The 144179-nt window shown below is 45.4% G+C and overlaps 1 protein-coding gene, 1 long non-coding RNA gene and 1 other non-coding gene across 5 annotated transcripts; 2 read left to right on the forward strand and 1 right to left on the reverse strand.

Moving 5' to 3' along the window:
- Nucleotides 1-10620: 10620 nt before the first annotated feature.
- On the reverse strand, nt 10621-98634 carry MAP3K9 (mitogen-activated protein kinase kinase kinase 9). 2 transcript variants are annotated; one of them, XM_055538485.1, is made up of 12 exons: nt 97871-98634; nt 89076-89489; nt 50298-50478; nt 37570-37718; nt 36463-36638; nt 30808-31048; nt 28256-28378; nt 26392-26545; nt 24069-24137; nt 22526-22638; nt 20450-21256; nt 10621-18871 (listed from the first exon to the last, which is right to left on the reverse strand). In XM_055538485.1, exons 1-12 carry the CDS (start codon nt 98268-98270, stop codon nt 18387-18389), a joined length of 3312 nt encoding a protein of 1103 aa, XP_055394460.1. In that variant the 5' UTR covers nt 98271-98634; the 3' UTR covers nt 10621-18386. The 2 variants fall into 2 exon arrangements, with proteins under 2 accessions (XP_055394460.1, XP_055394459.1); XM_055538484.1 differs by lacking the exon at nt 24069-24137.
- Nucleotides 43291-43363, forward strand: TRNAR-CCG (transfer RNA arginine (anticodon CCG)). The gene has a single exon. It is a non-coding gene; the product is annotated as a tRNA-Arg (tRNA).
- A 269-nt stretch (nt 98635-98903) lies between the features above and the next one.
- On the forward strand, nt 98904-100080 carry LOC129620657 (uncharacterized). 2 transcript variants are annotated; one of them, XR_008698641.1, is made up of 2 exons: nt 98904-99122; nt 99271-100080. It is a non-coding gene; the product is annotated as an uncharacterized LOC129620657 (long non-coding RNA). The 2 variants fall into 2 exon arrangements; XR_008698640.1 differs by having other exon boundaries at nt 98904-99051.
- The last annotated feature ends 44099 nt before the right edge of the window (nt 100081-144179 follow it).

The following is a 144179-nucleotide window of genomic DNA, read 5'->3' on the forward strand; positions in this document are numbered from 1 at the left end:
AAGTCTCCTTGTGGGTGCACGCATGCTCAGTTGTGTCTGATTCTTTACGACCGTACGGACTGCAGCCAGCCAGTTTCTTCTGTCCACGGAATTCTCCAGGGAGGAATACTGGAGTGGGTTGTCCGGCCTTCCTCCAGGGAATCTGCCTGACCCAGGAATAGAACCCGAGTCCCTTACATCTCCCGCATTGGCAGGCAGGTTCTTTACCACTAGCACCACCTGGGAAGCCCCTTATTCACTCCAGGGCAGACCAAATAGCTCAAGAGGAACCAGCTGGAGGCACCCAGTCAACAGCCCCACCTCAGCGCCAGGCTAAATGTATCTTTTCATTTTCTCTCCCAGTTATCACCCAACCTTAATGAGGATGATAAAGAAAAGGTGACAAGAACAAAGAACCCTATGAGGCAGGAATGCTAGATAAGCAGTCTGGGAGAAGATAAAAATTTCCTTCACATGGGCTCCCTGTAATATTGCAATCTCCTTATCTTCACTACCCAGTAACTATTTCAGTCTTACTCATCTTTTAAGTCTCAATTTAGACATCACTTCCCACCTCTCCTTCTCCATATATCTGATTCTTGTGACCCTATGGCCTGTCCGACTCTTTGCAACCCTAAGGACTTCAGCCCTCCAGACTCCTCTGTCCACTGGATTCTCTAGGCAAGAATACTGGAGTGGGTGGCCATTTCCTGCTCCAGGGGATCTTCCCACCCCAGGGATCGAACACACATCTCTTATGTCGCCTGCACTGGCAGGCAGGCTCTTTACCACTAGCGCCACCTGGGAAGCCCCTTCCCCACTAGATGGTAAACTCCAAAATGGGAGAAGTCATTCACTCTCACGGGTTTAAAACACAGATGGGACACGTTTAACACATTGTTTTTTTAAAAAGTGGTTGCCTTTAGAAACCAGAAGGGAAAGAGACACGTGTACCCCAATGTTCATCGCAGCACTGTTTATAATAGCCAGGACATGGAAGCAACCTAGATGCCCATCAGCAGAGGAATGAATAAGAAAGCTATGGTACATATACACAATGGAGTATTACTCAGCCATTAAAAAGAATACATTTGAATCAGTTCTAATGAGGTGGATGAAACTGGAGCCTATTATACAGAGTGAAGTAAGCCAGAAAGAAAAACACCAATACAGTATACTAACGCATATATATGGAATTTAGAAAGATGTTAACAATAACCCTGTGTACAAGACAGCAAAAGAGACACTGATGTATAGAACAGTCTTATGGACTCTGTGGGAGAGGGAGAGGGTGGGAAGATTTGGGAGAATGGCATTGAAACATGTAAAATATCATGTATGAAACAAGTTGCCAGTCCAGGTTCGATGCACGATACTGGATGCTTGGGGCTGGTGCACTGGGAGGACCCAGAGGGATGGTATGGGGAGGGAGGAGGGAGGAGGGTTCAGGATGGGGAACACATGTATACCTGTGGCGGATTCATTTTAATATTTGGCAAAACTAATACAATTATGTAAAGTTTAAAAATAAAATAAAATTAAAAAAAAAAAAAAAAGCAGAGGTGACCATGGGCTCTGTTAGTGAGCTTGACACCTTGTTAGATAAAAGCAAGGTCCCCAAATAGTCATTAATAATTACACTAAGACAAATAGCACTGCAATTTTAGGAAAATACAAACTTTTTCAGAATAAGATTTGCAATTACAATGGCTACAATAAAACCAGAAAAGTCATATAGCTCCATATTTAGGCACATACGTATTGGTGGCCGAAAGGGCTAGGGACTGACTACACCCAGTTAAGTACATTATGGTCATGAAGGACAGTTTATTCTCCTCTTGTGCTCGTGCTCAGTCACTTTAGTCCTGTCCAACTCTTTGAGACCCTAGGAACTGTAGCCCACAAGGCTCCTCTGCCAAATAAATAAATAAATAAAATAAAAAGTGGTTGCCTTTAGATGGGCCTTGCCTCTCATTTGTCACAGTTCCTCACCCCTACCCCTGACTGCATCTTTTTTGTCCTAAGAATGCAGCATTCATTGACCTGCCTGGCCCTGAACAGAATTGAAATCTGCCAGTCATCCTGCAACCCAGATCAGAGGAGGAGATAGATAAGTATTTATCAGAGGGATGACTGTTTTCTCTTCAAGTTGGGTAAAGCACAGAACAAGATGGGAGTCAGTGTTTCTTTAACTGCCTGCCTCCCCACTAACCATGAACCTCAGGACTGGCCTGTCTTTATCTGCAGGAGTCCCACTGTATGCTTCTCCAGTGCATCCTGGCGTATTTGGCATCACCACAGAGACTGTGAGCTTCTAGGGGCAGAATCCAGCCTCTCTTCCTTTCTTATCTTTTCCTCTTTCTCTAGCTCAATTCTCCCTTGCCTCCCCAACCCAAATTTGACCACTTAATTTGTCAGCCACTTAATTAAATTACAGGCAACTTTGACACCTGGGTAGGTAGCAGAGTGTCTGCTTGAAACAGGAGGCAAGGGGGCAGCATACAACCTTTAAGAGAATGACAGAGCCATAGGACATGACAAAAATTGACCAGAGCCAAATAGATCCAAGATCTGACTTCCAGTCAACCCTGAATCTCATGCAATACAGTAGCATGGTAAATGCCACACCCACAGGTACCATGACAGTTGTGAGTCCCACCATAAAAGGTCAAAAAGTGGGCGGTGGCCCAGTTTCTGAAAATCTCCACCCCTTCTCCATAATAGTTGGGATAATCCTCCCATTCATTAGCCTATGAAATTACCCACCCTATAAAAATGAACCACACTGTATTTGGGGGCCTCTCTCCTGAGATGGCCCACCCTCTGTTTGTGGAGTGTTTCCACTTTGGCTGCACTCACTCCACACCCTGGGGTTGCTCTTGCCTTTTTTTTTTTTTTTCTTAAGTATGTATTTATTCGGCTGCACCGGTTCTTAGCTGCAGCACTCAGGATCTTCAGTCTTGCTTGCGGCATGCGGGGTCTTTAGTTGTAGTGTGCAAACTCTTAGTCGTAGCATGTTCTGCTTCTCTGACCATAGCCTGAACCTGGGTCCCTGCATTGGGAGTGCAGAGTCTTAACTACTGGACCACCACATAAGTCCCTGCTCTTGCCTTTGATGGACTGTATTCTGTCTATGGAACTCTAAATAAATCCGCTTCTTGCCTATCACTTAGTCTCTCGTTTGCATCGAGACATCAAGATCCTGTTGTTGTTCAGTCACTCAGTCATGTCTGACTCTTTTCGACCCCATGGACTAGAGCACGCCAGGATTCCCTGTCCTTCACTATCTCCCAGAGTTTGCTCAAACTCAAGTCCATTGATTTGATGATGCTACCCAACCATCTCATCCTCTGTCACTCCCTTCTCTTCCTGCCCAGCATCAGGGTCTTTTCCAATGAGTTGGCTCTTCACATCAGGTGGCCAAAGGATTGAAGCTTCAGCTTCAGCATCAGTCCTTCCAATGAATATTCAGGGTTGATTTCCTTTAGGACTGATTTGTTTTGAAACCATTTATTTCAGACTGGGACTTGAACCCATGTGGCTGGGACTCAAACCCAACCAAAACCCATACCACCTGGTTTCAGAACCTACTGAAGCTCAGGTTCTTGATGTCTCATCCAAGAAAGAATTCAGTGAGAGAAAAAGTGATAGGTAAGAAATAGATTTATTTAGATGCAGAGAGAAACCCACTCCACAGACTGAGTGTGGGCCATCGCAGAGGGCAAGTGCAGCCACGGAATGTGGTGCAGTTAGTGTTTATAGGCTGGGTAATTTCATATGTTAATGAGTGGGAGGATTATTCCAACTATTTTTGGGAAAGGGTTGTCAACTACAAATTGGCACTTACCAAGAGCATTGCCAATCACTCAACAACAAAGGTGTTTGCCATCTGCCTCTACTGAGGTTGAACCCCTGCTGCTATAACTGTTCACCTTCAACAACCCCTGAGGGAGCTCAGGGTGGAGTGAGGCACTCTGCGCTCCAGGGAATCTGGTGGGACAGGTCTTTAGATAGCTGGATGTTTTTAGGAGCAGATTTTATGATCTCCATCCTTGCAACTCCTCATATCTAGAGAAGCACCAAATCCCTTCATGGTGATATCAGACCCTCATGACTAACAAAAAACCTTTTGTAAAATTGTTTTCAAAAAGAGTGTTTCATGGTATTGAACTCCCCCTTCACCCAAACCTTATATATTGACTTTCCCCCACTGCTGCTTTGGGGCAGTGTCTCAGAGCTATCTGAGATGCTGTCTCCAGGCCGCAGTCTTCTTTTTGCCCCAAATAAAACTTAACTCATAACTCTCAAGTTGTACATCGTTGTTTAGTCTACAGGGTGAAGATTTCCAGGAATTGGGCCACTGTCCACTCCTTGGTCTTTTCACAGTGCCTTGGAACTTTCATATCGCCTCAGTTCAGTTCAGTTCAGTCACTCAGTCGTGTCTGACTCTTTGCCACCCCATGAATTGCAGCATGCCAGGCCTCCCTGTTCATCACCAACTCCCGGAGTTCACCCAAACTCATGTCCATCGAGTCAGTGATGCCACCAGCCATCTCATCCTCTGTTGTCCCCTTCTCCTCCTGCCCCTAATCCCTCCCAGCATTAGGGTCTTTTCCAATGAGTCAACTCTTTGCATGAGGTAGCCAAAGTATTCGAGTTTCAGCTTCAGCATCAGTCCTTCCAATGAACACCCAGGACTGATCTCCTTTAAGATGGACTGGTTGGATCTCCTTGCAGTCCAGGGGACTCTAAAGAATCTTCTCCAACACCACAGTTCAAAAGCATCAGTTCTTCGGCGCTCAGCTTTCTTCACAGTTCAACTCTCACATCCATACATGACTACTGGAAAGACCATAGCCTTGACTAGATGGACCTTTGTTGGCAAAGTAATGTCTCTGCTTTTTAATATGCTGTCTAGGTTGGTCATAACTTTCCTTCCAAGGAGTAAGCGTCTTTTAATTTCATGGCTGCAGTCACCATCTGCAGTGATTTTGGAGCCCAGAAAAATAAAGTCTGACACTGTTTCCACTGTTTCTCCATCCATCTGCCATGAAGTGATGAGACCAGATGCCATAATATTAGTTTTCTGAATGTTGAGCTTTAAGCCAACTTTTTCACTCTCCTCTTTCACCTTCATCAAGAGGCTTTTGAGTTCCTCTTCACTTTCTGCCATAAGGGTGGTGTCATCTGCATATCTGAGGTTATTGATATTTCTCCCAGAAATCTTGATTCCAGTTTGTGTTTCTTCCAGTCCAGCATTTCTCATGATGTACTCTGCATATAAGTTAAATAAGCAGGGTGACAATATACAGCCTTGATGTACTCCTTTTCCTATTTGGAACCAGTCTGTTGATCCATGTCCAGTAACTGTTGCTTCCTGACCTGCGTATAGGTTTCTCAAAAGGCAGGTCAGGTGGTCTGGTATTCCCATCTCTTTCAGAATTTTCCACAGTTTCTTGTGATCCACACAGCCAAAGGCTTTGGCATAGTCAATAAAGCAGAAATAGATGTTTTTCTGGAACTCTCTTGCTTTTTCCATGATCCAGCGGATGTTGGCAATTTCATCTCTGGTTCCTCTGCCTTTTCTAAAACCAGCTTGAACATCTGGAAGTTCACGGTTCACATATTGCTGAAGCCTGGCTTAGAGAATTTTGAGCATTCCTTTACTAGCGTGTGAGATGAGTGCAATTGTATGGTAGTTTGAGCATTCTTTGGGATTGCCTTTCTTTGGGATTGGAATGAAAACTGACCTTTTCCAGTCCTGTGGCCACTGCTGAGTTTTCCAAATTTGCTGGCATATTGAGTTCAGCACTTTCACAGCATCATCTTTCAGGATTTGAAATAGCTCAACTGGAATTCCATCACCTCCACTAGCTTTGTTCGTAGTGATGCTTTCTAAGGCCCACTTGACTTCACATTCCAGGATGTCTGGCTCTAGATGAGTGATCACACCATCGTGATTATCTTGGTCGTGAAGATCTTTTTTGTACAGTTCTGTGTCTTCTTGCCACCTCTTCTTAATATCTTCTGCTTCTGTTAAGTCTATACCATTTCTGTCCTTTATCGAGCCCATCTTTGCATGAAATGTTCCCTTGGTATCTCTAATTTGCTTGAAGAGATCTCTAGTCTTTCCCATTCTGTTGTTTTCCCTCTATTTCTTTGCAATGATCTCTGAGGAAGGCTTTCTTATCTCTCCTTGCTATTCTTTGGAACTCTTGCTATTCGTGATGCTTCTGGGTGTATTATTTAACTTGTTGATTGAGGATGGAGGTCTTATCAAAGTTGATTTGTCTGCCATCTTGGATCCATTTAATTCTAATCAGTTTATGTTGTGTCCTTGGGCTATGTTATTCTTTCAAAAGTTGTGCCTGGCCCCTTTCCCTCCTGTAACAATTTGATTTCCTTGCTTTCCAAGGGATTCTCAAGAGTCTTCTCCAGCACCACAGTTCAAAAGTATCAATTCTTTGGTGCTTAGCCTTTTCTCACATCCGTATATGACTGCTGGAAAAACCATAGCTTTGACTAGATGGAGTTTTGTCAGCAAAGTGATGTCTCTACTTTTTAATATGCTGTCTATGCGTGTCATAGCTTTTCTTCCAAGGAGCAAGTGTCTTTTAATTTCATGGCTGCAGTCACCATCCGCACAGATTTTGGATCCCAAGAAAATAAAGTCTGTCACTGTTTCCATTTTTTCCCCATCAATTTGCCATGAAGTGATGGGAAGAGATGCCATGATTTTAGTTTTTTGAATATTGGGTTTTAAGCCAAGAACCTGAGCTAATCATTAAGTCCTGAGACCAAGTGTGTGATTGCAATTAGAAGACACTTGGTTCAAGTCCCAGTCTGAGTTCTGGCCAGGTTGGAGTTCTGGCCCATGGGTTCAAGTCCTATCTAAGTTGTATGGTTTCATGCTCATACAAAGGAGAATGGTTTTCTAACAGTAGGTCTATGTTCCTGGAAGATCAAATCTTACAGGTAGCAGAGAAGGGTAGCATCTTAGGTATGGGGATGGCCTGGGGCAGGAACAGTGTGGTAGGAGTTTGGGAAGGTTGGGACCAGATGGTGAAGGTAGGAGTTTGGGAAGGAAGATTGGGACCAGATGGTGAAGGGCCCTCAAGGCCATGCTAAAGAATGTGAATCTTCTCTTGCCCAGACCTTAGGGTGTAACATGATCAGACCTGTATTTTGTGAACATATTTGCTAGGGCTGATCCCTCTTACCCCTTTCACAAGGAAGTCTCCAGTGCCTGCCATTGAGACTGCACAAGAGACCCTCCCAGTTGGGTAGCTGCAGTGTGACCAGCCTCTGAGAGGAGGGGCAGGGCAGAGTGCAGAAGCCGACTCTTCACCACCACCACCCCATGCCCCTACCCCAGAACGTGTTCTCCAACTTGAGCTGGTCAGACTAGATTGGGTGGGGACTGGAGGGCTCAGAGGATTAGCACATCCCAGCCTTGAATGAAGCACATTCCATCATCAACTGAACAGGGTGTGGTGTACCTTGGCCCAGCCCAGTTCCTTTCATGGAGGGGTGTGTCTATGTGTTGCAAACCTAGGACAGCATGACAGGCCCATCCACAGCCAGACACTCCTAACCAGCTATGCCCTGTTGAAGGCCTCCATGTACCTTCTCTCTTAGGACTTTCTTCATGTTTTCTCACCAGGTTTTGCTTGCGTTTTGCAGGTGGCTCACCAGTCCAGCACCATCTCTCCATTGGGAGGAAATGATGAGGAAAGGGGTAAGGAAGAGAAGAGATACCATTTGGAATGGGAAGCTAGCCCTGGCTGGGCCCAGCACCAATTTCATCTTCCAAGAACAGGGCTTCTGCAGTTACTGTGCTGTGTTGCTTGGCACAAGGGGGTCAGCCTCAAAGCAAGGGACCTGTGGAACATCTGCAGAGACCCCTGGGATCATGAGGAAGCACCCCCAAACTGCTACAGTCATCATTGTTTTGTTGACTATAAAACGAACATATATTCTTTGAAAAAGGCCTTAAAAGTTTTGAAAGTAAAGAACATTTTTAGGTTATCCATAATACCTCTCCATAGAGACATCAATAACCAACTGTCTTTCCATCTTTTACTTATGCTTATCAAAGGGACTGTAGCCATGAAATTAAAAGACGCTTACTCCTTGGAAGAAAAGTTATGACCAGCCTAGATAGCATATTCAAAAGCAGAGACATTACTTTGCCAACAAAGGTCTGTCTAGTCGAGGCTATGGCTTTTCCAGTGGTCACGTATGGATGTGAGAGTTCAACTGTGAAGAAAGCTGAGTGCCAAAGAATTGATGCTTTTGAACTGTGGTGTTGGAGAAGACTCTTGAGAGTCCCTTGGACTGCAAGGAAATCCAATCAGTCCATTCTAAAGGAGATCAGCCCTGGGTGTTCTTTGGAGGGAATGATGCCAAAGCTGAAACTCCAGTACTTTGGCCACCTCATGTGAAGAGTTGACTCATTGGAAAAGACTCTGATGCTGGGAGGGATTGGGGGCAGGAGGAGAAGGGGACGACAGAGGATGAGATGGCTGGATGGCATCACCGACTCGATGGATGTGAGTTTGGGTGAACTTCGGGAGTTGGTGATGGACAGGGAGGCCTGGCGTGCTGCGATTCATGGGGTGGCAAAGAGTCGGACACGACTGAGCAACTGAACTGAACTGATCAAAGGGAATTTTCTTAAAAGATGGAAAGGAAAGGAAGTATATTTTGTGTATTGGGATCAAGTTATTTTTGAAGCTTTTGGTATCCTGCCTTTAAACTTTTGAATGCTTCCCTATTTTCTTAATTATTCTTGAACAATCTGATTTTAATGGCTACATAACCTCACACATGGTTGAATCGTAAAATCAGAACCTATTGTGCGGTATCACCTGGGGTCACTTTCCCACAAGAAAGAGACAGGCATGTACTGCTTGCTATGAGAGGAAGCCATCTCATGCGTTTGTGCTCCACCATCCCGTAAGACTCAACTCAGATGTCACCACCTCGGAGAGGTCTGTGAAGCCCCAGCTCAGGCTAATGCCAATCCCTGGTGCTCCTGTAGCACCATCATAACACTGACCACCTTAAACAGGTGTCTGTATATTTCAGTCTCTTCTAGCAGACCATGAAGTCTTGCAGAACTGGCCTGTATCTGAACACGCTGTAGATCTCCAGTGTCCAGCTGGCACCTGGCACAAAGATATTCAATAAATGCCTTGCAGAGATGGAAAGTTTAAGCAGCCCCATTGCCAGGCATTTAGACTGTTTTAAATTTGTAATTAGAAACATGCTCTCATATTCTTAGATTCCATGTTGATGGAGGAAGAGGGTAGAAGTAGACCCCTAAAATCTTGTTTGGGTCATTTGTAGTCAGTAGAAGCCTCCTGTAAATAACACTGAGATGACTTGTAAACAAGTCTTTGCCTGCATCTGACTCATTCTTATGATATGAAAGCAGAGGCTAGAGTCAGACAAAGCCCAGCTGCACTGTTTGATAGTTCTGTGGCCTTGGGCCTGTTCCTGGACTTCAGTCTTCATTTTTCTCAGTATAAAATGGAGAGAATAATGGGATCTACTCTTAGGATGCTGAGATGTTGTAAATGAAATAATGCAGGTCAAGACAGTGCAAGGCTTGGCACACTGCAGCTAGTTGTGTTACTAAACGAAATTTCTGAGTCCATGTTATAGAATTAATGCCACAAGATCAAACTGCTCTGCAGAAACCTGGAACAATTTATATACATATGTCTCTCATAGCATTTTTTTGAACAAGTTGAGTCAATTTTTCATCTTTGCCCAGTCAGCCTGACAAAGGTCATATGGCCCTGGTCAAATCAGCTTTGAAGTTCAGCACAAGGTCATCTTTCTCCTCACAGTCTAAGCATCTAGCAGTCACCCCGGACACCTTCCCCAGGGAGCAGAGAAAGGGGCTCAGAGGTATGGAGTGAGTGAAGGTCGAGGTGTTAAAGCGTGAGCGGGTCAACATGGAAGTTCAAAAGCCACTTTTCCACATGCAGCTGAGTGATGAGAAACAGTGGACTAAAGAATGGCCCCAAACAAAATTCTTCTGCTTTCACCCTCAGCCTCACCCAAAGCACAGTCACAAAAAGTGAGCACAAAGGCTGCTTTGTGGTGAGCTTGCTCCAGAAGAGACGCAGAGAGATTAAGCGGCTTGCCCAAGGTCACACAGCTGGCAAGTGCCATTCAGAGTATCAAGACCACAAGGAGCCCATGACTCACGGCTGGCAAACCTTGTCCACAAATGCACGGTTCCTCTGGTGTTTGTCCTCTCAGCCGCATTCCTAGCTTCACCAGGAACATCAGGGTGGACACTGATATGGGGTGAGAGAGCACATCCTTGCTAGGAGTTCTGAAAGCCAAAATTCACTACCTGGGCAAAGTCAGCTGTGCAAAGAGATTGAACTGTTTCGGTAGGCACCTGTTGGTGGGCCTCCGTGGTCCAGTTGGGGGTCTCTAGAATCTTCAAGGAGGTTCCTCACCTACCTCCTCTTTCCTGCACCATATCTACCCCTCTCTCCCATTATTTTATCCCTATATATGGCAGTCGTCAAGAAACAGTCAGTTACTTGGACATCTTGTGTACTTACGAAGAAAAGAGAGGAAAGAACAAGTTTACAAAGCACCACGGCAAACCAAAAGTCATGATTGTAACAGTTTTATTCAAGTCTGTGTGTGCTCTGGTGGTGAGACCAGGCTGAGATCAGCCTTACGCTGTAATACGATAAGAGGTTTAGCCATTGAACCAAGCCTGCTTGGCATCCCTAGTTAACAATTTACAGTACCTTGAAAAAAAAAAAAAGCCAAAGAAAAGAACCTGATAAGTTTCCTTCAGGACTTTTCTATTTTTAAATATTGTTGACAAATTACAATAACTTAAATCCCAAAGCAAAATGGGAATTCAAGGACACAGGGTCAGCACACATGGACAGGACGCTGGAGCAGGGAAGGCCTGGGAATGAAAATTAGGAGCTACACACAAAGGAACAAGACCAGGGGGGTATGTGAACTTCCATTTTACCCAGACTCAAAGGCTCTAATGGGGAGGAAAATCCCAAAGAAAGATTTTCTGTGAGTAAAATAAAACCCATCTCCAGCTCCTTTCCTTAACCTCCCTAGAAAATACTGATACAGTCTCAGACTAAATCTGTGTGTATGTGTGTGTGAACATGTGTGTGAGTGTGAGAGTGTGACTGTGTGAGCATGAGTGTGTGTGTTTAGCGTGGGTAGTAAGGAAGATTAGAGGAAGAAGTGGACAAGTTCATCACCTTCCTTCTTTGCCACAACTGGGTAACAAGGGCATGTGATGATACAATAAAAAGACAAAAGCCTGATTTCAAGTTCGCAAGAGGAGCTACAATAAGGCTTCCAAATTTGAGAGACCCAGAGGGATGTGGGTCGAAGCTGCGGTAAAGAGTGGTCAGTCATGGGGCACCTGTGGGCTGGAAAAAGAAGCGAGAGCCCACAGGCTTTTGGTGATCCTGGGAGAAGAGCTACGCAATTGACATATTCAACACCCCCTGAACAATCATCAAGAGGAAACGATGGAGAAGAAGTAGCAGGCGCAGAGAGGAGGTCAACTGAGCTCCAGGGAGATTGCAAGCCCTGTTGGGTGTCTCCAGTCTCAGAGGCTGGTGGTAGATTGGTCACAGGACAACTCCTCCTTGGATAGAGAACCATCTCAGAGCCATGGTGGACCTAAGCTAGGCTGACTTTACCCCAGAGTGTCTAAACAGTGGCCTAAAATGTGCTCAGGAGAAAACAAGAGATGACTTTGGAGCCAACAGATCAGCAACACTCCTTCCTAGCTGTGTGACCTTGGGCCTATAACCATCTGAGCCTCGGTTTCCACATTCTTAGCTGGAGGTAATATACTCCCACCCCACCCCCAGGGTAAGTGAGTCAAAAAGAAAGAAAAGAAAAGAAAAAATATACACTTTCAGGACAGCACCACTCATCTAGAAGAAATATAATGGTTTCACATAATTTATTATTAGTCCTCACACCCAGACCAGGATGAACCCATGCCTCATTCTGACAGTGATGAAGCAAAGAGCCATAGCCAGCGTGGCCTCTGGAACTGGAGGGAAAGATAAATGATGAGAATAAAATAAAGATGACAGAGAATAATAACAGTAGCGAAAAGGATACCGATGGAGGTGACGTGATGGCTGACATTATGAAGGTCACTGAGCGCCAGGCAGTGGAGTGCCTATGGAAGAGAGTAAAAATGCCTCTGTCCATTTTGGTCCTTTCTGGAACTGGGAAAACGGTTTATTCACTTCTTTGCAGGTTCAGAGATGTCCTAGAGTTTTCAGATGGAGACTCGAAAGCATCCTTCCCACTATAATCCCTTCCCTTTACACATGCCCTCCTCTAAGCGGCCTCAGGGTTTCAGAGAGGCTGACAGGCAGCTAGGGGACATCCAGGAAAAGTCACCCCAGCCACAGGGCCAAGGCTGAAAACTGCCCTCGGTGTCTCACTGCTGTTAAGTCAACACATTCCTATGCAGACACTTCCAGGGTCACCACCCAACTCAGAACCTGAAAGGAAGGAAGACCAGAAAAGACCCAAGCCTACCTCACAGGTCTGCCCTCAGCGTGTTCAGGTGAGGGGCAAACAGAGCTGAGGCCAGGATAAGGTGGGGCAATTCGCCTTGGATGTAAAATTTAAGGGGGTCACAAAAAACACCAAAACAACCCTCTGCTATCCAGATGAATCATATTTCAAAGCAGTACTTTCAAAAATTGAAATTAATGAAAAATTCATGATGAACATAAAATCAAAAAATTTTTTAAATGTCATATCTCTCAAAGCAAGTAGTTAGATGTGAAGGATTTCAGGAACACAGGCAACAGGTTATTGGACTGGCCAGAAAGTTTGTTCACATTTTCTGTATTTTATGGAAAAACCCTAACTAGCTTTTTGGCTAACCCAATACTTATGAAACTTGGTTTTACACTTCAGGAAGTGTAGAGAAAGACCACTATCTCTGTGGGGCCATCATCCACCAGGACCCCTCTAGGTAAACCAATCTGACCTCTGGGTTCTGATTTCCTGGACGTCCACCCAACACAATCAACAGGAAAGGCCTGTCTCTGAACCTCTGGCACTGTACTCTGGTGTCCGTCCTGAGACTCCTATCTAGTTGCCAGATTCACGCCTGCCCATCAGGTGGGAAAAACTAGATTGTGGGTGTTTGCAGGGAGGGTGGATCAGACCAGTCAGGAGGGAGACTGGGTCAGGGGAAAGGCAACTCTGTTTCCAAAAGAAACAAAGACAGGAGTAGACAAGCTCCTGGCTCTGCCAACAGCTGGGCCCTGAGACAACACCTCTCTATTTCCAGCTGTGGTCATGAGTGAAAGACCCAAAGCCAGGCCATGGGCGGGAGATGCAGAGAACCACAGCCAAGAAGAATCAGGAAGGACCAGTCCTACTGGCTCCAGATCATGGAGTAGCCCAACCTTCAGAAGAAGAAATCACAGCTCCCTGAGCAGCCTCTGGAGGCCAGGGTGCTCCCTAGGGCCCAAGATCTGAAATGGACAAAGGAGGAGTGAAGCCTGTCAATAGTGCAGTGGGACAAACGGAAAATAAGCAAATGTGAGGCTCACCCAGGCCATAGGGCCAACTAGAAGCGCAGGGCCAGGTCAGGCTAATTAGACACCTACCCCACCCCCCCACCCTGTTAATTAGCCTTAATCAGCCAGGACTCCAGTTTCTGCCTCCTGCCCTTCCAATGCCAGTGACTGCGGTGGTGGGTGCTGGGCAGCAAGGCCAGGGCAGAGCCAGGGAATGAGGCCTCCCTGGAAGCAGTAGAGGGTTTCCCCTTCTGATGTGGAGTTTTACTCATTTGAATTCCTGATCTAAGAAAATAATGATACGTCTGACCAAAGAGAGACATTTGGGAATGTGTTCCTCATAATAGCTGTGACTTGACAAGTAGGCATCTCAGGCCTGAAGCCAAGGAGAGAAGCAGGTGGTCTAGTCAATCAAACCACACGAGAGTGCCAATATTTGACTTTCAAACACACACACACACACACACACACAGTCCTCCACAAAGGGAAGCAACCCAGCCAGGGGAGGCTTATCAGTGCTGGACCAGGGGCCCTGGGACCTACAGACTTTCAAGCTAGAAGGGTCTCGGGCTACAGGTGGGGAAGGCAGCATCACCCTGGGCTCACAGCTGGGCTCAGAGATCCAGAGAGAGGGAGAGACGTGTGCGACATCACACTAGTGGGTGGGTAGCTCTGATCACCAGTTTCCTGCCGCCTGTTCCCTTACAAGGCACCATGGGCGGCTTTCCCCCAACCCCAGTCCACAGTCTCCGGCAGAGACCTCGCAAGAGCCTGGCACTACAGAAGCAGCAGCACCTTCCCTCTCCCCGAAATTCTTTAAGAGACAACAGTGTTTCTGACCTGCCTTCACACACCTGAGTCAAAGAGGTGGGCTAAATGAGACACGTGTGGAAATGGTCAAGGGTCTGCATTTACAGAGGGGCCTGCCACACCCGCATGGACATACCAACCCTGCAGGTACCACTCACAGCTGTCCTTTAATACCCGCTGCTCTGTACTTTGAAGAGTTAGGAATGCTCAAGATGGGGTTCCTTCCTTCTAGGGGAGGGGGCGGGAAGGAGTCTCCCACGGGGTGCTGTAAGCAAGAATGCTGACACGGTATCAGGCCTAGATGCTCTTGGGGTGACTTGTGTCCTGAGCACCTGTGGTCTAAGGGAAAAGCAGTCTTGTGATGAAGCCCCCACCATGACATGTGTCCCATGGGCTAGCAGACCCTTTCCTAAAGATAGTTTCAGGAAGTGGCCTGACTCCAGCCTCAAAACACATCAGACTCTGGGAAATGACTCAAAGAAACGAGAGGCCCTAAATCATCATTTTGGTGCTGCTTCCAGCTCCCTGTCTCCCACTTCCTGCTCCATAAGACACTCATGGTAGGATGATCAGCCTAACAACTTAAGCGGGGGAATTAGGAGTGATGCTTCTAAACACCAGGTGCCATATAAATACAGCAGAAGAGCACGTGCCTGACCACGGTCCTCATTAGTCATTAGGCCAACTCCAAATCTTGCCTCTTCCAGAAGCCAGAGGAAGTAGGCAAGTCCCCTAGAGGCAAAGGTGGTGGGGACCGCACCGTCAACTTCAGCAGTTTGTCCTGTGTGCTGGCCGGGAGCCATGGGCTTCTCGGACCTGCTCTGATGCACGCTTTTTTGCCCTTGTGAGGGGAGCAGGTGACAGTTGCTCTTACAGGAAGGAAACCTGAGAGGGACTAAGAGACAAGTCCAAGGTCAGACAGCAAAAGCAGAACAGAGAACAGAGCCAATGCCTTCAGTCCTAGAGCCGGGTGCCCAACTCAGCAATCGGTCCAAGCAGCTTATTAACTTCTCTTCACTTGGATCTTCATCTTTAAGCACTTCTCCTTCTCTGCTGCTACTGCTGCTAAGTTGCTTCTGTCGTGTCCGACTCCGTGCAACCCCACAGACGGCAACCCACCAGGCTCCCCCATCCCTGGGATTCTCCCGGCAAGAACACTGGAGTGGGCTGCCATTGCCTTCTCCGTTCCCCTTCTCTACCACCAAGTATATCAAAGGTAGAAGGCAAATAACGTACTTTTGTAAAGGTTAGGAGGAAGGGTTAGCCCTATCCTGAGTCATCCAAATGTCAGGTACCATCACCATCATCATCACAATAGACTCTCCCGATACTAAAGGATGTGAAGCTAAGAGCCTCCTTCAAAGCCTCTTAGACATAACATATGGAAATAACTGGGACATCTATTCAGCCCCTGGCAGTGACCTGGATCCTCAAGGACAGAGGACAATCCTATGTAGAATCAGTGGAACGAACTGAAGAAGCCAGAGGGGCAGAGAGCAGTATCTGTTTTCCATTACCATCTTCCATGAAGGAGCACCCGCCAAGAGCAGTGGAAAGTGTCTGAGGAAAGGGAAAAGGGGGGCAACCCAAACCTTATTCTATAGGATCCTATCCCACCCAAGCCTTGCCCCAGAGAGAGGGAGTGGCAGATGGGGGCCCCTCTGAGACCCAGTCTGAAGGAACTGAGATGGAAAGGCCTCCCATCATCATGGAAGCCCACAGAAGCATCTTCGTAATAACCCTGCTTCTGCCTCTTGTAGGTATAGCTCCTCCCACAGTAGAACCCCCACCTTCCCTTGTCATCCCCTAGGTGGATGAGGAGGAGACGGGTTCCAGCTGTCACCCAGTGGCAAGGGTTTACTCTAGACAAAACGACAAAAACCAGAAAATAAGCAAAGACTCCTTGCCTCATTCCAGAGCGCTGGCCAGAGCCAGGGTGTTCTGGACTACACTGTAGGCTGCACCCACCAGAAGACCAGAGACTGGGGCCAAGGGTTTAGAGATGTGAAGGTGGCTTAGGGCCTGGGGCCATGGAGAGCCCTCAGAAAGGGCACAGGCCATCTGAGAATGAAGAGCAGTCACTTGGTTGGCTGAGCTGATGGGATTCAAGTACCCACCCCCCCCAGCCAAGGAGTGGGGTCGGGGGCAAAAATCATCTCCTTTGGACTGTCTTCGCTGAACAAAGAAACAGAGAGAAAGGAGATGCAACAGTAGAACCCTGGGCAACAGAACCAACAGTGCCTCCCTGCCCAAAAGTAGGTGGGGCCCTTGAACCTAAGTGCCTGCCAGTGGGCTTCTAAAACAAGGAACAACTTGAAAACCAAGGTCACTCATTTTGCCATCCTCAGGGCAGGACTTCTAGCATAGTCACAGAGAGAGCAGTGACCAAATCCATCACTTGTGCCAACATCGCTGTTCTCCTGTCCTGCACCCGGGCAGCAAACGCAAGGAACCTGCAGGCGGGCCTCCAAAGTCTGCAGAGAAACAGCCAGGATAAACGACAGGGGAGTGACACAGAGAGTCTTGGGTCGGGAGGAGCGTGAACTAAGGACTCCTGTCGTTATCCCCACTCAAAGACAACTGTTCACACTCGCCTTGGGAGCCTGAGGGTAAGAGGAAGGGAGGAGACCCATGTGAGAAAGCTCCAGAAGCTCAACATTCAAGCCAAGGAAATGAATTCCAGAAAAGCCAGGATTGGCCTCTGTTCCTTCCTATCCAACTCACGGTCTGGGGCCCAGCAGCAGGGGCTACCTGTGCACAGAGACAAGAAGCCCTGGTCGGTCTCCAACACTCGGACTTGAAGATGAGGGTACATGAGGGGCTCACAGGGCACCTTACAGATATCGTCACCCACCACATCCATTCACATAAGGAACTAAGGGCTCGTTTGACTTTATGGGCATTGCAGAATGATGACGGGCAAGCAGGAAGCCCCATGGCTCCAACTCCCAGTGTCTAGGACCCGATTCTACATGCTATTCTGTGCATGGTAGAGATACCTCCCCACCAAACATGTAACCCCAGATCCACTAATTCCAGGGACTGGAGGGCAGATCAAGGCAAGGGAAGACACATACAGATCAGATGACAAAAGGGGCAAACACAGGAACTTTGTCTCTGGTTTCAGAACTGACACCAGAGATTGAGCCTCCCCAGGCAATTCCTGGGATGAGTGCATATTTGATTCAGAACCGGGTCTGACCACGTCTGGACCCCCAGGCAGGAGATGGGTGCTGTCAACATGTGCTGGTTTCTGCCCTTCTTTGAGTGTTTATAAAAGAAACGAGGACAGACAGACTCTGTGACCCTCTTTACTGCAACTCGACTGTTTCCTAACTCCCTCCTCCTTCCAGTTCTCACGAAGGCAGGTCCCGTACCACTGGGAGGCTCAAATAAAGAAGTGGGGTGCACGGAAGTGCAGCAGGCGGTCCCAGCTCCCTCAATTTCTGTGCCCAACGAGGGGGCACTCTGCCTTTCGTTCTCCAGCCGGCACCATAGGGCTTAGGACGCAGAAAAGCTCACATCTCACACCAAACGAGATTCTCATTCATGAGTGTCAGGAAAGCACATGGAAGAGGAGCAAAATCAATCAGAGAACATCCAGTACTGGGTGTGTGGGAAGGCTGAACTCAGGGCTAACAGAGGGACCCCAGGAGGGCACCCCCTGGGGGCTGAAGAGAGGGAGCAGCAGGCAGATTCGGCTGAGTGACTCTGCAGAGTCACCCTGAAGGCGAGAAGACTGTGGAGGGTGGGGGACATGCACGCACCCCTCCCTCCCCCACACAGCCAGAGCTGATGGCCACAACCCCTCCAGCGGACCTAGGGAGAAGGGCCCTGCAGGGTGAGAAGCCCTCTGAAGGGGCCCTGCTTCCATCCCTTCCATCTTCAAAGTGCATTATCAGTGCAAGAAGTAGGGCGGGAGGCTCAGGGGGGTCCAATTCTGAGAAAGGGCTGTGCCAGCCAGCTCCCCTCCCCGTCTCCTCCTGCGTCCCCCCTTGCCCACCCTCAACCCTTTGCGTGCTAAGACCAGAACTCTTGCTGGATCTCATAAGGGGCAGGCCTGTGTGTGTTCAGTTCAGCTCTGCACAGCGGCACAGTGCTGTCCTGACTCTGGCCCTCCGCATCCAGGTCCAGAAGCGTCCGCTCGGTGGGTGGCAGCGGCCCCGCCTGGAAGGGGAGCAGAGCTGGCAGGCCTGGCCGGTCCTCCACGGTGCTGCTGCTGCTGGCCAAGCAGGAGTCCAGGTTGCTGGGTGTCTCTGTGCTGGAGCTGTTGGCTGGGGAGGCGCTACGGGCGTGGCTGGGGGACACAAACCACCATGGGTCCAGCCGTTGCCGGTTGGCCGAAGGACGTGGCCGAGGCAGAAACTCCAGGGTCTTGGGTCTCTCCAAGGTAGAGTCCTGCTGGGTGTTCCAGCGCCTTGGGGTCGGGGGAAAGACCACATTGGGGTCAGGGAGACGGGGGAATTCACCTGGGTCTCGGCTGGGGCTGGGGGTTTTCAACATTCCTGGTCCAAGAGACAAAGGGAGAGGTATCAGATGACAGACCACACACGCCACTTACTCCCCGCCCCAACCGCCACCACCCCCCACCCTGCCCCACGGACCATGGCCCTGACCACCTAGGATAACTTGAGAAATGAGCACCTACTCTGTGTCATGCAGTGTGTTGGCTGGCACTGGGGTGTAACAGTGAACTACAGACCATATCCAGGGTACAGACCATGGTCCCTGTATCTTATAATAATGGGACACATGAGGTCATATCTGTAATGAAACAACTTAAGGAAATGTCTTTCATTCTCAGTTCATCCACTTAATAAACATGTGACAAGAACAAGGGCTTCCCAGGTGGCGCTCATTGTAAAGAACCCGCCTGCCAATGCAGGAGACATAAGACACAGATTCAATCCCTGGGTCAGGAAGATCCCCTGGAGGAGGGCATGGCAACCCCCTCCAGTATTCTTGCCTGGAGAATCCCGTGGGCAGAGGAGCCTGGTGTGCTATGGTCCATACAGTTGCACAGAGTCAGACATGACTGAAGCGACTTAGCATGCTCGACAAGGATAAAGCAGGTATCAGAAACCTGCTGCTGCTGCTGCTGCTGCCAAGTCGCTTCAGTTGTGTCTGACTCTGTGTGACCCCACAGACGGCAGCCCGCCAGGCTCCCCCGTCCCTGGGATTCTCCAGGCAAGAACACTGGAGTGGGTTGCCATTGCCTTCTCCAATGCATCAGAAACCTAAAGACTAGTAATCTGGGGGTCTCTTTTTCCAAAGAGGCCACCTGTATGATTTTAACAAAAAAATCTGAGCAGGAGAAGGGAAAGCTGAATAGTAAAGTACGGCTGTCACTCATATTCGAGTCTCACTGAAAGGGTATTGCCACGCCATCCTCTCCTATGGGATTTCAGGTAGTTTTTATGTCAGATTGAGGTCTTCTAGGGAGCAAGGGATGGGGCGGGAGTGAGAGTGTATGCTCAGGTGTCTCAGATGTCAGCCAGAGAAGGACAGGGTGTGCAGCGGTACAGCAGTTCACCTGGACGCATCTCCACGTCTGAGAGTCAGGTGTGAGTAAGGGATGAGCGATGTAGGGTGTGATGCCCGGCTGGAAGCCTGCCTTACGAGTGTGTCTGTACTCATGGTCTGTACTCACTCTGTAATGACAGGCAAGAGCTGAGCTACGTGGCAGAAAATACCCTCCTGTGTGTGGCCAGATTCCTCCCTGTAATTGCAGTCTTCTTTCCAGGGAACAAACAGAGCTGGCCTCCTACCCTTGATGCGCCCTGAAAGTACTGGCCTGTACACTCCCAGATCTGGGGCCTGAGCATCTCACAGGAGTCCCGGTGGGATTCTCCCCAGATCCTGCCTGTCTGCTTCCCCTCTTCAGGGAAGGCCCCCCTGAGGCACAGGACAGACAGACGTCAGTCCCCTCCGGCGGCCCAGAGCAGCCTGTCTCAACTGGCTGAGTCAGAGGAGGAACTTGAGGTCGGCCTGATATCTCCACTTCTGGGAGAGAGGCCCCAAGGCGGGAAAGAGGAAGGAGGAAGGAGGAGGAGGAGGAGGAGGAGGAGGAGGGCAGGTCTCACCTGCTCCAGGGCTGGGACTCAGCCCATTGCTGGAGGAGGGGCTCCTGCTGGCTGGAGGGGCAGCCGGCTTGAGGGCCCCGTCGGAAGGAGTCCGCCGGTGGGCGCTGGGCTGCGCGGGGGCCGTGAGGGTGACGTGGGTGGGGGTCAGGGACTGCTTTGGGTCTCGTTTGAAGCGCTCCACTCGGACGTTGACCAGGGGGTTGCGGGTGCAGGGGCTCAGGGCCGGGGCCTCCACGGGGCTGACGGGCATCTCATACACCACGATCTCATCGCTGTCGGATCTCAGCAGGGAGCGAGTGGAGTTGCACTCGGAGATGGAGGAGAGAGACAGCAGCGTCAGCGAGGCGGAGGGGTCTCCTAGCAACAGCACGGGCTCCTCCTTCTTGAAGAGCTTCCGGGATGGGGGGCTGGTGCTCCGGCGGGGCCGGCTGGCTCTCAGGAAGAGCCCCTCGCGCCTCTTCTTCTCCTCCCGGGCTGGTGGCTCGGGCTCCTCCGGGGGCAGCAGCTGGCACTTGCCAGCTTCCAGCAGGTCAAACCCGAGGCCCGTGGCAGCGAGGACGGCCCCGCAGCCGAGCAGAGCCACCTCGCAGCGGCGGTGGTTGGGGCCGCCCCGCTTGAGGCTGTTGGTTGGCGTCAGCTGAGGGGTACTGGTGGCTGAGTTGACCGGGGTGGGCTCCTCGTGACCACCGTCGCTGAGGGGGCCATCCCCATCTTCCCCGCGAGGGAATGGGATACAGAGGTAGGACTGGCTGGGTGACGGCGGGAGACGACTCTCCCCACTCCGTGGGCCTTCGCTGTCCTCATCCTCTGCGGAGATGAGAGAAGTGGAGGGGGAACAGAAGATGGGAACAAGGCTGCAGGAATAAAAATCTGGTCCTTCTCCCCAACCCCAGGTCCCTGGCTTAGTGCTAGGGATCCAGGGGTTGAATAGTCAGGGGTGCAGGACCAGGAACCAATAGGACTTCACACTCAACAGTGACAACATGGGGAAGTCGCTCTCTCTCCCAAAGCCTGTTTTCCCATTTGCAGAAAAGGGGATCTGCCAATTTGCTTCTTCTGTCATAGTAGTGCCATGTCAGTTTCCCAGAACAGGTACATCCTTAATTATTTTACAAGTTGAAACTGGAAGGGAATGGGAAGGGAGTTCAAAAGGGAGGGAATTATATGTACATGTATAGCTGATTCATTTTGCTGTGCAGTAGGAACTAACACTGGGCTTCCCTAGTAGCTCAGATGATAAGGCATCTGCCTGAAATGCGGGAGACCCCAGTTCGATCCCTGGGTTGGGAAGGCCCCCTGGAGAAGGAAATGGCAATCCACTCCAGTATTCTTGCCTGGAGAATCCCATGGACAGAGGAGCCTTGTGGGCTCCATGGGGTCGTAAAGAGTCGGACACCACTGAGCGACTCACACACACACAGGAACGAACACAACATTGTAAAGCAACTATACTCCAATAAAAATTAATTTAAAAAAAAATGGGAAGGGACCTTGACTTTCTAGAATTGACAGCCTACAGACTTGTTTTAAGACCCATTTCCTGCAAAGGATTAGAATCCTCGGCATGGATGAAGGCCAGTCTACTCTATGGACTGACTGATTATGACCTTGGAATTCTAGAGCAAGGAGTACTTTCTGAGAGACAGCCTGGAGAAGGCCTTACACATTTAGTAATCACAGGGCAAGAAGCACTGGAAGAGCTTCCTTGGAGGAACACTGGGGTTCTATTGCCATCTCCCATTCTATGGACTCCCCACGTTAAAATACAAGGAAGCAGACCCAGGAAAGGCCCGTGCCTGATTCCACGCCTCCCCCTGCCTCAATGCCCTAAGGAGACTATAACCAGCCCCTTGGGACAGGAGGTCAAGGGTAGATTCCACGGCAGCGGTGGTGATGTGGAAATATTCCCTGTAATGGGAGTAGAGCAAACAGAGGGAATAGGGTGCGGGACCAAGAGTTGAGGAAAAGAGGAAACAGCCCCACGAAGCAGTGCTAGAGGTCTTGAAAGAGTCTAAGAAGCTTGGCCACGAGTTCCCTGAGGGATCGGGAGGGAGTTAAGACAAAGGCAATGCTTACCCATCTCCATAAGGCTGGTGAACCCTGGCAGGGCTGGACTACTCCTCGGGCCCTTCCCCAGGTTGGGGGCACTGGACGACCACTGTTTGTATCCATCTACCAGGGACTTGAGGCTGAACAAGAGGAAATGATGAAACTGTCAGAACGGATTACTCCCTTTACCCTCAGCTCCATGGGCCTCTCCCCATGTGCTTCATTACAGCAAAGCCCAAGAGCCTCAGGGTACAGGCAACAAAGCTTACTGAGCCCACCTGCTTCTTTAACAGAAGTGCACATGCTCTAGGGCCAGAAAAGCAGAGGCATGACACACCCCTGCACATGCTGCCATGGAGCTGTGGGAAGACCTCCTGGGCAGGCTGGCGAGAGAACAGAAGGAATGAGGACTGCCCGGCCCTGGCCAGGGTCTTGCCTAAGCCCAACTTAAGGGAAAGGCCAAGACTCCACAGACACTGACTCGAATACAACACACCGGTGACATTAGAAAGACTGCAGTGCTGAGATGGGCAGTGCAAGGCAAGCACTGGGCGATGAGCTCACAGCGATGGGCCAGGCCACGCCACTCACACCACTTCTCAACTTCTCCTTCCAAGCCTCCAGCATGCTTAGGCAACTTCCAAAGCCATCCATGTTTCAAATACAAAAATCGACTGACAAAAGCTGTGTCAACCCAGTGCACTTTGGGACAGACCTATGTGGGTAGTACATAAGGCTGGACTCGAACCCTCGGCCTGTCTGGGAACGGAGAGGAAAAGGACAGGAGCTGGCTTTCAAATCCCTGTTAGCAGCTCCCAGTGGCAAGTCAGTAATTCCAAGGATACACACTGGGTACCCCGCCAACCCTCTTACAGGACAGGGCATCAGAGGCCCACAAGCACTGGTCTTTTTCCTAAAGAACAGTGAAGGAGGCCTGAGGAATCTGTGGGCTATGATTGCCAAGGAGATACTGGGATTATAACCAGGGGCAGCTCTCATTTTAGGACTAGAAAGAGCCATTCAACTAAAGCCCACTCTTCCCAGCCCATCTCCAGGGAGGGAGAAGGACCAGCTTTTTCCCCTGCCTGCAGATCTCTGTTTCAAGTGCTATCAGAAATACCAGTGATTAAAGTACATTCCAGACATCAGTGATTTCAACCAAAATACACAGCCAGAGAGAAACATGCTGCCAAACCCACAGCCTGAGACTTCTGACTGAAAATCTTATAAATCCCTTCCAGCTCTGGATCCAGGGAATTCAGATCAGCAGTGTCAAAGCCTGTGCTGAAGACCAAAGGATAAACAGCCATGTACTGATTCCCTAAAATAAAGGATGCTGGGAGAATCTTAACAACAGGAGTGGTCAGGGCAATGAGGAAACGTTAAGTCGGACCAACACAGGAATTTTCCCAAGGTGCACGATGGTACTGCTTCCAAAAAAAAAAAAGTCAACATGGCCCTGGCAATAATGAGGCTTGATTCTGCGGGGTGTGCTGTGAGGACAAGGAAACGGGGGCGGAGAGGAGGATTATTATAGTACATGTGATGAGGTGGTGAAGATCAGACTCACCCCAAGTGGAAATGTGGAGACTCTGATGGGGTACTTAAACCATTAGCTTTCTCCCGTCTCTGAGGGGATCTTCAATGAATAAAGAGAATCAGTAGCAGGCAACAGTGGATACATGCCGCTCAGCCTCTCCCACCTGAGAACCCTCAAGGCTGGGCTCCTGTTACATCGCCAGCTGCCCTCCCCTTGTTCAGTCTGCAAAGCCCACATCATGAAGGGATCATAACAAGATGGCCCTGCTGGAATGGTCACAGGTCCACGACCTCCCTATCTGTGGGATAAATAATCCAGGGGCAGCCACAGTTTAATTGGAGGGGGAGTGGGGGCTGTGAATCCATAGATAGCTGCTGATTACAGACAGGTGCATATGTTTCCTACAGAAACATACTGTTTTTTTAAAGGATGGGGATGCAAATTCACCTAATGTTGAATTCAGTACAGCTTTTTGTCATTATATATTTTCTTCATTCAACAGGAACTAACATTAGAAACAGTATCATACGGAGGCTCTCAAAAATTCCCAACATTAAGTCTTTTCCTGAGATTTTACTTCTTCAGAGGAATTGATAATCATGAAAAATTAAGTCACATATTTTGAACTGTTTCAAAAGTTTTGAGGGCAAATATATGTAAGGAGGAAGAAAACTCTAAAGTTAATGTTTTGTGTAATGTTGAAATGCAGTGAATTTACTGGCAAGACAAAAAATACACTGAAATGAAACAGAACCAGAGAGACTGTTGGGATCCGTAGCCAACCTGGTAAAGCCTACCTGGAATCACACTAATGTCATAAATACCAAGGGACTCAGGGTGACTGGGTTCCTCAGCCCCAGCTCAACCCCGCTCTAGCCAAGGCTCAAGGGACAGACTGGGGAGTGCTTGCACTTGCAGAATTTAGTACAGCAGAGCAACCAGGGGACTCCATCACTGATTTCTTATACAGCTTAGGGAGGCCTGCCCTACATATCTAAATTTTCTGTTCCAAGGTAACTAGTGATTTCCAAAGCCTGGTTTCAAAGAGTCCATCCTTCATGAACCAAAACTTATTTTCACCTTCTAGCATAGCAAAATAGATTTTGGACATGAAATCTTAGTATTCAGAGAAATACCAAGGCCAAGGCCAGTTACAGGTTGAGGGCACCTTTAAGTCTAATAGTCAACCTTAGAAGTTCTTTGGAAAGCCACTAAAAAGGATGAAGAGGGCTGCTGCTTATCCTCACACTTGGAAAAGTCAAGAAATATGGTTCTAGATTCTAACACAAGAATAAGAAGTATAGCCCATCACGTGCATTCTTCAGGTATGAAGCAGAATTGCATGAGAAGCGTGGAAGAATCATCAGAGTAAGTATTTACATGTTTATTTATGCAAGTTTACTATGAGCTAGCCCACCTTTTAAGGGACTTCTCAAAGATAAGCTTACTCAGGGTCAACTCCATGAGACGGGTATGGAGAGAATCCCCATTTAACAGATGAGGATACCTAAGGCCCCACTGCTGGGTGTGGAGGGGTCGGGATTCACACCCAGGCAGCCTGGAGTCAGCGTTCATGCGCTTCGCTACCACGCTACAATCAACTGGTCTATGAAAGACGAGGACCCGTGGGCCACAAACCCACAGTGAGAACACGAGCACGTCCAAGGCAACAGGGCCTGCTGTGTGCTTTGTCCAGAGGGGTCTCACACACATCAGCGTGGTTATGGGGTGGGCTCATAGAGAAGGGCTAGTGGCCCTGGAGTGACCTCCGCCTGCACCTCCAGGGCCGGGTAGCTCTGCCTGCCTCTGGTTCAGGACAAGCCTCTGCTCAAGAGCCCTGTCATCTCTCCTTTCCTTCTCTCTCCTCTGGGCAGATGCTTTAAGGACAAGAGCCAGGTGTAAGTAACACACTCAGACGGAACTCCTCGCACGTGCCAAATGCTTGGGCTACTTGCTCCTCGGAACAGGATGCTCCAGGGGCCGGCAAACTAACTCACGAGCTACATCCTGCCCATCACTTGTTTTTGTTCAGTTTCACTGGAACACAACCATGTTCATTCATTCACATATTGTCCATGGTCTGTGGCTGCTTCTGCATTACCACCTCGTGGGGCTGAGTAGTTACTACGGAGACCACATGGCCCACAAAGCCTAAAATACTCCCTACTGGGCCCTTTATGAAAAAAACTGTGCCAACTCCTGAACTAGGAGGTTCCAGGGAACAAGGCAATTAGAAAACCTTCTTGTAAAGATCAAGAGGCATGTAATTTCTTTGAACAAGGTGAAACACACAACAGAGAAAAAGGTATTTCACGCCGCATTTTTAAAGGATTTCCCATCATCTGGCTCTTACCCTTCGTCTCCTGAGGCAAATTCCTTCTGACCAAGTGTACTTGGCCCCCACGTCCGCCCCTTCTTCTTGGGGGCCCTCTTCTCCTCCTCCTCCCCCTCCTCCTTAGGGACCACAGAGCTCCGGCCCCAGGTTTTGCTGCTTTCGCCTGGTGTCACTGTGAATAATAAAGGTCAAATGGGATTAGGAAAACAGAGAGGTGTCCCCCTAAACTAGCCTCTCCCTGACCAGACACACACATTCACATAACTGGAGCTGCAGGTGTGGGAGAGTCAGACTTTGTGAGCAACTCTGTGCCCAAGTGGAGCCTGCCGGGCATGTAAGGGAGTTCCCAGCCACCATTCACTCTGTGCCCTCAAAGTGCCAAATGTGGGAAAACCACCCAGATTCTTCCGAGTCCAGTGGAAGGTGGAACCCTGGCCAGCCAGTCACCAGAGCTCCAAACAGACCTGACTTAGGGAACATGTTTTATTGGGGGTGGGTGGGTGGGAATTGGCCTGGGGGATGATGTGGGGGGAGGGGGTGAGAAAGTAGGTGGGAGAGATAAGGAGTAAAGATGATGTAGAAGTGAAGAAATTTTGGTAAGAAAGTGCTGGAAAGCAAGGAAGTGAGGAGTTCAACACTATGGAGAGGGAAGTTAGAGACTGGGAGCAACAGGCCTGGAGAAATATAACAGAGAGGGGAGGAGGAACCTTCTCCTGACCCTGACACCTTAGAGCAAGGGCTGAAACCCAAATTCTTCAGTGACTGGCCTTATATCATCAATGAGTAGAAGGAGTGTGTTAGTTGCTCAGTCATCTTCGACTCCACAACCCCATGGACTATATCCCTCCAGGATCCTCTGTCCATAGAATTCTCCAGGCAAGAATACTGCAGTGGGTAGCCATTCCCTTCCCCAGGGGAGAATGGAAGGAGCCAGTTATCAGAAAACAAAGAGTTAATGGGACTGAGGCAAAATACAGAGCACATGAAAAAAAGAATCCACTGATTTGACTTGATTTTTCAAGGAAAGCCCAAAATTCAGGTCTTGGGGGGTTTTCTCTGGGATGAAATCTCTCTATCTTTAAATTAGGGCATATGCCCCTTCAACCTCTCCCTCCCACACACTAGGAATATATGTATATACGTGTGGTATGCCTAACTTCTTTTTAATAAACACCATCATAAAATAAAATTGGCTCAGACTTGGACTATTATAAAGTATTTGGCAAGTTTACCTTGGAACCTGCACTTTGACAAAGCCCCTTCCTAGGAAGCATGGACCAAAGAAACACCATGATGCCCCAAATATGGCAGAGGTCCCAAGTCCTAAATATACCAGATCCCAAGTCCAGGGTACCTTCATCACGTCCCAAATTACTCTGTAATTCACTAAAGATCCCGCCAACACCCACAAACCCCTCTGTAGGTATCTGGCTAACAGTGAAATGTAGAGGAGGCAGGGCCAAGTTCACGGAGAGGTGAGGTAATGGGGGGTAAGGGCCTGCATACATATGTGAGTGCAAGCATGCTAAGTCACTTCAGTCATGTCTGACTCTTTGCAACACTATGGACTGTAGCCCACCAGGCTCCTCTGTCTGGGGTTTTCCAGGCAAGAATACTGGAGTGGGTGGCCATGCCCTTCTCCAGGAGATCTTCCCAACCCAGGGATTGAACCTGCGTCTCTGAGGTCTCCTGCATTGGCAGGCGGGTTCTTTACCACTAGCGACACCTAGGAAGCCCTCCCACGTGTGCATGTGTACACATATTGTCCAGGAGAGGTGGCAGAGTTATGACGGAGCCAGCCTGACCAGTCTGTGGCTGGACAGAGCAGGGGACGGGTGCCCTGGTGTGTTCTGGCCCCAGCTAATTTGGGAAACAGACTTACACTGGATGGCACGAAGGCGAGGGATGATGGTGGGGCTTGCAGGAGGACTGGACCGGCTGTTGATCAGACTCTTCCTTTTATCCATGGTGGGCGAGGCCTGTACCGTGAACTTGTGCTGGAAGTCTGCTTGGGGGAAGACAAACAGATGTGTGTGTGTTAGAATTTTCCCATCATCAAATTCTTATGAACTACAGGGATATATGGGCTCCCCTGGTGGCTCAGTAATAGAGAATCTGCCTGCCAATGCAGGAGACTCAAGGTTTGATCTCTGGATCGCGAAGATCCCCTGGAGAAGGAAGTGGCAGCCCACTCCAGTATTCTTGCCTGGGAAATCCCATGGACAGAGGAGCCTGGTGGGCTACAGTCCACGAGGTCACAAAGGAGCTGGACACTAGCAGCTAAACAACAACAGGGACATGTGGTCCGAAACAGGAAGTATAGCCAAGATTTTATAATAACTATAAATGGAATATAACCTTTAAAAATGGTGAGTCATTATGTGTGCACCTGAAATTTGTATAATATTTTACATCAACTCTACTTCAGTTTTAAAAAATTCCTATGAGAGAACTGACACTTGCTGGCATCCTTGAGGGATGGGCGCTATGTCCTGAGAAGCTCCTTTTCAACTGGGAAATGTTCTCTTTTAGAATCATTTCTTTTTTCCATAGGGATGTGGTGGCTGGATGTATGCAGAGATGGAAGCTTCATTACCCAAGTGAACTTCATTAGACTGTTTTCGTAAAGCTGTCCATATAATGTACATAGAGGCAGCAAGTACCTACTTGGAATCAATTTTTAAAATATCATGAGACCTTGTCGATTATTCTGTGTGTGTGTGCTTAGTCACTTGGTTGTGTCTGACTCTTTGCGACCCTTTGGACTGTAGCCTGCCAAGTTCCTCTGTCCATGGGATTTTTCAGGCAAGAATGCTAGAGTGGGTTGCCACTTCCTTTCCCAGGGGATCTTCCTGACCCAGGGATAGAACCCGCATCTCCTGTGTCTCCTGAATGGCATGTGGCTTCTTTACCCACAGAGTCATTGGGGAAGCCCAGTTGATTATTCTAGGAAATCTAATAGAAAATACATAAACTACTCTGTCTCATATAATCTATTAGTACACATCTCCTTTTCTCAGGGACCAAAGCAGGGAGACCGATGCTTCTCATTAAGGGCAGGGTAACAGGATTAACCCACGGAACCTGAGAAAGTGAGCGAAATGCAGTTAATGGTCCAAATTCCAGTTTATTCCAAAAGCATTTACATCAGAGCATGAGGAATGTAAAATGTACATTCTCTGAGTTTCTGGGCTTCATTCTCCCCATCTATCAAAGGGCTTATCATAAAGATCTGCCTGTTGGCACCTAGGTTTCCCCTCTAGACGGTGATCTCCCTAGAGGTGGGATCCATGGCTTTTCTATCTGCTTCCTTAGCACACATCAAGATGCTGGCACATGTTGCTCCAGAGATGCTTAAAGACTCTGTGTTGCCTGAAAAAAAAAATGTGCAGCAACACTCACTGAATTTCACTAAGTGGATTCTCTTGTCTGTACCTAAGCCACCATCCCAGTGCTTAAAATCATCTACTACTGCTCCTGTTACACTATTTTCCCTTGATTCCTTATACTTCTAATAAGCCTGCTTCCTGGGGACTGACAGGCTCAGAATACAATGAACTTTTTTATCTACATAAACACACACTTGAGTACTCACCTCCTTCCATGGTGAAGCTCCAGAGACTCTAATTCATAGTTTCTTATTTCTTTGCCTTTTCCCAAGGTGGTACCTACCGCAAATGTACCTTTGCTCAACTAATGTGTTTCTGAAAGGTTATGTGTAAATCAAATTCTTAAACATTCATCCTAATCTCAACTGCACACAGAGAACTAATTATTATGGAAACCCTGAGTTATTTTGCAGAGCCAGGAGTCTTCTTATCTCATAGGCACATACACACACTCACCCTGGGATTCTTTTACCCCAACGACATCTTCATTCTCCAGGTTTTCCTATAGTAAGAATTGCCTGTATGCATGGCCATGCTTTCTAGCAGACTGGACCACGCCTGCCTGTCGGGCTGGCCACGGTCATGGCCTTGCCCTCATGTTCTGTGTGCAGTCATACTCCAAAATCCCCCTTGGAAGGGTGAAGCTTCTCAGCAGGCCAGGCTTTCCCTGGAATAGAACCTGGGGTTTCCAACCAGCTCTATAAGGAACCCGGGGTCTCACGTTTCTGAGCCCAGTCCCTGGTTCCTACAGACCCCCTGCCGCACGAGCCCCTCAGTCCACTCATGCTTCCCCCAGGTCATGCATGCTCAGTTGCTTCAGTTGTATCTGACTCTTTGTGGCCCCATGGACTGTAGCCCACCAGGCTCCTCTGTCTCTGGGGATTCTCCAGGCGAGAATACTGGAGTGGGTTGCCATGCCCTCCTCCAAGGGATCTTCCTGACCCAGGGATCGAACCCACTGGTCTTACGTCTCCTGCATTGGCAGGCGGGTTCTTTACACTAGCCTCACCTGGGAAGCCCTCCCCCAGGTCTCCCGGGTACCAACCAGAAGGGAGGCTAATGCGATTTCCATCCTTAAGCTTCAGCCGGCTCTTCCTGAACTTGCCCTTGCGCTTCTTGACCCGGGGCTTCTCCTGGCATAACTGGTGGATGATGATGTTGAGCTCTCGTTCCAGAATGTCGATTTCCCGCTCTGCCAGCTCCTGCTCCCGACGCCGCAGCAGTTCCTCCTGGTTCTTCTGCTGGAGCGCGGCCCGCGTCAGCTCCTCCTCCCAGGTGCGTAGCTCCTGCCGGGCAGGTAGAACCATCAGAGAGAAGGGGGCACCCCCTGGGGCAGTGGGAGGGCTCACCCCTGGGAGAGCAGTGCTCACGGCAACCTGGACAGCTCTCCTCTAATGCCCCACACTTCACTTTCTGGAGGAGATGGGGGTGCTGGATAGCTAGTTGGCAAATGAACACCTGACCACCCAAATGGTAAGGGAAGACAGGCTCAGAAGAGACATTCTGAGTACACAGCTAGGGTAGCCACAGGCCAAGCCCTGCAGAAGGGGGCTGAGAGTTCCTGGTGCTGGAGAAGACTCTTGAGAGTCCCTTGGACTGCAAGGAGATCAAACCAGTCAAACCTAAAGGAGATCAACCCTGAATAGTGATTGGAAGGACTGATGCTGAAGCTGAAGCTCCAATACTTTGGCCACCTGATGCGAAGAGCCGACTCATGGAAAAGACCCTGATGCTGGGAAAGATTGAAGGCAGGAGGAGAAAGGGGCGATAGAGGATGAGATGGTTGGATGGCATCACTGACTCAATGGATATGAGTTTGAGCAAACTCCAGGAGATAGTGAAGGAGAGGGAAGTCCGGCATGTTGCATCCATGGGGTCACAACGAGTTGGACATGGCTTAGGGAGTGAATAATAACATCATCTTGACTGGTTGATTAAAATTATCTGTGACCAGGAAAAACAACAAAGTTTAGGTAGAAAATATAATCATAATCATATGGTGATGATCATATAATCATAATCATGGACTTAACTTTCATAGTCTCGGTTCTATTTTGATTTTTTTTCTCTGTTACATAAAGGAAATTTTTTAAAAACCAGAGCCAACTTAAGGTAATCTAGCTTAAAAATGAGCCAGCTATAAATAAGTCACACTCCAGGGATCATCTAATGTGCAAATAAAAATAAATACATTCCCAGAGTGGCTGTTCAAAAGGTTGGTGAGGCATGTCATCTAAATCTTGGTTCACCTGGTGAGTGAATCCACTGAGGCATGTGGTTGAAACTTGCATCTTATCTTAAAGGGCAACCATGTGCTCTAGAGGGATGGAGACAGCCCAGCAAAGAGAAGCAAGAACATCTCCTGAAGACTTTGCCAGGCACTTGCTCTAGAAACACCACCACACTGGGGGCGCAGAACCTCTTCCTTGCCTTCCCTTTGTCCTTCTGTGTGAATTTATAAATGAACTCAGCATGGAGTTCCTAGGAAGAGGTGGGAGATTACAGCATCAGGAAATAGGAGAGAACCCAGGAAAAACAATAAAGCATCTGTAAACAACTTTATAGATTCTAAACTATTAACACTGGTTACTGTAGGCCCATGATGAAGTGAAAAAAGGGTGTGGCTCAACTGGTAAGGAACCCCACCCGCCAATGCAGGAGACACAAGAGATGCAGGTTCAATTCCTGGGTCGGGAAGATCTCTTGGAGAAGGGATGGCAACTCACTCCACTATCCTTGCCTGGAGAATTTCACAGACAGAGGAGTTTGGTAGGCTACAGTCCACGGGGATGCAAAGAATCGGACATCACTGAGCGACAAACACTTTTACTTTCAGGATTGAAATGGGGTGGGAGCAGAGGGTTAAAACTTCAGAAGCTTTCATGTCAACAACCTGAGAGAACCAGGTCTAGAAAGGGGGGACTTCCCCCCCGCAATAAAGCAGTCAGAGCAACACTCCTGTGATTGGAACTTAAAATTCTCAATGAAATTCTCCACTCTAAGAAGTCATTCTGCTCTAGATAAAAATATAGAAATGGAACCCAGGGCTAGAAAAAAAGTATGTGAACACATACTGGGGAAGCAGAGCAGCAGGCAGAGAACAGAAGACAGAACAGAGGCAAAATGGGAATAAAATATTCTGATGAAAGGACTGTTTCATTCAACTTGCCTTCTGTTCGCAAGAATACCTGCTAATGACCGTTGAAGTGACAAAAAGAATAGGAAGAAGAGGGTGAGCACTTTGAAGGTTGGCTGGTACAGGGTAGATTCTCAGTAGTTGCTGATTAACTGAGTCAATGAATGAACGAAAGAAATAAGGAGAGGAGAAGACAATGTTATAAACGCAACCCTTCTTTATGGTAATATGGATTCATCACAAGTTCCTGAGAAATGAGCTTGAACTTCTGAACTTCTTCTTTGATGAACAGATTGACTGCTGTGTGTCCTCCAAACCCTTGGCTTTCTTGTTTTCACCATCAGAACAAAAACACATAGAAGATTCAGAAAAATTATTCTTGGTTGGTTATTTTGCTGCTAAATGGGAAAGCTAAAATTAGTTCAAGCTACTCTCAGCCTTCCTAAAGCCTCTCTCGTACATGCTTTTGTCTAAGGAATGGCTTGGGTCTAAACTCCTTTCTTTAAGGGAATTCGAACCCCAGCCCAGAAAACAATCCATCCTCACATACAAGGGAGCAGCAGGTTGAGCTAACCTGAAGAGTGAACTATATGGGAAACCAGGCCATTTATGGAGTACTGGCCTATGGCACCATATACCTGGAACCCCTCCAACATGGTAAATCCCCTTCTTGTGAAACATCTATTTGAGCATCAACTCCGTACTATATAAATCACATCTTTCACATACAATGATTTAAGAGGAATCTCTCCAGAGAGAAAGCTCATCATCTATCTTTACCCTCACTTGTTGAACTCCAAGACTTATAATGGAGAGGCATCCACACTCAATGCAAGGACTCCAAAACAGAGTGGTTGAATCTGTGGCCTTGGGCAAGTTAAAATGAGCATCGCATTTAACACAGAGGTAACAGCACCAACATCACAGGGTTGTATTACCTAAAACAATTACTAGCTTTTTATGCAAGATTATGTAAGAATTCATATAAATTACTTAGAGCATGGCGTATAGCCCATGCTCTACACGTGTTAGCTATTATGAGAACTGGTTTGACTTTTCCTAGTATCTACTTTCTGACAAAATCCAGCTTGCATTTTTCTTACTGGTTGGTACCCTTATAGTGTCATCAATCAAAAGAAATAATCATAGAACTATATTCAATATCCTGTGATAAACCATAGTGGAAAAAATATGAAAAAGAATATAAACATACATATATATACACACATGTATACGTGCATCACTTTGCTGTACAGCAGTAACGAATGCAACACTGTAATTCAATTTGTTTTTGTAGTTCAGTCACTAAGTTGTGTCCGATTCTTTTGTGACCCCACGGACTCTAGCCTGCCAGGCTCCTCTGTCCATGAAATTCTCCAGGCAAGAATACTGGAGTGGGTTGCCAGTCCCTTCTCCAGGGGATATGCCCAACACAGGGATCGAACCTGAGTCTCCTGCATTGGCAGGTGGATTCTTTACCACTGAGCCACCAGGATAGCCCATAATTCAACTACACTTCAATAAAAAATAAATTTAAAAAAACAAAAAACACAGGAGTTAATGATTCAAAAAAGGTCAGGAACTCTGGGATTCTTCTAGTTGGAATATAATTAGTAATTGGAACAGTCTCTTTTAATCATTCTGCTCAATGGTCAGTGAGGATCCACCCCCTCTCCCAGCTAAAGAATTGTCACAAGCTCATTGCATCCCCCTGCAGAATGCTCCTTGACTTGCCAAACAGTACCCTGGTGGCTCAGTGGTAAAGAATCCACCTGCCAATGCAGGAGACATGAGTTTGATCCCTGATCTGTGAAGATACCCTGAAGAAGAAAATGGCAACCCACTCCACTGTTCTTGACTGGGAAATTCCACAGACAGGAAATTCCATAGAGAGAATTAGAGGAGCCTGGTGGGCTGCAGTCCATGGGACCACAGAGTCAGACACAACTAAACACAGAGTCAGACACGACTAAACAACAAAACCAGGCTTAGGATTGCTGCTGCTGCTAAGTCACCTCAGTCGTGTCCGACTCTGTGAGACCCCATAGACGGCAGCCCACCAGGCTCCGCTGTCCCTGGGATTCTCCAGGAAAGAACACTGGAGTGGGTTGCCATTTCCTTCTCCAATGCATGAAAGTGAAAAATGAAAGGGAAGTCACTCAGTCGTGCCTGACTCTTAGCAACCCCATGGACTGCAGCCCACCAGGCTCCTCCATCCATGAGATTTTCCAGGCAAGAGTACTGGAGTGGGGTGCCATTGCCTTCTCCGCTCAGGACTGCTACATTGCAGCAAAACATTTACATCTTCAGATCAGCTCTGGAAATGATTTTTAAGTTATTTGTTTAGGGAACAATGATGATATTGGAAAGAAGAGATGGTTTTGGAACCAGAAGGCCCTGGTTCAAGATTCTGCCTCCTCACTTACTAGTTGTATGACTTTAGATAGATACTGATCTTCAGCTCTGAGATGCAAAAGTTAATAACACCTGCCCTACATGCTGTAGCAGAGGCCATAAGACTCCTGGATAAAATGGATGAAAAGGTCTCTTCAGACCTTGCAAGTGAAAGAACTGGGAAGCCATGAAGACAATTTTAGACACTACTATTACATTGCTTTCCGAATTTCCACAGTGGGGAGTGAGAATGGAAAGAAGAAATTAACCAAGTCTACCCATGGACATCCCTCGTGCCCCGAGCTGCAGGTTCTGAGGAACAAGCAACTGCTTTGATTTGGATTAGCTTCCTCCGTGTGGACCCTGACTGTTAGCTAGACACTACGGCATAAAACGGGGCCATTCAGAGAACGGTCACCAAAACAAAAAGGCAGATCTCTAATGGGCTATGAGTCTCTGAACTCCTCAGTTGGTTCAGCCTTTGAGCCCTTTCCATAAAAACATGAAACATGCCAAATAATTTGAGACTCATGGTATTTTTAGCCCATGTGCTGTTTCTGATCCTGATCCCCAAAGACACTGGCAGGATGTTCTGATAACTGTTCTCAGTGTTCAAGTATCCCTATATCCTGTTAACCCCCTTTGACGAGTCCATTGCAGAACCAAGACACCTTTCTAGAACCTTCTCGTAATCTGTCCAGCCGCCAGACTGAGACATCCTGTTGGTACTTGCCCAGTGGTGCTCCTCCTCCAGTTTGGACAGTGAAGTAGATACTCTGCAAGGAGAGCTTTGAGCTTATGACTTCCCTTACTTATTCCTGTGAGTGCATGCTCGGTCAGTTGCTTCAGTCATGTCCAACTCTTTGTGACCCTGTGGACTGTAGCCCACCAGGCTCCTCTGTCCATGGGATTCCCCAGGCAAGAATACTGGAGTGGGTTGCCATGCCCTCCTCCACTTATTCCTACCACATTCCCAAAAGAGAAAAAAACTCTCTTATCATTTCAGGTCACACCTGAGTCCTGGAGAATGCTCCACATAAAGCCAGGAAGGAAAAAGCTGCTTTGATATCACAAACCAAGCAGGAAGGTGGCCGCATCACAGTCTTGCTCAGAGGCCCCAGTGGAGAAGGTCCACTGAGTCAACACATGCCTTCTGCTTCTCTTTCTTACCTTTTCTTTGGCCCTGAGTTGGTCAAACATCTCCTGAATCTCGTGTTTCCAGTCATCCTGCAGGCAGTGGAAGGAGTCCTTGGGCATTTCAAAGAAACCAGACTCCTCTATGGTAGTTAGCTGGTCCAGGATACTCGTGAAAGATGGGCGTGAATGGGGGTCGGGATTCCAGCAATCTGCATGGAGCACACGAGTCAGGAAGCATGAATGGACAGAGGCAGATGGAATACTTAGGATGTCATGTGACCTCATCTGACAGAAAACCACCTCTTATTTCTTCTTCCAGAAACAGAGAAACTGGCATTGAGGGAACCCCCAACAGGGCTCAGGAGGTAAAGCAAGCTGCCCAGCATCACAGTCAGCAGGAGTGAAACTGGAAACACAACACAGCAACCCTGCACCCACTCTGTTCTACTCATTTAGCAGAAGAAAGGCAAGTCCAAAGAGTTTTCTTGCGTAAAGTACAACAACCACAGTTTATCAAGTTAGTATAATACATGATTCCAGGCGTGACAATGGGTAGTTACACTTTGGGCCTCAATTTCCCATAAATAAATGAGCTACCCTTCCCCTCCTCGATGTGCTGATGAGATGAAAAGCACAAGCAGGGGGCCCAGAAAAAGTGAATTCTGTCTACTCGCAGCTCAGTCCCTAACTAATGGAGGGGCTACCTAACCATTTAACCTCTCTCAGCTTAGGGTTTCTCACTGATAAAAATCATAGGGCCTAACTAGATGACTTTTAGAATTTCTCTCTTCTTAGATCTTCTTCATTTCTACACATAAGACACTCAGAGGTCTTGAAATAAAAGCTACTATTCTTATTTTGCATTAACTAATATACCGAAGCACTGGATAGCAGCCTTTGGTTTCTAAGTTAAGTTCCATAGTCACTAGATGGGCAGGAGGGACGTGGGTGACACCAGTACAGGAGGGTGCTGATATCACCTGAGCTAACTCCTGTAACCATCTTTAGGATTCCTCCTGGAGTGACTCCTGCTTCACCTCCTCTTGCAGTTACTGGTCATGCAGAACTGGCCACAGGCTACCCAGTGCTGACAGAAAGGTCAAACAGTCTCCAGTTTTGTTCCAGCCAGGGGTCACTCACCTTCCATGAGTTTGGCAAAAGGTTCCGGGCATGTAGAAGGAATGGGAAGGGCAAGCTTGTTCATGGCCACTCCATAAGCGACTGCTAAGCCATCGATTCCCCGGAAGGGCACCTCACCAGTCAGGAGCTCCCAAAGCAGCACCCCATAGCTAGGGAGAGGAAGAAGACAGAAGCCACACAATAAGCCACAGCTCTAACTTCACTGGAACAGCTCATGAGGCTTTGACGAGCACCCCACATCTTCTCTAACATGTAGGGAGACTAACGGAACAGACATACTGCCATAATACAAAAGGGAGGCCAAGCCCTACTGGCTATAAGCAAAAAGCCCTACTGGCTATAAGCAAAAACTCTGGAGTCAACCATACTCGGTTTCAAAGTCTTATTCTTCAAATTCCTCACCTGTGAAGTGTGAATAACATGAGCAGTTGGACAAGGCTATCATGAAATGAATGCTCTATTGTTTAAATCATTGCTCAAGGGCCACAGCTATTCTGTGGTTGCTATTGTGAATGTAATAAACTGGATGAAGAGGAAGGCTCCCAGGAATATATTTTTTTCTGCTTTAAGAAAACTTTACCTTTAATCACCAGATATATTATTTTCTTTTAAATTTTATGTAAGTATAGTTGATTTACAATGTTGTATTTAATGTCTACTGTATAGCAAAGTTATTCAGTTCTGTTCAGTCGCTCAGTCGTGTCCAACTCTTTGTGACCCCATGGACTGCAGCATGCCAGGCCTCCCTGTCCATCACCAACTCCCGGAGTTTACTCAAACTCATCTCCATTGAGTCGGTGATGCCATCCAACCATCTCATCCTCTGTCATCCCCTTCTCTGCCTGCCCTCAATCTTTCCCAGCATCAGGGTCTTTTCAAATGAGTCAGCTCTTCCCATCAGGTGGCCAAAGGATTGGAGTTTCAGCTTCAACATCAGTCTTTCCAATGAACAACCAGGGCTGATCTCCTTTAGGATGGACTGGTTGGATCTCCTTGCAGTCCAGGGGACTCTCAAGAGTCTTCTCCAACACCACAATTCAAAAGCATCAATTCTTCGGCACTCAGCTTTCTTTATAGTCCAACTCTCACATCCATACATGACCAGTGGAAAAACCACAGCTCTGACTAGACGGACCTTTGTTGGCAAAGTATTTGCTTTTTAATAATACACACACACACACACCCACATGTATACTTTTTCATATTTGTTTCCACTATGGTTTATCACAGTATATTGAATATAGTTTCCTGTGCTATACAGTGCGTGTGTGTGCTCAGTTACCAGGTCATGTCCAACTTGACCTCATGGACTGCAGCCCACCAGGCTCCTCTGTCCATGGGATTTTCCAGGCAAGAATACTGGAGTGGGTTGCCATTTCCTCTCCAGGGGAATCTTCCCAACCCAGGGATCGAACCCATGTCTCTTGCATTGGCAGGCCGATTCTATAATACTGAGCCACCTGGAAAGCCCATACAGTAGGACCTTGTTGTTTATCCATCCTATATATAATGGCTTGTAATGCTAATCCAAAACTCGCCTCCCCTTTGGCAACTACAAATCTGTTTTCTACATCTGTGAGTCTGTTTTTATTTAGTAGATATGTTCATTTGTGTCATATTTTAGATTCCATGTATAAGTGAGATATATAGTATTTGTCGTTCTCTTTCTAACTTACTTCACTTAGTATGATAATCTCTAGGTCCATCCATGTTGCTGCAAATGGCACTACTTCATTCTTTTTAATGGCCAGGTAATAGTCCATTGAATATGTATACCACACACACCTTCTTAAACCAATCATCTCTTGATGGGCATGTGGGTTGTTTCCATGGCTACTGTAAACAGTGCTGCTTTGAACATAGGGGTGCATGTATCTTTTCAAATTACAGTTTTGTCTGGGTATATGCCCAGAAGCATATTCAAAAGCAGACACATTACTTTGCCAACAAAGGTTCGTCTAGTCAAGGCTATGGTTTTTCCTGTGGTCATGTATGGATGTGAGAGTTGGACTGTGAAGAAGACTGAGCACCAAAGAATTGATGCTTTTGAACTGTGGTGTTGGAGAAGACTCTTGAGAGTCCCTTGGACTGCAAGGAGATCCAACCAGTCCATTCTGAAGGAGATCAGCCCTGGGATTTCTTTGGAAGGAATGATTTCTTTGGAAGGAAAGTCACCTCATGCGAAGAGCTGACTCATTGGAAAAGACTCTGATGCTGGGAGGGATTGAGGGCAGAAGGAGAAGGGGACAACAGAGGATGAGATGGCTGGATGGCATCACCGACTCAATGGACGTGAGTCTGAGTGAATTCCGGGGGTTGGTGATGGACAGGGAGGCCTGGCGTGCTGCGATTCATGGGGTCGCAAAGAGTCGGACATGACTGAGCGACTGATCTGATCTGATCTGATGCCCAGAAGTGGGACTGCTGGATTATATGGCAACAGATACATTGTTTGTTTAGCTTTAGAAAAGCAGAGAGATGACCACCAGAAATAAACAGATTTTGTTCCTGCAAAAGATTTCTTTCGGTGCCCATTAGGCTAAGTAGATTCTTGCCCATGACCAGCGTGAGTGCATCCATAACAGTGAACTCTGTCTAATTCAAAGGGGCAAGTTTCACAAGGGCGGACTGCAGGGGTGGAGCGGGGCAGGCTTCAAGTTCCCTCCCTACCTTCTAAGTGCACATGAAGAATTTCTTTTCATTTGTCCTTGGAGCTAGAGAACCGGGAATACAGAGTGTAGTGGAATAATTATCCTATGAATTCACAATCACAACCAGGCAAACTCATGTAGTGTTTAATCCTTCCAGGAATAACTCAGGAACAGAAACCATGAGGCCATGAGCAGTTGAAGAGGGGCTTTCCTTATATTTGCAACACAAACCTCAATTTTTTGGTAATACTCATCGGTAGTTTATAACGAACAAGAAGACATATTAATTTTAAAAAGAATAATAAACCCAGTAACTATTTGACCAGCTACCTTGTACATACAGCATGCTAAGACATTTACAAGTGTCATCTTGAATCCCTACAACAAACCTGCAAGATAAATATTATCCTTTTTCAGATGAGGAAAGTTAAGTTTTAGCCACATCTATTAAGGGTGTATATAGAGTAAGTCATAGTGGACCTGGACCAATTCTCAATTCTTTCTCCCTAGACTGCCCTTCTACCATTTTTCTGCTTGATAAACTCTGCTAATTATCTTTCAAGATCTGATTCAAATGCACCACCATTTATTCATTCATTTTAAATATCTACTATGCATCAAACTCAATGCCAAGCACTAGGATATAGGATAAAAATACACAGATCTTATCCACAAAGAAATCAGAGAAAGGAACAGAAAAAAACCACTGCTTAGAATACAGAGAGAGATGTCACAACAGAAATACTATGAGGGTGCAAAGGAAGGTCACCTACATCAGACCAGGACAGAGGCAGGGGGCAGCTAAACCCTGAGCAAAACTATGCTAAGGGAGGTAGAGAGGCCAGGGATCAGCATAAAAAAGGATGTGGACTTGCCCTCAAAGGGCTCCAAGTGGCCTGGCATGGCTCCAAAGGAAAGCAACGTGCCCAACTCTGTGCCAGGGCATCCCAGGGGTCTCTACAGAGGGACCCTCAGAGTGGACTGGCCAGTTTCCTTGGACAATGGCTTTCTCCCAGTGAGCCCTCCAGATACTATACATTTTTTTCATGTATTTTGACGGGGGTGGGGGGGAAAGCCTAGTAGACTGGTACTTACAGGTCTTGTCTTGTCCTGACAGGAAGTTGGATTTTAGTCTGAGACTGATGAGAACAATTGGACGCTTCAGGAAGCCTTCCCTGACACCCCGGAGTGTTACTCAGCCCGTCAGATGTTTGTTTACCAGCCTGTGGTCTCCTAAAGGGCAGGGACAACCAGTTCGTAACCTTTGCCTTCTCAGGGCCTTGCCCAGGCTCCGGTATGCCTACACCCTCACATAGTGAATGAGCTGATGCGTGGATGTAGGAGCAAGGGCACAGCCAGGCTGTCCCGCAGGCTGCACCAGGTGCCGCAGAGTCAGCCCCAAATATCATCAGGAACTGCTCCAGGGCACTTCCGGCCAAACCTCTCAGGTGACTTATCCAGACAGCAGCCACACTGGGCAGCACCCATCCAGGGACCTCTACAAGTTCTAGGCACTGCTACCTAGATTCCATGCTAGAGTCATTCCCGTGTGTGTTCCTGGCACTACTGCCTACTTCTAGTCTGAGGAATGAAAACTCAATGTTCCCCAAACCCCTTTCTTCCATATAGGCAAAGACAATGGATATCCCAACCCTAATAACCTGGAAAAACAGGGTGTTTTCAAAGATCCAAACGTATCCTGTCTGTGTCCTCGAGTCCCGCCTGCTCTGGTTTTTACACTGAGTTCTACTCCGGGGTGATGTCTCAGGCCACCTGGAAGCGGGAGGAGCCAGGGACCCTCCCCTCCAGCTTCCACAAGGGCAGCTCTGCTCTCACCTGTCTTGGTCCTTTGTTCATGGGCATTCCACTCCATCTGAAGGGCTCTAGAATGAGCAAAAGTGGGAGAGGTGCTGCTCAAGAAAGACTTAGACTTAAGTCAAATGCCTGCTTTACCACTTAGAGCCGTGTGACCTCGAGAAAGCAAGTTCACCTCTCCAAACCTGTTTCCTCAACCGTGTAACAGAGCTGGCAATCCCAACACCTCACAGAAGAGTTGCAAGGAACAAATAACAATAACTACCCTGCATCCTGAAACTGCCACCTATTGCTGGAAAATGCTGCGTGCTTCTCCACGGAAAGGGCCTGAAATGAGAAAGCATCTGGAGGGGCACTAGCATTCAGGGAAGGAGCCCTTCTGGGGATGAATTAACCGAAGTGTTCCTCTGCCAATGTTCCTCTGTATTTTTATAACAGAAGGTGGGTGATACAAATGAAGGTTTGGTATTCCTTTGGCAGGACAAGAGTCTAAAAGGGGGACTGGAGAAACACCCATTAAGTGGATCTGAGCCCCTGGGGAGAGGTAGACATGATTTACCTTGGGTTTAGCCTATTTTCTTGCCCTCCCAGGGTTAAGAGAAGGTGAAGAAGTCTGTTCAAGACCATTTACAAGTAGCCTCTCGGTACCAGCTCAGCTAGAACTCTGCTTCAGCATCCCTTCCGCTGAGAGAACTGCCAGCTCTCACAGGGCTGCCAGTAATTTCCCAAGAGTCCTCAGAGCCCAACCTCAAACCCTCGGGAATGCACCCTGTGTCAATCATTAACCACCTTCAGAGGTGCGGTAATCCTTTCCACTGGTAATGCTGGATGTGGGGCAGGGGTGAAGGAAAGGCCGAGAGTGAACACCTTCCAAACCAAAGGTGCAGCAATTCTGCACCTGTCCTGGGCCAGGGCTGTTTTTCTTATTAACCTGCACGGACTTTAAGACTGTCAGCTTAGGGGTCCACTCTCTAAAAGGACACAGTGTCCCTTGAATGGGCTCCTGCACTTGGTCATCAGCTGGGACCCCACGTTGCAGGAACCACACTGACCGTTCAATAATCTTGGCAAAGACAACTGAACTACCATACGTGAATGCACTTTGCAAACTGGGAGGTAGCATACAATTGCTCTTGTTATTGTTAACCAGACCCTCATTCAACATGACAACATATTTACTAATTTATTTACAAATATACACGTTAATATATTTATTGACATAATAAATACTTATTAGCAATGCAATATGGGGACTTCCCTGGTGGTCCAGTGGCTAAGACTCTGTGCTCCGAATGCAGGCGACCCAGGTTCAATCCCTGGCTGGGGAACTAGATCCCGCATGCTGCAACTAAAGATTCCACATAGATCCCGTGTGTGACAACTAAGACCTGGCACAGCCAAATACATAAGTTACTTAAAAATAAATATTAGAAAACCAAAGAGCAAGAATCATAAAAAATACACATAACCATTTTTTAAAAAAAGCATGAGCATTCATGTAAAAAAGGATAAATACCAAAAAAAAATAAAATAAAATAAAGGCAATATGTTCATGCTGCATTACATTCAAAAAGTTAGCTTACAAAACAGAAATGATCCCATTTTAAGGGACGGGTGGGTGATCATGAGAACAGGAATAAATACACCAAAATGTCATCATAGATTATCTTTAGAAGTGCGCTGTGGGTGATTTTCTTCTTTTCTTTCTTTTTATCTTTTGTTTATCCATATTTTCTAATTTTTTTTTCCCTGCAGTGAACATGTTTTCCTTCTGTCATTTAAAAAACTTAAAATAATTAACAAAATGCCCCACCTCATCCTACACACCACAGGCAAGGAGTCACCATGGGAGGATGCCCTCCGACTATCACCACTGCCCTCCCTGCACAGCACAATCAGAGGGTAAGAATGTCTTCTTGAGAGAGTCTGGGCCATTCTCATCCTACGCCCCATCACAGCCTGGAAGAGGTCCAGAGAACTATCCTTGAAGAACAGTGAGATGCACTCTGCTGGCCCTGGGCACCTGGCAACTGCAGAGGCCCAAGGCCCTGGACGAGTTCAGCAGAGTGAAGGCAAGGTAGGAGAGCGCAAGGGAAGGTGGCTGGACTCAGGCTCAGCCCAGCATCTGACACTGAAACCATACCATTACCTCCTGCACTCAAGGCCCATAAGGTAGAATCGAGATAGGAATAAAATGATACCTGGAGGATATCAAGCTTGTTTTGCAGAAAACCAGGGAAACCACAGATACAGAAAACAACCTGCTGAGAGCCTCCTTCAAGGCACATTGAGGGACTAGGACAACCAATAGTGAACTTAGATAATGAACTTCACACATTACAGGCTGAAAATCCACCTCACGTAATGTAAGGAAGCCCCCTGAATTTGCACAGGCATGAAGAGCAGTCAAGACTGTGCAGAGAACTCCAGAAACTCAAAATCACTTTCCACCAATCATTTCCCAGTCCCTTCCTCTCTTATTCCCTACTTCCACATAAATATCTCACTCAACAGCTGATTGATTTGTTGTTATTTAGTCACTAAGTCATGTCCAACTCTTTGTGACCATGGACTGCAGTATACCAGGCTTCCCTGTCCTTTACCATCTCCTGGAGTTTGCTCAGATTGATGTCCATTGAGTTGGTGATCCAACCATCCAACCATCACATCTTCTGTCATCCCCTTTTCCTCCTGCCCTCCATCTTTCCTATAGCATCAAGGTCTTTTCCAATGACGTGCCTCTTCACATCAGGTGGCCAAAGTATTGGATCAATTGGATCGATCGATTAGGGAGACAGATCTGAGCACTGCTTCCTGCTTGGCTGCCCTACAATAAAAACTTTTTCTCTCTGCAAAAGTTTTGGTGTTAGGTCTTTCCATTATGCAGCAGGAAGCGAGCACACCTTGCTTGGTCATAACACAGAGTAAATAATTTTTAAATAAACATTTCTTGAAGGAGTAACACATTATAAGTGAGTTTGGGAACCAGCTTTGTCCTGAGTTCCTAGACATGCTTTGGCCCTCTTGGGACATCCTGCTAGGTCTCAGGCATGATGGGCCATGGGCCAATCCCCCTGGAAGAGGGTGCCCAAAGTGCAGGATTAAGAGTACACAGATGGTGAAGTGGCTGCAAGCACAGATTTTCAAGAGTCACATATCTAGTTCAAATCACAGCTTTACCTCTACCACCTGGGTGAACCTAGGCAACTAAGTTCAATCATCTAAGCCTCAGTTACCTCATCTGTAAAATGGAAATAATAATACCTACTTTTGGAGTCATCTCCAAATTAAAGACAAGCTGCTTGCCATGGTAAGCCCTCTTTCTCCTTTTCTGTGGGATATAAATACAATACTTGTGCAGAAGTAACTGTCACTCAGATGTAACTGTTCAGATGAGAACAACATGCTGAGGGATCCTGAAAGAATCTGAGTTCCTAAACGATCTCAAGGTACACAGCTGTTCCACCAGTTTGGACAGGCTGGACTACTCCTTGAAAAAGAAATACATTTCTTTCATTGTAGGTCTCTTTGTAACAGCCAATTAGCTTAATACGTCAACTAATCTAATTAGCCAACAGTCAAGCAATGAAAGTGTTAAGTTGAAGTGTATGAAACTGCCGTTTTTGTAGGTCAAAAACAGTTGAATATCAGGATATAGCTTAACCTTATAAGATCTGGTCAAATACTCTTTTCTTCACAATAGCTACTTCACCCTGTAATTAATGTGCATGAAAATAAGATTCAATATTCAGAAGCTGTAAAGCATCATTGAAAGAAATTAAAGAAGGTCTAAATAAATAGAAAGATATCCCATATTCATGGATTGGAAGACTTAGTATTACTTAGATGGCAATACTCCCCAAGGTGGTCTAAAGATTTAACACAATCCTTACAAAATTCTAGCTGCCTGCTTTTCAGAAATGGACAAAAAAATGCTAAAATTCATGTGGAAACTGAAGAGATCCAAATAGCCAAAATAATCTTGAAAAAGAAGAAAGTTGGAAGACTCACACTTCCTAATTTCAAAACTTACTACAAAGCTATGAAAAGTGAAGTCGCTCAGTCATGTCCGACTCTTTGCGACCCCATGGACTGTAGCCTATCAGGTTCCTCCGTCCATGGGCTTTTCCAGACAAGAGTGCTGGAGTGGATTGCCATTTCCTTCTCCAGGGGATCTTCCCAACCCAGGAATCGAACCCAGGTCTCCTGCATTGCAGGTAGAAAGCTATAGTACTTAAAAACCAGGTGACATTGGCATAATGGTAGACACATAGATCAATGGAGTAGAAGTGAGAGTCCAGAAATAAACTCTTACATTGTAGTGAACTGCTTTTCGACATGGATGTCAAGACAATTCAATAAGGAAAAAAACAGTCCTGTTAACAAGTGGTGCTGGGACAACTAGATCAGATCAGATCAGATCAGATCACTCAGTTGTGTCCGACTCTTTGTGACCCCCTTAATCGCAGCACGCCAGGCCTCCCTGTCCATCACCAACTCCTGGAGTTCACTGAGACTCACATCCATCGAGTAAGTGATGCCATCCAGCCACCTCATCCTCTGTCTTCCCCTTCTCCTTCTGCCCCCAATCCCTCCCAGCATTAGAGTCTTTTCCAATGAGTCAACTCTTCGCATGAGGTGGCCAAAGTACTGGAGTTTCAGCAAAGCGCATCATTCCTTCCAAAGAAATCCCAGGGCTGATCTCCTTCAGAATGGACTGCTTGGATCTCCTTGCAGTCCAAGGGACTCTCAAGAGTCTTCTCCAACACCACAGTTCAAAAGCATCAATTCTTCGGCGCTCAGCCTTCTTCACAGTCCAACTCTCACATCCATACATGACCACAGGAAAAACCACAGCCTTGACTAGACGGATCTTTGTTGGCAAAGTAATGTCTCTGCTTTTGAATATGCTATCTAGGTTGGTCATAACTTTCCTTCCAAGGAGTAAGCGTCTTAATTTCATGGCTGCAGTCACCATCTGTAGTGATTTTGGAGCCCAGAAAAATAAAGTCTGACACTGTTTCCACTGTTTCCCCATGTATTTCCCATGAAGTCGTGGGACCGGATGCCATGATCTTCATTTTCTGAATGTTGAGCTTTAAGCCAACTTTTTCACTCTCCACTTTCACTTTCATCAAGAGGCTTTTGAGTTCCTCTTCACTTTCTGCCATAAGGGTGGTGTCATCTGCATATCTGAGGTTATTGATATTTCTCCCGGCAATCTTGATTCCAGCTTGTGTTTCTTCCAGTCCAGCGTTTCTCATGATGTACTCTGCATATAAGTTAAATAAGCAGGGGGACAATATACAGCCTTGATGTACTCCTTTTCCTATTTGGAACCAGTCTGTTGTTCCATGTCCAGTAACTGTTGCTTCCTGACCTGTGTATAGGTTTCTCAAGAGGCAGGTCCGGTGGTCTGGTATTCCCATCTCTTTCAGAATTTTCCACAGTTTCTTGTGATCCACACAGTCAAAGGCTTTGGCATAGTCAATAAAGCAGAAATAGATGTTTTTCTGGAACTCTCTTGCTTTTTCCATGATCCAGCGGATGTTGGCAATTTCATCTCTGGTTCCTCTGCCTTTTCTAAAACCAGCTTGAACATCAGGAATTTCACGGTTCACATATTGCTGAAGCCTAGCTTGGAGAATTTTGAGCATTACTTTACTAGCGTGTGAGATGAGTGCAATTGTGCGGTAGTTTGAGCATTCTTTGGCATTGCCTTTAGATAGCCACAAGAAAAATAATGAAATTATACCCCCACCTCACACCACATACAGAAATTAAGTCAAAATGGAACAAAGACCTATATGTTAAGAGCTAAAATTATAAAACTCTTAGAAGAAAACAAAGGTATAAAACTTCATGACTTGGTTTCTTGGATAGGACACCGAAAAGCACAACCAATCAAAAAACAGCTGATAAACTGGACACCAAAATTTTAAAATGCTTGTGTTTCAAAGGATAACATCAAGAAAGTGAAAAGAAAACGCACAGAATGGGAGAAAATATTTGCAAACCATGTACCTGATAAGGTTCTTGTATGTAGAATATATAAAGAACTCTTTCAACATAAAAATGTAAGGACTCAGTATAACTCAATTTTAAAACTGGTAAAGGATTTGAACACATTTATTCAGAGAAGATATACAAATGACCAATAAGCACATGAAAAGATGCTCAAGATCATTAATTAGGGAATACAAATTAAAATCACAATGAGATACCACTTTACCTCCACTAAAATGGCTACAATAAAAAAATAACCAGTTTCGAGATGATATAGAGAAATTGGAACACTCGTGTATTGCTAACGGTAAGCCATGGTAAACAAAAAAATTGTTTGGCACTTCCCAAAAAAGTTAAATAAAGAATTACCATATGACTCAGAAAATTTCTCTCTTAGGTATATACCCAAGAGAACTGAAAACATATGTTCACACAAAAACTTATACACAAATGTCTGTAGCAGCATTATTTACATTAGACAAAAAGTGAAACAACCGAAAAGTCCAACTAAAGAAGGAATAAACAAATTGTGGTATATCCATACAATGGGATATTATTCAACTATAAAAAAAACAAAGTTCTGACACATGCTACAACATATACGAATCCTGAAAACATGCAAATGAAGGAAGTCAGACACAGAAGACCCCTTACCATGTGATTCCATTTATACAAAATGTCCAAAACAGGCAAATCCATCGAAACAGAAAATGAATTAGTGGTTTCCAGAGAGTAAGGGTAGGGATAGGAGATATTGGGGAATGACTGCTAATAGGTATTGAGGGCTTTTTTGAGTGATGAAAAATATTCTGCTTGTCATGGGTTGAATGGTGGCCCTGAAAAGGTACATCCAAGTCCTAATACCTAGAATCCTTATTTGGAACAGAATCTGCCCTATGTCTCTGGAGAGAGTACGATTCAACTGACACCAATTTCAGACTTCTGGCCTCTAGACTAAAAATTTCTACTGTTTTAAGCCATCAGGTTTTTGGTAATTTGTTAAAGCAGCTTTAGGAAACTAGTAACAATGATGATTAGTGTAAAACAATGTAAATTCACCAAAAAAAAAATTGACTTAAATATATTTTAAAAGATACACCTTATGGTATGTGAATAATATCTCAATAAAATTTGGGAGAATGGCATTGAAACATGTATAATATCATATAGGAAACAAATCGCCAGTCCAGGTTCGATGCATGATCCTGGATGCTTGGGGCTGGTGCACTGGGACAACCCAGAGGGATGGTACAGGGAGGGTGGAAGGAGGGGGGTTCAGGATGGGGAACACGTGTATACCTGTGGCAGATTCATGTTGATGTATGGCAAAACCAATACAATATTGTAAAGTAATTAACCTCCAGTTAAAATAAATAAATTTATATTAAAAAAAAAAAGCTGTTATTTAAAATACACACACATACAAGCTCACTTTACAACACAGTGAGAAGCAACAACTTCATAGACAAAATATGATGATGATCTGTAAGTCCTTTAAAGGACTTACAGATCTAAAGATGATCTCAAGTCTTTTCTTTTGTATACCAAGGTGATGCTAGTGTCTCACAGCCATAATGATGCTTAGACTCTGCAGATGCTCATCCTCCCATTAATGGGAACAAGATTTTTAGGTCCATGTCTTTGTGACCTTTTGGGCTGACATTAACTAGAGGGATGGTTGGTCTAATCTTTGACTCTGCAGTTCTGGGCACATGCTTGAGACCCATCTTCCCATTTCTTTATCAATGCTCAACGGATAAGACAGATCCTTAACTAAAAGCTTAACTGGATAACTGGAAAGGATAATTTCCAGCCCACCCGGAAAAAAGAGACAGCACAAACAATACTCATCAGCTGAAGAGCTTACAGTAAGAACAAGTGCATCAGTAACAGCCACTGATGCTAAGGAAGCCAGGGTGACCATGGGAAAGGTCTCCAGGAGTGACTGGGTCCCCTACCGTCCTATAGGTCAGCACACACTGCCCTAGAATCTCCTGGTCTTTCTGAGGGATCAGTCACCAACACAAAGGAGCCTACATAGAACTGGTACCAGCCACAGCACTGGAGGGACTTCTGGTTGATGAGGCATTAGAAATTGTCACTGAGCAGTGTGGAATTTAGTATAAATTGCTCTGAAGAGGTCACCCAGACCTTCTTGGGGGTGCCTGGGATTCTACACCAATTCTCCAAGTCCCGAGGCATCTGTGCAGTGAAAATACATGTGGGGAAGGCTGACTGTTCACCTTTGGACCTTACCTCCACACGTCGCTGCCTTTGGAAAACATGGAGGCACGAATGACTTCAGGGGCCATCCAGGCATACGTCCCGGCCGCGCTCATCTTGGTGGTTCGGTGCCATTCCCGAGCCAGGCCGAAATCAGTGATCTTCAGAACCTTGTTGCTCAGGTCTCCATTCTCCACCTTCTGGAGGATCAGTACTGGACAAGGAAAGGAATACAGAAGAGACCAGAGAGTCTGCATTAATGACAGGAAACCATGCAATACACAGCCCTCCTGCCTTCCTCTGGGCCCTCCTGCAGGCTCCGTCGTGCGGCTACCATGGCTGGCTGGTGGAGCCACCATCCTTAAACACCTCAGATGCATCCATTCTAGTGCCAGGTATACTGCAGGCATGATCTTCAACCCTCACAACAACCTTATGAGATAGATACTATTGCCATGGCTACTCTAAAGATGAGGAAACTGCAGTGCCACTAAATAAATTTTCCAAGGTCACTCAACTAATAAGGCCAGGAGTGAAACCCCGGCAGCCTGACTCAAGAGCCTCCTCTGTTACCATGACACCGTAGGGCCCCCTCACACCCCAGGACAGAAGAGCAGGGGGTCACAGCTGACTCTCCTGAGGAGAAGCTCCCCGGGCTTCCTGTCTCTTCCAGGGCACTCCTGGGCTTTCACCACTCTCAAACCATCAAGAGTGGAGGTGCTTTTTGGACTTCTAAGGTTTTCAGACAGTGTCTGAACAGTTTCCATGAGCCTCTGCAAGTGACTTTATTTAAAGTCTTATGAAAGCATATCTTTTGGGCAGAGATTTTCCCCTAAATTTGAGCTCCTGGGATGTGAGGAAGCCGAGCCTCCATTTCCACAGCTGGAACGGTTCCCAGGGCCCCTGGGTTAGCACCCCTCTGAGGCCCAGATGCTGAACCACCTGGAGTTCAGAGCTCTATGCACAGGATTTCAGAGAAGGAGGGAAGATTCTCTCTGGCGTTCAAGTCTAAATGGGAAGAGCAGGAGAAGGGAGTGGGTTTTAGCTGAAGTCAATCCCTCAAGTCATACAACTGTACTTTTCTTTTCCTGCCCCCTAAACCACGCCCAGCACACGTCCACTAAATTGTTACACAATGAAAGATGTGGCTCAAAGTTTTCTATGTCCTGTGTGCATCCCAGAAAATCAGCAGTAAAGAGAGATTGTAGTTGTTTAGTTGCCAAATCTTGTCCAACTCTCTGCAACCCCATGGACTGTAGCCCACCAGGTTCCTCTGTCCATGTAATTTCCCAGGCAAGAATGCTGGAGTGAGTTGCCATTTTTTCTCCAGGGGATCTTCCTGACCCAGGGATCAAACCCAGGTCTCCCGCTTGGCAGGTGCATTCCTTACCACTGAGCTACCAGGGAAGCCCCAAAGAGGGATGACAAGCAGCTATAGGGATAGAAGCACAAAAGAAAACAGCTCCAGCCACTCCCTGGATCTAATGAACTAAGTTTCTTTCCTCCATACCCTCTCCCCTGCTCCCCTGACCCCTGACACACCCCCGCCCCACTCCAAGCTTCCAGCATCCTGAATGGGTCCCAGCCTTGAAATGCTTGGGAGATTAAAACAAACAAACAACTGTCTATATCTCATCTAATCACAAAAATCTTCCCAGATTCTTCTGTGCCTCTCTTTCCTTCTCTGCGGGTAGAGAGATAACAGACTAATAAGCACTCAGACGGCTGGGGAAGCGGCACCACAGAAGCCACCACGCCCGCTGCAGCGGCAGTAACTGGTCACCGAGCATTTCTCTGAGCCACCTGTAAATCGAAGACTCTGGGAGAGCCCTTCCCCTTATAGATCCAGTGGGGTGACAGGATTGGACAGGTGGCTGGGACGGGGTGCAGCGGGAGGAGCGTTATGGTTTCACAATGCTTCATGAGTCCAGCTGAGCTTTCTCAGAGCCTATGCTGGAACAGGAAGGCAGAGAAGTTTAGATGCTATGACAGGAGACTGACTTTTAGAAACGGGATGGCCTACTGAAGGTGATTTTCTAAATATATTAGTCTCTGGATGGCTTAAGAGGGATAGCCAAAAGATGCAAACAGGCAAGAGGCAGCCCAGGGCAGTTTGTGTAAACTGGAATGCCTTTAGACCATGCCTGTCCAGCCCAGCTCCACCTAATCTCCATGACTCCCTGCTGCCTTATACCCAGATGACCTCAAACATCTGTTCTAACAAGTTGGGCCCCTGAAGGCATGGAAGTTAGAAATCTCTGGCCTAGGGGTCCTGCCCACAGCAAAGGAGAGAGGTTATAATCCTGGCAGTCAGTAATTCTAGCAGATGGTTGCAGTCAATGGTTCTCAAGAATAGTGTTCTGAAATACTGGTATCTACCAAATATGTATTACTATTAACAATCAAAGCAACAAAGTTTGTGAAAGCCGTTTCTTGGTAGTTTTTTAAAACTGAGATGAAATCCACATAACAGAAAATTAACCATTTTGAATTGAGCAATCCAGCAGCATTTAGTACACTTGCAATGCTATACAACCACCACCTCTGTCTGGTACCAAAACATTTTCATCACCCCCAAAAGGAAACCCCATATCCATTAAACAGCTATTATATGCAGAGTACATCATGTGAAATGCCAGGCTGGATGAAGCACAAGCTGGAATCAAGATTGCTGGGAGAAATATCAAGAACCTCAGATATGCAGATGATACAACCCTTATGGCAGAAAGCAAAGAGGCACTAAAGAGCCTCTTGATGAGGGTGAAAGAGGAGAGTCAAAAAGTGGCTTGAAACTCAGCATTCAAAAAACTAAGATCATGGCATCTGGTCCCATTACTTCATGGCAAATAGCTGGAGAAAAAGTGGAAACAGTGACAGACTTTATTTTCCTGGGCTCCAAAATCACTGCAGACGGTGACTGTAGCTGTAAAATTAAAAGATGCTTGCTCCTTGAAAGAAAAGATATGACAAACCTAGACAGTGTATTAAAAAGTGACACCACTTTGCCAACAAAGTCCATATGGTCCAAGCTATGGTTTTTCCGGTAGTCATGTACGGATGTAAAGAGTTGGACCATAAAGAAGGCTGAGTGCCAAAGAAGTGATGCTTTTGAACTGTGGTGCTGAAGAAGACTCTTGAGAGTCCCTTGGACAGCAAGGAGATCAAACCAGTCAACCTTAGAGGAAATCAACCCTGAATATTCACTGGAAGGACTGATGCTGAAGCTGAAACTCCAATACTTTGGCCACCTGATGTGAAGATCCAACTCATTGGAAAAGACCCTGAGGCTGGGAAAAATTGAGGGCAGGAGGAGAAGGGAGCAGCAGAGGATGAGATGGTTGGATGGCATCACTGACTTAATGGTCATGAGTTTGAGCAAGCTCCAGGAGATGGTGAAGGACAGGGAAGCCTGGTGTGCTGCAGTCCATGAGGCCACAAAGAGTTGGACACAACTTGGCAAGTGAACATTATCATCACACATCATCCCCATTCTCCCCTCTTCCTAGCTTCTGGCAACCACTAAATTGCTTTCTAATGTTTCCAAGGTTCACCCACATTGTAGCTCACACCAATACTTTAATCCTTTTTTGTGACTGAACAGTATTCCATCATATGTATATACCATAATTTGTTTCTCCTTTTGTCCACTGATAGACATTTGGGCTGTTTCCATCTATTGATTATTGTGAATCTGCTGCTATAAATATATGTGCACATATACTTTTTTGAGTGCCTGTTTCCCATTTTTGGGGGTGTATACCTAGGAGTGGAATTATTAGGATATATGGTAATTCTCTGTTGGACTTTCTGAGGAAGCACCAAATTATTTTCCACAGCAGCTGAACCATTCTACATTCCCATTAGCAATGTATGAGGGTTCTAATTTCTCTGCATCCTCACCATACTTGCTATTTTCCTTTTCCCTTTTCTTATTATAGTCATCCTACTAGATGTAAAGTGGTATCTCACTGTGGTTTTGATTTGCATTTCCCTAATGACTAATGACACTGAACACCTTTTCTCATGCTTCTTGGCCATTTGTACGTCTCCTATGGAGAAATGTCTGTCATTCTTTTGCTGAGTTATAAGTTCTTTATATATCCTGGATTCTAGACCCTTATCAAACACATGATTTGCAAATATTTTTCCCTCTCTATAGGCGTTTTACTTTCTTGATAATGGTCTTTGATGTACAAAAGTTTTTAATTTAGATGAAGTCCACCTCACCTATTTTTCCTTTTGTTGTTTCTACTTTTGATGTAATACCAAAGAACTGCCAGATCCAAGTTCATGAAGATTTGCCCCTATGTTTTCTTCTAAGAGTGTTACGGTTTCAGCTCTCATATTTAGGTCGTTAATCCATTCTTAGTTAATTTCTGTATTCATATGAGGTAGGGGTCCAGTGCCAGTCTTATGCATGTGAATATCCAATTTTCCCAGCACTGTTTGCTAAAAGGGAAAGCTTTACTTTTTAAAACAGAGTGGAGCATAGTTTCCTCCAAACATGTTTTCCTAGGTAAAAGAGAAAGGTTATATTCATAGCAGCTTACTTATCTACACCACTGCTGTGAGCCCATTCCCAGCGTCTACTGCTGACAAACACAGATGCAGCAGTAACAAACTATTGTGCTTTTACTTCTTGGAAAACTTAAGGATGTTTTATCAAAATCTGGTGAATTCCATGAAAGCGTATCGTATAAACCCCCCTCTCGTGGGGGGTGCAGTAGAACAAATGCTGAAAACTAACAAATACAAGTCAAGAGGGGTCTGGCCAGGCAGAGGAAGAGAAGAAAAAGATGCATTGAACTCAAATCCTAGTGATTAATCAGATATAGGGGCTTGACACAGAAGGAAGACATCTCTTGTCTTTCCGATATGGATAATAAGTAGAATAGCAGTACCCCTAACTGAGAAGTTGAAAGACAAACCCATTTGAGGAAGCCAAGTTCAGTCTGGGACATAATGGGTTAGGGTGACAGTAACAAGAGTCAGTGAGAATAGAAAAAAACAAAAACAAAAACAGGCAATCTAAATTCCAGGCTTGACATTTTCCATGTGATGCTTGTTAAGTTTCATAAACTCTGCATCATTATTCCTGATTCTATAAAACGAGGATAAAGATTAATGGCAATACAGTGATAAGGCACCCACCAGAGTGCCTGACACATAAATAAATAGGCACACAGGACATTACAGCTATCGTTACCACTATTATGATTAAGGGTCTCATATGTATGTGGAAACCACGGGACGCTGAGTTCAAAGTATTGAGAACTCTATTGGAAAGCCTGGCAGGCCCTGACACATAATAACCATGCAATACATCTTAACTGTATAAATACATGGGCTTCTCTGGTGGCTGAAACAGTAAAGAATCTGCAGGTAATATGCGAGACCCAGGTTCGATCCCTGGGTTGGGAAGATCCCCTGGAGAAGGGAATGGCAACCCACTCTAATATTCTTGCCTGGAGAATTCCATGGACAGAGGAGCCTGGTGGGCTCCTCTACAGACATGTGTCACAAAGAGTTGGACATGACTGGGTGACTAAATCAAATGGTTGATTAAATAATAATGATAGCTAACCGTTATTGATCACTTATTATATACAGACTTAGCTCGTCTCATTGTACTTTGCCTTATTGTGTTTCATGGATACTGTATTTTTTAAACAAAATTGAAGATTTGTGGCAACTCTGCATTGAGAAAGTCTACGGGTGGCATTTTTCCAACAGCATTTGCTCACTTCATGTCTCTGTGTTGCATTTGATAATTCTTGCAATATTTCAAACTTTTTCATTATTATTATGCTTATTATGGTGATCTGTGATCAGTGACATTTGTTCTTACTGTTGTAATTGTTTTAGGGAACCATGAACCATGCCCACAAAAGATGGCAAACTTAATTGGTAAATGTTGTGTGTGTTCTGACAGCTCCACCAGCTAGCTGTTCCCCCATCTCTCTCCCTCGCCTCAGTCCTCCCTATTCCTTGAGACACAATATTGAAATTCGGCCATTTATTAACCCTACCATGGCCTCTAGTCGAGAAGGCAATGGCACCCCACTCCAGTACTCTTGCCTGGAAAATCCCACAGACGGCGGAGCCTGGTAGGCTGCAGTCCACGGAATCGCTAAGAGTCGGACACGACTGAGCGACTTCACTTTCACTTTTCACTTTCCTGCATTGGAGAAGGAAATGGCAACCCACTCCAGTGTTCTTGCCTGGAGAATCCCAGGGACGGGGGAGCCTTGTGGGCTCCTGTCTATGGAGTCGCACAAAGTCGGACACGACTGAAGCGACTTAGCAGCAGCAGCAGCATGGCCTCTAGGTATTCAGGTGAAACTCTCTCGCTTTAAATCAAATGCTAGAAATGATTAAGCTTAGTGAGGAAGGCATGTCAAAAGCCAAGACAGGCCAAAAGCCAGGCCTCTTGCATCAGTTGTTCAAATGGTGAATACAAAGGAAAAAACTCTTGAAGGAAATTAAAAGTGTTACCCCAATGAACACACGAATGATAAGAAAGCAAACAGGCTTATTGGTGATATGAAGAAAGTTTGAGTGGTCCAGATAGAAAAATCAAACCAGTCACAACATTGCCTTAAGCCAAAGCCTAATCCAGAGCAAGGCCCTGCCGCTGCTGCTGCTGCTAAGTCGCTTCAGTCGTGTCCGACTCTGTACGACCCCATAGACGGCAGCCCACCAGGCTCCGCCGTCCCTGGGATTCTCCAGGCAAGAACACTGGACTGGGTTGCCATTTCCTTCTCCAATGCAGGAAAGTGAAAAGTGAAAGGGAAGCCGCTCAGTCGTGTCCGACTCTTAGCGATCCCGTGGACTGCAGCCCACCAGGCTCCTCTGTCCATGGGATTTTCCAAGCAAGAGTACTGGAGCCGGGTGCCATTGCCTTCTCCAGAGCAAGGCCCTAACTCTCTTCAATTCTATGAAGGCTGAGAGAGGTGAGGAAGCTGCAGAAGAAAAGTGTGAAGCTAGAAGAAGTTGTTTCAAGAGGTTTAGGGAAAGAAGCCATCTCCATAGCATGAAAGTGCAAGGCAAAGCAGCAGGTGCTAATGTAGCAGCTATAGCAAGTTTTCCAGAAGATCTAGCTAAGATCTTTAAGGCAGGTCACTCCACTAAACAACAGATTTCCAGTGTAGATGAAACAGCTTTATATTAGAAGAAGCTGCTACCTAGGACTTCCATAGCTAGAGAAGAAAAGTCAATGCATGATCTCAAAGTTTCAAAGGACAGGCTGACTCTCTTAGGGGCTAATGAAGCAGATGACTTTAAGTTTAAGCCAGTGTTCATTTACCATTCCAAAAATCCTAGGGACCTTAAGAGTCATGCTAAATTTACCCAGATGGGTACCAGGCAAGCCTGGACGACAGCACCTCTGTTTACCAACATGGTTTACTGATTATTTTAAGCTCACTGTTGAGACCTACTGCTCAGAAAGATTCCTTTCAAAATATTACTGCTCACTGACAATACATGTGACCACCCAAGAGCTCTGGTGGAGAAGTACAATGAGTTTCTTATTGCTTTCACAACTGCTCACACAACATCCATTCTGTACCCCATGGATCACAGAGCAACTTTGCCTTTCAAATCTTAAAATTATTTAAGAAATACATTTCTTAAGACTATAGCTCCCACAGTGATGTATCTGATGAATCTGCACAAGGCCAATTAAAAAACTTCTGGAGAGGATTCAACATTCTCGATGCCATTAAGAACACTGCTGCTGCTGCTAAGTCGCTTCAGTCGTGTCCGACTCCGTGCAACCCCATGGACTGCAGCCTACCAGGCTTCTCCGTCCATGGGATTCTCCAGGCAAGAACACTGGAGTGGGTTGCCATTTTCTTCTCTAATTAAGAACACTAGTGATGTTCAAAATATCAACATTAACAGGAATTTAGAAGAAGGTGGTTCTGACCCTCACGGATGACTTTGAAGGGTTCATGACTTCAGTGGAGGAAGTCTCTGCAGATGTGATGGAAAGAGAAATAACATGAATTAGAAGTAGAGCCTGGAGACATGACTGAATTGCTGCCACCTCATAATAAAACTTTAACAAATGAGGAATTGCTTCTTAATGGATGAGCAAACAAAGTGGTTTCTTGAAATGGAATCTACTTCTGGTGAAGACTGTTGAAACAACAAAGGTAGAATATTACATAAAACTTAGTTGATAAGGCAGCTGCAGGGTTTGAGAGGGTTGACTCCAATTTCATTCTACTGTGGGTAAAAAACTATCAAACAGCATTGCATGCCACAGAGAAATCATTTGTCAAAAAAGGTCAATCAATCCTGTAAACATCTCTGTCTTATTTTAAGAAATGGTACAGCCACCCTGATCAGTCAGCAGCCATAAACACTGAGGCAAGACCCTCCACCAGCAACAAGATTATAACTCACTGAAGCTTCAGATAAGGGTTAGCATTTTTTAGCAAGAAAGTATTTTTAATTACGGTATGTACCTTGTTTTGTGGACATAATAGACTACACTCAAGAGGCCACAACACAGTGTAGCCTGCGTTTTATATGCACTGGGAACCCAAAAAATTCACGTGACTTGCTTTATTGTGATACTTCACTGCGGTGGTCTGAAACCAAATCTGAAATATCTCCAAGGTACATGCCTGTAGTGGAGTTATGCTCTTTCCATGATGTATGTAAAGAGCTTGCCATCACCTTAGTTAATCCTTAAACCAACCCCATGAAGTAGGCATAATTATTTTCCCTATTTCACCCGTGCTGAAACAGACACAGAGAGGTTAAGTCAGCTGCCCACAGTGAGTGAGGGATGGAGAGGTGTTCCAAGGCCGGATCTCTCTTCACGTGTTGTGCCATCCAGAGAACAGGAAGAAATCCTATACATCTTTATGGCTTAGCTCAATTTCCACCTGATCCCTAACGCTGTCATTAATCAACTAGTCTTCACTGCTCTCCTTTTTCATGAAGTATTCCTTCAGCACCCAAAACCAGTACCACATAATTTAACACTATATACCATTTTTTTAAAGATTTTTAAAGATTTTTTTATTTTGCCGCACCAGGCCTTAGTTTCTGCCCGCTGGGTCTTAGGTATGGCATGCAGAATCTTAGTTGCAGCATGCAGAATCTAGTTTTCTGACCACAGATCGACCTCCAACCCCCTGCACTGAGAGAGCAAAGTCTTAACCACTGGACCACCAGGGAAGTCCCCTATATGCTTCTTTTAATTATTCCCAACTGCTGCATGTACCTGTCTCATCATTCCCTCTAGAATGTGATGGAATATAATTTCTAGAAGGCAGAAACTCAATTCTCTTTTTTCTGAGACTCATGCCAACGCCCCTCCAGGAACCAAGCAGAGGACCATGCTCTCAGAAAGAACCGACCCCTCGCTGGTCCCTTATTTCACTGAAGCAGTCTCTGTGCACCTTCTCAAACTATCCACTTCCTCATCCTGTTGCTGCCGGGGCTGGAGGGACATCCCTCCTACATTATCCTACTGTGAAGCACTGAGGGGAGCCGGGTGGGTACCAGGCAAGACAACAAGACCAGAGAAAGGGGGACTACCTCAGCCAGGGTTCCTGGTGACGAATACATCCTGCTGCTGTCAGGCGGGAGAGGGGACCCAAGGATAGATAAGATAGAGATGTTGTCCTTAAGCGCCCCCTGCATGATGTATGCAAAGACACGTGACAAATCTGAGGATCAGCTCAAGACAACATGTGCTTCAACTGAGGGCTCACGTTTTACTATATCAGCAGTAAGATAATCACAGTTTTCCAAACCTCAGTAAACCAAGGACACTATTTCCAGACAGGCCACCACCTATATACCATTTACTTAGTATTTTTCTTTAATCTGACTTAAAAAATTATGAAAAGAAGACATTTTACATCATTATTTTAAGTGGAAAAAAAACAAATATTCTCCTAGTATCAGGTAACCTGTGCAAATAAATAAAATGAGAACAAAAATTAATGTAAGTTTTAGCAGATCCTGCACTAGTCAAAGTTCTGAGCCTAAGACCAGGTGCCTCTGTTAGAAAGAAAAGATTGCAAGGGTTAGAGAGGAATAAAGGCAAACTCGCACCAAAATGAATCTTGATCTTCTATGAATTCAGAGAGAGTGAATGACTTTCTATGGGATTTGATGTTCTCTAACACAGACCACCAACAAGGATCTCAAGTCCATCCCTTGCTAGAACAACAGAGGGAGAAGTGAATGAGTCAGGCAGGGGTGGCCACAAAGGACATTGAGAGTCCAACCAAGTATCATTTAGCTGGAGGCCAGGCTCTCAAAACTCGGCATAACTGAGGAGACTTTCCCATATGTCCTAATGGGAAATCGAGCTTTGGTTGATGAGTTATCATTTTGAGATTTCTTATTAATTATTCATCTCCATTAGCACAAGGGACTTTGATTCGCTAAATGTTCACCTTGGCGCCAAGGTTCCCACATCCCCAAGCTTTCATTTGGCCCAAATGATTCAACATCATCTCTCCCAGATTGAACAATAGGTCCAATTCTGTTTTGAGTGCTGTGTTTTGCTTGGTTTAGTCTATTTTTTTTTTTTTTTTAAGCTTACTGTCAAATATATATACACATGAAAGGGTATATAAAACACACAGGATTTAAAGAATAAGATGAAAGCCCATCTGACTCCATCCAGTCCCTTAGAAGTTCCACATGTTCCTCTCCATCATATCCCTTCCCCTTCTCCAGATATCTCACAATCTTGACTTCTACTGTTGTTCAGTCACTAAGTCCTGTCTGATTCTTTGCAATCCCATGGACTGCAGCACACCAGGCTTCCCTGACCTATACTACCACTTGGAGTTTGCTCAAACTCATGTCCATTGAGTCGGTGATGCCATCCAACCATCACATCCTCTGTTGCCACCTTTTCCTCCCACCCTCAATCTTTCAAGGCGTCAGGGTGTTTTCCAATGAGTTGGCTCTTCTCATCAGGTGGCCAAAGTATTGAAGCTTCAGCTTCAGCATCAGTCCTTCCAATGAATATTCAGAATTGATCTCTTTTAGGGCTGACTGATTTGATCTCCTTGCTGTGACTTCAATTATTCGTCCCTGTTATCTTACCCTCTATGTATACATCTCTGAATTATGATGTAATTTAGTTTTGAAAAAGAGTGACAAGCACAAATGTAGTTAGGTGTACTAGTTTCCTGGGGCTGCTGTCAAATTAACACAAATATGGCAGCTTAAAACAACAGAAATCTACTGAATCTCAGGTCTGAAGCAAGACCTCTGATCCAAAATCAAAGTGTTGGCATTCCCTACCTCCAAAGGCTGTAGGGAAGAACCCTCCTTTGCCTCTTCAGGCTCCTGGTGGCTTCCAGCAATTCTGTGTTCCCCAGCTTAGGGCAGCGTGACTCCAATCTCTCTACTGTCCATCTGCCCTCTGTGTCTGTCTCTGGTCCTCACATGGCATTCCCATCACTGTGTGTCTCTATCCAAAATTCTCTCTTCTTATAAAGACACCAAGCATTGGACAAGGGCCAGTTCTCATACCACAGGACCTCATCTTCACTTGATTACAGAGACCCTATTTCTGGGAATTCCCTGGAGGTCCAGTGGTTAAGACACCCTGTACTTTTGCTGTAGAATGTTTGAGTTCAGTCCTGGCTGGGGAACTAAGAGGCCACAAGCCACGTTACATGGCCAAAAGAAGAAAAAAAAAACAAAGACTATTTCCAAATAAGGTCATATCCACAGGTTAGAACTTCAGCATGTCATTTTTAGGGAGACACAATTTGACCCACAATACAGTAAAAAATATTGCCTTTGCTAGACGAAAGCTCTCAAGGAAATAAGCTAAACAGTGTCCATGGTCCCGGAGAACTGACAAGAGCCCTTCCTGAGAAAGTCAGTAAGCAAGATCATATATGAGGGCTAGAAAAACTGGGTAGGTGGCCACGGTGGGGAAAGTTGACTGCAGGGAATTGTGGGGAGAGATGCAGACACTGGACATCCATCAGAAATATGTTTGTGGGGGGTGGGCTCCCTCTGTTTCTAAATTCACTTGGGGGCCTACCTCAGGTTCTTGGGGTTGGTCAGAGAAAACATTTTTGTCTGTCCAGGCAACAGAGTTTCATGAGCACATGAGCAAGACAGCCAAGTATGGATAAGAATCCTGATGAGGATCCCCAGGTAGTCATTCCTCAGGTTAAACTGACGGAACAGCAGCAGCAGGCGAGTTGGAGATGACAGTCCTGAGTCACACTTCCAGATCTAAACTGCCCCCTCTATGTCCCATGCACAGCTCCTCTCCCGGGGTCTCCTTTCACAGTCCTCGGGGGCTTCCCTTCATGGATGTCCTCTGTCCTGTACCCTGCTTTCTCTTTCTGCTGCTTTCTTCTCTTACTTTAGTGATAGGCATTCTCCAACAGCTCCTTAGAATGCACGGAAGGTACACTTTTTGGTTATGAAAGTTCTACATTCTATCCCCATACTTGGCATAAAAATGATAAGATTTTCCTTCATCATCTTGAAGGCATCATGCATCAGTTTCTTGCTTCCAACATTGCAGTTTAGGAATCCGGACCCACTTTGCTTCCTGATGCTCTATATGTGACGTGTCTTTTTCTTTCAGGAAATTTTGAGTCTCTTTTTAATCCCCAGTGTTCTGAAGTATCAGAGGGATGTGCCTTGGGTGAAGACTTTGTGAGTCCTCTCAAATCTGAACACTCATATTCTTCAGTTACAGGGAGTTTTCTTGAAGTATTTCACTGTTGCTTTTTTCCCCATATTTCTCTATTTTCTCTCTCTGGAGCCTCTATTGTTTAGGTCTTAGGCTTTCTTTATTGATCTTCCAATCTTCTAATCTTTTCTCCTCTACTCTTTCATCTTTTTTCTCTTTTGGATCTTCTTCCTGAAATGTCATCACTTTGTCTTCTAACCCTTCTATTAGGCTTCTCATTTCCCCTATCATGACTTTAATTTCTAATGACCTCTTTTTTGTTCTCTGAATTTTTTTTTTTTTTCAACTGAGAGGCAAGCACCTTCCCAGAACAATCTCTGAGCTGCAGCAAGGCAGAAAGGGAAAAAGCAATCGATGAAGAACCAGAATGCCTGGCTTTCTGGCCTCAGTGCTATGCAATCTTCACCAGGCCCCTGTGGCCCATCTCTGACCTTCTCAAGAGTCTGTAATTCCTTGAAAGCTATGATAGTCTCTCCCGGGGGTCAGCACAGCTGACCCCACCCATCTGAGCTGAAGGCCAGCTACAGTTAAGAGCAATTAGACCAGAGCATTAGACCAGAGGATTCTAGCCCAGAGAAAAGCTCCCCTCACCAGACCCAGCCAGGCCTTAGGGTGCCTGAGTCAGCACCTAAGACACTGCTTCCTGCAATCCGTTGTCTCCAGAGGATGAAAGAAGACCTCGGGCTCAGCCCCATCCAGCATTCCAGAGAACCGGCAGTAAAACCCCACAGCAGGCTCGCTGTGGGGCTGAATCAGCTGGAGCCACGTGGAAGAGCCTCATTTCACTGGCCACTCGCGTGCAGGGAGAGCACGGCCAGCACCCAACCCCGGCCTCTCCCACGCCCTGGCCCCCGGCCCACTCTGTCCCCCCGGGCGAGGCCGAGAGAGGCCGGCCGGACCTGCTCACCGAGGCAAATGATTCACGGCCTAGACTCCCTGACTCTCCGCCTCGGGAGAGCTGTGGCGTTGCCCGGAGGTGGCAGGGAGATGCCTGCGGCCGCTGCGGCCCCAGCCGGGTTCAGCGCTGTCAGCAGAGCTGCGCCGAGTCCCGCGGGCACAGCCAGCAAAGAAAACGGGGCTTCCCGGCAAACCCTGGGCGCAGGCAGCCAGAAATCCCTGTCGGGAGATCTACAGAAAGATGGAGCGAATCGTGTGGTTGGGGATTTAGGATCCACTCTCTCAGTACAAAAGAGGAAACCAAAGTGAAGGGATGTGTGCAGTGCACTCCTGGCAAAGCCAGAGAACTCGGTAAAAGGAGGGATTTTGTCCAAGTGCCAGGGCAAATCTGAACTGTAATGGCCCCCCTTCTGTAACCTGAAGAGGCCTAATAAGTGTTTAAAAAATAATGGTCCTGAACGAATGAATGAATATAAACTATCCCCAAAGATTTCTAATTAAGTCAGTTAAGGCAGTAGCCCCAAATACGTGTTTGAGGACTGGTTACACTGGATTCACCAGAGGCGCCATCAATCACTCCTGATCTTTTAAAATATGTCCTTTCAGCTTAAAAAAAATTCTATTATGACGACAGCTGTACTTATAGTGTGTGTTGATTCAGAAGAAAACACTAACCAGGGCTCATGTTTATGGGAGCCTTCGTGTGTGCAGGGCACTAAATGATTCATGTGCAGAATCTTATTCAATTGTCTCAACCATTCTGGAAGGCACAGGCAGATATGGAGAGTGACATGAAGAGAGGCTGGTCCACAGGGGGCAAGAGGTAGGGACCGGACATAACCCAGGTCTGAATAAAAGCACAAGGAGAGCCCCAGACTACCAGGCTATATTAAACACCCCAGAGAAAAGTGTTTTTAAATGAGTTTGCATTTTACCAACACAGTAGCACCTACACACCTTTTAAAAGCAGAAATATGAATACTCATCCTTTCTACAGTGCCTTTAGATTCAAAGGCACCTAGCAGCAGTCCCCTCCCCCTGGGTCTGCAGCCCACCATTGGGAATCGCTGATGGCCAGGCTGCCACCGGAAGCCCATTCTGCAAAAAAACAGCTGGTTACTGCCCCTGGGGAAAGGGTCCACTCGTCTGCTATCATCTCCCATTGAAGAAACAGGTGTCCCAAAGCCTCTGACTCCAGAGGGATGGATGGGTGAGCACCTCCAAGGAAGGGTTAAAAGAGAAGGACAGACTCAGCAGCATTTGTGAGAAAGAAAACAAAGTGGAAACACAGCAGAAACGAACTGCCACATTAGCAATCCTGGCAGAGTATCATGAAAGGACTAACAAGGGATTAATGGTAGGAAAAGAGCTTAAAATGTGTGACCCAGACTGCCAGTCGCCCTGCAGTGGTTATGCTCCCCTCCTCCCATAGTAACAGAACCCTCCATTTCAAGATGGGCACCTGGCCACGGATAACATTAACATTTCCTAGGCACCTTGTTCCAAGGTACAGCCAGGTGACTAAGAAGTATCATGTGACTGCTTTCTGTAACCTGTCTTAAAGGACACCAGCTCAGGGCTTTTGGCCCTTCTTTTCATCCCTTCCTACCCTGTGCTGACTGGAACATGAATGTGATAGCTGGAGATTGAGCTACCATCTTGGACTAGGAGGAGAAGATCATGCCCAAAGGCTGGCAGAGATACAGACAGGAAGGATTCTAGGGCTCATGGAACAGAGATGCTGTGCCAGCCATGGATTGGTCTCCTGTTAAGACCTTTACATACAAGAGAAACAGATTTATTTCAGCTACTGTTACTTTGGATGTCTGTTTCTCATAGCTAACCTAATCTAACTAATACAAAGTTCAATTTCACTACTATAAAATCTCTTTATAGCAAAACAGAAATAGACACGTTAAAATTGAAAATCTAAACCAAAAGCCACATTCCAGGCAATAAAATCTCCATATGATATAGCCAAAGATTTGGACAGCCTCTCCAAACTGCTATAAAATGATTCCATTTGAAACGGGTTTCAGCTGCATATTTTTTTCTTAGTAGAATGTCATGTTCTATAATAAGTGTTGACTTAAATCCTTCCCCCCCAAAAGCCCACATGTATAGAGGGCCCATATGCATTGTGCTAAGTACAGAGTGTTCAAATATAAATAAAACCAGTACCTCCCCTCAAGAGATCACTAGCCGGGATGGAGATTCAGGGAGTAAGAAAGGCAAGAGCAGGAGAGCTTTATTTTTTATTATGAGTCTTGTGATATAACTTGGCTTGTCAAACCAGATAATACACATGCGTTACTTTAAAAATATGCATAAAAGATATATTGTTGTTGTTGTTTAGTTGCTCAGTTGCGTCCAGCTCTTTGCATATCAGGCTTCCCTATCCTTCGCTATCTCCTGGAATTTGCTTAAACTCATGTCCGTTGAGTCAGTGATGCCACCCAACCATCTCATCCTCTGTTGCCCCCTTCTCCTTCTGACCTCAATCTTTCCCAGCATCAGGGTATTTTCCAATGAGTTGGCCTTCACATCAGGTGGGCAAAGTATTGGAGCTTCAGTTTCAGCATCAGTCCTTCCAAAGAATATTTAGGGTTGATTTACTTTAAGATTGACTGGTTTGACCTCCTTGCAGTCCAAGGGACTCTCAAGAGTCTTCTCCAGCACCACAGTTCGAAAGCATCAATTCTTTAGCACTCAGCCTTCTTTATGGCCCAACTCTCACATCCATACATGACTACTGGAAAAACCATAGCTTTGACTATACAGACCTTTGTCAGCAAAGTGATGTCTCTGATTTTTAATACACTCTTCAGGTTTGTTATAGTTTTTCTTCCAAGGAGCAAGCATCTTTTAATCTCATGACTGCAGTCACTGTCTGCAGTGATTTTGGAGCTCAAGAAAATAAAGTCTGTCACTGTTTCCATTGTTTCCCCATCTATTTGCCATGAAGTAATGGGACTGGATGCCATGATCTTCATTTTCTGAATGTTGAGTTTCAAGCCAGCTTTTTCAATCTTCTCTTTCACCTTCACCAGGAAGTTCTTTAGTTGCTCTTCACTTTCTGCCATTAGAGTGGTGTCATCTGCATATATGAGGTTATTGACATTTCTCCTGGCAATCTTGATTCCAGCTTGTGATTCATCCAGCCCAGCATTTCGCATGATGTGCTATGAATATAAGTTAAATAAGCAGGGTGACAATATACAGTCTTGGCGTACTCCTTTCCCAATTTGGAACCAGTCCATTGTTCCATGTCTAGTTCTAACTGTTGCTTCTTGACCTGCGTACAGGTTTCTCAGGAGGAAGAATTTCCCACAGTTTGCTGTGTCCACACAGTCAAATCCTTTAGCATAGTTAATGAAGCAGAAGTAAATGCTTTTCTGGAAGTCCCTTGCTTTTTCTATGATCCAAGGGATGCCGGCAATTTGATCTCTGGTTCCTCTGGCTTTTCTAAATCCAGCTTGTACATCAGGAAGCTCTAGGTTCACATATTGTTGAAGCCTAGCTTGAAGGATTTTGAGCATTACCTTGCTAGCATGTGAAATGAGCACAATTGTGCAGCTGTTTCAACATTCTTTGGCATTGCCCTTCTTTGGGATTGGAATGAAAACCGATATTTTCCAGTCCCATGGCCACTTCTGAGTTCTCCAAATTTGCTGGCATATTGAGTGCAGCACTTGAACAGTACCATCTTTTTGGATTTGAAATAACTCAGATATTTAAAAGATATATAGAAGGCAATTGAATGATATATAACTGTATGTGACTATATGTGACTATATACTAAGAAGATATTAGTATACAAAAATACATAATTTGATCAGTCCTTTCTGTTGAGAATATGCTATCTATCTACCACATAGAAAAACACCTGAATGCTATGGGATTGGGATGTGGGGTGACAAGCTTTTCCCTATGTTCATCTATATTGTTGAAATCATTTAAATATAAGCACACAGTTTTTGTTTAAATTTTTTAAAATTAGGTCATTTAATAACACTAGTAGCTACCATTTCTTGCATGTCTGCTATTGTCCTAGGTACAATACAAGGACTTCACATACATCACCTCATTCAGTCCTCATGACAACCCTGCAAGGGGGGGTGACATCCTTATTTTACAGATTGGAAAGAGGGGCTCAAAAGTTAAGTAACCTTCCTGCATCTAGGCAGAGAGAGAGAGGCAGGATGTGAACCATGCATTGGATTAGGTGCCCATGCCCTTTCCCCTGTACCATGCTGCCCCTCCCCTCCAGGGTTCTGATGTTTAACAGATCCATCTCTACAAGCCCTTGTGTCTCTATAATGCTGGTCTCTCCTACACCAGTGTACGAACCACATCTGGATTTGATGTGTCTTGGGGCGGCCTCAGATCATAAATTAATTGGGCAGACTGCTCACCTAATCCTATGTCCTGTATGGACCGAGCCACTGCTAAGGGTAGTTTTCTCTGTCAAGTTGAAGGTTACTTCTCACTGGATGGGACAAGGAGGGATAATTGTGTTCAGAGCGGAAGAAAGCTGACAGATAAGCCCCAGAAACTAGGAGTCAAATGTAATTCTGAGTCCACTGTCCTTTCCACTAGAACCTGGGGGACGAGAGGGGAATCTCTAAAGCTAAACCATTTGAGCATTGTTCTAGATGCTTCTAGAGAAGGGAACCTGCCCTTTATATGTAAATGGGAGGGCTTTAGAAGTGAAGTCTGTACATATTTGGGGAGCTAGAAGCTACTCAAACTAGGACAGCTTTGACAAGGCGAGGTGGCAAAGGCTTGCTGGGGGGCAGCTTCTCACCAGCCCTAATTCAGGGCACAGGTGTGCTAGAAGCACCATGGCTAGCATGTTAGCTTGAGGGTTGGGATGAAGGTCTCATGGGCAGGACAAGTAACCCCCCTGCACCAGGTCTGACACCGCTTCAGAAGTTGTGAGATTTGTTTTGGGTTGTACAAGCCAACCCTGCAAACTCAATACCACCGACCATCTCTCAGTCACAGCCCTCTAGATGGCACAGCTGGGCAAACCATCAGTAAGGCCAGTGGGGAGCTGGGGAGAGAAAGAGAAATGTTCAAAAGAGTAAGGATAAGAAGTCATAAAGCAGAGACATCCTAGGCTCTTCAAGTTCACTATCACCCCTGGACCATCATCCTCAGGACAGGTGAGACAGGTGCTGAGCGTAGCAGGTGGGGCCAATATGGCTGTTCATTGGAGCCCAGAACAAAATGTGCTTGATCCAGGATCTCCACTTCAATGTACAGGATCCTCTCCCAGGGGCCCTTCAGCCATGAGGCTGTAAGAACTATGAAACGCCTCTGAATGACTCATCCAGCTGTCCGCCTGACTCTAGGTCCTGGTGCTTGGCCCAGGGCAAATGTCATTAACCCTTTCACAGGCGAGTCCTCAGTTCCTGCCCCCACCCATACCAAGCCACCATCCACATCTCTTTTTCCTTTTCTAAAATGTGTGCCCTACCCAGTGATTCACCTCCAGATCAGCAGAAGCATCCCCCAGAGAGCGGTAAGAAAGGCTGAGGTTCATACATCAGAAAGGCAAAGAATAAGCATCAACGCCGAAACTCTGCACCTAGGTCTACCAACAGGGAAATGTAACTCATTGCTCATCCACCCCAGGAAGGACAATTCATCATGTTCAAAAATGGAGAGAAAGGTTATTTTAGACAGGAAGATTCTCCTTGCTCCATCACACTCCAGGGCTCAGAAAGACTCCTATCAGACCAGCCTGGTGCTATTAACAATGGTCAGGGTACCCGGGATGGAATTCTGAAGCACAAGGAGCAGCCCCTCACCAGAGGGCAACGTGCCCCAACTGGTCAACTCTTGAGATCCTGGGCTCTGTCCACAGACCTCAGGGCCCCACCCTGACTAACTGGAGCCTCCACCCTCCTCTCCAGGAAGGAGCCAACATGGATGGAAAGTGATTTGGTTAACTAGTTTCTAAAACACAACCTACACCCAGGATCACAATGAGAACTGAGAGAATATCCAGGCTGTTACTTCAAGAGATCAAGACTCATCCCTACTAAACATTCCTGTGTGAAAATCCACTGAGTTTGGCCAGTAAAAGTTACCAACTGCTTCGGTTATTGGAAAAAGTCAGCTGACATTTAGATAGGCAAAGGGAGAGGAACAGAATGGGATGAAGAGATGATCTTATCAAGAAACACAGGATGGCCATTCGCTCATTCTCACATTTCTATGCCCATTCGTTCTGGCCACAAAGCTACACCTATAACCACTTTCATCATCATTACTGGATGTATTTTGTATTTACTGGATGTTTATGTATTTATGGAGCACTTCCTACATGCCAGGCACTGTGCTAAGCATTTCACAAGCACTATCTCTTTTAAAAACCTCAAGACATGGGCAGTGTTCTCATCTCTATTTACAGATGAAGAAACTGTGGCTGAATCTAGTGAGGATCTAACTCAAAGTCACACAGCCAGGAAGTGGCAAAGCTGGATGAGTGGCTTCAGCTGCCATGTGCTTGATGATCTGACTCTGCCCCATCTTATTTGAGCATCTCCTGCCGAATAACAGGCAAAGGAAGAAACTCCTCAGAAGAAGGTCACAAAATATACATCTGCTCTTGCAACTGTAAAGAAGGGTCAGGGCTTAGTCCATGGGAGAGCATCAGAAGGCCACTCTAGGGAGGGCAAATAATGTGATTCCAAGCCAGAGAGGGGAAAAAAACCTTGATGCCGCAAAGAAATAGGAAAGAGTCCCTTGTAGCCGGAGCAGAACCTTCATGAGGGGAAAAGGAAAAGATGGAGCTGGAGCACTGGGCTGGGGCAGGACCGGAAGACGCAGGCCACACGGAGGGGCTGGGATCTATCCTGGAGTCACAGGCAGTTTTTAAGCAGGGAAGCAGTGTGAGCAGATTTGTGTTTTAGTCAAACAACCAAGGCTGCAGTGAGACAAATGGAACTGAAAAAGCAAGAGGCTGGCAGCAAGGACACAAGAAGTAACCTATTAACTGTTCAGGGAAGGTGATGAAGAATGAACTAGGTATTGGGGGTGGGGATGATGGGAGAAGAGACAGAGTCATTAATTACACTAAAGGGAGACGGAGTGGCCAGCCAGTCCTAGGAATATCCTCTGGCTTTGCATGGCCCGCTTGCTCAGGCAGGGAATCTGTATGTCATCAGTCTCATAGGAAGGTACCAGCATTCAGTGAGTACAGGGGGGCTTTTAGATGCCCCACTCCCCTACCTCTATGCCACCATCTGCCCACCTATTCTTTCCTTCCAGTAGGGACCAAAGCTGCCCATCACCTTCCAGCCTCTCCACAACCACCAAGGAACATGGTTCCTTTGCTTTCAGTTGTAACCACCCACTCACACCTTACTAACTGTCCCCGTCTGGACCACACGCCGCTCCACAGTCCAGACACGCTAAGACCAGAAGAGCTCCGTGGTGCACTGGTCTGGCACAGTGGGCCAGCCCCAGATGCCAGGGCACTGCACTTCGTGGTGTCAGCCAAGGGTGTGCAACCGAGAGCTCAGCGAACGGCTAGGGCTAAGAATCAGGCCAGAGGGCATGGATTTGATAGACGAGCTTGCCTCAGCTGGCTAGGGTGTTGTCCTGGAGAGCCAGTCCTCAGTCAGGTACCTGGGCCTTAAGATAGCTAATGGGACTGTAACACAGAGGCCTTGGTTCACATCCCAAGTGTGTCCAGGGTTCCAGGCCAGTCCCGACTGGCTGGCCATGTCGTGATGACGGGCCACGGGGAGCAAGCGAGAGTCACATATACACGTGTGGACCAGCACTTGAGAAGCAGCTCAAGGCACTAGGCTTCTTCATAATGTGCCCACGTCTGTGCTTGCCGCATGACTCAACAGCAAGAAGAGTGGCCTTCTGCTACCTTTTGGGGCTGGAAGATAGAAGAGAATGTGGTAGGGAATTACTCTGTTTAGAGACCGACAGTGGCTCCAGTAGGCACAATAATTTATCAGCCTGTTTCAAGCTATTTTTCAGTGACCCCTTGACTAGCCCGTTTTCCACAGAAGCTTCCCTTTCATCTCTTCTCTGGATGTCGTACCGGCTTCTTACCTCCCTCATGCTGCTAAGGAAAAGTTTTCTTATAGCCAAGCTTCCTGTGATTAAAACAGAAAAAGTGGTATCACCTCCCTGACCAGAGTCACCAGCACGTGTTTGCTGGATACCTTGCTCTCAGCAACATCCTAAAATATGACTATTTCAAAAGTCAGATCTTTTGGGCACCTATAGGCCAAAAATCTCAGATCCACTTGGGCACCTCTAGCCATTGCCATCTTGTACAAATTAAGCTCAGATAACACAGCTGGGACTCCAGTCCTGAGCTCTTCCAGACACAGATGGCAGCAGCAGGAGACAGAAAGCCAGAGACACAGCCCCTACGCAGCCACTTTCCTTATTAAAGTCATCTCCAACACCCGCCTGCCCTGAATATCCCTACCACCCGGCTCAAAGTGACTGAGGACAATGGCCAGATCTCTGCCATGCCTAGGAAGCACCCAGCTACAAACCAGATAAAAATAAAAATAAAAAAAAAGAGTCAGCACGTCAGACTCTTGATGATTTTGTCAACAGTCACTCTTCTTTCTTGGCATGTGGGTGCGGGGGGGCTGCTGTATGACTGGCTCCCTAAAATCTTGTATCCTCAGCTCTGCCATCAGAATTCCCGGGGCAGGCATGGCAGGTTGATTTTCCAAATGGCACAACACCTCCCATCTTAAATGCTTCCTCCAATGAGACCCGACACCCCTCCCCCTGAAAGATGTGTCTATGTGGCCTGTCTGTGAACCTGGGTGGGCCTGAGACTCGCTTCCACTGCCAGGAAGCAGAGGAAGTGACACTGAGTGACTTTCAAGCCAGACCAGAGAGGATGACGCAGCTTGGTCCCTGGAGCACTTGTGCTTGAAGTCTTGAGCCACCATGTAAGAAGGCTGAGAGCCCTGAGATACCACGCTCCTGGAGGAGCAATACACCAGCAACCTCACCAGCCATCCTAGCCTTCCAGTCCTCCAGCCCAGACACCAGATACGGACATGAACAAGTCTTCCAGATGATTCCTGCCTTCATCTGCAGCCTCACCCCAAGCCTTCAAATCTTCCCAGCAGAGGCTCCAGACACCGAGAGGCAGAACAAGCCATTCCCACTGAGCCCTCCTTTCCTGACCCCAAATCTCCATGAGTATAATGAAATGGCTCTTGTTTGAAGGGTGATGTGTTCCGAGGCAACAGTCATGGAAGCAGCTGGTGACATACTTGTGAGTCTATTCTCAGATCTACTGCCACCAGAGAAGCAGCTGCTCTTGGAAACGGAATTTTAAGAAAAAGAAAAGTTCCCTTTTATTGAGCATTTACTTTGCGCCAGGCACTGTGCTAAGAGCTAATGTATAATTTCACTTAATGCTCATTCTGGTGCTGTGAGTTAAAACTAGGATTATCCCCATTTGACAGAAGTAGAAATGGGCTCAGAGGCTGAGGACCTTGCCCAAAGCCAGGTCTGCCTGACTCGGAGCCCCTAACGCTGCTCTTTGGCCATGCAGAGACAGAAGCTGTTTCTATAGGGAAGACTCAGTTCCTTACCTGGCTTTCCTGTTCAGTAGGCCAGGTCTGGGAATTCCCCGAAGAAGCCAGGTAACAAGGGCATGGCATCGACAAACACTTGGCCTTATCTGAGCAGGGGCCGGCTCCCTTCCCTATAAAGCCACTGCTGTGCCTACCACTCTTTAGGGCTCCCCAGGTGGTGCTAGTGGTAAAGAACCTACCTGCCAGTGCAGGAGACATAAGAGATGTGCCAGTTTGATCTCTGGGTCAGGAAGATCCCCTGGAGGAAGGCATGGCAACCCACTCCAGTATTCTTGCCTGGAGAATCCCATGGACAGAGGAGCCTGGCAGGCTACAGACCATAGGACTGCAAAGAGTTGGACATGACTGAAGTGACTTAGTGTGCGTGCACACACACACACCCCACCCTTTTATTGATTCTCCCTGAATCCCACTCCTTCTTTAAGGTCTATCCATCAAGGCCTTCCAGAGAATTCTCCATACCCCTGCCCATCTCATATACACCTGGCACACTATTCCATACGGCTTCATACTGTTCTGGTTGTTGGGGGGTGTTTACACAGCACGGCTCTGAGGATGGGAAGAAGGTGGAAGAGACATCTACGTAGGCATATGATAAAACAACTGACCCATCATATTGCCTACGGCATCGTTATAATAGCAGACACAGCCGTCTCACACAAGGACCTGCTGGACTGAGAATCATCACCCAGGCTCAACGCAAACACTCCAGGCTCTGTGACTTGCGCTTCACCAGAGGCATCAAGGGGAGAAAGGATTTGAGGCTGGAGGAGGAAACAGCATGGCACACCATAGAGACCCATCACATCACCTTGCGAGGGAGGGAGCCCCAGCCACAAGGGCTCAAAACAGTGGGGGCTGCCATTTTGAACCACAAGTCCTTAACCGTCCTAGAAAGCTAAGAGACACAGATTAAAGCTTCCTGTGAGTCATTCCTCAACCTCTCTGCCTAAGTAGGGAGGGACCAACCTCCAGACCTCCTCAGGTCAGACTAGCTTTGTTCTGACTCACTGTCTTCCTGTTGGTGCTACGGATGCTCTTGCCATAACCTTCCTTCCACCTCCATGCCCACTGGGATGGGTGAGACAAGGTGTGTTGCCTTCACCTTTCCAGCCTACCTCCAAAGAATACTGTACTTCCTCTGGGATGGAGCTGAAGATCTTACTATGGCGGTAAAACTCAAGACCACACAGATTCTCAAGGTGGCACAGTTCAGTTTCCAGGAGAAGGCCTGCCTGCTCCTTCCTTCCTTGGTACCTGGGAAGCTGGGCATATTGGGCATAGCCAGAAACTGCTTGGGAATAAGCTCCACTGCCTTATGTGTTGTTCTTAAAGAACTTCTTCCTTTTTCCTGAGTAGGGACACTCTTACTCTTCCTGGAAGGTTATTATCGGTAAACTTCCCATTCCCAGTCACTTCTCCTGTATACTACATATCAAATCAAGTACCAAAAAGCTTATGATGGGCCTAAAACTGGCCAGATTCATGGTCCATCCAAGCTAGAGCCATGCAAATAAGGCCAGACTCACATGTTAGAATCATGGGGCAGAGATGTGTTCAATGGCCAGAAGAGGATCCTAAAGTAATTCCAAATTAGGTGGACTTGACTTATTTTCTTAGGCAGAGGGCTCATATGGTCCACAGCAACACTTCCTTAATCCATTTTTTTCCTCCCACTCATTGTCTTTACACAAAGCAGCCCACAAATTTCCTGCTTAAAATTCCATTTTACAAAATGTTTCTGTTGGGCTAAATGTGCAGGATTCTAGTCCTTGTCCCCTTGCCTGTCCTCCCATCACAAAAGCGCAAAAGTACAAGTAGCAACAGAGTCAAAATTCTCTCTATGAGGCAGGAGAAGGGGACAGTTGGGAAGCTTCACTTACAAGAGATCTGTGCGTGCGTGCTCAGTTTGACTCTTTATGATCCCATGGACTGCAGCCCTCCAGGCTCCTCTGTCCATGGAACTTTTCAGGCAAGAATACTGGAATGTGCTGCCATTTCCTCCTCCAGGGGATCTTTCCAAGCCAGGGATGGAACCCACATCTCCAGCATCTCCTGCATCGGCAGGTGGATTCTTTACCTGTAAGAGTTTGGGTGCTATTCCCTCAGCGATCAGTCCTAATCAGCGCAGTAAGGAATGAATGGTGAAAAGTCTACAGCAAATCCCCTACATACAAACCTTCAAGGTACAAACTTTCAAAGATACGAACATGTATCTGGTTCCAGCAAGGAATCAGAACCTGCGTCATCAGCATCAGGTGAGAGTGAAATTGCAGCTTGCCCTCCGTCTCCTACAGCTGAGGATTCTTCAGCTCTACTATCTTCCACCTCCTTCCCCACCTCCAGTCAGTAACTCTTCTTGCCTGTGTGCCTGATGCCAGACCCTGTATTCTAGCTGTTGTACTTTTCAAGGTACTGTACTATAAGATTAAAATCATTATTTTTTGTGCTTGTCTTTTATATACTATTTGTATGAAAAGTATTATAAACCTATTACAGTACAATACTATATAGCCGATTGTGTTAGTTGGGTAACCAGGCTAACTTTATTGGACTTAAAACTGGCCTTATGAATGTGCTCTTAGAAGGGAACTCATTCATATATAGGGGATTTACTGTGACTTCTTTTTCACAGCATTAATCTAAGACTATAAGCGGGCACCACAAAGCATGCCTAGCAAGCTGTCTTCCACGGGGCATGGAATTGCCACACTGGTGCAACACAGTCCATCTGGTTACACACTCAGCTGCAAAAGCAGTGCCCCAGGAAGGCCTGCTTACCTCCCAGATGACAGGGAGCTAAGAGCTGTGACATCTGAACAACCATGAAGGGCTGTGCCATTAATAAATGTGTCCAGACACTTTCTAAATGTTTACATTACTCTTCTGGTTAGAAATTTTTAAATTCCATAAACAAGCATCTGTGAACTTATCTGGAAATCTAGCAGACACATCCCTTGTTTAACCAAACACAAAACCATAAAACAAACACAAGCAAAACCAAGATAAAACCAATAAAGCAGAAACTTCCAGAGGCGCCAGAGGCCCCTGAGCTGGAACAGTGCAGGATCACCCCCCTGCAGCTCCAGATGTGGGGATGATCCACCCCACAAAGCCACGGGATTCAAGTTCAGGCGCCATCATTCTCTAGTTCTGTTCTTGGGCAAGGTGTTAAGCCTCTCTCAACCTCAGTTTCCTCTACTGTTAAATGGGGGTGATCACCACCTCTGCCTGGAGTACCTTAGATACTGTTCCAAATCAACCCCTATAGCACCAAATACAAAATATGATTATTCTTCATCCTAACTCTAAGAAGACGGGGGGTGGGGAAAGTAAAGGGACATGTATTGCTTCACCATGAATAACAAGCTAAGGGAACAAAATCAGATACTGCCACAGCACATTAATCATCTTAAATCACCCTAGAGAAGCTTTTCCTGGGAAAACGTAAGTTGATTTTCCATTACCATCCATGGGACTTGATGGAGTATCCTTCCATGTCACCAGCTGCTATGCACTTGGGACAGACAAGTAATTTAATCCAAATAATTAGGAAGGGTAGGTCTCCTATGGCATTGTGGGTAGGGAGGGGAGAAGAATTGCCAATGGTAGTGAGATTACTGATCCACCCCTGGGCCTCCTATATCTAAATTCAGGTAGCCAGGAGTTCACTACTTAAGATATAAACATGTTTTTCAATCTGATTAAAAAATGGGCCAGGATAGAAATTTTTCCCAAGAAGATACACAGATGGCCAACAGGCATACGAAAAGCTGTCCAACATCACTAATCATCAGGGAAACGCAAATTAAAACCACAATGAGGGTTACCTTTTGTGTACCTAACCTTGCACACATTAGAATGGCTATTACCAAAAAAAAAAAAACAAAACAAGTGTTGGTGAGGATGTGGAGGAATGGGGAATCCTTGTGCATTGTTGGTGGGAATGTAAACTGGTGCGGCCACTATAGAGAACAGTATGAGGTTCCTCAAGAAAATTTTAAATATAGAAGTACCTTATGATCCAGCAATCCCACTTCTGGGTATATATCCAAAGGAGATGAGATCACTATCTAGAAGAGATATCTCCACTTACATGTTCACTGTAGCATTATTCACAATTAGCAAGTTACATAAAAAACCAAGTGTCCGTCTTTGGATGAACGGGTAAAGATGAAGTGTATATATATTATGGAATATTATTCAGCTATAAAAAAAAAGAAACCCTGCCATTTGTGACAACATGGATGCACCTTGAGGGTATTACACTAAGTGAAAAAAGTCAGAGAAAGACACATACTGTATGATCTCACTTACCTGTGGAATCTTAAAAAAAAGTCAAAGTCATAGAAACAGAACAGAATGGTGGTTCCCAGGGGCTGAGAGGTGGGAGAAACGAGATGCCGGTCAAAGAGTACAAACTTCCAGTTATAAGATAAATAAATTCTGGGGATCTAATGTACAGCATGGAGACTATAGTTAACAACACTGGATTATATGCTTGAAAGCTGCTAGGAGAATAAATCTTAAATGTTCTCACCACACAAAAACACAGTAATTATGTGAGGTGATGGATGCATTAACCGCTCCTATTGTGGTGATCATTTCACAATATTCATGCGTGTCAGGTAATCATGTTGTACACCTTAAACGCACACAATGCTATATGTCAGTTATATCTCAGTGAAACGGTGGAGTGGGGAGAAACAAAGATTTTTTTTTACTGTTTTTTTCCTCCTGAAAATTAAACCACCTAGAAAAACAGTGAATACTGTTATCCTTCTGCATAATACAGAGAAGAAAATGACCAAGTTCATGTTGGCAAGCAGGACAGACAGACTTCACTCCTCGGCTCCAACCTCCAGGTCCTGTAAGTTAGTCATCGCTGACTCCCTGGTTGGTGTCAAGAGCCTCAAGCCACCACTGCCCACCACACTGGCTGGAAAGCCAGGCAGAGTAACTGGCCATTGCCAGGGTCTGGGAGTGGCTGAGAGAAAGAACACAGTCACGAGATTCAGGAACCCCAAGTGGATGGCTTTTAAGCAAGCCACTCAACTTCTCCAGGTCACAAAAGAAGGTTCCTTTAAGCTCTAACCTTACCAATAGTCACAAGAGAAAATTAGGGTCACTGGAAACTGAAGACTATCTCTGTTTCACTCAGCCATGGCCCTTTGCCCTTCCTCTTGGATTCTGAAACTTAACAGAAGGCAGGAACAAATAAATATAATAAATGTCCAGATAGTCTGTGAACTATGACTATAATGGTAGGAGAAGATGAGGTCTATTGAGCAAATCATATACAACCATTAAAACAGCCAGATTTGCACAGTGGAATCTGGGATAACTTTTTTTTTTTCCAATCATCATCCTTCTTCCTGTTACACTGCTGTTATCAGGCACATCAGGTTGGAAACAAGTCACTAGGATTTGCAGGGGAAGATCTTACCTTCAGGATCCATCACTACCTTGCCCTTGCGCCAGGTTTGGAGTGCCCCAACTCTGCTCCCAGGGATGGGCAGACAGACGGAGCCTTCAGAGGTAGGCAATTCCGGAGGCAGACATTAGGCTTCTGACTTTCCAAGCAACTTCAAGGAACCCTTTCCATAGGGCCTCAAGCTCCCAAAAAGTTTATGGAAGCCAAGGCTGGACAACCATAAAGGCAGCTCACTCAGTAAAGGAGTTTGAGTCCATCCGGAAAGGAAGTAGGAACAGAAAAGGCAAGATTTCACAGCAAAATTGGAACTGCTGCCAAACATCTGGACTGCCATATGTAAGTCCTATGTTAGGCAGGGTTGGGGAGCAGGGGAGGCAGGAGCAGGGAAGATGGAAGAAGGAAAAACAACACTTCTGCTGTCAAGAATCCTAGTGGGCGGGGTATAAATTAGGAGATTGGGACTATATATAAAACAGACAACCAACATGGACCTACATACATATTGGTTCTCCAGTGGTTAGGACTCTGAGCTTTCACTGCTGAGGAACTAAGATCCCACAGCACATGGTATGCCCCCCACCCCAAAAAAACTTACTGAAAAAAAAAATCTATAGTGCAATTGGAGAAAATATAAATAAAATGCTGAAAATACAACTATAAGACAAATCATACCCAAAAGTACAAGATCACTAATTGTGGATGTAAATACCGAGGGAATATAGCTGCTGGAATTACAGTAGATGTATGCACCACTTACTGTGTGTTGGGCACTGCTAAGAGCTACACCTACACGATTTTATTTAATCCCCACTTCTACCCAGTAAAATGAGGGAGGTGGCATTACAATTATTCCCATTTTACATTTGCAGAAACCAAGAGACTACATCCTTTTCTGAAGGTCCCAGCTAGCATCAGAGCGAGGATTCAAAACCAGTGCCACCCAGAGCTCACATTGGCTCATTTGAAGTGGAAAAGGGGGTTCATCTCTCAAGTGCGGGCTCTAAAGGAGGAGAGCTTGAGTGTTGTCTGGAGAAGGTATCTGAGGGCAAGGCGATTCATGCACGGGAAAAGGCACAAGGCTGGAATTTGTGATGATCAAAACCACAAACATTTCTTGAGGACCTTTTAAGTGCTGGGCACAACCAGATTTGGAAATAAAGCTGTAATACCGAGAAGGAAAAGAGGAAATCATACTCCATTCTCCTTCCAAAAGAAGACAATAACACTTAAAATAAAATCTCTTTCACCCACTCTGAATATTCCAGGGTCTCAAAAGACACCATGCCACAAGAATGCTACATTGATTTGGGTAAGTCAGGAGGGGGATGCAAGAAAGGGCATTCCCTTTGACCTTGGCAGCAGACGAAAGAGCGAGAGAAATATATTGCCTTCCTCCTGGGGCAAAAGCATTTTAATTATCAGCTGAGAGGCCAGCAGAGCCATAAAACTGGCCAGCTGTCCCATTCAATCAGGCCAAAGGCCATAACAAAACAAGGCAGTGTTCTCAGGGGGCCAAGCGCTCGGAGTTAAGGCTGGGTCCAGAGATAGCAAGAGGCCTGCACACAGTAGGAAGGAGCGGCTGGGGATCGATGCCTTCCGTGGCTTCAGCTGAAACAAATCTGCCCGTTTTGGTGGAGAAGGAAATGACAACCCACTCCAGTATTCTTGCCTGGAAAATCCCATGGACAGAGGAGCCCGGTAGGCTATAGTCCATGGACTCACAAAGAGTCGGACACGATTGAGTGACTTCACTTTCTTTTTCGTGAGAGGGATAAAACTACCCCTGGCTGACTTGGCAGAAAGCAGGGCTTTCTGGCTGCCTAAATCCCCATACTACTTTAAAAAGGGAAACCCAACTAGAGCCTGTGTATACCTAAAATAACAAGAGATAGAAAGAGCGGGGAAAGGGGCAGCCCTTCACTGAGTGTGGTTCCAGGTGATACCTTCATGGTAAGTTTCTTTGGTCGTGTCCGACTCACTGCAACCCCATGGACTGTAGCCTGCCAGGTTCCTCTGTCCATGGAATTCTCCAGGCAAGAATACTGGAGTGGGTTGCCATGCCCTCCTCCAGGGGATCTTCCTGACCCAGAGATCACACTGGTGCGTTTCTTACGTCTTTTGCATTGGCAGGCGGGTTCTTTACCACTAGCACCACCTGGGAAGCCCAGGTGATACTTGGCGCACATCACTTCAGGCCGTCTTAAAACAGCACTGCTCTCTTTTTTCGTGTCCACGTGTTACAGATGAGAATCCTGGAGCTCCAAGAGACACACCCAATGTCAGGGGCACAAGAAGTAGCCTAAATCCGAGTCTCTCTGACTCCCAAGCAGTGTTCCTTCCGTGAGACCACATGGCTCCCAATGTCAAGCTTAAGGGGGAAATGCTTACTTCTCAAAATCTTTGCGTTTCCCACAGAGAGCAAAACTCCTGGGAAAGTTAGGAAAGAAGGCGAAGTGCGATCCACAGCCTTAATATTTCTCATTTCTGTGTCTCACGGCCACTTTTCATGTGCTGCACGAGCAGTCTCCCTCACTTCTGTTGGTGATGGGCACAGAGGCACAAGATTAAAAGCGCCTAAGTGGACTGGAGGGCTTCCCTCATGACTCAGTGGTACAGAATGCCCCCGCTAATGCAGGAGACATGGGTTTGATCTCTGGGTGGGGAAGATCCCCTGGAGAAAGAAATGACAACCCAATCCAGTATCCTTGCCTGGGAAACCCCTTGGACAGAGGAGCCTGGCAGGCTACAGTCCATGGAGGTCGCAAAGAGTCAGACACAACTTAGTGATTAAACAACAAGTGGTCTGGAGCCCTGCCTGAAAAAGCCTTGTGTTGTTGATTCAGAGGACTGAGTGGGAAACCAGCCGCAGAGCTCTGACAGGCCAGGACGCCCCCTCACTCAGCTCCAAGGACAGAGGTGGCCTGTGATGAGCTGCGTCCTGCTTCCAGGAGGAAGGCTGTCCTTGGTATATTCTAAGTCCCTGGCATGATTCACGTGGCCGGAGCATCTTGTCTCAGCAAGGCCATCTGTCATGCTCCAAGCAGCAAAGGGGGAAGGGAGAACCTGTGGGCTCCGGTCAGCTGTTTCCCCACTGAACCGCTTGGTGAAGACTCCCCATCGGGAGCTCTGGCCCCCGCAATGAGCCCAGGAAGCAGGGAGCCTGGGCACACTGTAGCCTGACACAGATTTAGACAGAGCGCGGGGTCATCATCCACCCCCAACACACACACATTCACACTAGATTGCGTAATGTCAGCCCCGGGAGGGAGGGATCTCAGAGACCATCTCATCCAAACCTCTCATTTCACAGATGAGGAATCTGAGGCCCAGAGAGATGATGAGATGTGCCTGGGACCACCCAGCCCGTCTGCCCAGGGGGCACCTGGTCAGTGCTCCTTCCAATGCCCCATCCTCTTCTTACCCAGACGCCCAACTAAGAAGCTCTCCTTTCGCCATAACCTGCTCTGAGCCTCAAATGAGTAAAAGCTGTAACCCTCTTCTCCCAAAATTAGTATGAGCTGTAACCCTCTTCCTTCCAAACCTATACACATTTTGCATAGATCCTTCCTTAATAAGAGGAGCAAGTGTGGTTGAGCAGGAAGCTGATGGGGGTCCTGACAGGGACTTCTAGGTAAAGAGATGGGTGACCTGGGAAGAAGGTATCTTTTCCTTTTGCCTCAACCAGACCACTGTCTCCACTCTGTGTCCCAGTTTCTCATCCATAAGTGACCCCGAGCTACCTCCTGGGAATGGGGGAAAGCACCAAGTCAGGAACGGAAAACTGTCCAAGAGCCACGGCGGGGAAGGAGACACAGACAGACTCCTGTCTCCTCCGAGATCCCGAAGCACAAACCTTGACCCTGAGCCATGACAGTCCCACAGGCCACCTGCAGAAAGGGGAGATGGCTACTTAGCTGTTACCAGGTTTGGGGGCGGGGGTGTGGGGAAGAGAAGACAGAACAATTTCCCTGACTTTCAAGGTAACCAAGGCTCGAATCAGAGGAAAGAGAAATAGCAGGGGAGGGACAGAAGAATGGTGTGGAAATTCACAATTTCCATCCTTTATCCAAATCCTTTCCTGCCCTGAACCCAGCCCTTATCAGGGTGTTCTCCCCAAGCTCAGGGCTCAGTCATAGTCCAGGGACACCTACCAAGATCGTTCACACAACACAATCCTCTGACCACTCCAGCACAGGCTCTGCAGGTACCTACATGCTCTCCAGGGCCTGGCTTCTCCCTGCACCTGAGTAAGTTACAGAGTAGAACTCAGGGTTGCCAGAGGAAAAACAGGTGGGCAGCCTCCCCGAGCAAGCTGGGCGGAATGAGGGCAAATGTTCCACGAAGAGGGCAGCGCCCTTTGCGAATCCTAAGAAGGGGACCTGAGCCCCTGCAACTTCAGGAAAGGGCTGAGGCGAGAGATCCATGGGGAGTGTCCAGGAACCATCACCTCCTGGGGGCCACGCTTGCACTGGGCTGGTTTTACGTCCTTCTCTGTGACCCCACAGGGAACTCCTTGAGGGCAGGGCTGTGTCTATTATAGTCCCTACACCAAGGCTCAAAATGACGCACCAATGAGAGCCATCTCTGCAGAGGAGATGGTCATGTCCAGGTGAAAACAGGAAAGCAAGGCTTCCAGACAAAGTTGAAGAACTGAGAGGTGCACATGGCCTGCAGCTCAGACCTCCCGGCCTCACCCGCTGAGTCCCACTCACCAGGATGGTTCTTTGCTTCATTTCTGCTTTATTTACTTATGTATTTATTTTGACTTGCAGAATGTGTCTCTGTACCCACAGAAAATGCAATCCATCCACTGAACGCAATACTTTAGGACATGCCTGGTATACCTGCTGGGTAACCTTAGAAAGAGCCTCCTGCTTAGCACTGACTCCAGAGATGGGCTAGCAGGAAGTGGCCAGGTGTGACTTGAGTACAGGAAAATGAGTGGGGTTTGGCCAGGCAGAGAGATGAGGTGAGGGTACCTCTGAAAGCAAGCTTCATCCCACAGCAACAGTAAGTGTGATGAGGGCCCCATGGGTGGGAAGTAATACACAGCAGGTTCCAAGGGAAAGACGAAACTGGCCTGGCTAAAGGGGAAACACCTTCAGAGGAAGAAGAGGGAGATAGGACAGCAAAGACCCATGAGAAGTTGACATCTGAAAAGAGGAAGGCTAGCTGAGTTCAAGCTGACATTTGAAAAGGCGTGGCTAATCCCAAACTAAATCCAGTTCATCGCTCACCTCTGCTCTTTCAGCTATGAAATTAACAATGAGTTCTCATGAGTTAATGACATGTGGACACTAAGGCCCAGTGAACACAGTAACATTACTCCTAATTATATAAAACAAAAGCACTACAGGAAGTAAGTAGTGGAGCAGTGAAACACCCCAGCTAACCCTCAGCAGAGTGCAGGCAGCGACACAGCCATGAGGAGTCAGACCTGGTCTCCGGACCAGCAGCGAGAGCCCAGAGAAACGGCTGCCCGTTTTGAGTCTCTGCTTCCTATTTGTAAAATAAAGACGTGCACAGTCTTCACTCTGCAGGGTTGCTGTGAAAATTAGATGGGAACCCACATAAAATGCTTAGACAGGGCCTGACCAAAAGAGAACCCTCAATAAGCAGTAGTTGCTTGTTGTTATTATTATTTAGAGGTTTCATGATGATGATGATTATATACGGGTTTGGTTTAGTTAATATACTATATCTAAATACTGTAGATGTTGTTGCTGTTTAGTTGCTAAGTTGTGTCCAACTCTTTTGCGACCCCATGGACTGTAGCCAGCCAGGCTCTTCTGTCCATGGGATTTCCCAGGCAAGAATATTGGAGTGGGGTTACCATTTCCTTCTCCAGGGAATCTTTCTGGCCCATGGATCGAACCCGTGTCTCCGGCTTAGCAGGCAGATTCTTTACACTGAGCCACCTGGGAAGCCAAAATAGTGTAGTGGAAAACTGTAAAACCTTTAAATATCTTGTGGTAGAAGAATATTTATTTAATAAGAAAGTGGTCACAATACAGCAAGTTGGCAGTGGGGAGAGAAAGCATGCTACAAGCAATGTACTTATTAGGATTTTCTGTGTAAGATTTGGGGCTTCCCAGGTTACTCTAGCAGTAAAGAACCCACCTGCCAATGACAGAGACATGGATCCATGTAAGAGATGCGGGTTTGATCCTTGGGTCAGGAAGGTCTCCTGAAGGAGGGCATGGCAACCCACTCCAGTACTCTTGCCTGGAGAATCCCAAGCACAGAGGAGCCTGGAGGGCTACAGTCCACAGGATCACAGTCACACACAACTGAAGTGACTTAGCACACACACACAGTTAAGATTTAGGGGTGAAAAGAAATATGCAAAAACGCCAAAAAAAAAAAAAAAAGGAAAAATACACACTGCATTTAGCTCTATGTTCTTCCATGTTTTTTAACAGGAGGAAGGACGTTAATAACAAAAGTAATACCACTACCTTCACTTTGAGCAAGGCTTTTCATTTTCCATCACCTCATTTTTATACTAATTTTATTTTTAATAGCCCCTATTAAACTGTTATTTTGCCAAATGCCCTTAAGCCAAAACCCTGAACTCCACTTACCTACCCCCAAAAGGACAATCTTTCCACTAAAAGACCATCTTTCACTAATGTCTTTGCTAACAATCAAGTGGCTGGCTTTCCCCAGTGTGAGGAGCAGAGACACATAAATCCACTTTTATAGCCAGGACTTCAGTGAGTAGTTTCAAGAAGAGATGTTGAAGTTAATGATGCACTGCAGTAGAGTAGTAGAAACCACGCCTTAAATCAGGAGTCTGAGCCACACGTCCCAGCACCTGGCTAACCCTGCTTTATTGGCTGTATAATGGTAAATATCTAATCAATATCTAAGATAACACTTCTTCCCAATGCATGTTCCCAGACTTCATGGTAAGACTGCCAGCTGTTTCCCCACCATCCATGTTCTCTCTCTTCCTTGGTAACAGACCCTGATTATTGGCCAGGATCCATGCCAACCCAGAATAAAACCCTCCACTGCCCAGTGGCCTCTGCGCTAGCCATGGCTACGGGACTCCATTCTAGCCACTGAATACAGGCAGATGTGTTGTGCTGGATCTCTAGGAAGCTAACGGGAGACAGCTCAGCTACAGGAGCAGCTTCCTCTGTGCTTCTGCTTTTCCTGCTCCTTCAGGCCTGTGACTCAGACCAAATAATTGGCATTTCAGAAGTCATCTTGGATCCTAAGGCAACCCTGAGATGCAGTAAAGAGAGGTGGAGATGCTTTAAACCCCTGGCCTTCTTTTCAAACACGAATGTATACCTTGTTTTAGCCACTGTTACTTTGTTTTGTTTTTTCAAGTTATGTACATTAAACCAAAACTTACTTCAGATGATACATGAACAACCTAAGATGTTCTGTGCTACACATATGTCGTAAATAGCACATGACTTTTTTAAACGGATCATCAGGATATATTAAGTCTCTTAATATATCATTTTTTTACTGAACTTTTTGTAACCATTAGATTTTATCACCAGCTACTTTCTTTTTTCCACAAGACAGCCCCCATGTGTGCCTTACTCTTTTCTCTGGGGGTTCAAAGTCAACTAACACATAATTCACAGAATTCTGCCCTCACATGACTGAACAAAATGCGACTCTCTGGCGCTCCTAATAAAAACCAAGAGAAACAGGCCAGTATCCCCAAGTCTGCAAAACTCAAAGAAGTCACAACTCTCAAACTGGAGGCAAAGAAGTGACGTAACATTTCTAAAATGATTTTCAAGTCGTGTATATGCAGCAATGGAATAAGAACAACAGTGTCGTCAGGGCTCATGTTGGATAAATTCAATCACAGACAAACAGCCACCCTCAGACAAATACCAAGGAGTTACCCCGACTCACATGTGAGATTTACAGCAGGCATCAACATCAGCACCAACCAGCAGCCCAGTGGACTACGGACATTTCAGGGCATCAGCGGTCTTGCTGGGTGAGGTCCTTTAAAATAGTATGCCCTGCCACCATACACTGTACCTGAAGGTCCCCCTCGGGAATCCTAAGACCCACATTAGGACAAAGGACCAGGCTTTTGTCTCCAAGGAGACAGAATGACACTCAGGTCCCCTGTACCTCCTTAGCAAGTTAGCTTTCCAAACATAAATCAGAAAATGTAAAACCTCGTATCTGCAGCTTGAAATTATACCCAGATGTAAAACTTCATAGAGGAAATTATTAACTTTTACAATCACCCTGGCCCAAGTTTTAAATGGGCTCAATTATGTAAGATGAGTGCACAATGCCTAGTTCACCCAGCATGATAAGGATATAAGAATGCAATTTTTAACAATTCAGCTTCTATATCCCATTTTCTACCAACACATGAGCTTATTCTCACTCCATCATCCAAAGCAATCTCTAGGTAGAAAAAAAAATTTTTTTTTCTTAAAAAGGAAGTCAGCAGAAGTTTTAACTTATTTTATACATTTAAAGGGCTTTCCTGGTGGCTCAGATGGTGAAGAATCCATCTGCAATGTGGGAGACCTGAGTTCAATCCCTGGGTTGGGAAGAACCCCTGGAGGAGGGCATGGCAACCCACTCCAGGATTCTTGCCTGGAGAATCCCCATGGCCAGAGGAGCCTATAGTCCATGGGGTTGCAAGGAGTCGGACCGACTAAGCGCACACACACACACATTTAAAGAACAGAATTGTGCAGGAAGGATGAGAATAATCATATAGTAAAGAGAGAAAATAATGGCAGAAGGAAAAGAGAAACCAGATTTATTTCATGGAACTGAAATCCTTCACATGCATTATATCCAAAATACATATCTAATGCTCCATACCCACAAGGAGGAAATTTACTCTTATTAAAGGGGAAGAGGATGCATGTAGATGAGGTAGGGGTAACAAATGCTATTTTAAAGTAAGTTGGAAAGTATATTTCTGTATATATGGGCCATATATGCTTTTTAAATGTCTGGGGAAATATGCCAAATGCAATATATATACTTCCAGAAGGAAAACATTATGGGTGATCCTTCTTTCTGTTTATTTACACTTCCTAATTTTTAGAACAAAAGCACTTACTACCTATGTTACTTAAAACGTATTTTTTAAGGTTAACAGAGTCACAATAGCATCAAGACAAAAATAAGCCACATGTGGAACAACCAGGAGGAAAACAAGGTCTAAAGGATTTCTGGGCTCAAAGCTGAAGGACACAGAGTGTGAAATTTCTGGGACCCCAAACTCCTAATGCCCTCCTCTCTGGACAGGATGCCCAAAGTGACTTTAGGCATATACCACTTAGCAAATTGTATCCTCTCTACCATGCAGTTTAGGCCAGGGAAAGTCCAAATTACCACACAAAAGAAGCATACTCCCAAGGCCTGCTGATTCAGCTAAGGAAAGAGACTGAAGTTTATACCAATCCACCATTTAATTATGTCTAACACTTGCTTTACAATCCAGTTTATGGGTTCTTGACGTTTAATAAACAGTTACTTCTCAGTTCCCTGCTATTAAACACTACGTAGTTATGACTATTAATTAATACCACCTTGAGGCTCTCAGGAGAGCTGTAGGTCTACCAGTGAGGTCGTGTTCCCCAAGCTGACACGGTCACCTGAACGGGCCTCATGGCTTAAACGACATGCCTCTTCTCTCTTATACCCCTTCTCTGGTGGGAACTCAGGTTGGATAGTTCAGACAGAAATGCAAACAGATGTTATTGGTTTGCTTTATCTATTGTTTCACTGAGGAGGAAAACTTTTGTGTTCAGAAGCACCCACCCTTCCCTCAAAATGGAAAAACGCATCTAAGTGTTTTGTTTGAACAGTACATCAGAGAGTCACACTGCCAACCATGCCTGCTAATTGGGTTTTTTCTTTTTTTGGTACTTTTCTTCTTTTCTTTTTTTTGGTAATTTTTTTCTCCTTTTTCTTTCTCTTTTTGGCTGTGCCACGTGGCATGCAGGATCTTAGTTCCCCAACCATGCCCTCTACAGTGGAAGCACGGAGCCCTAACCACTGAACCAGCAGAGAATTCCCAAACGATGGACTGGCTTTAAGCAGGGCATTTCACTGCCCACTAAGATTCCTGAGACATCCACTTCAACCCAAGCTATGGACCAGGTCTGAAAGTGATCTCAAGCCCTCCAGCCCCACCTCTCTGTACTCACTGTTGCTGGATTTAAGGTCGCGGTGGATGATGGGGACAATCGCCTCATCATGTAAGTAGTTCATCCCTCTGGCAATCTGCACGGCCCAGTTCACCAGGATGTCTGGGGGAATCCTTTTCCCAGATAACACTCTATTCAAAGGCCCTCCACGAGCAAACTCCATGACCAAGCAGAGGTTGGGTTCCTTCAGACACACCCCCCGAAGGGCAATGATGTTGGGGTGCTTCAGCATGGCAAAGAGCTTGGCCTCCTGGCGGACGTTCTCTATGGTCTGGCTGATGTCCTCGTCGGGATCATGGCGAGCTGCTTTCACAGCGACCTCATCCCCAATCCAGAAAGCACGATAGACCTTCCCAAAGCCCCCAATGCCGATAATCTCTTCCAAGGTCAGCTCCGCAAAATCAATCTCTAACACTGAGAAAGAAAAGGAAAAAAGGAGCAAGTCAAAAACATTTGAAAAACACCATTTAATCACCCATTTACCTAGCTGGGTAAACACAACAAGCTGTCTGTTCACTTGGCCTTTCAGTCTCCCCACAATAAACTCCCCAAGGATAGGAAAAGTGGGTAACATTTTTTTCTGTGGCCAGCGCGTTATCTTTAGTGACCGGCACATAGTAGGTATTCAATAAGTATTCACGAAATAACTTCTACTTGGAACTTCATGAAGAATACTGTACTGAGAGCAACCATTTTAACTAAAAGAAAAACTGGGGGAGATCAGTCATTGTGTGGCTTGTTTACATTTTACTGTGTATATGCTAGGTAGCAAGAAGCATGTAATACAGCACCAAGGCAGACAGACATCAGCCAAAGTGTGGTGTAAAAGAGCTTCGGTGGTGGTATGAGGGAAATCACTAACTCCCACCACAGGACAGGGATTAAGAGGGTGGGTGGGAAAAGGATTCTCAAGGAAGGAAACATCTGAAATGGGCCCAAAGAATGAGAGGAAGGGCTATCATCAGGAAATGAAGACCAAGGTGGAGAAGACAATCCCAGCAGATGGAAGGTCGTGAGCCAGAACACAGGGCATGAAGCACTTATTCACAGCAGACATGACGTGGAGACAACCTAGACGTCCATTGACAGATGAGTGGATAAAGAAGACATGATGCATACACACAATTGAATGTTACTTGGCCATAAGAAAGAATGAAATCATGCCATTTGCAACAACATGGGTGGACCTAGAGATTATCATAGGAAGGGAGGAAGTCAGACAGAGAAAGACAAACACCGTATAATATCACATGTACATGGAATCTAAATTATGACACAAATGAACTTATCTATGAAACAGTAACAGACTCACAGACACAGCAGACTTGGGGCTGCCAAGAGGGTGAGTGTATTGAAGAGGGACGGAGTGGGAGTCTGGGGTTAGCAGATGCAAACTAGTATATATAGAATGGATAAACAACAAGGTCCTGCTGTTCCTACAAGAGAACTGCATTCAGCATCTTGTGATAAACCATAATGGAAAAGAATATAAGGAAGAAAGTAAGTATATGCATAACTGGATCACTTTGCTATACAGCAGAAATTAACACAGCATTGTAAATCAACTCTACTTCAATAAAGAGAAAAGGCGGAGGGGGGGGAGGGGGCGGGGAGGGAAAGAACATGTGCATGAAGGTATATAGCCTATCAGGAATTTCAGGAGTCCAGGGCAGCTGGATTATATGCATTAGGGTAGATGAGGCTCAAAGTCTTGCTGGGGTCAGACTTGTGACTTAGAAAGAAAACCAACTCTGGCAGCTATGTGGAACGTAATAGCAAAAGGGACCACTAAGGAGACCATTGCAGTAATCCAGGTACATAAGCACAAGAGTCAAATCTCAGGAGCCGTGAAGGCTGGAGATCAGGAAAAAAAATCAGGAAATCTTCAAAACTTGGTTTTACCACGACCTGGTGATTAAAGTGTGCAAGAAAGAGGAGTCTCCAAGGCAACATCTTACCCCCACCACAGTTCCAGCCCTGAGGTTCCCAGTGACACCCCCACCCTCTCATTTCCCATCCCAAATCCAGAGTTTGAATCTACCATACTTGACTGTATCTTTAGCTGTTTGGAAAGACTTCCATGGATAGAGAATAATAACCACCAGTGATTATGAATCTTGAGTTAGATATGGTGTTGCTGTACAAGTGAAGTGCTATATCATGTTTCTCTCATGAAAACCCTATTCTCTGTCTTCTCAGTCTCTTTCCTTGTCTTCACCCAGCTGACCCAGCTGGTCTCAGGTCTCAGCTTAACTATAATCTCCTAGAGGAACTTTTCCTAACCCCTCTGCTAAACGAGGCCAGGCCCCCATCAAGCACTCCCATAGCAGTCTCTATTGGCAAGACTCAACAAGGTTATAATTGCTTGTTCAATGCCTATTGTCCTACTAGACTGCAAGATGCATGAGGGCTGATCGTCTCTGCCTGACACATCACTGTCCTTTACGTGCTGAACATTCAGCTGGAGACCAATAGAGAGTAAAGCAAAACGGGGAGAATCTACTTCAGTAAGAAAGAAATCAAACTCAGATCTGGGGAAGAACTGGAACTGGACCTCCTGAAACAAATACAGAGAACAGTCACACTGCTACAAAAGAAAAAACTGAACACAAAGATCACGTATTTCTGAACTCTTGGCAAGACCGAAAGAGGAGATGCCCACTGCAGACTGTTCTTTTCTATTCTCAGCCAGCTCCACAATGTCTCCATTCTCCATTCAGATGCTGGTGGTGTTCAGAACTAGGTTCCTGCTCAGTTATAGCACTTCCATCCCATCTAGGGCTAATGTTCATTTATATTTTGTAATTTACCTGGCAGTCTGCACAAGGAAAACTCTTAGGAAGTTAGTTGGACTGCCTTTAAGTATACAAAATATGTGGCCCATTTGCACCCTCAAAGTTCCAATTGTTCAGGATTATCACCTCAGTGACCAACACAACATTGTAAAGCAATTTTCCTCCAATTAAAAAATAAATTTAAAAGTTTTATGAGAACAAAAGTAAATAAATGACAGCAACAACAAAAGATCATCACCTTATCTAGCACCCTTCTTGAAAAATAAATGGTGTGTCCTTTAGACTAATAATCTACATCCATTCTACAATCCTCCAGTATACCTTTCAGTACTACAGAAGCTGGAAAGTTTAAAAACTATATTTCCCAGACTTCTTGACAGAGTGCTGGTTCAGCCAATGAGATGCATAAGATTCAGAAGGCAGAAGTGATATGGAGACCATCTCCTTGCTGCTTCTCCTGGTAAGCATGGCTGTGGAGAAGTGGGTTTTCTATAATATCATGTCAGTGTCCAATTATTAGGCTTCCCAAGTGGCGCTAGTAGTAAAGAATCTTTCTGCCAGTGCAGGAGATTAAGAGACGTGGGTTCAATCCCTGGGCCAGGAAGATCCCTTGGAGAAGGAAAAGGCACCCTACTCCAGGATTCTTGCCAGGAGAATCCCATGGACAGAGGAGCCCAGTGGGTTATAGTTCATGGGGGTAGGTTACTAGTTTTGCAGATGTGGAAGGAATGTTGTAAGGCCAAGTAGTCACCTAATCTCCAGACAGCAACTACAACAGGGTATTGGAGAAGTCAACTTCAATGGTAACTCCTGATTCTGTACCTTCTCAGAGAAGCAGCTTGTCTGGTGGGCCAGGTCTGCAATGGACTGGGAGTTGGTCCCACAGTTCTAGCCAAGAGCCTCTTCTCCCTGCCCTTCCAACAAATCTACAAGCACCCAATTTCTTCTACTAAATTGTTTTCTGTTTAAAGTAGCCTGAGTGTTTTTAGGTCCTAAAACGAATCCTGACTGATTACTAATTCTTATCTTATCTATTACATGAACAAGAAAAAATATGCCTACGTCAAAAAGAGATTAGAACCTTCCTGAGAAAAATGTAAGTTATGTTAGGAATCCCTTAAGGGGTCATGGAGGGAGCACTCATATTTTTTCCTACCAGATTTTTTTTATGGATGAAAAGGTAGGTGCCTATTTAATAAATGCATATTTACATATCTTATTCCTCAGATATCTGAATTCTCCTTAAGGAAATTAAGTGCTGTATTTTCTTGTGTATCCACCCTCTTCTTTCCTCTGGTCTGAAGCATAGTTGTGAACACACAGGAGGTGTTAAATATTTATTTAAACACTTATCATCGTTGTTTAATCACTAAGTCATGTCCAACTCTTTGCAACCCCATGTACTGTAGCCCACCGGGTTCCTTTGTCCAAGGGATTTCCCAGGCAAGAATACTGGAGTGGGTTGCCATTTCCTCCTCCAGAGGATCTTCCCAACCCAGGGAATGAACCCATGGCTGCTATATTGGCAGGCAGATTCTTCATCACTAAGACACCAGGGAAGCCCCTTATTTAAACATCAGTTCAGTTCAGTTCAGTCACTCAGTCATGTCCGACTCTTTGCAACCCCCTTAATCACAGCACACCAGGCCTCCCTGTCCACCACCAACTCCTGGAGTTCACTCAAACTCACGTCCATCGAGTCAGTGATGCCATCCAGCCATCTCATCCTCTGTCGCCCCCTTCTCCTCCTGGCCCCAATCCCTCCCAGCATCAGAGTCTTTTCCAATGAGTCAACTCTTCGCATGAGGTGGCCAAAGTACTGGAGTTTCAGCTTTAGCATCATTCCCTCCAAAGACATCCCAGGGCTGATCTCCTTCAGAATGAACTGGTTGGATCTCCTTGCAGTCCAAGGGACTCTCAAGAGTCTTCTCCAACACCACAGTTCAAAAGCATCAATTCTTTGACGCTCAGCCTTCTTCACAGTCCAACTCTCACATCCATACGTGACCACAGGAAAAACCATAGCCTTGACTAGACGGACCTATGTTGGCAAAGTAATGTCTCTGCTTTTGAATATGCTATCTAGGTTGGTCATAACTTTCCTTCCAAGGAGTAAGCGTCTTTTAATTTCATGGCTGCAGTCACCATCTGTAGTGATTTTGGAGCCCAGAAAAATAAAGTCTGACACCATTTCCACTGTTTCCCCATCTATTTCCCACAAAGGGATGGGACCAGGTGCCATGACCTTCGTTTTCTGAATGTTGAGCTTTAAGCCAACTTTTTCACTCTCCTCTTTCACTTTCATCAAGAGACTTTTGAGTTCCTCTTCACTTTCTGCCATAAGGGTGGTATCATCTGCATATCTGAGGTTATTGATATTTCTCCCGGCAATCTTGATTCCAGCTTGTGTTTCTTCCAGTCCAGCGTTTCTCATGATGTACTCTGCATATAAGTTAAATAAGCAGGGTGACAATATACAGCCTTGACGTACTCCTTTTCCTATTTGGAACATATGAGGACTTAAAAGATGTGATTCTGAACGAGGGTGCTGAAAGGACAGCTCCTCTGATGGCATTCCACAGAAGACACAAAACCTCTGTGGGGAAGGCAAAGCCATGATCTCTCTCTCTCTCTCTCTGTGTAGAACATAAACTCTCATGTTCTTGCTATTTAGTTAAGGAAATATTTTGACCAGCCTTCAAGAAAAGCATAGAAGAGAACTTACAAGCAGACAGAAGACAGAATAGTGGGGGATGTGGAGAGGGTCCTCTCCTTTCTCTTCCCTGTTAGGAAGTCCTTGTGTATCGAAACTAGACTATCACTGCAGCTGAGAACATGTGGGACTCCTTCCCTTCCCTGCTCCTGTCAAGACCTGGTTTTAAGTAAGAATCAGGTCAAGTCTCATGCAGCACATATTTCGGTTTCTGTGGAAGAATATTTCCAGGAATATCAGGAAAAAATCCTTATTTCTTTCAGTCTTGAAGTCTCTCAAATGTATCCTTAGAAACTAAACATATAGGCACATTCTGATGAGTTTGGGGTAAGTGAATAGTACACACATCACTCATTTAAAAATCTTAAGTACATCTGAAAATATACCCTTATATTTCTGGTGAGTACAAGAAAAAGAAATGTAAATCAATCATATCCTTAATTTATGCCCTGCTTGAAAACAAAAACAACTCTCCTGTAAGAGAAACTTTTTCTCAATACCTATGGTGATAGATCTCCAAAGATGATATAACTGTACATTTTCCATCTTTCACTAAAATAAAGAAGATAAGCATGCTCCTGGGTTATTTATATTTGTCAGCCCCACAGAGAGCTAAACTCTAATACCTACATTGGAGAAGATAAATGCACTCTATGAGTGTTGGATGATTTATAATATCCTTCCTATATGTTTTCCTTGTCACAAGATTTAGCAATTTCCTCCTCTTCTGTTTTGATTAAAATCTGCAACAAAAGTTTCACTCTGAAAAGCAGTATTTGAAACTGAAACTGAACATTTTTCATGGCAACCCACTCCAGTATTCTTGCCTGGAGAATTTCATGGATAGAGAGGAGCCTGGCTGACTCAAGTCCATGGGGTCGCAAAGAGTCAGACACTACAGAGTTACTAACATTTTTGTGTCTTCTATTCACAATCTAATAGCAAAATTCATGCCCCAAAGAGGAAGTTCGAAAAACTAACTGGGGAAAAGTTCTCAAAGGCTCGATTTCATTCAAAGTCTTTGGAGACAAGGTCGTCAATCACCTTTATTTTCTGAGTGACAGTAACTGAACCGATGGACACAGTATACAGACCAGAAACACTTGATCAGATCAGCAACTTCTTTTAGCAAAGCACTGCACTGAAATTATATATTTACATCACCAGTTTCCCTCATGTGTGACTTTTAAGTACCTCCTCACCTTCTCATTTCTTTATCCCCTGGTATTTAACACAGTATCTCTCTTTCGCTGGGCACTCTAATTGGTTGTTGATTAGAACTAAATTTTCTGAATTATCAAGAATTAAGCCCAGTCAAGATCAGAACTCCCAGTGTGGCTAAATAACTTAACAAGACCTTCAGATGCAATGTTGTTCAAATCAATTATTTCAGTAAGTACAAGATGCTTCCTAATTTCTCATCATCTGAGTTTTAGATATAGGAATGTATTTTATCCAAGGTAACTTTTGTTACCGTAAAGGTGAAGTTGTGGGCACCCAACGGAGAAGGAGCTTCTAACATGGTGCAGTGTGGACCTATCTGGCTATTTGTGCTGGGTTCTTCCAGCCTCGGTCAGGTTCACTCCTGACTGCTCTGACAGCGGGAGCACTAAAGCTGCTAAAGAAACTCAGTTCCTGCTCACGAACCTCACAGAGCTCTTCTACTCTGACACCAGATGTCTCTGAAAAACAAATCACCAAACAGCACCCACAAAGAACCTCAAAATATGACATGTTTAAACTACACTACTCTCTAACATGCCAGACCAACATCTCTTCCAGTATGCGACCAAGTTCATCCTCAACACTATTTGGGACATTATATGCTAGGACCTTTAGCCTTCACTCTTCCAGAACTAGTGCCAAAAAGATGCAACAACTGGAAACAATTTAACTTGTCACCTCCAGGTATTATAAAGATCAAATAGCAGAAGCAGGAAGTTTTTAATTGAATAAAACAGAAAACAAAGGACGCTAAATACTTGAATGTCAATTTGACAGTCAAAACAAGGAAAGAGGCTATGATTTTTATACTAATGGCTGTGATTTAATAAACAGGTTAAGATATAATACAATTGTTTGGGTGAAAATAAGTCATAGGACCAGAGAAATAACTGTTACAAGTGAAAGTTTTAAACTATTTAAAGTTATCCTTCGGTAATGATTTTTTAAATCTGCTAAGGGGGAAAGTACATAAAACATGGAATAAATAAAGATACATGGGTACTAACAATACTTTTTTAACAGGAAAGAAATTATGGAAACCCTCAAATACAAAATAGTGTAAACTGTACCGGGAGATATTTACATCTTTCTTCTAAAACCACCTAGCATCACGGATTAAAGGATTCTAATAGCAAGTTAACTCCTTTGAAAAAACAAAGAAAAATTCATTACAGGGTGTGTTACAGGGGGCTCCTGGGAAATTGGTGAAAACCAGGACACTGGAAGAAAGGCCCTGGGAGGGACCCCTGGGTATCATTCCCCTGAGATTTGGCAAATACCAAATATAGGCAAAGATCTAGGGTGAGAAGAAAGGAGAAAATATATTGTCTAGGTGTCAAGGGGCTGGGATTTAACCACTCTACCCTGTGCTCCTGATCTCTCTGGGGGGAATGACATACTTTACCCTCACTATCATGTCTCCACTCATCACCTGCCCCTCCACCCACTCTCTTTCTCTCACACACACCCTTCTTAGCACATTATTCAGTGAGACTCCTAAAGGTACCACTTTTGAGATACAAGATTAGGATCGAAGAAATCAACACGGTATTTCAAAGGTGTTTCAGAGGCTTCCAGGACTTGTGAACCAGCTCGGCCCTGAGGGAGACACCACCATCTCCTTTAAACGAAAAGTAAGGGGCGAGGACAGGCGATAGAAGAGGTCGGGAAGGTCCCCGATTTGAGGACTAAGGTTATTACAGAAACCACCAGCTTGCCTAAAATCCTGCCAGATTTGCGGGGCGGGGTGGGGGGGCGGTGGTGTTGGGGCTTCAGGATGTGGAATCGAGCTGCTGCTGAGGTGGTCAGGTGAAGGTGAAGAAGCCCAAGCGCCCGAGGTTCCAGGCGAGGCCTGCCTGCGGCGTGTCTATCTTACCCACTGCACCCACCAAAGCCCGTGCAGCCTGAGGGCGCGCGCGCACACACACACATACCCAGGTCAATCATTGCCCACCCCAACCTAACCCTCAGGGAGGTCTCCCCTCCCTCCGCAATCATCCCCAGGCCTCCATCATCCCCCGCCCCCCTCCCCCGCCGGGCTCCCGGGCCCGCCTTCGCCTTACACTGAATGGGCGGGTAGCAACTGGGGTCTTCGCCGCCGGGCTGGCAGCGGCTGGAGAAGGCGCTGCGCGGGGTCACGTAGTTGCTCGGGAAGATGCCCACTCGCTGGTTCAGCTGCCCGGTCCACCAGCCCTCGTCCCCGGACACCTGCGAGTCCTTGGACAGCACCTCCACCACGTCGCCCAGCCGCAGGGTCAGCTCGTCCTCGCCCGCCGCCTCGTACTCGAACACGGCCGTCCAGTAGGGCAGCGGCGCGCCGCAGCCCAGCTCCCGGGGGGCCGCCACCGCCTCCTCCTCCTCTTCTTCCTCCTCCTCGGCCCCAGCCCCGGCTCCATCCTCCCCCGGCGGGGCGGCAGCGGCGGCGCTCGCCAGGCAGCCGAGAAGCGCTCTGGAGGGCTCCATGGAGCGGCCGATCCATAGGGTGCGGGGCTGCCGCCGCCCGCAGGAGCCGCCGCCGCCTATTGTTCATGCGGCTCCGCAGAGCTGGGGGGACACCCCTCCCCCGACGGCGGCCTCAGGTAGGGCCGGGGTTGGCGGGGCGGGGAACGCCGGATCGCTCGGGGCTGGGGCCGGCCGGGCGCGGCGACAAGTGCGCGGAGTTGGAGTGCTCACCGCAGCATCAGGGCGAGGCGGGCCGGAGCCCTAGCCTTCGCGATCGCCCCTCTGGGGCGGCCTGGCTACCTCCGCCGCGGGTAACCTGCTCGCGCAGCTGGTGCCAGCAGCCGCCCGCCGCCGCCGCCGCCGCCGCCGCTGCCAGCCGGCCGCTGCTCCCTGCTCCTCGCTGCGCCCCGCCCCCTGCGCCGCCCTCACGCCCTGGACCACCTGACGCGGACCTGGCTCCACCCCAGCCCTGCGGACCCGAGGGGGCGGGGGCCTTTCTGCTCCCGGGCCCGCCCCCCGGGCTATCCGGTCTTCCCATTGGCCGCCACGGACCCCCGCCAGCCATCCACCCCGCCCCTCTCCACCCACCCTGCTCATACGTCACGGGTCCCCCCTGTCGCCGCCCCCCGCCCTGTGCGGGCTCGCTCATTCTCAAACCCCAGGTTGACCCATTTCTCTCTCCCATTGGCCCATCGCAGCTCCAACCATTGGTCTGAGCTACCTGTCCGTTTCCTGGGAGTGTTCAAGGAAGAGGCTGCGGTTTCATTGGGCGCCTGAGAAAGGAATGGGTGGTTCCGCAAAGGTAGAGCCGAGCCCTCCTCATTCAGACTAAAAAGGCTGAAGGAGACCGCTCCCTTTGTTTGCTGCGAAGGGGTAGGGACTCCCATTGGGCACCACCTGTGTTCTTGATCTTAAAGTGAGCTTTTGAGAGTGAGCGGAGGAGAGGCGAGCTGGGTAGCGCCCTCTGGGAGAGCTCTTTCTTCTCCAGCTCCTTCTTACATTTGGATTCTCCCTTCTCTAGGAGATGCCTCTGCCCCAGTCCCTACCAGGTGGATCAGCTTCGACTCCCCTCCGACTGAATTGCACCCCTACTCCATCTGTAACCTTTCGTCTATTAAGGCCTTCAGGCCCACTGGAATGCTCTTTAGAACTCTTAAAACTACAGTTCTTGCCCTTTATGAGGACTGCATACAGCTAGCTTGCCCTTCCTTGGGTTCTTGTTGGAAGAGAGTCCAATATCATCGATTTTTAGAATTCAGACGAGAGAGAGAGAGAGAGACCACTTTATTGGGGCTCAATTTGAGGGTGGGAAAGCTGTCGGTGAAGTGGGCTTGGTCTCTCTGAAGAGACTCCATTTTTCTACAAATCTTGAATTTCTTTCACCTGGGGGAATTGCACCTTGGATCGCGGTAACCTGTGTAGATTAAGAATCAAAGCTGAATATACACACAAAACGATACTGCAAGGCAGACTTTCCATCTATCTTTTTGTTATCCTCCACTTCTCAAACCTTAAGAAAGAGATAGGTGGCCCCGAACATTTCTTCTGTGCTTAAATTCTTTCACAGCAATATAGATTTTCAATGAGAAGATTCTGTGACTTTTCAAAATAAGCCCATGCTGAGAGGTCCTGCCTGATCTCTGCTGAAGTTTTCCCCTTCCATGGTAGGAATAGGTCTGATTTACTTGGCAAGTTTAGTGCTTCACGTTTTTTATTGTTGTTATTTAATTTCTTTTTTTTTAATTTATTTATTTTAATTGGAGGCTAATTACTTTACAATATTGTATTGGTTTTACCATACATCAACATGAATCCGCCATGGGTGCACACATGTTCCCCATCCTGAAACCCCTCCCACCTCCCTCCCCATACCATCCCTCTGGGTCATCCCAGTGCACCAGCCCCAAGCATCCTGTATCATGCATCGAACCTGGACTGGCGATTCATTTCACATATGATATTATATATGTCTCAATGCCATTCTCCCAAATCATCCCACCCTCACCCTCTTCCATAGAGTCCAAAAGACTGTTCTAGACATCTGTGTCTCTTTTGCTGTCTCACATGCAGGGTTATCGTTACTATCTTTCTAAATTCCATATATATGTGTTAGTATACTGTATTGGTGTTTTTCTTTCTGGCTTACTTCACTCTGTATAATAGGCTCCAGTTTCATTCACCTCATTAGAACTGATTCAAATGTATTCTTTTTAATGTCTGAGTAATACTCCATGGTGTATATGTACCACAGCTTTCTTGTCCACTCATCTGCTGATGGACATCTAGGTTGCTTCCATGTCCTGGCTATTATAAACAGTGCTGTGATGAACATTGGGGTACACGTGTCTCTTTGAATTCTGGTTTCTTCGGTGTGTATGCCCAGCAGTGGGATTGCTGGGTCATATGGCAGTTCTATTTCCAGTTTCTTAAGGAATCTCCACACTGTTCTCCATAGTGGCTGTACTAGCTTGCATTCCCACCAACAGTGTAAGAGGGTTCCCTTTTCTCCACACCCTGTCCAGCATTTATTGCTTGTAGACTTTTGAATCACAGCCATTCTGACTGGTGTGAAATGGTACCTCATTGTGGTTTTGATTTGCATTTCTCTGATAATGAGTGATGCTGAGCATCTTTTCATGTATTTGTTAGCCATCTGTATGTCTTCTTTGGAGAAATGTCTGTTTAGTTCTTTGGCCCATTTTTTGATTGTGTCATTTATTTTTCTGGAATTGAGCTGCAGGTGTTGCTTGTATATTTTTGAAATTAATTCTTTGTCAGTTGCTTCATTTGCTATTATTTTCTCCCATTCTGAGGACTGTCTTTTCACCTTGCTTATAGTTTCCTTTGTTGTGCAGAAGCTTTTAATTTTAATTAGGTCCCATTTGTTTACTTTTGCTTTTATTTCCAATATTCTGGGAGGTGGGTCATAGAGGATCCTGCTGTGATTTATGTCAGAGAGTGTTTTGCCTATATTCTCCTCAAGGGGTTTTATAGTTTCTGGTCTTACATTTAGATCTTTAATCCATTTTGAGTTTATTTTTGTGTATGGTGTTAGAAAGTGTTCTAGTTTCATTCTTTTACAAGTGGTTGACCAGTTTTCCCAGCACCACTTGTTAAAGAGATTGTCTTTTCTCCATTGTATATTCTTGCCTCCTTTGTCAAAGATAAGGTGTCCATAGGTGCGTGGATTTACCTCTGGGCTTTCTATTTTGTTCCATTGATATATATTTCTGTCTTTGTGCCAGTACCATACTGTCTTGATGACTGTGGCTTTGTAGTAGAGCCTGAAGTCAGGCAGGTTGATTTCTCCAGTTCCATTCTTCTTTCTCAAGATTGCTTTGGCCATTTGAGGTTTTTTGTATTTCCATACAAATTGTGAAATTATTTGTTCTAGCTCTGTGGAGAATACTGTTGGTAGCTTGATAGGGATTGCATTGAATCTATAGATTGCTTTGGGTAGTATACTCATTTTCACTATATTGATTCTTCTGATCCATGAACATGGTATATTTCTCCATCTATTAGTGTCCTCTTTGATTTCTTTCACCAGAGTTTTATAGTTTTCTATATATAGGTCTTTTGTTTCTTTAGGTAGATATATTCCTAAGTATTTTATTCTTTTTGTTGTTTAATTTCAGTTTGGGGTTAATCATTAGACAAACTGAAGACAGTGAGGCAATTTGAAAAGATAACCAGGGCTGGCATCTCCAGCTTTGCTGCCACCAGCTGCAAGATCTTGGGCAAGTACTAAACCGTCTGCTCATCCTTAAAGAGAAGGGGTGATCTGGAAGATCTGTCATCTTACAGACCTGAGATTCTGTGGTTTGCACATGAGTGTGACTACACTGTATGCCAAGAAATGGCTACCCACTCCAGTATTCTTGCCTGGGAAATCCCATGGACAGAGGAGACTGGCGGGCTGCAATCCATGAGGTCGCAAAGAGTCAGACACGACTGAGGGACTAAACAAAAACCACCACCCATTTCAGGTCTTGAAGAAGGGAGGGTAGAATGTGGTCTAAAGATCAACTGGAATAGGTCTTGAGAAAAGATTTCTGAGTAAATGCCCTAAAACAGTGTTTGGATTCTTCTTGTACATAGATTCAGTGAACTGGAAAAGATACAGATGAATCTTTGCATAAATTCTCTAAATTTTGTTCAAAATAAACCTATGCCACTCCTAAGCAGAAGAGAGCAAGCAGGGAGTGGGTACAGGCATTTTGTGTTTTTTAAAAACACAAGAAAGAAGATCTTCTTAATAAAAATTTAATTTGGAGCAAGAAGGAATTTTCCAAAATGGTATTAACAGAGAGAAACAAACAGAAAAAAAAAAAAAAAAAAAAAAAAACAACTAAAAAGATAGAGAATAATCATCAATGGTGATCTCTTTCAAGTGGTAGAATTATGAGTATGGGCAATTTTTATTGTCATTTTGCTTGATATTGTATGTTTTACTGTACAGTTTTTATCTCGACTCCTCCCCTACTCAGAAGAGAAGAAAAAAAAAAAAAACCTTGGGATCTGTCTCAGTAGGAAACATCTAATTCCCCACATAACTTAAATCTTGGATACCATAGCATGTGTTTAGAACCTCATGAAGAGTCATTCATTCATCAAACATTTCAAGAAGTCATTCAGTAAATATTTGTTGAATGGATAAGTGCTAGGAATTCAAATGAGGGAAGATCCTTCAGGCTAAAGCTGTCTAACAGAGGTTGTCTAGCCAGGTTTCATGGAAGAGGCAGAACTAAAGCTGGTCCTGGAGATGGATGTGGGGAAGAGGGAGGAACCTGCATTCAGAAGTAGAGGATGAGCATGGGCCCAGCCACAGAGGTGGGGAAGCCTGAGTAAGCCCAGGGGTGGAGTAAAAGGATGAGAAAGAACTCTGAAAAGATGGGTTGAGACCAGATTTGTTGAGGGCCTTGTAATTACTTGATTCAGAGGAATAAGTATTTAATTCATTATTTGTAATTATTTACTATCTAGCTTGTTCACTATGAGGGCAGCAACTATCTGTCTGGCTCTCCACAGTTGTCCCAGCACCTAGAGTGTATCTGGCACATAATTGGCTCTCAGCACGTGTTTGTGACTGAATGACTGACTTAAATACCAGACTGAGAAAAAAGTCTGGGTTTGGTTAAGCAGACAAAAGATTAGCTCTGAAAGCTTTTACACAGTGCTGGGAGATGATCAAATGTTGCCATCTCTGAGGATGAGAATAGATGACGAATGGATAAGGAGGTGCTTAAGTTTGGCATCAAAGGATGTATACAGCTTAAATAGTGGAGACTAGGAATCGTGAAGATGGAAATCAATGCAATGGACAGAAATACCAGCCTTAGAGGGCTTCCCAGGTGGCTCAGTGGGTAAAGAACTGGCCAGCACACTAGGAGATATAAGAGATATGGGTTTGATCCCTGAGTCGGGAAGATACCCTGGAGGAGGGCATGGCAACCCACTCCAGTATTCTTGCCTGGAATCCCATGGACAGAGGAGCCTAGCAGGCTACAGTCCATGGGATCACAGAGATGGACGTGACTGAAGCAACTTAGCACACAAAAGTTCTTAGTATGCTTAACACCCACTAGATATTTAGCATATTTATTTTCTTCTTTCCTCTGTCCATCCCCCACAGAAACACTCAAGAGAAGAAATTAATTAGTGGCACCCTAGGAAACTGCAGAGACTTCTTGACTGGGAGTTGAAGCAGGTCTTTCCCTTTAAAAACAAGAAGGAAGGAAAAAGGAAAGGAAAGAAAAGAGAGAAAGAAGGAGGGAGGGAAGTTAGGAAGGATAAAGGAGGGATAAAAAGCAAACAAGTATCACAGACTGATGATTAAAGTTTGGGGCCTTGGATTTTGACTGAATCAAAATTCATACTCATTGTTTGCCATTAGGCAAGTTAATGCCCTGGTACCTCCGGATCCCTTGTCTGGAAATTAGGGATAATACTATCTCACTGGGTTCCTGGAATGATTAAATGACAGGATGTATATTATGTGCTTAATACAGAGTTGTCAAATAGTAGTAGTAGTTATTATTCAGTTCAGTTGCTCAGTTGTTTCCGACTATTTGAGACCCCATGGACTGCAGCACGCCAGGCTTTCCTGTCCATCACCAATTCCTGGAGCTTGTTCAAACTCATGTCCATCAAGTCAGTGATGCCATGCAACCATCTTATCCTCTGTCGTCCCCTTCTCCTCCTGCCTTCAACCTTTCCCAGCATCAGGGTCTTTTCCAATAACTCAGTTCTTCACATCAGGTGGCCAAAGTATTAGAGTTTCAGCTTCAGCATCAGTCCTTTCAATGAACATTCAGGACTGATTTCCTTTAAGATTGACTGGTTTGGTCTCCTTGCTGTCCAAGGAACTCTCAAGAGTCTTCTCCATCACCACAGTTCAAAAGCATCAGTTCTTTTGTGCTCAACTTTCTTTATAGTCCAACTCTCACATCCATACATGACTACCAAAGCTTTGACTAGATGGACCTTTGTTGGCAAAGTAATGTCTCTGCTTTTTAATATGCTGTCTGGGCTGGTCATAACTTTTCTTCCAAGGAGCAAGTGTCTTTTAATTTCATGGCTGCAGTCACCATCTGCCGTGACTTGGAGCCCCAAATAATAATAGTTATTATTATTTGAGCCTAAAGAAATAAAATTTATTTATTTTATTGATCAGATCAGATCAGTTGCTCAGTTGTGTCCGACTCTTTGCGACCCCATGAATCACAGCACGCCAGGCCTCCCTGTCCACCACCAACTCCTGGAGTTCACTGAGACTCACATCCATCGAGTCAGTGATACCATCCAGCCATCTCATCCTCTGTCATCCCCTTCTCCTCCTGCCCCCAATCCCTCCCAGCATCAGAGTCTTTTCCAATGAGTCAACTCCTCACATGAGGTGGCCAAAGTACTGGTGTTTCAGCTTTAGCATCATTCCTTCCAAAGAAATCCCAGGGCTGATCTCCTTCAGAATGAACTGGTTGGATCTCTTTGCAGTCCAAGGGACTCTCAAGAGTCTTCTCCAACACCACAGTTGATAACTGAGCCAAATAAATTAATTAATTAAGCCTAAATAAATATATAAAACTATAATAACAGTTACTATTATTCAAGCCTAAAGCTTGATTTGATAAATGAATATCACCCTATCCTCAGGTGTTCTGGAAAGTGTTTTTTAAAACTATTAATTTACAAAACAGAATAGTCACAAATACAGAAAACATGCGTATAGTTAAGAAGGGTAAAGGGGGGAGGGATAAACTGGGAGATTGGGACTGACATATATACACTACTGTATATAAAATAGATAATTAATAAGAGCCTACTGTATAGCACGGGGAAAGCTACTCAATATTCTGTAATGACTGTGTCCGACTCTGTACAACCCCATAGACGGAAGCCCACCAGGCTCCTCCATCCCTGGAATTCTCCAGGCAAGAACACTGGAGTGGGTTGCCATTTCCTTCTCCAACGCATGAAAGTGAAACGTGAAAGTTTGTTGAAGTTGTTCAGTTGTGTCCGACTCTTCGCGACCCCATGAACTGCAGCCTACCAGGCTCCTCCATCCATGGGATTTTCCAGGCAAGAGTACTGGAGTGGGGTGCCATTGCCTCCTCCCTGTAATGACTGAAAGACTCTAGAAAAGAGTGGGTATATGTATAACTGGTTCACTTTTCTGTACAGCAGAAACTAACTATACTTCAATAAAAATTAATTAGAAAAGAAAAGTATTCATACTTTGGTGCTAAAATCCCTCAGGCTGATCCCTTAAGCTTTTCCAAGAGTCAGCCAGCCCCTCTTACCTCCCACGTTACACCATTTCAGGAGAGGAGCCCTAGTTCCTGATTCATAAACCACATTTGCAGTCATATGTCGTTCAATAAATGCTTTGGGACACTGTGTGGTAGGGTTGATGGAACAGAAGTTGGAGCCAAACACTCAAGTCCAAGTCACTGTCACTGTCACTGGGAACAAAGCACTTCACGCCTCTGAGTCTCCGTTTCATTTGCTGTAAAATGATGTTATTGTGAGAAGTAGATGAAGTCAGAAGCACTCCTTGCAGTACCTAATACATAGAAAGTGAAAGTGAAGTCGCTCAGTCGTGTCCGACTCTTTGCGACCCCGCAGACTGTAGCCCACCAGGCTCCTCCGTCCATAGGATTCTCCAGGCAAGAATTCTGGAGTGGGTTGCCATTTCCTTCTCCAGGGGATCTTCCCAACCCAGGGATCGAACCCGGGTCTCCCGCATTGCAGGCAGACGCTTTAACCTCTGAGCCATCAGGGAAGCCACGCCTAATATATAATAGGTGCTCAATAAATTGTAAATGTTCTATTGCAATCAATAGTATTTTAATTCCTGTCTTCTGAGAGTTTGAAATATCAAAATGGTGAGACATCGTCCCTCTTTTCTTCTCCCTCCCATCACCTATGAAAACTTCAGTTCAGAAAACAACTGTACTCCAGCAGCTGTTTAGAATGCCTCGTCTCTGGAGACTGAGCTGCATTTTAACATTGATTAGAGTCTTTTAATCAAGGAATAAAGATCAAGCGGTATTTCTGCTTCATTAAGCCTTGTTGCAGCCCTGTGGGACAACTCTCTATGAAATTACACCTCTTACAACCATGCCGGGTCTGTAAGGACTTCCTTTAAACCTTTTAGTCAGGGACCCCAAAGAGATTCAATCAGAAGAGAATTAAAGGGAAAATTATCCATACCATTGGGGTCTTTGAAGAACATGTAATGACTGGGGAAATGATCAAATAGAGTGGAAAGAGAAAAAAGAAAACTATCTGTTGTAATCTTAAAATAATTTAAAAGTAAATTGAACAAATCAAGAAACAGAACTGTATATGTAATATATTTCCAATTCTATGGAATATATATTTAAATTAATATTATTGAAAGAAATATATCAAAATGTGAATAATTATCTCCAGGCTAGATGATGGGGTTAGGAATGATTTTTTTTTTCCCTTGGTCCTGTACTTTTCAGTATTTTCTACCATTAAAATGTACTCATTTTCTAATGAGAAAAGTAGTTTGTAACTAATAATTATGAAAACTATTAAGGATGTGAAAATGTACATAGTATAACAATAAATGGAAAAATAGTGAAAAATCCCTTCATAAAATTTGATCACAAATGTGTGTGTGTTAAGCATAGTTCCAGAATCTTATTATTGATTATTTCTGAGCTGAGTGGTAGAGTATGGGTAATTTATATGACCTTCATTTTACTTTTATTTTCCATATAGCTAAAATAAACCATGCAATACAATTGTAATTAGATTACAGTTAAAGGACCAAAAATATTTTTAGGGAATAATGAAATAGATTTCAAGTTGAAAACATTGTTGCTAGCTGGAGAGATGGTAGAGCAGGGGAAAAAAATAGACCCTGAGAATAACAATAATAATTACATTAATAATGGTAATGATAAAGGCTACTATGAATTGAAGGCATACTGTGTATGCCATCACTGTTCACAATCTTTTCTTATTTAAGTCTTTAATAACTCTTCCAAGCAAACAAAAATTTCCTAGAATAAGTCTATTGCTGAGAAGGAAATGGCAACCCACTCCAGTATTCTTGCCTGGAAAATCCCACAGATGGAGGAGCCTGACAGGCTATCTATCATCCATGGGGTCGCAAAGAGTCAGACATGACTAAGTGACTTCACTGTCTTTCTTTGCCTATCTTTTCCACCTCCTGGAGGGAACATTCTTGGTTATGTACAGACAGATATGTGGCTAGGTATTACAGAACTAAGCTTAGCTGTGGCCTTACTCGTCTAACACCGGTATGCTGCTGCTGCTGCTGCTGCTAAGTCGCTTCAGTCGTGTCCAACTCTGTACAACCCCATAGACGGCAGCCCACCAGGCTCCCACGTCCCTGGGATTCACCAGGCAAGAACACTGGAGTGGGTTGCCATTTCCTTCTCCAATGCATGATAGTGAAAAGTGAAAGGGAAGTCACTCAGTCGTGTCCGACTCTCTGCAACCCCATGGACTGCAGCCTACCAGGCTCCTCCATCCATGGTATTTTCCAGGCAAGAGTACTGGAGTGGGGTGCCATTGCCTTCTCCGAACACTGGTATACACTTCTTTTATTCCTCAACTTTTCGAATTGGTGACCAAGACTCAGCTGAAAATTCAGCTCACTGTTTTGCTTTTGAGGTTAATGTCTTTTTATCAGAAAATGATCAATTAAAAAAATTTTTTATATTTGTTATTTAAATAAACCAGCAAGATCTGATGAATAAGCTACTCTCACAGTTGCTGATGAAAAGTAGATTTCATGACAGCATGAGCTGTTTTGGTTGCAGAGGAGGCACAGACCTTGGTGGACAACCTCGCCACCGTGTGGTATTGAGGAGTATGGCGGCCATTTCTCTTTTTTAATGACTTTATTTTATAGTTTTAAACTTTAAGAGCTGTAAGTAAGCTTCATGATCCATGGATAGAGCCTCTTCAAGTGTTGTTGTGAAAATGAAACCTAGACCATGGATATCACTGGGACTTGAACCCAAATCGTCAGACCTTCTAACCTTTCTTGCCACACAACTGCTTTTACTTCAAATTCACTCAGGGACTAGCTCCAAGTCAGTTGCAGGGAACCTTAGCACCATCTAGTGCAATAACTCAATTTTACATCCAAGGAAACTCAAGCCTGTTCAGTCACTAAGTCGTGTCTGATCGCGACCCCATGGACTGTGGCGCACCAAGCTTCCCTGTCCTTCACCATCTCCCTGAGTTTGCTCAGATTCATGTCCATTGAGTCGATGATGCTATTTAACCATTTCATCCTCTGCTTCCCCCTTCTCTTTTTGCCTTCAATCTTTCCCAGCATCAGGGTCTTTTCCAGTGTGTTGGCTCTTCACATCAGGTGGTCAAAGTATTGGAGTTTCAGCTTCAGCATCCATCCTTCCAACGAATATTCAGCGTTGATTTCTTTTAGGATTGACTGGTTTGATCTCCTTGCAGTTTAAGGAATTCTCAAGAGTCTTCTCTAGTACCACAGTTAGAAAGCATCAGTTCTTTGGCGCTCAACCTTCTTTATGGTCCAACTCTCACATCCATACATGACTACTGGAAAAACCATACCTTTGGCTAGACAGACCTTTGTCAGCAAAGTGATGTCTCTGCTTTTAATATGCTGTCTAATTTTGTCATAGCTTTTTTTCTCAAGGAGCAAGTGTCTTTCATGACTGCAGTCACCGTCCCCAGTGATTTTGGAGTCCAAGAAAATAAAATCTGTCACTGCTTCCGCTTTTTCCCCTTCTATTCACCATGAAGTGATGGGGCCGATACCATGATCTCAGTTTTTTTAATGTTGAGTTTCAAGCCAGCTTTTTCACTCCTTTTTTACCCTCCGCAAGAGGCTCTTTAGACAAATGACTTGATAAAGGTCCACAGCTAATTCTGTGTCCCTTGTTTTCATTTACTCATCAAATATTTACATTTGTGTCTACTATGTGGCAGGCACTGTTCAAGGCAATAGAGATACAATAGTGAATGGAAAATAGACAAAAATTCCTTCATAAGTCTCATCTTCTAATAGGCTGCTACTGCTACTGCTAAGTCACTTCAGTCATGTCCGACTCTGTGCGACCCCAGAGACGGCAGCCCACCAGGTTCCCCCGTCCCTGGGATTCTCCAGGCAAGAACACTGAAGTGGGTTGCCATTTCCTTCTCCAATGCATGAAAGTGAAAGTGAAGTCGCTCAGTCGTGTCCAACCCTTAGCAACCCCATGGACTGCAGCCCACCAGGCTCCTCCTTCCATGGGATTTTCCAGGCAAGAGTACTGGAGTGGGGTGCCATTGCCTTCTCCACTTCTAATAGGAGAGAGAGACAAATAAGATAAGCAAGTAAAATACGTGATATAATATTATAGAAGGATCAATGTTAGAAAGGGGGGGAAGTCAGGGGAAGGAGAGAAGGAAATAAAAATGTTAGAAAGGGTTGTATTTCAGAGTGGCCAGAGAAGGCCTCTTTAACAAGGTTGACTTTTGAAATCAAGGTCTGAAGAAATTAAGGAAGCCAGCCATACAGATTTGGAGAAAGAGCATCTAGGGAAAGGAAACAGCAGTGCGAAGACCCCAATGCAAGAATGTGCCTGTATATTGAAGAAAAGGTCAAGGAGACTGGCCTACTGGTCATGAGAATTCCAAGGTAACAGGAGGCAGGAGCAGTAATGGGGGGCAGGTCATGTGACACTTCCCAGGCAAAGGAGGACTTTGAGTTTACTTTTGTGAGCAAAGAACCAAAAGTGTTCCTCATCACCCAGTTCTATGAGGGTGAAGTCCCAAGCCCTGGCAGTCAAACACACACTCAGTGCACCATGAGAGGAATTAAACAGGATGAGGCACTTGTGCTTTCGATAAATGGACCACTGGATAGCAGACGCATGTCTCAGGAAAAACTTCACTGTGCCTGGATGCTTCCATTGTCCATAACCAGAAAAGCACTAAAATCATTAATTTGAGATATCCGTTCTTGGTGAACGGCAACCATCTTTTACCAAGATGGTTGCTTGACTGCATGTATTCCCTAGCCCCTAAAAAGTGTATATAAACGGACCCCTCCCCTACTTTGGAGCTGTTCCTCAGACTGCCTCCGGGGCTATCATCCTCAGTAAGTCCCTGAATAAAACTTAAACTCTTATGTTGTATGTTTTTCTTTAAGTCAACATTTTAAATGAGATGGGAGCCAGTGAAGAGCGTTGAGCAGAGGAGATGCATCATCCGACTTACTTAACAGTAACGCTCAGGCTTCTGGGTTCACAACGGGCTGCAGAAACAAGGGAAGGGACATGAGATGTGGAGGCTGTTCAATAATCCTGGCACCAGATAACAGCTGATTAGGCAAGGGAGGTGATAAGGGGTATGGTGAAAGGTGGTCAGAATTGTAAAATCTATTTCGAGAGTAGAGCAGCTAGCTTTGCTGGTGGGTTGGAAGAGGTGGGAAGGAAAGAGGGTTTGGGGCCTGAGCAGCTGAAAGTATAGCATTGCCATTAGTAAAGAACAGAGAGCATCTCAGAGGCTCGCTCTTAGACATGCTCAGTGTGAGATCACTGTCCCACACCCAAAAGGAGATGTCAGGAGGGCCGCTGATTATGTAGACAGGTCTGGAGTTCAGCCCAGAACTGTTAAGCAGTAACAGTCCAGTCCAGAGAACACAAACTCCATAAAGTGACTAAGGACACCATAATGATCAGAAAACATTCAAGCCCAAATGGTAAAGTACCTCCCATTTTAGCATCCAGATTTCTATCCAGAAAAAAAAATTTTTTTTTCATTGAATGAAAAGTTCTTTAAATTCTATAGTGCTTTATAATTTCCAAAAGTTTCACACACATGATTTCATACAGCCCCCATAATAACCCTTTATTTCCCTCACTCCTAGACTGCCCCTCCCACCCACACTGGTAACCACTCGTTTGTTTTGTATATATGTGAGTCTACTTTTTTGTTTTATTCACTAGAGACTCCATGGAATGTAGCCTGGCAGGCTCCTCTGAACATGGGATTCTCCAGGCAAGAATACTGGAGTGGGCTGTCATTTCCTCCTCCAGGGGGTCTTCCCAACCCAGGGATCTAACCAGCGTCTCCATGTCTCCTGCACTGCAGGCAGATTCTTTACTGCTGAGCCACTGGGGAAGAGCCATGGCATTTTTAGATTCCACATATAAGTGATATTATACAGTATGTGTCTTTCTCTGACTTATCCAAAGAAACTTTTTTAAAAATGGCTCTGCATTGCAGTGTTGAAGGCTGTTCACAGACATTACATGAGTTTCATGACATTGGTTGGTTAGATCTTTAAGATAACATCTGTGTGTTCTCTGGGTTACAGATGGAGCCCCACATGGAGCCAGTGGGAGCCCCAGCGGGCCACCTGTCAGACCAGTAGAACATCAGGGAAATGATCTTGGGCTTCCTGTGGGACTAAAAGTGGATCAATCTTGTCATCTCTTGGGGACAAAGTACCTGTGTTTGAAGCCCAGTTTCTCTATGACTTGCTTTGTGTTTTAGGACAAGTGATTTAACCTCTCTGCTAAACCTCAGATTCTTCAACCACACAATAGGGGTTTAAAAAAAAATCATACCTACCTCCTCCAGTGCTCTTCTATAGCTTTATTGTGGTATACCTGATATACAAAGAACTAGACATATTGTAATGTGTACAATTTGATACGTTTGGACGTATCAAACACCGATGATCAGAAGTGGTTTTAAGGATTAAGTGAGGTTTTCCCAGGTGACCCTAGTGGTAAAGAACTGGCCAGCCAATGCAGGTAGACATAAGAAATGAGGGTTCCTTCCCTGGGTCAGGAAGATCCTCTGGAGGAGGGCATGGCCACACACTCCAGTATTCTTGCCTGAAGAATCTCGTGGACAGAGGAGCCTGGAGGGCTCCAGTCCATAGGATTGCAGAGTTGGACATGACTGAGTATGCATGCACAACGTAATACATGGGCAGCTCTGAGTGCCTGCAGCCTAGCGAGCCCTCAATAAAGGCAGATAGGATTATATTACCTCTTTGGGCACTCAAAAAAATCCTATAAAGCAGCTATTCTTTTAAAGCAACTTTGCTAATAAGGAAACTGAGGTTCAGGGTAGCCATTCAATGTGATGAGGCAGTAATAAGTCACAGAAGCCCTAGACCCAGTCACAAGTAACAACCTTCGATCCTCAAATTTTTCTCTCTTGAATCCATTTCCTCCTGAGGGTTGGGTTTTGTGTTAACTTCCTCACCAGGTCTTCTGGAGTCCACTGGCTTTGTCTTTGTGAAAAGACACGCTGGGACGGGAGAAGAACAGCATAAAGAACCTTTCTTGGGCACATAACAGTGTATCAGGCCTGTGCTAAGCGCTTCTCAAGCTTTTCCCATTTCATCTTCACCAAAACCTACACACTGAGTTCTTTTTAATAACCCCTTTGTATATAAACTGGGGCCCAGAGCTGTTAAATTACAGGAGTGGTGTTGTTACCAAAAGACATGTGGTAGGTCTGGCTACTCACTACCCGAAAGCCAATAAACAAGCCAGATTGGTGGAAAGGAAGGTTAGCTTTATTTCAGAGGCTGTCAGCTGGGCCAGGGGAAGGGCAGACATCTGCCCAAATGCTAATTATCCCCATCCCCACCAGTGGCGTAAGAGCTTTTATACACAGAATGAAGGCGAGAGGGCTGCATGCAGAAACAGCAGTCGTCTCTGATAGTCATCTTGAAATTGTCATCAGTGGTCTGACCAGCATCATCTTGATTGTTTTAGGTACAGTTACTCATCAGTTTCAGGGTCCATTTGTTTCCATTTCTTTGAGGCCAGTTCATGTCATGAGTACAGTCTGGTCATCATGTAGTTAACTTCTTCCACCTAGACGTTTAGTATCTATCAGACAGCTCACAGGATATGGCTCAGAACATCATCTAGAGCCCTTGAGAAAGAACTAAACTCCTTGACTGCGCTTAATAACTACATTTTTATTATTTGGTCTCCTTTGACTGTTTTCCTTTGTGTTCACATTTCTTACTTCTCTGATTAAGTTTATTCTTTGTCTAAAGTTTTCCACAGACAAAAGGCAGACCATGATGGGGGGTTGGGCAAGGACCAGGAGGTCCTGCTCCGTTTCAGTGTGAGTTGGAACAAAATCTCAGACTCATCTCAGTTTATGCACAGGAAGGCTTTCAGCTGAGCAAGTTGTCTTGGGCAAAATTCATCACACTGTAGAGGTTCCCTTTGGGAATGCCATTCAGTTTGGAGGAGGCAGATTGTCCCTTTATGATAACCTGTCCCAGGCCCTACTGTGGCTGCTGAACAGTGACCCCGCCCACCCCGCAAACTCAGATGCTGTGCCAGCTCTCAGCCCTGCCAGCCTGAGGCCAGGCTGAACCACTTCACATGCAGTGTAGCCTCCAGCTCAGAGAATCCCTGGTCCAGAGAATCACTCCATGCACAGAGGATGGGCTGAGGATGTCTGTTTGGGCCCGAGGAGAGCACAGAGGGTGTCTGAGGTCTGGACTCAATCGCACAACCGTTTCCATCCCTGACCAGGAACTTGCAGGCTCCGTCCACCCTCTCATGTCAGGGCTGGCAGCCTGCGTTTATTCCTCACCTCTTGGTGTTTAGATTCCCTTCCTCCACGTCTGAACCTCCAACACATCATAAGTGGAATTTCCTATGGTTAAATGGGACAATTTTATTCACTCAGTTAGAAGTTAGATGTGGGAGAACAGAAACCTCTGGGGGCTTTGCCTGAGCTTGGAGGGTTTTGGGGGGTTTGTTTTTAAATATTTATTTGGCTGCACCTGGTCTTACTTGGGCAAGTGAAACCTTTAGTTGCAGCACATGGGATCTAGTGCCCTGACCAGGGATCAAACTTGGGTCCCCTGCTTTGGGAACACAGAGTCTTAGCCACTGGACCATCACAGAAGTCCCTGAGCTTAGGTTTTGATGTAAGCAACCTGGTGTCCTTCCTTGCTCTCTTCCTTCCTCTCCCTCTTGCCTTCCTTTCTTCCTACCTTCTTCCTGCCTCTCCTTCCTTCGGTTTAAAGAGAAGGGCAGAACCACAGCCTGCAGTTTGAGCAAGCTCCAAGGATCTCCCTATCCCACCCGAGCCACCTGCTTCTGGGTGAGCTGGGCTTGGAACACTTAGCACCCTTCAGTTGTCTTTGGTGTTGGGCGTGGCTGGCTGTGACTGTTCGGCCCCTAAGTTCAGCCACTGGTTGTAAATATATGCCCTAGTGCCTATTAATAACGCACAGGCAGCACACTTGTCCCCTGTCACTCCAGCTACTCCAGCAGTGCTCCCCTCTCTGCCCCGCCCTCCTCCCACAGCCCCACGTGTGCAGGCCGAGCCATCTGTGCAGCTCGTGAGCTACAGCTGGGTCTGCAGATGCCATCTGCCCCCTCCCTCACGTGCCTCGCCTTCTGCCCCGTGTTAGTCCATTCTGAGGCTTTGGCACCAGGTCACTAAGAAGGGTAGGTGAGAAGGAAAGGAAAGAGGAAAAGAAAATAATAGCAAGTGATTCTGATAAACCCTCCAGCCCTTAACTTTCTTCACCAGGGTTCCTTGCAGGCATTCGCGATGAAAATAATGGTCCTGGTTCTCAGAGCTTCTAAGACCAGTGGTTTGGTTAAGGAGCCTTTCCACTGGGTAGGCTTGCTTCAGCTTCCCAGGTGGCACACTAGCGGTAAAGAACCTGCCTGGCAATGCAGGAGATGTAAGAGACGGGTTCAATCCCTGGGTTGGGAAGATCCCCTGGAAGAGGAAATGGCAACCCACTCCAGTGCTCTTGCTTGGAGAATCCCCATGGACAGAGGAGCCTGGCAGGCTACAGCCCATGGGGTCACAAAGAGTCGGACACGACTGAGCAGCTAAACACAGTACAGGCTTGCTTCACTGAAGCCACTAACAGCCCCGGAAGTTTGTCCTCTTGTTGCTCAAGCCTTCAGCCCTCTTATTGTTTGCTTCTTGCCTAACTCAGTTTCTCTCCTGTTTTATAACCTGCTGCCAAGCAAGGACTTGAAGTTTGAAGTGTGAATAAATAATACCTCAAATATTACCTGAAATGAGGATTTGAAACTTAAAATGGACACAAGAAGAACAGCATCTCGATAGAGAACAAGAGCTCTGGGAGAGTCGGTTCTGGTTCTATATGCCTGGTGACCACCTGGGGTGACTCTCACCTACATTCAGCTCATCAGTAAAATGGGGACACCAATCCATTCCTACCTTGGAGCAGAGGATGACACCAGATTGTCCTCAAGATCTCTTTTAGCTCTGAAGAAACGGAGTTGAACAGAGGAATGAACGCCACCAGCAAGCTGGAGAAAAGGTATCTTAAGAGCCTATGATTTCAAAGAGTCTTCTGGTTGGGACCTCTGAAATCGGATAGTCAGGTGTGACCTAAACAGCGTAAATACTGACAGCAATGATGTGACCCGGAGGCCCTTTTGTAATTCCATTGCCTCAATATCATCCTCCACCACTTCCTTCGAGCACAGCTTCCTCTGCTGAGTGAATAGCTACCTGTCCTTGAAGACTGAGCTCCAAAGTTCCACCCTCTGCGAACCCTCTCCTGACTACCCTAAAGACACACAGAGGCCTCTCTGGGTCACACAGGACTGACCCACACTTAAGAGTCCTCATCACTTTGCATTGCCATCGGCTCCCCTCCTGCCCCTTGACCGTCAGATCTCTGAAGAAAGAGACATGGCCTTCTCCATCTTTGCCTGGCACAATCCCTGTTTGTCCTACTTTGAACACAGAGAGATAATAGTGTTATCTCTACCACCATGAAGGGCTCTCCCCCTGCTTTTTCTCATTTTGCCCTCCCAGAGCCCTGGGAGAATGGACACAGAGTGGTGATGTCACTTCCCCAGGTCATTTGATAAATTGCAGAACTGGGAGATTTCACCCAGTTTGGGGACCATCAACTCTGCCTCAGAGGTGTCCCTGAAAGCCCTTTGTCATGTAGGAGAAAGCTTCTTCCAAAGGTAGCGTCCCTCTCAGTCCCTTGCTCCCCTCTCTCCTATCAAGTTCAAATCTCAGGCCCGCTAAGGCAGCTGAAAGTTCTAATAAACCACCTTCTTTTCATGTTTGTCTACCTTCTCTGGCAAAGACCTTACTTGAAGAACAGACATTGTTCTCCCAGAGGCCATCAGACCTCAGGCCTCTAATGGCAGAGCCTGGGCCCTCCACCTTAAGGTATGATCTTTCTGAGTTGCTGGAGACCCCCTCTCTCAGATGGCAACATAGTGTAAACCACGATATAACGGAGGGCTCTTGAGGGCTTATCTGAATTGCTAAGAATCACTCGCTGGGTTTCCCTCATGGCTTAGTTGGTAAAGAATCGGCCTGCAATGCAGGAGACCTCGGTTCGATCCCTGGGTTGGGAAGATCCCCTGGAGAAAGGAAAGGCTACCCACGCCAGTGTTCTGGCCTGGAGAATTCCATGGACTGTATAGTCCATGGGGTCGCAAAGAGTCGGACACAACTGAGCAAATTTGACTTTCATTTATCCACTGGGTAGAGAGAAATATTTGACATTCATCATCACAATTCATCAAGTTGTCTACCTTCTAGCTGTGTTTCCCATAGCAAGACATTCAGTGCTGTGGACCTCAGTCTTCTCATCTGTGAAAATGAGAATTCAACTTAATCAATATGAATTAGACACCACCACATACAGAGCCCAGGGCTAAGTAGTGAGATAAAGGAGATATGCAAGAAAGCTCTTAATACCTAATTTGCCAACCTCATGCAGTTGGGCCAAGAATCAAATGAAGTCATGAAAATCAAGTATTCTTTTTTTTTAGAATTTTAAAACATTTTTGATTGGCATATACTTGATTTGGGCTTCCCAGGTGGCACTAATGGTAAAGAACCCTCCTGCCAGTGCAGGAGACATAAGAAACTCAAGTTTGATCCCTGGGTCAGCAAGATCCCCTGGAGGAAGGCATGGCAACCCACTCCAGTATTCCTGCTTAGAGAATCCCATGGATAGAGGAGCCTGGTGGTGTCCATAGGGTCACACAGAGTCGGACACGACTGAAGTGACTTAGCACACATGCACGCATATTTCGTTTACAATATTGTATTCGTTTCAGGTATACTCAAGTATTCTTGAAGCCCTGCAAATGTAAGCAAATATGTTATTTGGCTTCTGCAGGAGACACCAATTGTGTTGTCTGCTCAGATCGCCCCTTTTCCAAGAACTACTCTTATACTCAAATCCACATCGTAATTGTGACCCCTCTCCAAGCGCCATTTTGGCCATTTTGGTTGATTGAGCAAGAGGCAGATCCCTGGCCCAAACTGGGTCACATAGGGTCCCTGCTGTAGGTTTGGAATGGGGACGAAGGCAGCTCAGGCTCAGTCACCCTGGGGTCTTGACTAGAGGAGATACAAATCCTGGAGGCACAGACAGCTGTTTTCTGGCAAGGTGGACTGAAAATTAAAGAAGGCCAAACTGCCACATTTGAATGGAAAAAAATGAAGCAGATTCAGAAAGGAGGCAAGGCAAGAGGCAGAGGTTCCCTGGCATCCAGATCTTGGTTCAATTCTGTCCCTGGCTGCCAGAAATAGTGTCCTAGCAAGGACCATCGCTGGTTAAAGACAGTTCTGATGGCTATCAGTGACTTGCCACTAAAAGATTTGTCATTAAGCAGTTTCTAAACAAATTCAACACAGGCTAATGTAAGACAGAAATACTTCACTAGCCCATGTAAAAGTTCATTCATTCATTCAGTTAGTCAATAAATATTATTGAATGCAGCTATTTACAAGGCTCATAAACCGAGAAAAGTTGACCGCACCGGCTATGATTTAAACCAGCCACTAGGTGTCAGCCTTCAGGCCTGCCAGCTCTCGGAGATCCTGAAATTCCCCAGTTGTGCCCTTGGGAGCTCTTGAGTGGCAGAAGTGTGGCTGCCACTTGCATTGATTCCTGAGACGCTCCGTGGCCTTGGACACTGTGACATTTGTCTGCCCATCACCCCTCTCCTGGTAGCAGCCACTGAACCCCCCACTCTTACCCCCCACCAACACACACACCTTTGGGAGCTGCCCTACCCAAATCCATGCTCTTCTGATGAAGCTGCTCATCGTCTCATTATGGGGTGAACACAGGACCTTAGTGGGCAATCAGAATCTCTTCCTGGGGAATACGAATTTTGAGTTAAGACAAATACCCAGAGTCATCTCACAGCAGCACCCCATAAAACAGATCCCCAAGGGCCCTTGCAACCGAGGTAGCCTGCTTCCTGGACTCAGTTGTTCCTTTAAAGCTACAGCCACTCCAATATCCATCATTCAAAAAAATAAATATCTTCTGAACTGAGCTAGACCATCAGTCACTTGCAATCTAAGAGTCCTGACCCATCTCCTTTTCAGACCAAAGCTCACGGATGAGTGAAAGAAAGAGAAGGAAAGTAGAAGGAAGAAGGAAGTTGCCTCAGGCCCCCTACCCCAGCTTACAGCCCCAGTCTCGATCCTATTTTTAAGACCCTTTAATGAACCTATATTTATCATGAGTTTTTTTTAAATTTATGGATTAATTTTTTTAAATTAATCTACACAAGTCACTTGGCTGAAGGCTGGGGCTTATTTCAGGAAAGCAAGTCTGTCTTTTCCCCAGTGCCCCTGTTAGTTCCTCCTGCACCTGCTCTGCCTTCTGTTAAGCTACCTGCTGCTCGTTCCTAGAGCAAAAAGAGCTGGGACCCAGATTCCAAAGTAGGGTGTCAGTGACGCTTCGAGAAACAGGCATGTGATTTTTATCATAAATTGTCTTGCTATAATCTTTACAGTCAACACAGATCCCTTATGAAAATGCTTTTCTTATCTTACAAAGGTTTCCTTCCAAAGTAAGACTCATAGAATCTGCCCAAATAAACCATTAATCCCACCCCCTCGTTTTACAAATGAGGAGACTAAGGTGTAGAGTGGTTGGCACACTCAGTAGCACAGGGCTAACCAACAGCAGATCCAGGACCAGAACGCAGGTCTTTTTACCACTAGGTCAGAGTTCTTTCCACTATTTCATGCCTCTTCCCACACTACAACTCACTTTCTTTAAAGACTTTCCTTAACCTGTATATACATAAATGTTTCATCAGGCAGTAAATATGTGACAAAGAAACTGGATACAGAAACCCTAAAATACTTGCTTCCACTACTATTCAAGATCTATGCATTATGTAAATTGTCACTAAGGATATAGAATATCCAAGTCGCACAATTTAATGCACATTCAACTCTTAACTAAACATAATGTCAACAAAGTTACCTGGTACTCAGCTGTTTATTGTTTACTCCCCAAAGTGACTGGTAGCTCAGTTGATAAAGAATCCGCCTACAATGCAGGAGGCCCCAGTTCGATTCCTGGATTGGGAAGATCCACTGGAGAAGGGATATGCTACCCACTCCAGTATTCTTGGGCTTTCCTGGTGGCTCAGCCGGTAAAGAATCCACCTACAATGTGGGAGACCTGGATTTGATCCCTGGGTTGGGAAGATCCCCTGGAGAAGGGAAAGGCTACCCATTCCAGTATTCTGGCCCGGAGAATTCCCTGGACTGTATAGTCCATGGGGGTCACAAAGAGTCGGTCACAACTGAGCAAATTTCACTTCAAAGTGACTGGTAGAATTAGAACTGATGAAAGAAAAATGACACGGAATTTGATTTGGGCAAGACGTGTTTAAGAAGACGCTCAGAGGTAGTGAGTTCTCCATCACAAGAGGTCAAGCAGAAGTCAGTCAGGCAACCATTTGGCAAGGATGTCAGAGACCAGTGGTTCTCCAAGTCTTTCATAAGTCCCAGAATCATCCTGAGAGCTCGTTAAAACGGGGATGGCTGGGACCCACCCAAGAGTTTCTGATTCAGGGAGTCTGGGATGGGGTGTGAAGTTGAGCATTTCTGACCAGTGTCCAGGTCATGTGATGCGGCTGGTCCAGGACCACACTGTGATGGAGGGAATTCAAAAGTAATGGGATGAGCCACTTCATTTCAGCTAAAGTGTACAAAGCAAGGCCACATTTCTGTTCAGTGTCTTATCAGGTAGCTTGAATTCAGTGTTGCCCTGTGAAACTGGGCTTCTTTCCTGCCTGGGGTTACCTTTGGTGATAGTCCTAAATTCTGTTGGGACAAAGAGAGCCTCCTGGAGGCTGATGCACACCTGAGGTTGCTGGTAGTGTTGGATGAGCTGCCAGAGACAGAAGCTCACACTCAGAGCCATCCCTCTGGAAGCAGCTCCGTGGGCACCAGAACACACTGTTGATGGTCACGACTGAGCAGTCCTCATGCATTCCAAGTGCCTCCTAAAGGGAGAGCTGGAGAATCTGCCATGGCTGCCATAGGACCACAGTGAAGAAAAAAAAACAACATTTGCACAGCCCTATGTGATCCTTGCCTACACCTGTAAAAGCAAACAGCTGACATTAATTGATCTTTCACTGCAAGTCAAGTATTGTTCTAATCCAGTTACATGTAGCTCTTTTTAAATTTTCATTTATTTATTTATGGCTGCTGTAGGTCTTCGTTGCTGTGAATGCGCTTTCTCTAGTTGAAGCGAGGGCAGCTCCTCGCTAGCTGTTGTTCGAGGCTTCTCATTGTGATGGCTTCTCCTGTTGCAGAGCATGGGCTCTAGACACGCGGGCTTCAGTAGATACGGCACATGGGTTCAGCAGGTGTGGCTCAGTGACTCTGGAGCGTGGGCTCACAAGCTGTGGTTCACAGGCTAAGTTGCCCCACAGCATGTGGGATCCTCCAGGATCAGAGATCAAACCTGTGTCCCTGGCAGGTGGATTCTTCACCGCTGGTCCACCAGGAAAGTCCACACGAAGCTCTTATTTAATCCTGTAACAACACTATAAGGGGTAAAATTGGGGTTTGTACCCAGATACTTCAGCTCTACACCTCACACATAAATAAAATTGTTGTTAGTGTAAGGAATAAAGAAAGAGGTTGTCCCTCCTCATACTGTTATGCGAGGCCAGATTTTTGGCCCCTGGCTGTCTTAATGGTCTTCTCTCACATCTAAAGGTCTGGGCTCCTTAAGTGCATGCATGTACCCAGTTATCGATTTCAAAGCTCACTCAAAGTGCTAGGTGACTAGGTCAGGCAGAGTTTCCAGCCTTAGACACGTTCTACCTGCAACAACCTTTCTAATCTGACAATCTCAGTACCGGTATTGAGCCCAAATAGTCCTTCCGGCGCCCCCCACCCTTGCTATTGATATTGTCTGCCCTTGGGGGAGTCTTTGTGTCCCTTCCTGCCTGCTGACCCCAGCTGGGACCACCTCAGGCACTTGAAGTGTCAAATAACATTAAACCCTAAAGAAGTGTAGTCTGAGTCCTAAATCCCTTTCATTCAAGTAGACTCCTTGTCCCCTGAAACATATTTCTCCAATTTTTTTCCAACATCAACCACCCAGGGCATCAGACCAAACCCTCGCTGCAAAGCTTGCCATATTTGCTTCCTTCTCCAGGACAATGGGCCACCACTGGCTCTATCTTTGATAACCAAAGGGCCAAGTTAGACAATTCTAGCAAAACAGGATTTGCCCTAGGTCCTTTGTGATACCCATCCTAGATGCGAGCTTCAGCAGGTGCCTCTTTTAAAGGGCAGCTCCTCTCTCAAATGAAATAATTATATTTTTAACCTTCCTTGGGTCCTTATACTGGAGAGAAGGGGCTCATCCCAGGTAAAGCATCGGCAGTTTAATAGTGCCATCATTCGAGGGGTATCGAGCACCTATTGCACACAGGGCACGGTGCTAGGAGCAAAGGATAAAAGTAGGATAGAGGCTTTCCTAAAGGAAAAGAATAAAAGCTGTAAAAGCCTGCAACATCTCCAGGTCTCCTTTCCCAGAGATGACAGGAAGGGCCTGGGGCAGGGAGAAGGAAGGGATGAGAGTAGACCATCAGCAGTCTGAAGACCGTCTGCTAGGAAACCCAGAACAGACTGACATTAAGTCTATTTAAGGGCAGCCTCAACAAAGAAATCTTATTAGCCCAAACCATCAAAATAGACCCACTTTCTAAATACGTAGCTAAACTTTTCACTCCCCCACAACTACATATAGAAACATCTCACAAGAATAACTTTTCACAACACACCCTCTGAAATACATGATGCTGTTGCCATTTAAACAGCAGAATAACTGAAGTGCAGATGGTAAGTGATTTGCCTGCTATTGTGATGCAAGGCAGTGAAAACACTAGAAACTGGCTCTGAGGAGCTTTCTGGGAACTGCCTTAGATTTCACAAAGGGCCCTTAGGTAAGCATTATCACTGCATAACAAGCCACCCCCAAACTGATCCACTTACAACAACAACCATCTGTTTGCTCACGATTCTGCATTGGCAATGGACTTACCCGGGTAGTTCTTCCGGTCTTGCCTGGGATCTCTCATGAGTTTGCAGTCATCTGGTGGGTTGACTAAAGCAGGATGATCTGAGATGACCTCACTGACCAGACCAGGCTCTTATGCTACCTGCTCCCCTCCAGGTGATGTCATTCAGTTATCTAATGCAGTCATACCTAGCTGCAGGGGCATGCCAAGAGGGCCACAGAAAAGTTGCAGGATTTCTTAGGCCCAAGTTCTGGAACATGTGCCCTTATCACTTTTGCCAAATCCCATTGGTCAGGAAACAACTCACAAGGCTAACCCAAATTCAAGGAGTGGGAAAACAGACTCCACCTCCTGATGAAGGGAGCAGCAAAGTATTGTGGCCATGCTTTTTACAATGAGGGATAGCTAGGCTTCATTGTTACCAGTCCACCCACCCTGGCAATTATTGTCCCTGCAGGGACCCAACCAGCATCCACCTGCTCCTGCTCCCTATGGGGATGGTTGGAAGAAGCATCTTCTACATTGGAGATTGAGAACTTGGCACTTAGCTTTAGCCCCTGGATAATGCCTAAATTCCTGGGATATCATCACATATACGTGCTGAAATGATAAATGAAGTTGCAGACCAGCAATCATTGAGTAGACACATTAGTGGAAATTGCTGCCTATGTGTCAAGGCACAGGTACACAGAGCAGACTTGTGCATTCATGGGAATCACATCATCACATGATTTTTCAGGTGGCAGCCTGATATCTCCAGGCATGACGCATCATTTATTCAAAGACAAGTGAATACACAGCAAACTAATTGTCTTCAGATTTCAAAATACATTTGAAAAGAAAATAGTGTGCTAGACTTGATCATCATTTTTCTTTATAATCAGGCCTCTCAATATTTGGTAGAACACAAGAAAATCCTTGCTCAGGCAAGGAGATCAAGGAGTGAGGAAAGAGCCAGAACTAACTCTGTACAGGTTTACCTAAAAGAGATCAACCATGCTACAAATGGATTAAACTTGTCCAAGTGAGGGCTAATTAGATGCAAAATTTTTGCAGATTCACTGAGGCATAATTGACACAAGAAGCTGCATGTATTGAAAGTGGACAGCATAGTGATTAAACCGTTGCCTGCAAAAGCCTTGACACAATCAAGATAATTAACATATTCACCAAACCCATAAATTTACTTGTGCTACTTTATAATCCGTTCCTTCTGTTCCTCTCCCCTTTCCCCATCCTCAGGCCATCACTAACCTGCTTTCTGTTGCTATTGATGACTTTGCATTTCTAAATGTAAATGGGATCATCTAGTATATACTTCTTTTTTGTCTGGCTTCTTTCAATCCGCATGATTACATTGAATTGTATCTACAGTGTGGAGTACATAAATAATTTACTTCTTTTAATGGATGACTGCTGCTGCTGCTGCTAAGGCACTTCAGTCGTGTCCGACTCTGTGAGACCCCATAGACAGCAGCCCACCAGGCTCCCCCGTCCCTGGGATTCTCCAGGCAAGCACACTGGAGTGGCTTGCCATTTCCTTCTCTAATGCATGAAAGTGAAAAGTGAAAGTGAAGTCGCTCAGTCGTGTCTGACTCTATGCGACCCCACAGACAGCAGCCTACCAGGATCCTCTGTCCAGGGATTTTCCAGGCAAGAGTACTGGAGTGGGTTGCCATTGCCTTCTCCGAATGGATGACTAGTATGCCATTATATGGCAGCACCATAATTAGTTTGTCTGTTCCCCTGTTGATGGACATTTCACTTGTGCTATGGACTGAAGTGCGCTTCTGAGGTGGCACTAGTGGTAAAGAACCTGCCTGCCAATGCAGGAGACATTAGAGACACAGGTTCCATCCCTGGGTCTGGAAGATCTGGAGGAGGGCATGGCAACCCACTCCAGTATTCTTGCCTGGAGAATCCCATGGACAGGGGAGCCTGACGGGCTACAATCCACAGGGTCACAAAGAATCCGACATAATTGAAGTGACTTAGCACGATAAAGTTGAAGCCCTAGCCCCAAGATGACTGTATTTGGAAATAGGGTCTTTAGGAGGTAGTTAATGTGAGGTAAGCCTTAAGGGTGGGGCCCTGATGGAATACAATTAGTGTTCTTAGAAGAAAATACACCAGAAAGCCCTTTCTCTCCCCCCTCTCTTTTTCCTTCTGTTTCTCTCTTTCTCCAAGCATAATCAGATGAAAGGACAAAGCAGCCATCTGCAAACAAGGAAGCGAGCCCTCACCAGAACCAGAATCATGATCATGGACTTTTTAGCCTCGGAATTGTGAGAAAATGAAGTGCTGTTGTTTCTGTTGTTCTGTCCACAATCTGTGGCATTTTATTGCAGCAGACTGAGTAGACCAATACAGATTGTTTACAATGTAGGGCTATTGCAAATGAAGTTTCTGTGATCACTTGTGTCCAAGTCTTTGTGTGGACATATGCTTCCATTTCTCTTGGATAACTAAAGTGAAATGGCCGGCTCACATGGTCCATGTATACTTGCCTTTTTAAAAAGCTGTCCACATGTTTTCCAAAGTGGCTGTACCATTTTGCATCTCACCAACAGTGTATGGAATTTCCAGCTGCTTTACATTTTACCAATACGTACTATGCTCAAGCATTTTAATTAAAAAAATTTAATTTTAAAACAATTTAATTTTTGACAGAAAATTATTTATTATTCACCATTCTAGTGAATGTATGGGCTTTCCTGGTAGCTCAACTGGTAAAGAATCTGCCTGTAATGCAGGAGACCCTGGTTTGATTCCTGTGTCGGGAAGATTCTCTGGAGAAGGGATAGGCTACCCACTCCAGTATCCTTGGGTTTCCCTTGTGGCTCAGTTGGCAGTTGGTAAAGAATCTGTCTGCAATTAGGGAGACTTGGGTTCGATCCCTGGGTTGAGAAGATCCCCTGGAGGAGGGCATGGCAACCCACTCCAGTATTCTTGCCTGAAGAACCCCATGGACAGAGGAGCCTGGCTGGCTACAGTCCATGGGTCGCAAAGAGTCAAACACGACTGAAGCGACCTAGTACAGCACAGGGAATGTATGGTGACATCTTGTTGTGGGTTTAATTTGCATCTCCGCAGTGGCTAATGATCTTAGTTTTCTGAATGTTGAGATTTAAGCCAATTTTTTCACTCTCCTCTTTCAGAAAACTAAAATCATGGCATCCAGTCCCATCACTTCATGGCAAATAGATGGGGAAACAGTGGAAACAGAGACTTTATTTTGGGGGCTCCAAAATCACTGCAGGTGGTGATTGCAGCCATGAAATTAAAAGACACTGACTCCTTGGAAGGAAAGTTATGACCAACCTAGACAGCATATTAAAAAGCAGAGACATTACTTTGTCAACAAAGGTCCATCTAGTCAAGGCTATGGTTTTTCCAGTAGTCATGTATGGATGTGAGAGTTGGACTATTGAGAAACATGAGCACTGAAGAATTGATGCTTTTGAACTGTGGTGTTGGAGAAGACTCTTGAGAGTCCCTTGGACTGCAAGGAGATCCAACCAGCCCATCCTAAAGGAGATCAGTCCTGGGTGTTCATTGGAAGGACCGATGTTGAAGCTGAAACTCCAATCCTTTGGCCACCTGATGGGAAGAGCTGACTCATTTGAACAGACCCTGATGCTGGGAAAGATTGAGGGCAGGAGGAGAAGGGAACGACAGAGGATGAGATGGTTGGATGGCATCACCAACATAATGGACATGGGTTTGGATGGACTCCGGGAGTCGGTGATGGACAGGGAGGCCTGGCGTGCTGTGGTTCATGGGGTTGCAAAGAGTCAGACACAACTGAGCAATTGAACTGAACTGAACTGAATGGCTAATGATATTTATTATTACTTGTTCATGCATTTGTCATTCCTGTATCTTCTTTAGTGAAGAATCTGTTTCTAATTTTTGCTCTTTTATTATTGGATGAGAGCTTACCAAATGTAAATTTGAATAAGCATAAGCATAGAAAATTAGATCCAGAATCTTACTGGCTGTCCAGGCTGGGCAAGCCTGAGAATTGAAACTAGAACATGCAGGAAGAATGTTTGGGCATTGAAAACTTGGAGGAGGGTGGTCAGAGCTGAAAGGGGAGTGGGCTGTAGGTCTGAAGATAAATTCTGCCATCTTCACAATTTTGTGTAAGTGTGGTCTTAAGGCCTCTCTAACAGTTTTCTCACCAGTGACACCTAATTCCAACCCTAGATCCTCTGAGAGTCCCAATTTCATGACAGTTTCTGTGGGAGTTTCTTGTTTCAGAAATGTACCATATGTCATTCTTGCCTGGAGAAGCTTTCCAAGTTTGTAGGCAAAAACAGAGACACCCACAAGAAGTATCTAGACAAGATTTGGCCCAGAGTCCTACCAGCAAGCAAAGTGTAGAACAGGCTCTGCTGGTGGCTCAGAGGTAAAGAATCTGCTTGTCAATGCAAGGGACACAGATTTGATCCGTGGTCCAGAAAGAGTCCACATACCTACATGCTGCAGGGCAACCAAGCCATGCACCACGACTATTAAGCCTGTGCTCTAGAACCCGTGAGGTACAACTGCTGAAGCCTGCATGCCCTAAAACCCATGCTCTGCCGCCAGAGAAACCACCGCAATGAGAAGTCCTCACAAACTAGAGAGTAGCCCCTGCTCGCCGCAACTAGAGAAAAGCACACACGGCAGTGAAGACACAGCACAGCCAAACACAAATAAAATTATTATTTTTTAAAAGTTGAGAGCAAAGTAGTATCTAAAACATATTCCGCTAAAGTGAAGACCTCGGAAAGGAGGAATGAAGAGAAAGGACTGAGAGGTGATAGGAATACGAACGTTCAGTGCTGTGATCAAGGTCACCGTATTCACCACAGATAACTCCTTGCCAGAAAGAGAAAGTGAAGAGAATCCACGGGAGAGCTGAATAGATGAAGAAGGATCAGAGAAGCTGATTTATGAGGCTTACTTAATAGAGCTCACTGAGGCTAGTTCATTTAACAAAATGTGACTGAAGCTAATTTTCCATTGGAGTCTGAAAGAAAATGGAAATGCTTTTTTAAAAAATTAGGAAAATAGCAAATGTATGAGTCAGCTTGTCTAGCAAGCCCATGAAGTAAAGGGAAAAGAACTTTTGCATTAAGCAGACCAATTCTTGAACTAAACGTGTGCTCTCCATGTCCTGACAGACCGCTCACTGGCATTCTTTTATTCTCTTTCAACCTTTCTCCTCATTCCCTCCTTCTTTCTTTTTGTCTGGTGAGAGTCATATTACACAAAAATCTCCAGCTCTGGGATTTCTTATTTCCTCACCTTTTAGAAGAGTCTTTCTCCTTGGCCTCCGCCCTTAGGTCTGCCCATCCGTGGCCCTATCTGTATTTCTTCAGCTCCATCTAAATGCCATAGACTGAGGTTTATCCTCATCTCTTCCCTTACAGACCAACTTCTCTTGAATTAGGACTTTCTTCATGCCAGGAGCTCAGGGGAAAATGATAAATGATCTTTAATTCCGCCATCCTAACTAATACAATCACCCACAGCATTTTGGAGCACTTTCTTCAAATCATTTTTCTTTGGCATTAGAATCACACAGAAATCATTCATGTCTGTGTATAGTAGTATACTAGAGATAATAGAGCAACACTGTGTTGATGAACATGAGGAGATCTGGGGAGACTGTCCTGCTCAGAGAGCACAGAAGCTCCTTGCCCCTCCTCACATACCTTACCCTATGCACTTCTTCCGTTTGGTTGTTCCTAAATCATACCCTTTAATCACAAACTGATCATTTAGTGAGTAAAACGTTTCTCTGAGTTCTATGAGCCACTCTTGTAAATTTAATGAACCCAAGGAGGGGGTTGTGGGAACTTCTGATCTTTAGCCAGTCAGAAGCACAGGCCCAAACGCACCTGGGCTTACAAGTGGTGTCTGAAGTGGGGGGCGGGGGCAGGCTTGTGAGACTGAGCCTTTAACCTGTGAGATCTGATGGTATCTCCAGGTAGACAGTGACAGAATTCAACTAGACTGCAGGATACCCAGCAGGTGGCAGAAAATTTCTCAGTGGTGTGTTAAAACACACACACACACATTGAAATTGGTACCAGAATTGTGGGAATAAACTACAGATACATACAACAACACGGGTAAAACTCAAATGCTTTACACTAAGTGAAAGAAGAGTCAAAAGCTACCTATGATATGATTCCATTGATGTGACATTCTTGCCAAGGCAAAACTCTAAGGACTGAAAACCAATGAGTGGTTGCCTGGGGCTGGAGTTGAGGAAACAGCTGACTATAAAGAAATACGGAGGAATTTAGGGGGTGGGTGATGGAACGTAACTGTAACAGTGCTTACATGACTATATATTTTGGTCAAAATTCACAGAACCACACAGCATTGGATAAAATTTACTGTAAATAAAACTTAAATCTTCTTAAAAAGAATGGGGGGAGGGAATTCCCTAAAGCCCAGTGGTTAGGGCTCCATGCTTTCACTGCAGGGAGCGTGGGTTTGATCCGTGGTCAGGAAACTAAGATCTTGCGTGCCACATGGTGTGACCAAAAAATAAATAATAATGGTGGGAAAGTTTTGGCTTATGAAACCCTATGCTATCGTTTGTCTACTTTGGCAATAAATGCTATTTAACATCAGGGAGGAATAAAGGATATAAGGACTCGCAAGAGAAAAATGCCCTGATTAATGTCTCAACATATACAAATCGTCACCACACTAACTGTGAGTTATCCATCCTGATTCTCCTCTCCTGCTTTAGTGCCCACTTATTCATGTGTGTTGACCTCAGAATCCCTTTGAGTAGCCTTGTGTGCATGGCATCATGAGATTGTGAGAATGCCAGCTCAGTGCTGTGGGTGCTATTTTAGGGTCTTCCCAAAGCCTTTTGTGAATATATCAGTGAAAGTGAAAGAAAGTGTTAGTCGCTCAGTTGTGTCCAACTCTTTGCTACCCAATGGGCTGTGTAGCCCACCAGGCTCCTCCGTCTATGGGATTCTCCGGGCAAGAATACTCGAGTGAGTTGCCATACCCTTCTCCAGGGGATCTTCTCGACCCAGGGATCAAACCTGGGTCTCCTGCATTTCAGTCAGATTCTTTACCATCTGAGCCCCCAGGGAATCATCTGTTGATGTCAGAGTGGACATGAATTTCACGCAGAAGCTGGAAGAAGGGCCTCTTTCCTAACTCTGTGCCACGCTTAGTTCCCAGGGTTCTAAAGCTTGGGCTTTATCTGTTAGGCACAGTAAGTACAGAACCTAGGGCCCACAGTACTTTCAGGGGCCCACAGTATAAGTTCTTTTAAAGTCAGAAGAAAAAACTAAATTCGGGATCCAACAGAACGTTTTAATATTTAATATTAATATATTCATATCTATTGCTATAAAATATAATTTCTAACATTTTCATAGAGGAAGGGGTCCAAGAAGACACAAGTACCTGAGGCCCATGAAAGTCATAACACAGCCCTTCCCAGAGAAGACATGTGTTGCCAGAAACTCATAAAGTCTCTTTTAAAGGGTTGGGTCCACATTTTGCCCCTGTCCTCTTAATCATAAAGATTCAAACTGGGTCAGATAGTGATGAACAGTTCTTTCCTTCTTTTCTGGCTCCCCCTTCACCAAAATCCCTCTCCATTTCTCAAGTTACAAAATCAAAACTTTCATGTGCTCTTTGATCAGTCACTCAGTCGTGTCCGACTCTTTGTGACTCCATGGACTGTAGCCCGCCAGGCTCTTCTGCCCATGGGATTTTCCAGGCAAGAATACTGGAGTGGGCTGCCATTTCCTACTCCAGGGGTAATCTTCCCGACCCACGGGGTCAAACTCTTGTCTCTTGCGTCTCCTGTATTGGCAAGTGTGTTCTTTACCACTAGCACCACCTGGGAAGCCTCCCCAAATGTTCATGCAGGCAAACAAATGCAAATCTTCTCTAAGAAGTTGTTTTTTTTTCAGTTATTCTGTTGGGAGTCCATGTCCTTTGGGCCCAAAGTCTTGTACTTAAATTGAACACTTGAGCATGTAGTGTTTCTCTTTCCTTCTTTTTTTCCCCAAATAATTATGTTTATTTATTTATTTGGGGCTGTGCTGGGTCTTCAGTGTTGCATGAGCTTTTCTCTGGTTGCGGTGAGCAGGGACTACTCTCTAGCTGTGGTGCGCGGGCTTCTCACTGCGGTGGCTTCTCTTGTTGCAGAGCACGGGCTCTGGAGCTCACAGACTTCAGTAGTTGCAGCAGATGGGCTCAGGGGTGGTTCCCAGGCTCAACAGCTGTGGCCTAAGGGCTTAGTTGCTCTGAAGCATGCAGGATCTTCCTGGACCAGTTCTCGAACCCCTGTCTCTTACATTGGCAGGTGGATTCTTTACCACTGAGCCACCAGGAAAGCCCTCTCTCTTTTTCTTTAAACTTTCGCTTATTTATTAGTAAGATGTAGTTTGTATACAATATTATATGTTTCAAATGTACAACACAGTGACTCACAGCTTTTAAAGGTTAGACTCCATTTATAGTTATCATACAACATTGCGTATATTCCCTGTTCTGTACAATATGTCCTTTTTAAAAACATTTTTATTGAAGTATAGTTGCTTTACAATGTTGTGTTATGTTATGGATACCAAGAGGGGATAAGGAGTGGGATAAATTGGGAGACTGGGACTGACATATATACACTGCTGTGTGTAAAATGGGTAACTAATGAGAGCCTGCTGGATGGCACAGGGAACTCTACTCGGCTCCGTGGTGACCTACATGGGAAAGGAATTTTTCAAAGAGGGGATATATATAGTGTTTTTCTTTGATTCACCAAATCCAAACGATGATAGCCTCAAGGGTGATACCTTTGTCTCCCAATTCCAGTCCAGTTGCTAATCACCTCTCTGACATGGAGCAGCTACTTGGGAGGAGAATGCAGAGAAACCTAAGGAAGATGTGTGAGACATGGGCTCTGCTGGCATCCAGAGAGCGAAGAAGCAGAAGTGTTGACTGCCTCCTTGTCAGATGGGATCTGGGGACCAGCCGCTGAGAGCTCTAAGGACAAAAAAGAGTCAGGTATGGAGAGATAGTGGACCCTCCCATTCCCCACCACCCCAGAAGGGCAGCCCCATACTGGGTCTCACTGAGTAGAGTTCCCTGTGCCATCCAGCAGGCTCTCATTAGTTACCCAGTTTACACACAGCAGTGTATGTATGTCAGTCCCAGTCTCCCAATTTATCCCACTCCTTATCCCCTCTTGGTATCCATAACATAACGCAACGTTGTAAAGCAACTATACTTCAGTAAAAATGTTTTTAAAAAGGACATATTGTACAGAACAGGGAATATAGGCAATGTTGTATGATAACTAGCAGAAACCGAAGAGGAATAAGCTGGGCAAGCTAAGCTCCTTCCTAACTCTGTGCCTCACCATTCACAACTTTCCCTGGCTCAGGAGCTCCAACCACTTCACCAGAACTGTACATTCTTATAAGAGAAGCCACCAGATGTAGGTGAAAGTGTTCTGACCTTCCCGAGAGGTGGCTCAGGTAGTTACCTCTTTTCATGTATAAGGGGTAATTTGGATGCATAACCCACTAGCAATCTTCTTCAAGTTTCTGTAGGCTTTCAAAAGGTAAACCAGTGAGCCTTAAGTGAACGTCACTGACATTGAGACAAATTCATTTACACTGACACAGAATAAGCATTCCAACTCCGCATTAGTGTTACCAAAGTCTAATTTTAAACTATTAAAGTCTAGTAGCATATGCATTAGAAGACAGATGCCATTTCTCCATCCGCTTGAGCCAACTGCAGAAGACGGTCATTGTGATTTATCCAAATCAGACCAGTTATATAAATGAGTAGACGGATGATCTGGGAATTTAGACCTCTATCCCCAGCTGGCTCTGTGACCACCTAAAGGCATTCACTTTAGTCTTCATTGAAGAAAATTGAAAGATTGAGCCTGAAGATTTCCTCCTATGTAACTATATTAGTTTCCTGGGGTTGCCCAAACAAAGCACCACAATCTGAGTGACTTAAACAACATAGATTTATTATTGCCTTACAGTTTTGGAGGCCAGAAATCTGAAATCAAGGCACTGGCAGGGTTGGGGCTGTGAGAGAGAATCAATTCTTTGTCTATCTCCTAGCTTCTGTAATAGCAGCCTCAAGTGTTTCTTGGCTTGCAGATACTGCCTTCCCCCTGCATCTGCATGCAAGTCTGTCTCTCTGTCCAAATTTGCCTTTTGTATAAGAACACATATTACTTTAGGGCCCACCCTAATGACCTCATCTTAACTAGATTATCTGCAAAGATCCTATTTCCAAATAAGGTCACATTCATAAGCACCTGGGGTTAGGACTTCACTACCTCTTAGGGGACACAATTCAGTGCATAGCACTAACTATGTAAAAAAAAAAAAAATCAAAAAGGGGAAAATATGTGAGCCCCAAAGTAAAGAGAAACATTTACCGAGAGAAGTTGGAATGAAAATTGGGTAGGTCTCCATAGCCCACTTAGTCTGATTTTTGCCGAACTGTAAAGTGTATTTTATAGGTTTCTTCCATGAAGATTACAGGATCTATTGTAGGGATAGTTGCTACTGCTACGTCACTTCAGTCGTGTCTGACTCTGTGTGACCCCATAGACGGCAGCCCGCCAGGCTACCCCGTCCCTGGAATTCTCCAGGCAAGAACACTGGAGTGGGTTGCCATTTCCTTCTCCAATGCATGAAAGTGAAAAGTGAAAGTGAAGCCGCTCAGTCGTGTCCAACCCTCAGCAACCCCATGGACTGCAGCCTACCAGGCTCCTCCATCCATAGGATTTTCCAGGCAAGAGTACTGGAGTGGGGTGCCATTGCCTTACCAGGGAGGAAAACACAGTTTCAGAGGCTTCTTCAAATAGAACGAATAACACATACATATGAGGGCAAAGTGTAGATGGATATATTTGTCCTACATACCTGTAAAGCCAGCAATACTCAAGCACATAAATTTAGCTTTTCATCTTTGTCGAGAAGCCAAAATGAACCTCCTACCCAAATCTCACTTTAAAATTTTCCACTGGACTCACTCATTCATCAACTAGATCCACCGGTCTACATAAATCCCATCTTCATTTTGCCTGCTAGATGAAAGTGGAGATCTCCTTGACTCACCAGCCCTCAGGCTCTTAGAAATAAATGGAGAGTCTTTCCTGAGCTGCACATTTAAACCAGAGCCCAGAGAGTAAATGGTTTGTGCCCTGACCAAAGTTCAGTTATTATTATTATTATTATTTTTTTGCGTTTGCCTTCTTTGCTCCCATTACATGTGACGTTCCCATGCCTCTCCCCCAACACACACTCCGTGGAGAGAAGCAAATCCCTATTGAGTACTAACCTCGCTAACAATGAGAAATTCTTCCCCAGATGACTCGGGACAGATTGGAGCCAAACCATTTCCTTCAGTCCCTGAGCACATTGTTTCGCTCCGGTGACTCTGCAATCCAGAAACAGCTGCAATAAAACAACATTCTGATCCAATCCCTCAAGCCATCCTTACCCTTTTGTTTTTCTGTCTGGATGGAGGAAAGAGAAAACCCTTGCAAAGCTGTTCCAAATGGGAACCCATTCCAGTGCTCTTGCCTGGAGAATCCCAGGGACAGGGGAGCCTGGTGGGCTGCCATCTATGGGGTCGCACAGAGTCGGACACGACTGAAGTGACTTAGCAGCAGCAGCAGCAGCTGATGAAGACACAAGCCAAGCAGCCCTCTTTACTGAAGGAAAGGAAAGAGCAGAAATGGAAAGAAGAAAACTAATGATAGAGAAAGCTCTGGATGAGTGAAATAAAGTTGTACAATGGTAAAGGGAATTGAGCAAAACCATTGCTTATAGGAGGCAATTGAAATGCACTCATACAGAAAGCTTAAGCTCACCTTGCCTTTCACTTTGGATGAACAAGGAAGCCAGTTTATTTCAATATTAATTTGAACTGGTCTTACTTGAAACTGTTACTAAACTCAGGTTCAGCTGCTTTCTGCTCAAAAGCCAATAATTTAGGGGCACTTATCGGTAGAAAAGAAAGGTGTTTTATTCAGAAAAGCCAGAAATCTGGGGAGAAGGTGGATCTTGTCTGGAGACAACTCCAAAGATTCTGCTAAATCATGACGATTTTTAAAGGGAAAAAGGAAAAACAGTCTCACTTAATCATTAAGGCAGAAGGTCAGATTCTTCGTCATTTTTCCACTGCACGCAGACCTGCTGACATCTCCTGATCTTCCTTTGGGTGGTCTCCTGCACGCATGCAAATTGCTAAGAGGGGAGCTGGGGTAGAGAGTCAGTCATTCTTTACTTCTCAGTCTTACTCTTTTTAATCTGGGGAAAGAATCAACAGTTTAAGCAAGGTGTTATGTCTATTCAGTGAAGCAGAACTCAGGAGTTAGGTTGAATGTTACCTAATGATCTCATCTTTATGATCAGGGCTTAAGCAGAATAGAAACAGACAAACAGAAAGTGGCAAAAGAGCTGCTTACAAATCCCATTTGTCAGACACCATTCCATTCTTATGGGATTAGGGGTGAAGGTCCATCTTTAGGCTGACATAGGGCACTGTATTTCCAGAGTGGAAGATGGTGACATGGGTCTATAGCATCTACTTACTGACAGTTTTAGTTGTTTGGTTTTATGGATGGAATCAGTGCTTGCTCTCTAGCTTTTGGTTGGGATTACCTAATGGGAAGCATCACCGAAAAGTTAAAGGTTGAGAGAGGTTGGGATAATTATGACTGTAATTTCATAACCCCCATAAACCCCATCTTCATTTTGCCTGCTAGATGAAAGTGGAGATCTCCTTGACTCACCAGCCCTCAGGCTCCACTTGCTACTGCAGACATTTTCATTCATTCTTCATTGAACATATTCTCATTGAACACTCACTGAGTGTTCAATTATGACTGTGGCTCCCTCCCTCATGGGTCACTACAGGTTGGCTGCTTTTCTGTACTGAATGTCATAGCTCCTGGGAGAGGGAAGTGTCCCTTCCTCTTCACGCAGCTATGCTCTGCCCTTCCCCTTGCCCTTGCATGTGTGGGGGTGGGTAATAGAATCCACTCTTGCCGGCCCCAATTCCTTAAAACTCACTCATGTCTTTATAAGTAGATTGGTCCCTTAAACTCTTTTTTATTAAAAATGTTTATTGAAGTATAGTTGATATACAATACTATATAAGGTGCAGTGTACAGTATGGTGATTCACAATTTTTAAAGGTTATACTCCATTTATAATTATCATAAAATCTTGGCTATATTCCTTATGTTGTACACTATACCCTTGTAGCATATTTTACACTTAATAATATGTACTTCTTACTCCCCTACTCCTATAATCCTCCTCCCTCCTTCCCCCTAGTCACTGGCAACCACTGGTTTACCAGCATTATCTGTGTTTATCTGTGTTATACCCATTTATCTGTGGGTCTGCTTCTTTTCCCTTAAACTCTTCTTAATTGTACAGTTTGAGTGTGCTCTCTGTATCTAGGAGGTACCCTGTATATTATAAGGCATATTTTCCCTTCAACTACACTGTCTCTTATGCCCCCCATGTCTTCTTTAAAATACCTAGCACGGTCCCAGGCACAGAGTAAGCATTGGTCACGCATGCTACTGGTGGTCTCGGGAAAGTCCTTTATTTAATCTGGCCTCTCTCTCCAAAGTCACATTATCAGACCCAGTAATCATGTACGATTCTGTTTGTTCACAAAAAGTCTGCTGCTCATCCTTGTTGCCCCAAAGTTGCATTTAACACGATTTTTGCTGCTTATGATAAACAGTGTGGTGTAATGGAAACAGTAGGTGCTTTTGGAACCTTGCTGACCCAGGTTCAAACTCCCAGCACCGCTAATTACTACTTGGGTAACAGGGGAAAAGGCCTTACAGTCCCCAAGAGCCACTGTCGTCTTCTGTGAGTGTGAAACGTAGAATCAACACATCTTTGTCTCCTCTCCCAGCCCTTTTTCTGTTTTTACCCGTGTGGCCAAGTAGAGTACTTTGCCCCGAGTTTGAACACAATGGCTGACAGTAGAACAAAGCCAGGTTCCTCAAGATGAGGGGATAGAAAATAAAGAAAGGGAAAATGATAGAAGGCTTAGACATATTGGCAACATGGCTCATGTTTATAATCAATATTAAATATGTTTGGGGGAGATGTGGAAGAAACTGTGATGCCTAAAGAAGCCAAGGGAAATAACAGATGAAGAGGTGTAAAAACAACCAAGGTGGGATATCCCAGTGCTGCTGGTCTGAAGCGGTGCTGTTGTGTTAGCAGTCTTTTTACTGAGAGCAGGTTGAAGGAAAGAAGTTATTTAGTGTAGAAAATAGGACACTAAGCAGAGAACATGATCAAAAAAGAAACAAAGACCGTGAACATGATTCCTTTTACCCCTTATATGAGTTGGTTTATAAGTAACTCATATGCTATGTTATGCTATGCTATGCTAAGTCACTTCAGTCGTGTCCGACTCTGTGCGACCCCATAGATGGCAGCCCACCAGGCTCCCCCGTCCCTGGGATTCTCCAGGCAAGAACACTGGAGCGGGCTGCCATTTCCTTCTCCAATGCATGAAAGTGAAAAGTGAAAGTGAAGCCGCTCAGTTGTGTCTGACTCTTAGCGACCCCATGGATTGCAGCCTAACAGGCTCCTCCGTCCATGGGATTTTCCAAGCAAGAGTACTGGAGTGCGGTGCCATTGCCTTCTCTGAAGTAACTCATAAGTTCCCATCAAAATGGAATTAAAAATTTTCAAAGCTACCAATAAAGTGAGTATCATAACACAGAACTCTTGAAATAAGTTGATTGACTCTTATTACCCTTATATATAGAGAGAGATAATACCCATGTACTTTCGTGAAGTGTGGAAAAGCTTTCTAAGCATCCCTGCCTGGCAGACTTGGTGTGGACAAAAAGCCAACCCTGGAGAAAGGGACAGCAACGTTTGTATCATGCCCTGGGATGGGAGTGGCTCCATCATGGGCTGCAGCTAAATGTGTTCTTTTGGGCAATGTGCCAAGCTTGTGTGGCTGCCTGGCTTTTGTGAAAAATCACAGCAGAGCCTCAGGGTTTGTAATACCTTCTTCAAAGGGTTACTACGAGGCAGTACAATGAGACAATATACATAAAGAACCTAGTCCTCGACACAGAGTGAGCACTCCACACATGCTTTTTATTATTTTCTACAGGGATTTAGAGCATGTACATAATTTAAATAAAAGTCACTTTTTTTTTTTTAATTTGGAAAGTCATTATGATTGACATTTTCCTAGTGGTTATGCCAACAATTGTGATGCCCCCCAAAGGATTATTTTCCACCTCCTTTACATCTATCTTCCTGACAAACAATGAAGAGTATCTGACAACACTGAGGACCAGATAGTACAATGGAGTTACATACAGAAATATTTAAGTTGCTTGAAGTAAACTATACATTCAACAAAAGAAAATAATACAGATGACTATATACATATATATGTAATTCACCCCCCCTCCCCACCCCGCCACAACAATATGGCCCTTCAATTCAAGCCAACTACTTCATCTGGTGCTCAACCAAAGAAACAGCCATGACCATCTGTTCCAACTCTGGGGGAAAACTGGCTGAGTTGAACTTAACTGTGAGTTGGCACAAAATACATAAAACCAAATAATCTGTACTATGTGGGTGATCTAAGAGATTTCTAATGGCAATTTTTTATTGATACAGTTTTTGCCCCAGGCACTGACTCTTAGAACCCAAACTCAAAGCTTGGTACCACACCACTGCCACACACTCTTTTGTGTCATTTCAAGTTGTCAGACCGTAAGCATGTATGAAAAGTAATCCCAACCATACCCAGTATTACTCTGATGTTAATTCAGAGACTGCTTAGGCAGGCTCATAACTGTGAAGACATCTGCATTACCATGTTCCTGCCAGGAAATTCCTTCTCTCAATACTGGCGTTTATGATATTTTAAATTACTTATTTAAAAAATACTTAGAGAGTATCTACCATCTGCTAGGCCCTTGGTTCAGCTCTAGGGATATAGGAGTGAGTAAAACAGGCTCAGCTTCTGGTCTCATAGAGTTCACATTTGAGGAGGGGAACCAGATACATTGATCAATGAATCACACCAATTCTTTCATTCATTCGTTCAATAAACATGAATTAAGAGTCAACTATGTGCCAGGGATTATACTAGGTGCTGGGGATACTATAGTCAACAAAACAGACCCAAACCTCTCCTTCAGGGGGTTTGTGTTGAATCAGGGAAGACAGAAAATAAATAAGAAAAAAATAGGTAAACTATATGGTATGATAGATACTGAGAAAGCCTGAGGAGGGAAAAAAAACAAAGAAGGGGGATTTTAAATGTTGGAGGAGTGGTGAATTTCAGAAAGAGTGGCTGAAAGGTCCCCCAGAGAAGGTGACTTTGAGTAAAAGCCTGAACGAAGTGATAGTCCCAGGCTTACAGGTGTATAGGAAGAAGAATATTTCAGGCAGAGGAGAGAGTCCGTGGAAAAGCATGTGTGAGTGGTGTGGGGAGAAATTTAGCAGTTTAGACTAGTCTGGTCTGAAGGGATAGATGGTGATTCTCCAGTGTCAGAGCTAGGACACTGAAGGCAAGGGACACAGGGGTAATCTTTGCTGTGGGCCGTCAACGGCTGTGGAACTTACCACTCCAAACCTATTGGTCTTCTAGGAACTCTACAAGGATGCGAGTCTGTGTTCTCTTCACCTACAAACCCGCCTCCATGATGGAATGTACTCTCAATTGTGGTTGTTTCCTGCTAAGACGATGAATGTGCCCCGCTTTCATCAGATGCCTCCAGCTGATCATCTTTTGAACAATGGATGCATTCACAGGTGGCTGGCCAGGGCCAGGGAAGCGGTCTCTAGACATAAAAGAGATAAAGTAGGGTGACCACATTCTAGAATTATTAAAGCCTTCATCTTGGTCTTATTAGAAAGTATTCTCATCAGTTAAGCAAACAAGGCCTAGATGAAGCTGAAATTGTCAGCTGGGAGATTCTTACTTGAAGTAGGACATTCATTCTCCTGTTTGCACGTATAGTACATATGTGTTCCTCTCAACTGGCTTTGTACATTTTCATCTCTGCCAAAATTATATTCACAGAGAGCTCCTGAAATACCCTAATTATAATAAGGAAAAAAAGAAGGAAATAAAATGGTTCCTTTCCATTCCTCACTAGAAAGTTCATTCTATAAGTCTATTAGTAACTCTCTCTCCTAACCACCAATTGCTCTGGAGTTTAGCAGAGAAGAACAGGAACAAAATGTGGCCCAATTGAAAGAGAATGAATGAAAAAGAAAATTAAAATACTTAACCCTTATCAATCATTTTGAATGTGCCTCATCCCAGGAGGTAGGTATAATTATTATGTATGACTTACCTACAAAACACAGAAGTTTAGAATAATGAAGTAATTAGCTAGAAAGTCCCCACTGGAGCTCAAAGCCAGCATTCTCACCTGGGAAGTCTGACTCCTTATTCCACACTCTTAATCTCTACTGTATTGCCCTTCTGAAATGAGCAAAGCGTAAGAGAGGAGAAAAATAGTGACAAGAAAAGGGAGAGTTGAATAACAGAAGATGAGGAAAGGAAGAAGGGACTCAAGTAGCTTCCACATTCTGGAAGATAACTGAGTAGAATTAACACTGCCCTCGAAACAGAACTATTTCCCTCAACACTCATTCCATGGTTTCCAAAAAGGTCACAGCATTGTCTCCTTTCTTTTTCTAATCTTTGCACTATGCTATGAAGGCAATGGCACCCCACTCCAGTACTCTTGCCTGGAAAATCCCATGGACGGAGGAGCCTCGTGGGCTGCAGTCCATGGGGTCGCTAAGAGTCGGACACGACTGAGCGACTTCACTTTCACTTTTCACTTTCATGCATTGGAGAAGGAAATGGCAGCCCACTCCAGTGTTCTTGCCTGGAGAATCCCAGGGACGGGGGAGCCTGGTGGGTCGCCGTCTCTGGGGTCGCACAGAGTCGGACACGACTGAAGCGACTTAGCAGCAGCAGCAGCATGCTATGCTTAGTCAATCAGTGCTTAGAATGATGCTATCTTAACAGCAAGTGTTCAGTAGACCCTATTGACTAACTAATGGTTTTGCACAAGAAACACTGAAGGGACTCAGGCAAGCAGGTACATTGTGAAATCTAAAGCAGTGAGATCTCTCGGATGATGTGTTTTCCATTGTTTTCTATCTGTCTAATATGAGAAAGTCACAAGAGTCAACCCTCAGTGGAAGTGGCACCCATGAAACAGTCTGCTGGAATGGTCTTACAGTGACTCTCCATCACAAGTTCCACCACAGCTCCTGGGGGTTTCGTGAGTAGCCTGAGCCCTATTTGCATCCCCACTGCCAGCGAATGAGTCTAGAGTAGGCAGGCCTGGGCCAGTTTTAACCAATGAGTCACTAATGGGTTTTCTCGGCACTTCTGGAAAATATGCTTCCTTACCTTTAAGAAAGAGCACAGGCTTCTGGCTGAATCCTTAGACTTCATGACTCTCTTCCACCATGGCCCAAGACAGCTCTCCAAACAACAAAGCACCAAATTCACCTAATCTCGTACCCAAGTCATGCCACCAAACAAAGCCTTGCTTTAGAAATCAACACTGAAGGGTTCAGAATCCAGATACGGTTTCAGAATTGAAGAACTAGGCACCAATTCCAGAAAAGATCAGAACCTGAGGAGGTCTCAGAATCAAGCCAAGAACAAGATCACCCTGAAGGGAAGATGCAAAGCAGAAAAGACAGATGACACCCTGCTAGCTACTCTTCCTTCCAATCACTTACCTTCATTTCCGGACAAATCTTATCCAGAGAGCAACTCATTAAAGGAATTGAGTCTCCAGATCTGAGGACAAATTTGGTTTCAAAAATACAGATCTAGATTCTGAGTCTAGAAAAAAGGAGAAACTGACGAAGCCTTTGAAAAAAGCCAAAATCAGAGAAAAGATCTCAGATATGAGAGAGTTCGAAATGTAGAAACTACACGAAATGGCACAAATCTGACAGGCAATTGTCTTTTTTCCCTGGAATTAGATCAAAGTAAACAGAGAGACAAATTCAGTGTATTTGATATCATCAGCCTGGGCTCCAAACCTCTCTCAGTCTTCCTGGGAACATATCCTCTACATATACCTTCAGCTCCTCTGCAACTGAGCCTTTTGGAGATGATAAACATGACTTTAGGAGCCAGAGACAGATACAAGCACCACAGCCCTCGTGACTGAGTCTGGATCCAGAGTTCAGTAGATCTTGAGGACAATTAAAATGAACTTATTAATATATATTTTTAAACAAGAACAAAAAGAAAATGAAAGGGCCATATGAAGTTAGCAGAAGGTTTGGAAAATTAGGCAATTAGCCCAATAACACCGAAAACTCTCTAAGAACCGGGAAACTTACTTTAGAATGAAGTCAGCACTGGGAACAGGAGAGCACAGGAATGGAAAGAGCTACTGGATTCCCTGAATCCTGAACCCTGCCCCCACCTCTGATTTCCTGTACTCAGGCCAGTAAGCTTCTTTACCATCAGAGCTAATCTGAAGCTGAGTTGGGTTTTCTGTTACTTATATTTTAAGTTATCCTACTTATATAGTCTGATAAACATAAAAAAATGCTGACTATGCATGGCCTCATGGCCTGATGTCACTCCCAGCATGGTTTATCTGTTCAAGCTATTCTTCCTTTTCCAGAGTTAAGACAGTCTGCTCATCTGACAGGTGCAGCCTTTCTCCTGATATGGTGGCCTGCCTGGAAAATCCCATCCTCCCACCCATCCATCCATCCACTGTCCAGCTGATGGATCAATAGATTTGTTGCAAGCATTTATCAAGGCACTTTGCTAAGTATTGTTAGGCTACCAAAAGAAAAAAATCAAGTGCTCTCTGCTCTCAAAGACCTTAGAGTCAAAAAAGGGAGAAAAATTATGTATATAATTAACTATAGCAAAATGTGTAAAATTTTAAAGTGTCACTAAAATGCAGATAAAGTGCCCCAGCCAATCAATAAGGAAAAGACTGTTTTCCACTAGGGGATTAGGGCCATTTTTATGAAGATGGATTCAAAAAAATTTTAAGTATAGCTGATTAACAATGTTGTATTAATTTATGCTGTACAGCAAAATAATTCAATTATATATATATTCTTTTTCATACTCTATTGTGGTTTATTACGGGATATTGAATATAGTTCCTTGTGCTATATAGTAGGACCTTGCTGATGATGGATTTGGAGATAGACCTTGGATGATACAGAAACGATGCAAAGAAAAGAAGCATTCCTGGCAGAGAACAGCAAGAGGCAAAGGCCCGAAAGAAAATCACAGAAAACAGAGAGGAAACAGTTGGCTGGAGAATAGAGTTGGAATTTGAAAGGGTCGTTGAGACCAGATGGTGAAGGGCTGTGATTCCAGGTCCAGGTATTATTCTGTGAGTAGGAGGGTGGGAACTGAATCAGGTATGAGCTGGGCAATAGAGTGTGGTTTTGAAAAAAGAAAGAATATTCAAGGCAGGGTATAGCAGGAACAGAGAGCAGAACCTAGGTGGAGTGGTCTTTCTGTGTAAATGGAAAGACACTAACAGTTCTCAGAGTTTATTTGAGCACACAGTGATTCAAATCAGGCAACACCAAACCAAAGGTGTTAGGAGCACTGGAGAGGTTCTTACAGAAAGGACATGGAAGCAAAGCAAGGAACTTATTTGCTAGGTTATAGCTTAAGCAGGTGCCTTATAGGTGTCTGTTTGTGACGTCCTTAAATTTCATTTTCTAGGCTGGGAGTGCATGGACTCTGGTTTAGATTTCGGTTTTCTTATATAGGCTGCCAAGGTGTTAGAGCCACTTTAATCTAATGGTCTCTTTGCTTAATTACTTTAACACCTGAAACATCCAGGAAATTCTCTTCTGTAATCATGAGCCAGGCTGGAGAATATAGGAGACCCTACTTGTGAGATGAGGTCAAGAAGGAGGGACAGTTTCCAGAGTCTAGGGGTGTCATGCCAGGCTTTCCTGGCAGCTCAGCTGGTAAAGAATCTGCCTGCAATGTGGGAGACCTG

This window comes from Bubalus kerabau, chromosome 10, assembly GCF_029407905.1.
Source record: "Bubalus kerabau isolate K-KA32 ecotype Philippines breed swamp buffalo chromosome 10, PCC_UOA_SB_1v2, whole genome shotgun sequence".
In the NCBI taxonomy this organism is placed as follows: Eukaryota; Metazoa; Chordata; class Mammalia; order Artiodactyla; family Bovidae; genus Bubalus; species Bubalus kerabau.

Coding starts and splice junctions, on each gene's coding strand:
- MAP3K9 (XM_055538485.1), bottom strand. CDS start 98,270: ATGGAGCCCTCCAGAGCGCTTCTCGGCTGCCTGGCGAGCGCCGCCGCT. Junction 50,479..89,075: donor CGACCTTAAATCCAGCAACA/GTGAGTACAGAG, acceptor TTCCTTGTCCAG/TACTGATCCTCCAGAAGGTG. Junction 18,872..20,449: donor GAGTCCCAGCCCTGGAGCAG/GTGAGACCTGCC, acceptor CTCTTGGACCAG/GAATGTTGAAAACCCCCAGC.